General features: G+C 36.2%; 2 protein-coding genes across 7 annotated transcripts; one reads left to right on the plus strand and one right to left on the minus strand.

Moving 5' to 3' along the window:
• Positions 1-68,233: 68,233 nt before the first annotated feature.
• NUP85 (nucleoporin 85) lies at positions 68,234-91,275 on the plus strand. The gene is made up of 19 exons (XM_074265124.1): positions 68,234-68,468; positions 72,106-72,199; positions 75,561-75,723; positions 78,278-78,348; positions 80,898-80,941; positions 81,903-81,972; positions 83,004-83,125; positions 84,248-84,382; positions 85,047-85,169; positions 85,903-86,034; positions 87,607-87,713; positions 87,999-88,082; positions 88,248-88,313; positions 88,524-88,675; positions 89,732-89,849; positions 89,974-90,074; positions 90,360-90,511; positions 90,909-91,010; positions 91,091-91,275. The coding sequence occupies exons 1-19, from the start codon at positions 68,289-68,291 to the stop codon at positions 91,190-91,192; spliced, it is 2,118 nt and encodes a 705-aa protein (XP_074121225.1). The 5' UTR covers positions 68,234-68,288; the 3' UTR covers positions 91,193-91,275.
• A 179-nt stretch (positions 91,276-91,454) lies between these two features.
• On the minus strand, positions 91,455-114,851 carry GGA3 (golgi associated, gamma adaptin ear containing, ARF binding protein 3). Of its 6 annotated transcripts, none has more exons than XM_074265119.1 (17): positions 114,587-114,851; positions 102,859-102,943; positions 102,638-102,713; positions 100,699-100,797; positions 99,840-99,963; positions 99,156-99,259; positions 98,935-99,015; positions 97,027-97,164; positions 96,515-96,596; positions 96,293-96,409; positions 95,739-95,963; positions 95,189-95,259; positions 94,580-94,677; positions 94,061-94,278; positions 93,686-93,855; positions 93,339-93,449; positions 91,455-92,967 (listed from the first exon to the last, which is right to left on the minus strand). In XM_074265119.1, the coding sequence occupies exons 1-17, from the start codon at positions 114,813-114,815 to the stop codon at positions 92,857-92,859; spliced, it is 2,139 nt and encodes a 712-aa protein (XP_074121220.1). In that variant the 5' UTR covers positions 114,816-114,851; the 3' UTR covers positions 91,455-92,856. The 6 variants fall into 6 exon arrangements, with proteins under 6 accessions (XP_074121220.1, XP_074121221.1, XP_074121219.1 ...); XM_074265120.1 differs by having other exon boundaries at positions 91,455-92,290; positions 93,335-93,449; positions 114,587-114,850; XM_074265118.1 differs by having other exon boundaries at positions 94,580-94,839; positions 114,587-114,850.
• Between the last annotated feature and the right edge of the window lie 4,918 nt (positions 114,852-119,769).

The following is a 119,769-nucleotide window of genomic DNA, read 5'->3' on the forward strand; positions in this document are numbered from 1 at the left end:
AAATAACTCAATGACAACTATGTGTATAACTCCCAAATCTATATATTCATCCTTCATTTCTCTCCTGAAGCCCAATCTGGCATCTCCCACTCCTTAATGCAATAGCCTCCCTGTACTTTGGCTTTCCTGTACTTTGTCTCTCATCTTTCTAATCCATTTTCTAAACAATTACAAAATTCATAAGACACAGGTCTGATCATATCATACTCAAAAAATTCCAGTATTGCCTTCAGAATAAAGTGCAAAATCCTATCTAGAATATAAAACCCTTCATACTATGGCTCTATTGTATGTTTCTGGGCTGAATACATATTACAACTCATCACACACTACACACTTCCATTAAACTGTCCTATTTGCTGTTTCATTTAAACAATATTTCATCCCCTACATGTTGTTTGTCCTTGATTTTTGAAGAGGACCAATGACATTATGGGTATGATGTGTTGACTGGTGTGAATGGGATTTAAGTGAGGCAGAGTTGCACAAAATCTCCTACTTTTCTAGTTGAATAGTGTAAATATGCATTTGGAAGAGCTGCTATAGAACTTATGATTCATGTGTAATCCTTGTCTGGGATAAATTTCTGGCCATTAGCATTTGTGGGGACCCACTGGAGAAATTCTTTGCCCAGGATTCTTTTTTTTTTTTTATTGGATACCCTACTTCCCAGGATTCAATAGAGAAAAATGAGTATTTTTCCTCTCTTTAAAAAATCTTAGATGTTAGTTGGACAGTTTGGTTTTCAGTTTCTTCATAAGTTAGACCTAAAAAATTTAATAGCTTTTGCTTGTCTGAATGCTAATTTACTCATGTCTTTTTCATTATATGATCAATATGAAAATTACAGCTAATATGAAAAATATGGGTTTTATTTCTCTGAAACATTAGTGCCTAGAAGGTCAAGGCAGCTAGGTAGTGCAATGGATAGAGCACCAGCCCTGAAGTCAAGAGGACCTGAGTTCAAATCTGGCCTGAGAAACTTAACACTTCCTAGCTGTGTGACCCTGGGCAAGTCACTTAACCCCAATTGCCTCAGCAAAAAAAAAAAAAAAAAAATTTAAGATGCTTGTGCTAGTAAGGGGTGAATTAAAACTCCATTTGCCTTTGCTGTGGCAGAGATCTATTAGGGGAAATTTCAGGGTCCCTGAGACACAAAGGAAATTTGCCTGGATCCTCTATAACACAGAAACCCATAGAACCCATAGAAAAATGTTGGAGTCCCCTCCAACACCTAGATATTTTGTCCAGGGCCCAGCTGACTGGCTTTTTGTGCTAAGGACCTTGCAGAAGAATTTTCCAGTTGTCCAATACAAGGACAGTTTAGCTTCTCATCTGAAGGTTAAGGGGATTGACCAATAGTTGACCTCAAGTTCCTAATTCTGTTCAAAAGCAAGTGTAGTCTGATCGACCTACATATTTTAAACTCACTCAGCTTTTGGATACTGCCAAATTGCAGAAGAGAGCAAGATCCTCTTTAATCTCATTGTCTGCAGACTAATCCCATCACTTGAGGACTACTCCCATCACCTGAAAATTGTCTTCTCCCAGTGATGCTAGTAATAGGGAGGAGTTAGGATGACACATCCCATTTTCTCATCAAAACATCTACCAATCTCATTGTCTCATATTAAATTGTTTTACCTCTGTCTAAAGAAGTAGATTGGTGCTTAAATTTGGCATTAAGTCCCAGTCCAACTGTTTGATCCATCAAGGTGCCAAAAAGTAAAAATTTGTCTTTATTTCCCAAGTTTGCCTTTAATTGATCATAAGGCATGAAACAGGATTTTTCTTTTTTCAACAATTATGGTGACTGTGAAAAGTTGTTTTTCTTACATGACTATCATTGGGTGAGCTCATTGTCTACCACACATCCATTCACACTTTTCTCAAGGGGTTAGTCAGCCATGAATTTGTCTGAGAATTAAACTGCACACTTAGGAAGGATAAGGAGAAACAGGTCCCAAGCCTAAATTCTATTCTCTCTCTTGTGCATTAAGATAAGGAAATAATACTATTGGAAGAAGGCTCTAGTGAGTAGCTGGTTTTGCCTGACATTAGGTCTGTAAAGGATAGAAAGGCCCCAAGGAAATACTAAAGAAGGGAAAGGGACCTATATGTGCCAAAATGTAGCCTTTTTCATAGTGGCTAGAAACTGGAAAATGAATGGATGTCCATCAATTGGAGAATGGTTGGGTAAATTGTGGTATATGAATGTTATGGAATAGTATTGTTCTATAAGAAATGACCAACAGGAGGAATACAGAGAGGCCTGGAGAGACTTACATGAACTGATGCTGAGTGAAATGAGCAGAACCAGAAGATCATTATAAACTTCAACAATGATACTGTATGAGGATGTATTCTGATTGAAGTGGATATCTTCAACATAGAGAAGAGTTAATCCAATTACAAATGATCAATGATGGACAGAATCAGCTACACCCAGAAAAGGAACACTGGTAAAGGAGTGCAAACTGTTTGCATTTTTTTTTTTTGTTTTTTGTTTTTCTTCCCATATTATTTTTACCTTCCGAATACAATTCTTCCTTTGCAACAACAACAACAAAATTCGGTTCTGCACATATATATTGTACCTAGGATAAGGTGTTGTACCTAGGATAAGATATTGTACCTAGGATAAGATATTCAATATGTATGGGAATGCCTGCCATCTAGAGGAGGGGGTGGAGGGAAGGAGGGGGAAAATTCAGAACAGAAGGGAGTACAAGGGATAATGTTGTAAAAAAAAAAAAATTACCTATGCATATATACTGTCAAAAAAAAAAAGTTATAATTATAAAATTAATTTTTAAAATGTAAAAAAAAAATGAGTTGAAAAAAAAGGGATAGAAAGGCAAGGTATCATGGGATCCCAATAGACAAAGTATCAGAAGTTTCAGACAGGGAAAAGCTACTAGTTCAACCAGAAATGCCCCAAACCTGAGCAGCAAAACTCAATTTGGAATGGACTCAATATTCAGATAATCATGGAAAAATAAATTTGACCAGATAAATGCAAGACTTAGTTACCATTAATGATTTTAAATTCAGATTGATTTGATCAAAATTTGTCTTGAAACAAAAATCACAATGCGGTCTCATTTACTATGAGATACATTCTATTAGGATAATTGTGATAAATCAGAACTTAATACAAATTACATTTGATATTTGGCATTAAGGAAATACACTGGAAAATTGTAGGCAAAATCCATTCTCAGAAATTTATTAGCTGTGTGACTCAAGCAAATTACTTCATCTCTGTTTACCTCAGTTTTCTCAGTCTATTAAAGGAGTTAAAAAATAGCAGCCAATATATTGTATCTAGGATATATTGTAACACATTTATTATATATGGGATTGCCTGCCATCTAGGAGAGAGAGTAGAGGGAGGGAGGGGAAAATTTGGAAAAGTGAATAGAAGGGATAATGTAATAATAAAAAAAATTCAAACCATTCTCCAATTGATAAATGGTCAAAGGATATGAACAGACAATTTTCAGATGATAAAATTGAAACTATATCCACTCATATGAAAGAGTATTCCAGGGCCAGTTAGGTGGCGCAGTAGATAGAGCACCAGCCCTGAATTCAAGAGGACCTGAGTTCAAATCTGGTCTCGGACACTTAACACTTCCTAGCTAGTGACCCTGGGCAAGTCACTTAACTCCAGCCTCAGGGAAAAAATCACTACTGATCAGAGAAATGCAAATTAAGACAACTCTGAAATACCATTACACTCCTGTCAGATTGGCTAAGATGACAGGAAAAAATAATGATGAATGTTGGAGGGGATGTGGGAAAACTGGGACACTGATGCATTGTTGGTGGAGTTGTGAAAGAATTCAGCCATTCTGGAGAGCAATTTGGAACTATGCCCAAAAAGTTATCAAACTGTGCATACCTCTTTGATCCAGCGGTGCTGCTATTGGGCTTATATACCAATGAAATACTAATTAAGGGAAAGGGACTTGTATGTGCCAAAATGTTTGTGGCTAGAAACTGGAAAATGAATGGATGTCCATCAATTGAAGAATGGTTGGGTAAATTATGGTATATGAATGTTATGGAATATTATTGCTCTATAAGAAATGACCAGCAGGATGAATACAGAGAGGCTTGGAGACACTTACATGAACTGATGCTGAGTGAAATGAGCAGAACCAGGAGATCACCATACACTTCAACAACAATACTGTATGAAGATATATTCTGATTGAAGTGGATATCTTCAACATAAAGAAGATTTAATTCACTTCCAGTTAATCAGTGATGGACAGAAACAACTAAAGCCAGAGAAAGAACACTGGGAATTGAATGTAAACTGTTTGCACTACTGTCTTTCTACCCAGGTTACTTATACCTTCGGACTCCACTTCTTACTGTGCAACAAGAAATTTGGTTTTACACACATATATTGTATCTAGATTATACTGTAACACATTTAATATGTATGGAATTGTCTGTCATCTAGGAGAGGGAGTAGAGGGAGGGAGGGGAAAATTTGGAAAAATGAATACAAGGGATAATGTTGTAAAAAAAAAAATTACTCATGCATATGTACTGTCAAAAAATTATAATTATAAAATTAATAAAAAAATTATCCATGCATATGTACTGTCAAAAAATTATAATTATAAAATTAATAAATTTAAAAAAATCCTTTAAAGTGGAAAAAAAAAAAGAATAGTACCCATCTCCCAGGGTTGTTGTGAGGATCAAATGACATAATAATTGTAAAGTGCTTTTTGTACATGGTAAGTACTATATAAATGTTAACAAATGCAAATATTCTAATTTGGTCTTGAATATAATCATATTGTATTTGACATAGAATGTCAAAATTTATAAAATGAATGATTCTCTTATGTAAGAATTTGAAAATACATTTGACTGAATTAATATTACTTATTGGTAATAAATTTGTTCCTTTTTTTAAACACGTGATGCTGAGTATATTATTGTGTTTCTAATTTTTTTTTTACATTGTGAAATTTGTGTAATCCTTGTATCTGAAATGTTAGAAAAATAACTTCCTTTTTCATCAGAATGCTTTTAGATTATGAATTGACTTGTTAAAATAATGTGGTCACAATATTTGAAAGCTATTAACTATTTAATGGGATATATTTGTTTTAAAGTTAAATATTAAATAAAATTAAATATTAATAACTCACTTTTGGGAGAAAAAGTGGTAAAGCCCTCTTTATGTTATTTTTATCTGTGAGGTTCCTTGGAATAGTCTACTTGGGCAATGTCATAAGATCTTTATCAACCTTGCAGACAAATATGTTGTAAAATTCTAAAGTACTGAAGTTTGAGAAACTAGGATAACACCCAGCCAAAGTGGGGAAATTTAAAAGTATGCTTTTAATAAAGAGTGAGTTTCATTTGAGATTATTTGGTTATCACTTGTGAAAATTATGAAATTGTATTTGTAATTAAATAGTATGTATTAAATTATAGCTCTGAACCAACTTAATAGAAATAAACTTTAGATTCAAAGATTTTATTTTGACTTACAGATTAATAGGCAATATGGGTACTATTAGTCTGAAATGTTACAGTGGCCAGATTTTTTCTGAAGTCTTGAGTTAACTATCATGTATTCAGTAAAACATGTTAAACTTTAGAATATGGCTGCTCTTAATTTATACATGAAGAATAAATGAAATGTCCTTATATATGCTCATTGTTAATTGTTATTGAAACTTGAGAAAAAAAATAATAATAACCTACTCCTGAGTCGTGATAATTGAACTTTTGCTATTTGAAATCTTGGAGGGTGATTTGAAATGGTTTTAGGTTTCCATTTCATGTATAATTGTCTGAATTATTATGAAGCCAATAATCTATCATTCAAGGGAAATACTATGTGCTGCCCAAAAGGAATGCAATCTGGGAACTACTACAAGTGAATATCTATGTAATGGATGTTAGGTAGAGAGTTGTGGGGAAAGTAGAAGGCTCTTGATGCAGCTTCCTCATTGTAAAATTTCCTTTCTGAACAGACTGGTTAATTGTGAGTTTGGTTTTTGATACCCTATGAATAGAGTGCAGCTTTGCTGTTAAGTATGACTCTTTCAGAATCAAACAGAGGTAAAGGAGTTCTTCCCTGTTTTATGGTTTGTGTATGATTGGTTTATGCCCTTCCAGGAACATTCTTCATATTGTCAAAACCAAATCTCTCTTTTTTTAGCAAATTTTTACAATAAGGACAGATAAATAGTGGAAGTTTTGTTATTATAATACAAAATCTATTAATTATAAAAATAAATAAAATTTTAAAATTAAAAATTAAAATATAAAAAATATTACCTATAAAAATCTAATAGACTAATACTAAAATATCTCTGAATTACTATAATACAATGCAAGTATGAAAAAATATTGCTTGTTCCAACCTGAATTTGTTGTCAATTCTATATCCTAAGTAACTGAGTTCTTAAACTTGCTATCTTCTTGCTAAAAGTTATATATTCATGTATAAAATTAGATCCTTAAATTATCTCATTCTTTAGGTTGATAAGAGGATTATATTAAGAGAGGGGAATAAGACAAAGATGTAAAAGTTTTCCAATTAATTGGAATAGTAAATTTTGAAAAAGAATCAATATCAAACTATTTTCTCTAAGAAATAGAATACATGCATGCTTATATATGATTAGTTTCCAAATATTTTTGGAACATTTGGTATAATGTAGGACATATAGGCCTTGAGTAGGCTAAGTAACAAGTTGCATTTATAATTGCAAAGAAAGTGAAACTATTTTATTATTCTGAAGTCTCTTGATAATCATATGAGCCAGAAGAGCTCATTTTTCAAGTCAGCTCCTCCTGGATTTTTAAAAAAATTATTTTTAAGCTTAAAAAAAAAAAAAGAAAAGAAAGCCTTCAAGTGGATGATTCAAGCATGAAAGCAGCCAGAACAGTGAGGTCATATGATGAAACCATAAGGATTGTGTGAGGGTTAAACTTAATCTGGAGGTTCTAACCACAAAGAGGTAGGTAAATCATTAGTTAGTGAACCCTGATCAAGCTAAATAGCTATTGAAAAGAAAACAAGAGCTATAACAACAAAAGAGAAGGCAATTTGCGCATTATTAAGAAAACCATTGGCTATGAATTCTTGAGAACCAGAGAGTTTATTGCTAGGGTTCCATTAATCCATAGCACAAAGCGCTGTCATTTCAATTTTCACTTAATTCCATTGGACACATATTTATTATTACTTTAAATGTATGTAGATGGGTTGAACTTTTGATGTATTCATAATAGTTTTGTCATGTATTTTTCATTCAATAGATGCTATTGTAATGTAAAAAAATTAATTTTAGATAGATTGTAGATGATAGTGCTCATATCAGATACAGGGCTTAGGTAAAGATAGAAACAGGAAATGTTAAAACTGAAATTCTCTGAGTTTCAGATAAATTATGATTTCCTAATCTGATGTTCTTATAGATCTGTTGTTAGTAGTGTTAGGTCTATATAGTTTGAGTTACTTTTTACCACATGAGCTAATTTCTAGAAAAGAAATTTGTGAGGTTGTACTAAATTAAATAAAGTATTGTACTATACAATTGTATTGTATTACTGGTAGAATTTTAGTAGAATTTCCTAAGAATCTCTGCAAGTAACTTGGAATCAGAAAACCAGATCTACTAGCAGAATCTCCCTTTAAAGCTGTTCTGAGGATGAGGCCTATTCCATAATGTCCAAGAGGAGATATTTCCAGGGACCAAACTACTACTTGGGATAGTTGGAACTCAAGATAAAATGCTATTGTTCTCAAAGAAGACCAATAACATCACAAAGAAGATGTTTTGACTTGCACATGAATTAGACTTAAGTGAGACAAAGTTTCACAAAGTTTTCAGCCTCACTCTCTCTCCAGAGTAACAGTCCAGTGACAAGATATAAGTCAAGACTACTAACCATGGCCCAGGATGCAGTAGGTGACCTTTCTAATTTACCTTTCAAAATTAAGATCTTTTCCAAGTCTCAATTTGTCTGAGGCCACATCCAGGACTGGATAAGAATTGAGACCTAAGGTGGTCCAAATTATCATCAGAAAGATATCAGTCTGGAAGAAGGCACTCAAGAGTTTCTAATGATAACAAAAAACAATTGCTATTTACACAGTTATTCTAAAATCATCAAAACTTAAATTATGAGCCACAAAATCTTGGGCTGGGGCTATGATTGACCCATCAACAATGTATTACTATCCCAGTTTCCCCACATCCTCTCCAATATTCATCATTATCTTTTCCTGTCATCTTACCCAATCTGAGAGGTGTTTAATGGTATCTCAGAGTGGTCTTAATTTGTATTTCTCTGATCAATAGTGATTTAGAACATATTTTCATTTGACTAGAAATTATTTTAATTTCTTCATATGAAAATTGTCTATTCATATCTTTTGACTATTTTTCAATTGGAGAATGGCTTGAATTCTTATAAATCTGAGTCAATTCTCTATGTATTTTAGAAATGAGGTCTTTATTAGAACCCTTGGATATAATTTTTTTCCCCATTTCATTGCTTCCCTTCTAATATTGCCTGCATCGGTTTTGTTTGTATAAACCCTTTTTAACTTAATATAATCAAAATTATCTATTTTGCATTCCATAATGTTCTCTAGTTCTTCTTTGGTCATAAATTTCTTCCTTCTCCACCGATCTGAGAGGTAGACTATCCTTTGTTCTTCTAATTTGCTTATAGTATCACACATTATGTCTAAATCATGAAAACCTTATCTTGTTTAGGGTGTTAGGTGTAGGTCAATGCCTAGTTTTTGCCATACTAATTTCCAATTTTCCCAGCAATTTTTGTCAAATAGTGAATTTGTATCCCAGAAGCTAGGGTCTTTGGATTTATCAAAGTCTAGATTACTATAGTCATTGATTATTGTGTCTTGTGAACTTAATCTATTCCATTCCATTTCTTAGCCAGTACCAAATGGTTTTGATGACCACTGCTTTTTATAAACTCTTTCAACTACATATAATCCTTAAAAAGCATTGAGAAAGTGTTAGCTCACTGTAAAAGCATCTCTTTTTAAGCCTGAGAATTGACAAGCTCATATAACTATCTCTGAGATGTTCATATAAGCCCATCCATTAATCCTTCACCAGTATATCGCTTTCCAACCAAAATGGAGCTCATAGCCACCCAAGCTCAGATTCTTCCTCTCAAGGCGCCAAAGGGACTATAAGCTAAGGCCTTCTCCCAGCTGACTCCCTTAAAATGTTCAAAGGAACAGCTTTTTAGACTCATGCTGTGTCTTCCTTTCTTTGGGGCTTCTTTTGCGCAGGCTGATGCTGCTGTTACCTTCTCTTGCCTTTTACCACTTGATTACTATAGAAGTTGAAGTTCAATGGCTTCAATGAAAGCTTTTTGACTCCCAATGACTCAATTTTTACTTAAAAAAAGTCACAAATCCTCACATTCCACCTATCAAACCTTTTTCCTTTTTTAATTAATATTTTTCCCCAATTGGACATAACAATTTTTAAGATTCTGGGTTTTTTTTACATTTTTTAGTTCTAAATCCTTTCCTTTCTCCCCTCATTGAGAAGGCAAGCAATTTGATATATATTATTTACATGCAGTTATGCAAAATATATTTTCATATTAGACATGTTGTAAAAGAAAACACAAACAAAAAACACCAAGAAAAATAAAGAAAAAGTATGTTTTGATCTGCATTGAGACTCCATCAGTTCTTTCCTTGTGTAGCATTTTTCTTCTTAATTACTTCAGAATTGTCTGAGATCACTGTATTGATTAAAATAACTGAGCATTCACAATTCTTTATACAATATATTGTATAATATTGTTTTTACTGTATGTAAATCTTTCCAGGTTTTTTTTTTTTTTCTTTTTCTTTTTTTTTCTGAGGCTGGGGTTAAGTGACTTGCCCAGGGTCACACAGCTAGGAAGTGTTAAGTGTCTGAGAACAGATTTGAACTCGGGTCCTCCTGAATTCAAGGCTGGTGCTCTATCCACTGCACCATCTAGCTGCCCCTCCAGGTTTTTAGGAGAGCATCCTGTTCATCATTTCTTATAACACAGTTGTATTTTATTATAATGGTATGACCTGTTTAACCATTCCCCAATTGATGGACATCCTTTCAATTTCCCATTCATTGCCACTACTAAGAAAATATTTTTGTACATATAGGTTCCTTTCTGTTTTGTATATATTTTTTTGGGATACAGACCTAGTTGTTCTATTGCTAAGTCAAAGGGTCCAATCATACCTCAGTCTCTAAGTATTGATATGTTTTCTCATATTCTTAGTTTTACTTTCTTTAGTAATAAAGCATATGTAAGTGAGATGTGTATCATCATGCTGCTTTATAAATCTCCTTTTTTCCCCATCTTTTATCCTAAAACACTTAGTACAATACATGGCACATAATAGGTGCTCAATTAATGTTTACTGACTGTTATATAATTAATTCCTGAGTTAACTTTTCTCTGAATTTGAGTGCTGGTGGGAGAAAAGGGTCACAGACTTTGGGAGTTAGATAAGATATTTTATACCTACTATTCTTAAACCACTTTCATAAAATACCCAATTCTAAAAGCTAATTAAGTCTGGCTAATTGGTAATCCTGGGAAAAGCACATTATTACTAATTTTTCCTTCTAAACTGTCCTGTCTTACTGAGGCATTGTTGGTTGAATTGTGAATATATCCAGCCATTCTGGAGAGCGATTTGTAATTATGCTCAAAAAGTTATCAAACTGTGCATACCCTTTGATCCAGCAGTGTTACTACTGGACTTATATCCTAAAGAGATTTTAAAGAAGGGAAAGGGACCTGCCTGTATGTGCAAGAATGTTTGTAGCAGCCCTCTTTGTAGTGGCCAGAAATTGGAAACAGAGTGAATGCCCATCAATTGGAGAATGGCTGAATAAATTGTGGTATATGAATATTATGGAATATTATTGTTCTGTAAGAAATGACCAGCGGGATGATTTCAGAAAGGCCTGGAGAGACTTGCATGAACTGATGCTGAATGAAATGAGCAGGACCAGGAAATCATTATATACTTCAACAACAATACTATATGATGATAAATTCTGATGGACATGGCCCTCTTCAACAATGTGATGAACCAAATCAGTTCCAAAAGAGCAGTAATGAATTGAACCAATTATACACATCAAAAGAATTCTGGGAGATGACTATGATCCACTATATAGAATTCCCACTCCCTCTATTTTTTCCCACCTGCAATTTTTATTTCCTTCACAGGTTAATTGTACCCTATTTCAAAGTCCGATTCTTTTTGTACAGCAAAATAACTGTATGGACATGTATACATATATTGTATTTAACTTATACTTTAACATATTTTACATGTATTGGTCAACCTGCCATTTGGAGGAGGGGATGAGGGGCAGGAGGGGAAAAACTGGAACAAAAGGTTTTGCAATTATCAATACTGAAAAATTACCCATGCATATATCTTGTAAATGAAAAGCTATAATAAAAAAAATTAATCTAAAAAAAAAAAAGTCCCATCTTAGAGCTTCTGTCTCCTTTCAAGGTCCCATTCAAGTAGCATCTCCTTCAAAAATTCTTTCTTGATTCTTCCTAGTTGTTATTGACCCCTTTTTCCAGGATTGTATTTATTTTGTATGTAGCCCTGGATTGTCAAGATCAAGGATTTCAAAGATTCAGACCTAGTCTGTTTTCATTCAATCTTATGGGAGTTTTGAAGCCAACTTCCAACTATATATCATTGAGAATTTGAAGGAGTCATGAAGGAGTCACACGATGAGAATCCTGGAATTGGATATTGAACTTGGAGGTGATCACTTTAGTAGATTGTTTATAACAGGAGATAGCTTCAGGCTGGGGGTAGGATTAGTGGTGGTTCTAAGTGGTATTATGTGGCTCCTGCAAAGGGTGAGGAAAAATGAAAACTTCTGTACTTTGGTATCATAGTGTCCCCAGCACCGCTCAATACATAGAGGATGGACTCAATTAGCAAACTTTTCTCTGGGGACCCCTAGCTACCTTTACTCCTTCTGTTATCATTCTTCCCTAATATTAAGAGAACTAGTATTTCAGGATGGATGTATACAGATTTATACTTAACTTTTTGTGATCAAAAAGTCTGAAAAGTTTTTATTTTACAGTCATGTCCAGTTTTTCATGACTGATTTGGAATTTTCTTGGAAAGCATACTGGAATGACTTGCCATCTCTTCCAGTTCATTTTATAGACAAGGAAACTGAGGCAAACAGGGTCATAGCTAGTAAGTGTAATGTTCTTCTTTTTTGATTTCCTTGGGGGTCTCTGGGAGCAGCCTTCGTTTCAGTTCAGTAATCACCACATGAGTAGCCAGGGGTTAAAGTCCAAATCTTTTATTATCTCCTTCAAAGTCTTATCTCCTTCACTTGGGGCTCAGCTAATTTTCTTAGTGGGCTATCTCTCTCCTTGGTTCTGAGAGCTCAAGCTCCAACCTGTCTTCGCTGCCCTCTGAAACTCTCAGAATTGAATCCTGGCTGAGGCTCCTAGCTTATATGTTCTACACTGAGGATAAACCAATCATTATATCACTAGGAAACCATCATTTGTTGTAGGATTAGATCAATCATACTGAACCATGCTAAATTAGATAACCATTGTCTCTATCAATTCCACTGACTTAGTACCTTGTAAGAATTCTTTGTTTCAAGTTCAGAGTTCTGGCCCATAACAAGTAAGTGTCTGAGGCCAGTTTTGACTCAGGAAGATGTCTTCCTGATTTCAGGCCTAACATTCTATCTACTTTGCCACCTTTCTATCTAAGGTATTATAGCAAGAAAAACTTCTCCTTCATATAGGATGGCCATCAACAAGAGAATTGACCCAAGTAGATATATAGGTATTGGGAACTGTTTAGACAGGGCACCCAGCCAAAGTAAAATGTAAAATGCATAATTAGCAATTCTGGAAACTGCTTAATGTTCTGATGAAACTTAAGCATCAACCTCACAGCAGATTCTGCCAATAATTACGTTTTATTACTGAATTCTGTTCTCTCAATATGTAATTGTGTCTTTTAAAATATTTATCCTTATTTGGAATTGGCTAAAAAATAGAGTAGTCAATCAGTGGAATGTTAGGTTCATAAGACACAATAGTTAATAACTATAGTAATCTAATATTTCATAAACCCAAAAACTTCAGTTTCTGGGATAAAAACTCACTCTTTTACAAAAATTGCTGGAGAAACTGAAAACTAGTATGGCAGAATCTAGGTATTGACCAACATTTAATACCCTACACCACGATAAGATCGAATGGGTTTATGATTTAGATATAGTGATAATAACAGCAAATTAGGAGAATAAGAGATAGTCTACCTCTCAGATTTGTGGAGAAGGAAGGAATTTATGGCCCAAGAAGAATTAGAGAACATTATGAAATGCAAAGCATATGAATTTGATTTTATTAATTAAAAAGTCTTTGTACAAGCAAAATCAATGCAGCCAAGTTTATAAGGGAAGCAGAAAATGGGGTAGAGGGGAAAGGAATTTAACATCCAATGTTTCTGATAAAAGCCTCATTTCTAAAATATATAGAGAACTGACTCAAATTTATAACAATACAAGATATTTCCTAATTGATAAATTGTAAAAGTATATGAACCCTCCCAATTTTCAGAAGAAGAAAATAAAACCATTTCTAGTCATTTGAAAAAAATTTCTAAATCACTATTGTTTCGAAAAATGCATATTAAGACAATTCATAGGTACTATTTCATACTTCTCAAATTGACTAAGATGACAGGAAAAAATAATGATAAATGTTGATGGGGATGTGGGAAAACTGGGACACCAATACATTGTTGGTGGAGCTGTGAACTGATCTAACCATGCTAGAGAGCAATTTGAACTATGTCCAAAAGGCTATCAAACTGTGCATACCCTTTGATCCATAAGTGTTTTTACTAGGTCTGAATCCCAAGAGATCATAAAAAAGAGAAAAGGACTGACAGGTGCAAAAATGTTTGTAGCAGCCTTTTTTGTAGTGCCAAGGACCTAGGAATTGAGGGGATCTTCTACCTATCAATTGAAGAATAACTGAATACATTATAGTGTATTAATATAATGGAATATTATTGTTCTATAATAAATTATGAGAAGGCTGATTTCAGACAAGCCTGGAAAGATTTACATGAACTGATGCTGAGCAATAAAACATTAGATATAGCAACAACAAAATTATGTGATAAACTGTGATGGACTTGGCCATTTTCAACAATATGATGATTCAAGGTAATTCCAATGGACTTGTGATGGAAAAAGCCATTCATATACAGAGAGAGTATTTTGATCTGATTTTTTTGCATGGCATGATAAATACGGAAATATGTTTGAAAGAATTGCACACATTCAACCTATACTGGATTGCTTGCAATCTAGAGGAGGGGGAAGAAGAAAGGAGGTAGAAATATTTGGAATGCAAGGTTTGCAGGGGTGAATGTTGAAGACTATCTCTGCATGTATTTTGAAAAATAAAAAGTAAAATATTTATCTTTATATTATTGTTCTATAGGAAATGATGAGTATGTGGATTTCAGGAAAACCTGGGAAAACTTACACAGACTGATACTGAATTAAGTAAGCAGGACCAGGAGAACCTTGCACATAGTAACAGCAATAGTGTGATCCAAGACAATTCCAATAGACTTGTGATGGAAAATGTCTCCATATCCAGAGAAAGAATTATGGAGACTGAATGCAGATCAAAGCATACCATTTTCTTTTCTTTTTTGCTTTCTCTTGGTTTTTCCCTCTCCTGATTTTTCTTTCACAATGTGATTAATATGGAAATATGTTTTAAATGACTGTATATATAAAATCCATATCAGTTTGCTTGCTATTTTGGAGATGGGGAGAGAAGGAAGGAAGGGAGAAAAATTTGGAACTCAAAACTTATGTTGTCAAAATGAATGTTGAATATTTAACATGTATGGGTCTGCCTGCCATCTAAGGGGAGGAGGTAAGGGGAAGGAGGAGAAAAGTTGAAAAAGAGGGTTTTGCAAGAGTCAATGCTGAAAAATTACCCTGCAAATATTTTGTAAATAAAAAGCTATAATAAAAAAAATGAATGTTGAAAAATATCTTTACATGTAGTTGAGGAAAAAATACCATTGATGTGGTTGATGTATCAAATGATGTGATTGTAGACCCAGGCACCAAATGTTTGGTCCTGTGAAGAATTCACAGTGGCTATTATTTTTGGCAAAAGGTACGTTTATTTAAGAGAAAATGTTACAGATAAAATGAAGAGATACAATAGACACCAGGAATGGTAAATATTAACTAGAATTGGGAGAACTTATAATTATCTATAAGAAAGACAAAGACACCATTGAAGCATAGTGGGGTGAGAAGAGAGACACTATGTGGCATGTGGCATGTGGCATGTGGCATGGAGGAAGGGTGAAGGGAAAGACAGCATGAGGCAGAATCCTGTGGCAGGTTATAACCCCAAGTGGGAGTCAGCAAAAATGATGTGAACCATGGACAGATTTAAAAGGGAAGTTAACCTCAGGGGTTTGCTATAACTTGGATTTCTTGGCTGGACACAGCAAAGTGGGGTCACCCACAATAAGAGATCTCCACAGAGGATGGGACCATGAGGCTAAACTGATTCCTATCAGTGCCCATCCCTTTCTGTCCCAGAGAGTGATTCCATCAATATTCCATTCTTTGTCAACCCTACGTAGGACCTCATCACTATTAAGTGAAAAAAATAATTATCCTTTTTTTTCATGCATGTAGGAATAAATTACATGTCCCACATCAGACACATATTGTATGCAGAAAACCTTTTTTTTTTCCCTTTGTGGGAACCTTTTAGACTTGTGAGCTATAACCTAATTTACTATAATTAAAAACTGCTCCCTCAGTTGCTGGGATAAGGACCAAAGAGTAAATGAGTATGAAAAATTAGAGCGCCCTCTTCTCTTTGGCGCTCTCTTATCTTTAGGTTTTCAGAACACCAAAGTCTCTTAGTATTCCCCACTACCTATCTGACTGCTGCTTCTTTCTTTCCTTTGGTATGTCCTAGATCCAGATCATGTCTTCTAATCATAGATGTCCTTCTGGGTTTTGTCCTAGGGCCTTCTGCTCTTTTCCAGAGGGATTTCATTTGATGATCTCATAAACTCCCACAGATTTAATTACCATCTCTATGCTTTTATTCTCTGCCAGATATTCCTTCTTCATCTTCACTTATTGATTTTTCCTGTTTCCTTAAAGTTCCAACTAAAATACTACCCTCTTATAGGAAGCCTTTTCCAACCTCTCCTAATTCTAGTGCCTTTTCTATTTATCCTGTTTGTGTCTTGTTTGTATATATTTATTTTTTAAATTTGCACTTTTTATTATATATATATATATATATGTATATATATATATATATGGATTTTTTTTTTGGATAACTTCTTATTGATAGTACATATGCATGGGTAATTTTTTACAATATTATCCCTTGCACTCACTTCTGTTCTGACTTTTCTTTTCCCTCCCTCCACCCTCTCCCCTAGATGGCAGGCAATCTTATACATGTTAAATATGTTATTATCCTAGATACAAAATATATGTGCAGAACTGAACAGTTCTCTTGTTGCACAGGAAAAATTGGATTCAGAAGGTAAAAATAACCTAAGAAAGAGAACAAAAATGCAAACAGTTCACACTCATTTCCCAGTGTTCTTTCTCTGGATGTAGCTGGTTCTGTCCATCATTGATCAATTGGAACTGAATTAAATCTTCTCTTTGTCAAAGATATCCACTTCCATCAGAATACAACTTCATACAGTATTGTTATTGAAGTGTGTAATGATCTCCTGGTTCTGCTCATTTCACTCAGCATCAGTTCATATAAGTCTATCCAAGCCTCTCTGTATTCATCCTGCTGGTCATTTCTTACAGAACAATAATATTCTTATAACATTCATATATCACAATTTACCCAACCATTCTCCAATTGATGGGCATCCATTCATTTTCCAGTTTCTAGCCATTATAGGATAATTTCTGACATTCTCACCTACAAAATCCTGTGTTCTATTTTTTTCCCTCCCTTCCCTCCCCTCCCCCAGTTGGCAAGTGATCCAATATATGTTAAACATGTTTGTACATATTTATTTGTTGTCTTCTCAATCAGACTGTAAGTTTCTCGAGGACAGGAACTATATGTTGCCACTTTTCATGTCCTTAGTCCTAATTTAGTACAGTGCCTGAAACATTGTAGGCAATTAATGAATATTTATTGGCTGACTGCCTTTGAAGCAAGAAAGAGAATTACTAAGCAGAAAAGCTAATAATATTGTGACTGAGGTTAATGTAATTATCTCTGAATATACTTGAAAGATACCTTGCATTATATCCATACCCCATAGGATCTGGAAAGATGATTTTAGGCTGCATTTTGTGAGGCTAAATACACATATTTTCTTTTTAATATAGTTTGAACTTGCCCACATCCACCTCAATATCTAATATGGAAATCTAACTAAATTGCATCAGTTGGCAAAAATACTTTTATATTTAGAAATTTCTGCTGGTACCCTTTATCCTAAAGTTATGCTGATTGTGAAATCTGTTCTTGCTACTAATCAGCAATTTGATGTTTTATTTTTATTGTACTTTCGATGTACTAGGTGATTTGTAGAACATAGTAACAACATAGTCCATCAACCTGCCTTTTAGAAGTTTTTTATTTAAAGTGGCTTGACATATATTTCACAATATGCTTGTAACAAGGTTTTGGAATTGACTTTCATGTATAATTTATGTGGAAGGAATAATTTTTTCTTTTGTCCTGCTATTTATTTCCCTTATTCATTTTCCTCCTCGTTTCTAAGGCAATAAAAGGATATAATCTCATATTTCCATGTTAATTGCTACAATTGCAACATCCTCATTACAATTAATTCTGAGTTTCCACTTTCATAGAAATCTCTCTTCCATGAGTGTTGTGAATATTTCTCTCTATTGAATTCTCTAATCGACTAGGCTTCAATAAACATCAAAATAATTGGTTATGTTATTTATTAATGGTGTAACAAGTCATAAAACAAAGACATAAATACATATTTGTAATGTATCATATTTTAGAAAGATCATAGCTAATCTTTACATGCTGACTTTTCAATTCTAGAAATAGTTCCACTATTCTCTCAAAACTCCAATTAAAGTCTTTTTTGAAGAATCTCTTCATATTTCTTCATATACAAACCAACTTCTTTCAATTCTCTCAGGAAATAAGTCCTCTTAGTCCTTATTTTCTATCTTCTCATTAGCCATTAGACTTAATAGTATTTCCAGAGCTACAATTAAAACAAAACAATTCCTCTTAGATTCCTCATGAAATGACAGGTATGTTACTGTCATTCTTTAAGATTTCATTGTCTCTTTTTTTAAAAATTGCCATATTTTGTTTTTACTTTACCCACATTTTCCAGTGTATATCTTCTTCCACAGATCACAGAGAATCATGTCTTGCAACAAATAATAAAAAAAAGTTGAGTAAAATTTGCAAAAACAATGAAAAAATCTAATATTATATACAGTGTTTCATACCCGTATTCCCACCTTTGGGAATTATGAAGTGAGGCAAGGGGCTTTCTTATATTTCTTCTATGGAACCAAGATTGGCCATAATAATTTTTCAGCCTTTAATTTCAATTGGTATTCTTTCCATTTTGTAGAAATTATAATTTTTACTATTTTCCTGATTCTGTCTACTTTGTATCAATTCATGTCTTCCCATAACCTCTTTATTTTTCATAGCAATATTTTCTGGTAAGCACAATAATATTCTGTTACATTAATATACCAGAACTTGTTTGGTCATTCCCCAATCAATGGCATCTACTTTGTTTTCAATTCTTTACTATTCTAAGAAAATATTACTATTGATATTTTGGTATAAATGGTGTTTTTCTTTTTGTTATTGATCTCATTGTGGCAGTAGAATCTCTGAGTTAGAATACAGAGTACACATTTTAGTAACTTTTTTCCACACAATTCCAAAGTATTTTCTAAAATGGTGTGCCAAAACATAATTCTACCAATAATGTATTAATATGCTCACTCTTCCTTCAATATTGACTATTACTATCTTTTGTCATTTTTAGAAATGCTCTGGATATGAAATATAACATCAGAGATGTTTTGATTTACATTTCTTTTATTATTAATATTTTGAAAATTTTTGTTAATAGTTTGCAATTTCTCTTTTGAAAAACTGTTTGTTCACATCCTTTGAGCAGTAATTATTCCTTACAGACTGAATTTACTTAGTTCTGATAATTGCCTAAATACCTTGGATATCAGACCCTTATTTGAGAAATATGATACAAAGATTTTTCCCCCACTCAACTTCTTCCCTTTTTATCCTAGTTTTTCACTTATAACCTTTGACTAAAATTTAATTACTATTTCCCTCCCCACATTCTCCAGCATTCCAATGAGAAATATATATTATTTGTTTCTCTTAAAATTCTTTAATGCTATGAGCTTTAATATTTATATCATATATTCATTTGGGATTTTGGAGATATGTGATGTGTGAGGTTGACTTAAACTTAATTTCTGCTTGTTTTCTTGTGTTCCTAGTAGTTTTTGTAAAAGAGTAGTTTTTTCCTCTCTCTATGTATGTTTTGGGATTTATGGAATACTGGATTATTGAGTTCAATTATTTCTGATTCTATTCTTTCCCACAATTTTTCTATATTTTTAAACCAGCACTAAATAACTCTTCTTGTGAAAAAGGGGTCTACTCTTCTCACCAATTCAAACTGCTGAACAACTCTACTGTGTGGGATGTGGGACCCCTACCCAAAATGACTACTCAGAGATCACTCAAATTATAAAGCAGAAAGATTGTTTATTATAGCATCTCATGAGAGGTGGGCAGTCTAGCTATGAGATAAGGGAAATAAAAATACACACAGCAGGAGGGCTGAAGAATCAGTGAATCTACACAGCTTTTATAGATTTTGTTACAAGAGATTACATCACAAGTAAGAGAGCATTGAGAGGGGAGTGGGGCATCTAATTGGTTGTTGCTATCCAGAGAGATTGGAATGGAAGGTTTCTGGCTTAGGCCTTCAGGCTTTAGATATCTGAGCCGACAGTGGTCAAGCTAATAGACTAAATATCGATAAATGCCAAACACTGACAAAAGTCACCAACTCAGGTTAAGTAAATATGCCTGTAACTAACTAAGGTTTAAGTAATTATAGGCCTACACATATTGTACTTATGCCGGTCATAGGGAAACACAGAATAATGAAAATAAAGAAAAAGAATTCACACATTACTGTAAATTCTTCATCTCTCTATTCCACACACTACTGACTGGAAGGCAAGCCTAAAAGCCATATCAGCAACAGTGCTGTCCCCCTATACTACTAATTCTGCATCTGCCTAACAAAATGTACTGTTGCTTTCTAGAGCCCCCACACTGGGGTGATTAAGATACACCTTGGAGAAGTAATGAGACAGGACTCCCAAGGATGATGGAAATATGAAGTCCCTTTATTTCAAAGGCTTTCCCCTTTTTATAATGTAACAAAAACAACACTGCTCATGTGGAACCACATAAACAACTTGCTATTGTATGTAGTTTGCCACTTGGTATCACTTTTCCACCTGGTATCACTCTGCCTCAATCTCAACACAGATTGTCACTGCCATCTGACTTCTCAGGAAAGCTGAGAGCCCTTAGGGGAGATGGAGAGTCAAACCAGACATTGTTAGCAGGTTCTCTCTGAGCTGAAAAGTCTTATACCTTATCCAGAGTTTCCCCACTGACTGTGACCCTCTACAATCTCCACTTTGAGGTACCACCTTACATCTCTCAGATTGGTTAAGATGACAGGAAAAGATGATAAATATTGAAGTATATGTGGGAAAACTGGAATACTAATACATTGTTGGTGGAAGTGGAGTTGTAAAAATGATCCAGTCATTCTGGAGAGCAATTTGGAACTATGTTAGACATAGGAATGTAAAACTATGAGTACTCTTTGATTACTAGGTCTGTATACCAAAGAGATCATAAAAAAGGGGAAAGGATCCACATGTACAAAAATGTTTGTAACAGTTCTTTTTGCAGTGGCAAGAAACTAGAAATTGAGTGGATGTCCATCAGGTGGGTGAATGGCTGAATAAGTTATAGCATATGAAGGTAATGGAATATTATTCTATAAGAAATGATGAGGTAGAGCCAAAATGGCAGCGAAGCCACATGCAACTTTCTAAGCTCTCTCTTACCCTCACTACCAACTATTTAATTCAGCCTCAAAAATAGCGCTAGATTGATAAAAAACACAAAGATTAGAAGTACAACAACTTGCCAACTGAAAATAACCTGGAATTTCATCTGAAAAAGTCTGTCCTGAGGGTGGGAAAAGACCAGTACAGGCAGTGATAGAACTAGGCTAGCATATTGTGCAGATCGGGCTGGGGAGGCCTCTGGGGTTAGAAAAGCTACAGAGACAGATGACTCTGACATAGGCTGATTGCTCTACTCTGCTTGCAAAACAGCAGATCATCAGAGAAATCAAAGCCAATTTAAAAAAAACACCAGAAATTATATTCTGCCTATAGTTACCCAAAACTGGAAGTGACTCAGCACAGATCACCACACAGCTGTGCAGCTTCATTCTGCTGTATACGGATTTTCCTTGGGGCAGTTAAGAACCTGGACAGCAGGGGGACACAGCCCAGGGCAGCCTCTAATCTACACAGTAGGCGGCTCGGCCTGAGGCAGTGGAACTTCCACAGCAGCCAAAGGAAATTTCAGCACAGACTGTGCTTCCCAGGGCAGAGCAACTTCCAGTCTGTGCAGCAGGGCTATTCGCTGGTCAGGTGCTAATATCCACAGCCCCACGTGGGCTTGGCCTGGGGTTGTAACACCCACTGTTCAGCCTTTAGCCTCAGGGCAGTCGCTAGGCCACACAGTGGGGCCTCTTCACTGAGCACTTCTGCAGCCCAGCCCATGCTAATCAGCTATGAATCACTTCCGGTGGGGGGGAAGGGGAACTCTTGATAGTTTCTATACAGAAAGAGAGCAGGTTTGCAACCCCGAGGAGACTAATAGCAAACAGTCTCCCGATAATACCCTGAAGGGGAATGTTACCTGGCCCCCATCACATAACTCTCTCCTAGAAGAGACTATTAAAAAACTCAAAAAAGAGTTAGAAGAAAAATGGGGAAAGGAAAGAGAAGCTATGCAAGAGAGTAACAACATCCTGAAATGTGAGTTGGAAAAGATAAAGAATTCACAGGAAGTGCAGGAAAACAGAATTTGTGAATTGGAAAAGGTTAAAAAATCCCTGGAAAGTAGGATTTGTGAATTTGAAAAGTTAAAGAATTCCCAAGAAAGTAGGATTTGTGAATTGGAAAAAGAAAATAACTCACTAAAAAAAAAAAAAAAAAAAAAATTAGTGAAATGGAAAAAAATTCCATAGAGCAAAACAATTCATTTAAAAACTCAATTGAACATATACAAAAAGAAATTTAAAAAGCAAATGAAGAAAATAACTCATTAAAAATCAGAACTGAACAAATAGAAATGAATCATTGAGACACCAAGAATCAATCAAGCAAAACCAAAAAAAAAAAAAGAAAAGCTGGAGAAAAACGTCAAATGTTTACTTGGAAAATCAACAGACATGGAAAATAGATCTAGAAGAGATAATCTGAGGATTATTCGACATCCCGAAAATTATGATGAAAAAAAAAGAGCCTAGATTCTATTTTACAGGAAATCATCAAAAAGAACTGCCAGAGGTAATAGAACCAAAAGATAAAATAAGCATTGAAAGAATTCATTGAACACCTTCTGAAAAAGACCCTAAAAAAAAAAAAAATAAATAAAAAATAAAAAATCTCCAAGGAACATTGTGGCCAAACTTCAGAACTATCAGACTAAGGAAAAAATATTGCAAGCAGCCATAATAAGGGTCATTCAAGATCTGGCTGCCTCCACATTAAAGGATTGAAGGGCCTGAAATCTGATATTCCGAAAGGCAAAAGAACTTGGAATGCAGCCAAGAATAAACTACCCAGTTAAGTTGAGCATTTTCTTCTATGGAAGAAGATGGACATTTAATGAAACAGATGAATTCCATTTGTTTCTAAAGAAAAAACCAGAGCTAAACAAAAAATTTGATCTCCAACCACAGGATTCAAGAGAAGCAGAAAAAGGTAAAAGGAACTCTTGAGAACTGTATTTCTGTTGTGGATATACATAAAGTCCACATGTATAATTTGATTTTACTGATATAATATTTAAAAAAGGGAAGTAGAAATGGAAAGGGGATAGTGTCAGAAAACAGAAAAGGGGAGATAAAAAGAGGGAAACTACATTCCAGGAAGAGGCAAAGAAAACTTATCATATCTGAGGGAATTTAAAGAGGGGAAGGAACATTGTGTGAATCATACTCTCATCAGAATTGGCTCAAAGAGAAAATAATTGACATATTTGTTTTACAGAGAATTCTCTCTCACTTAATTAAAAAGGGGGAGAGGAAAAGGAAAAGAGTAATAAGGGAAGAGTACAAGAAAGGGGAAGGGATTTAAAAGGAGGGGGAGGGATACTAAAAAGGGAGGGCTGCATGACGCAAGTGGGGCCCATAAGTTTAATACTAGGGAAGAGATTTGGGGGGGCAAGGGGAAAAAAACATAATCTGGGGATAATATGAAGGCAGGAAATACAGAATTAGTAATTTTAACAGTAAATGTGAATGGGATGAACTCTCCCATTAAGCAGAGGCAAATAGCAGACTGGATTAAAAGTCAGAACCCTACAATATGTTGTTTATAGGAAACACATTTAAAGCAGGGAGATACATACAGAGGGAAGGTAAAAGGCTGGAGCAGAATCTATTATGCTTCAAGTGAAGTCATAAAAGCAGGGATAGCCATCCTTATCTCAGATCAAACAAAAGCAAAAATTGATTTAAGAGATAAGGAAGGAAAATATATCTTTCTAAAGGGTAGCATAGACAATGAAGCCATAATCAATACTAAACATATATGCACCAAGTGGTATAGCATCTAACTTCCTAAAGGAGAAGTTGAGAGTTGCAAGAAGAAATAGACAGCAAAACTATAATAGTAGGAGATCTCAACCTTGCAGTCTCAGAATTAGATAAATTAAACCCCAAAACAAATAAGAAAGAAATTAAAGACGTAAATAGAATATTAGAAAAATTAGGTATGATAGATCTTTGGAGAAAACTGAATGGTGATAGAAAGGAGTATACTTTCTTCTCAGCAGTTCATGGAACCTATACAAAAATTGACCATATAGTAGGACATAAAGATCTCAAAATTAAATGCAGAAAGGCAGAAATAGTAAATGCTTTCTTTTCAGATCATGATGTAATAAAAACTACATTCAACAAAAAGTTAAGGGTAAATAGACCAAAAAGTAATTGGAAATTAAATAATCTGATCGTAAACAATGATTGGGTGAAACAGCAAATTATAGAAACAATTAATAATTTCACTCAAGACAATGACAACGATGAGACATCATACCAAAATTTGTGGGATGCAGCCAAAGCAGTAATAAGGTGAAATTTTATATCTTTAGAGGCTTACTTAAATAAAATAAAGAAAGAGAAGATCAATGAATTGGGCTTCCAACTTAAAAAGCTAGAAAATTATCAAATTAAAAAACCCCAATCAAATACTAAACTTGAAATTCTAAAGTTAAAAGGTGAAATTAATAACATTGAAAGTAAAAAAAACTATTGAATTAATAAATAAAACCAAGAGTTGATTTTATTAAAAAACCAATAAAATTGATAAACCTTTGGTAAATCTGATCAGAAATGAGGAAAATCAAATTGTTAGTCTTAAAAATGAAAAGGGGGAACTTTCCACCAATGAAGAGGAAATTAGAGCAATAATAAGGAGTTACTTTGCCCAACTTTATGCCAATAAATTTGATAACCTAAGTGAAATGGATGATTACCTCCAAAAATATAGACTTCCCAGATTAACAGAGGAGGAAATAAATTGCTTAAATAGTCCCATTTCAGAAAAAGAAATAGAACAAGCTATTAATCAACTCCCTAAGAAAAAATCCCCAGGATCAGATAGATTTACATGTGAATTCTACCAAACATTTAAAGAACAATTAGCCCCAATGTTATATAAACTATTTGAAAAAATAGGGAATGAAGGAGTCTTACCAAACTCCTTTTATGACACAGACATGGTACTGATACCTAACCAGGTAGGTTGAAAACTGAGAAAGAAAACTATAGACCAATGTCCTTAATGAATATTGATGCTAAAATCTTAAATAAGATATTAGCAAAAAGGCTACAGAAAATCATCCCCAGGATAATACACCATGATCAAGTAGGATTTATACCAGGAATGCAGGGCTTGTTTAATATTAGGAAACTATTAGTATAATTGACCATATTAATAATCAATTTTACAAAAACCATATGATCATCTTAATAGATGCAGAAAAAGCATTTGATAAAATCCAACGTCCATTCCTACTAAAAACACTTGAGAGTATAGGAATAAATGGACTATTCCTTAAAATAGTCAGGAGCATATATTTAAAACCATCAGTAAGAATCATATGTAATGGGGATAAACTGGAACCTTTCCCAGTAAGATCAGGAATGAAACAAGGTTGCTCACTATCACCATTACTTTTCAATATTTTATTAGAAATGCTAGCCTTGGCAATAAGAATCGAGAGAGAGATTAAAGGAATTAAAGTAGGTAATGAGGAAATCAAACTATCACTCTTTGCAGATGGTATGATGGTATACTTAGAGAACCCCAGAGATGCTAATAAAAAGTTATTAGAAATAATTCACAACTTTATCAAAGTTGCAGGATACAAAATAAATCCACATAAATCCTCAGCATTCTTATACATCACCAACAAAATCCAACAGCAAGTGATACCAAAAGAAATTCCATTCATAACAACTGTCGATAGTATAAAATATTTGGGAATCTATCTACCAAAGGAAAGTCAGGAATTATATGAGCAAAATTACAAAACACTTGCCACAAAAATAAAGTCAGAATTAAATAATTGGAAAGACATTAAGTGCTCTTGGATAGGCTGAGGGAATATAATAAAGATGACAATACTCCCTAAACTAATCTATTTATTTAGTGCTATACCAATTAGACTCCCAAGAAACTATTTTAATGACCTAGAAAAAATTACAACAAAATTCATATGGAAGAACAAAAGGTCAAGAATTTCAAGGGAATTAAGGGGAAAAAAAATCAAATGAAGGTAGTCTAGCTGTACCTGATCTAAAACTATATTATAAAGCAGCAGTCACCAAAATCATTTTGTATTGGCTAAGAAATAGACTAGTTAATTAGTGGAATAGGTTAGGTTCACAGGACAAAATAGTGTACAACTATAGCAATCTAGTGTTTGACAAACCCAAAGAGCTCAACTTTTGGGATAAGAATTCATTATTTGACAAAAACTACTGGGAAAATTGGAAATTAATATGGCAGAAATTAGATATGGACCCACACTTAACACTATATACCAAGATAAGATCAAAATGGGTCCATGATTTAGGCATAAAGAATGAGATCATAAATAGATTAGAGGAACATAGGATAGTTTACCTCCCAGACTTGTGGAGGAGGAAGGAACTTGTGACCAAAGGAGAACTAGAGATTATTATTGATCACAAAATAGAAAACTTTGATTACATCAAATTAAAAAGCTTTTGTATAAGCAAAACTAATGCAAACAAGATTAGAATGGAAGTAACAAATTGGGAAAATATTTTTACAGTTAAAGGTTCTGATAAAGGCCTCATCTCCAAAATATATAGAGAACTGACTAATTTATAAGAAATCAAACCATTCTCCAATTGATAAATGGTCCAAGGATATGAACAATTTTCAGATAATGAAATTGAAACTATTTCCACTCATATGAAAGAATGTTCCAAATCACTATTGATCAGAGAAAGGCAAATTAAGACAACTCTGAGATACCACTGCACACCTGTTAGATTGGCTAAGATGACAGGAAAAAATAATGATGAATGTTGGAGGGGATGTGGGAAAACTGGGACACTGATACATTGTTGGTGGAGTTGTGAAAGAATCCAACCATTCTGGAGAGCAATCTGGAATTATCCCCAAAATGTTATCAAACTGTGCATACCCATTGATCCAGCAGTGCTACTACTGGGCTTATATCCCAAAGAAATACTAAAGAAGGGAAAGGGACCTCTATGTGCCAAAATGTTTGTGGCAGCCCTTTTTGTAGTGGCTACTGGAAAATGAATGGATGCCCATTAATTGGAGAATGGTTGGGTAAACTATGGTATATGAATGTTATGGAATATTATTGTTCTGTAAGAAATGACCAGTAGGATGAATACAGAGAGGCTTAGAGAGACTTACATAAACTGATGCTGAGTGAAATGAGGAGAATCAGGAGATCATTATACACTTCAACAACAATATTATATGAAGATATATTCTGATGGAAGTGGATATCTTCAACAAAGAGAAGATCTAATTAATTCCAGTCGATTAATGATGGACAGAATCAGCTACACCCAGAGAAGGAACACTGGGAAATGAGTGTAAACTGTTTGCACTTTTGTCTTTCTTCCCAGGTTATTTTTACCTTCTGAATCAATTCTTCCTGTGCCACAAGAAATTCTGTTCTGTACACATATATTGTATCTAGGATATACTATAACACATTTAACATGTATGGGACTGCCTGTCATCTAGGGGAGGGGGTAGAGGGAAGGAGGGGAAATTCATAACAGAAGTGAGTACAAGGGATAATGTTGTAAAAAATTACCCGTGCATATGTACTGTCAAAAAAAATTACAATTATAAAATTAATAAAAAAAAACTTAAAAAAAAAAGAGAAACTTAAAAAAAAAAAGAAAGAAAGAAATGATGAGCAAACTGATTTCAGAAAAGCCTCGAAAGGTCTATATGAAGTGATGCTGAATGAAGTGAATAGAACCAGGAAAACAGTGTACACAGTAACAAGATTATGTGATGATCAGCTCTGATGGATTTGACTCTTCTCAACAATATAAGGATTCAAGGCAATTCCAATAGACTTAGGATGGAAAATGCCAATGACACCCAGAAAGAGAACTATGGAGATTGATTGGATCAAAGCATAGCATTTTCATCTTTTTTGTTTGTTTTTCTTTCTTATGTTTTTTTTTTCTTGTTTGGTCTGTTATTTTTTACACAACATGATATATATGGAAATATGTTTAAAAGAATAGCACATATTTATTTTTAAAATTTATAACATCTTTTTATTTTTCTTAATACAAGCAAAGATAGTTTTCATCATTTATCTTTACAAAAACCTGTGTTCCAAATTTCTCTCCCTCCCTCTTCCCCTTCCCCTAGATAGCAAGCAACCCACTATATGTTAAACATGAACAACTCTTTCAGGCTTTTTGGAAATCAATCTGCTCACTCTTCCTTTCTCCCTCCCTCCTTTCTCTCTCTCTCTCTCTCTCTCTTTTTTTTTTTTTTAGAAAAATAAACCATTATTTCCTATAGAACAATAACATTCAATTACGTTCATATAACATAACTTATTCAGTCATTCCCCAAATAATGGGAATCTACTCAATTTCCAGTTCCTTGCCCTACAAAAAGGGCTGCTACAATCAGTTTTCTAATGTGGGTAATTTTCCCATTTTTTTGTTTATTTGTTTGCTGGGACAATTGGGGTTAAGTGACTTGCCCAAGGTCACACAGCTAGGAAGTGTTGAGTGTCTGAGATCAAATTTGAACTCAGGTCCTCCTAAATTCATGGCTGGTGCTTATCCACTGTGCCACCTAGCTGCCCCCTATCATTATCTTTTTCTGTCATCTTAGCCAATATGAAAAATATAAAGTAGTACCTCAATGCTGTCTTAATTTGCATTTCTCTAATCAATAGTGATTTAGAGCATTTTTTTCATATGACTAAAAATAGCTTTAATTTCTTCATATGAAAATTGTCTATTCATATCCTTTGACCATTTATCAATTGAGGAATTGCTTGTATTCTTATAAAATTTAGTCAATTATCTATATACCTTAGAAACGAGGCCTTGGATAACACATATTTAACCTAGATCAGATTGTTTGCTGTATAGGAGGTAAAGGAGGGGGGGAGAAAAATTAGAACACAAAGTTTTACAAAAATGAATGTTGAAAACTATCTTTACACGTATTTAGAAAAATAAAATACTGTTGAGAAAAAATTTTTTTTAAAACTTGTTTCCACTTTTTTTTTCTCTCTTAATAAATTGATGACACAGTTATGTTCCTTTCCTTTGTCTCCACATCTATAGGATCCCAGCTATATAGTTATTATATTCATCTTCTCTCCAGCCTTGTATAATTTCTCCATTTTCCTCCAATTAGAAATTCTAACAATTTGCTTAACTCTTTAATTGTTCTATTTAACTTTTCTAACTTATTTTGCCTTGCCTACTACCTTTTCCTTGCCTTCTTGCCTCTTAACTTTTAAAGTTCCATTCCTTAATCCTTCTAAATGCTTTTTTCCTGCCAAATTCTCTCCCTCTTCCACCCCTATTCATCAAAACCCTCCACATTTTCTTTCTAATCCAACTCAAATCCTATTTTCTTCTACCAATTCTCCCAGAAAAGTCCAAAATAGAAGTGAGAGAGATGGAGGGATTGAATCAAGGGAACTGAAATAAAAAAGGATCTCAGCCTAAAAAAGGGAATGAGTTCTCCTGAAGAGTGAAAAATGCCCAGTGGAAAATGAGGATTTTTTTGTGGGGGTAGGTGGGGAGAGAGAAATTAATACATTGAAAGAAAACCTCTGAGAAAGTGTTGTGACTTTCTCTAATATGACAAAAAAAGCAAATGATAGGTGTTGGAAGGAATGTGGGAAAATTGAGACATTAATGCATTGTTGGTGGAGTTGGGAATTGATTCAATCATTCTGGAAAGCAATTTGGAATTATGCCCAAAAGACTTCAAAACTGTGAATACCCTTTGATCCAGCAATACTTCTGCTAAGTCTATATCTCAAAGAGATTTTTTAAAAATTATTTTTAAAGCATTGGGAGGGATGCCTATTAATTGGGGAATGGCTGAACAGTTATACTATATGATTGTGAAGGAATATTATTGTACTATAAGAAATAAAAAGCAGGATTCTTTGAGAAAAATCTAGAAAGTCTTGTATGAACTGATACAAAGTGAAGTTAGCAGAACTGGAAGAATATTATACATTGTAACAGTAATATTTTACAATGAAGAATTGTGACTGATTTAGCTATTTGAAGCAATACAATGATCCAAGACAATCCCAAAGGATTTATCTGAATACAGACTGAAGAATATTATTTTTTCCTTCCTGTCTGCATGCCCGCCTGCTTTCCTTCCTTCCTTCCTCTTCTTTCCTTTCTTCATTTCTTTCTGCCTTCTTTTGTTTGAGTCTTCTTGTACAAAATGACTAATATGGAAATGTTTTACATGATTGCACATGCATAATCTATATTACGTTGCTTACTGCCTTAGGGAAAGGGGAGGTAAGGAATGAAAAAAATAACTTTTTAAAAGTTAAAGAAACTAAAATTTTAAAAATTTAGATCCATATAGGATACCAAGAATTTTTTTTTTTGATACCAAGAAATTAAAGAAGAAATAATGATATATAACATGATTCAATGAATAAAATTTCAGGAAAGACTGGAGGGAAGAAAATAAATGAAAAGAATAGAGCAAAGAAAAATATCTTTAAAAAACCCTCACAGGTAAGAAGTTGATGGAGAGGACTAGCCTCCTTGATGATTATTACTTTGTTCTATAGTTTCAGATTTGGTACTATTAGGTCCCCGTTCTTTCCACTTTTTAAATTATTCACTATGAAATTCTTTTAAATGCAAACATTTAAATGAAAGATTAGCAAGGAGATTATACCAATATTTACTGCATATCATATAATATATATTTCTAATAGAAATTTTATTGATATTTTAAACATGATTTGTTATTATTTGCATTATATACCAAAATGATTCTTCCTAGAGGACCATCTCTTATATTAAAGAATAAAAGAAGAAAGAAATAGTTCTTCAAAACTAAAATATTTTGAAAGTTTGACATGTAATGTTCTATGCTCATCACCTTTTAAAGAAGTGAAGAGAGATAATCTTCTACTTGGTTCCTATTTTGTAGCATTAGATTTTGATCTATTTTGTTATTGTAATATCTTTTTATATTGTTCTAGTTAATTGTGCATATTATTTTTTTCTGGTTCTGCTTGCTTCATTTTTCATCAGTTCATATGCTTTCCCATGTTTGTATTCCTCATGTATATCACTTTTCATAGCATAGCAATATATCATTGTATTCATGTAATCATAACTTTTGCAGCCATTCCATAGTCAATGAACTTTGTTTCATGTTCTTTACTATCACAGAAAGTAATGTAAATAGAAATCTAATTATATCAACATTTGTAAGAATGTATCCTTTTTTAGACTTTAGCAATTGACAGTCATAATGGTTTGAAAAAGGTAGGGATAATGTGATATGAGGTTCTTTCAAATACAAATGGAAAAGGAAATGACAAACCACTCCAGTACCTTTGTCAAGAAAACCCCAAATGAGGTTACAAAGAGTTGGACACAATTGAAATGACTGAAAAACAACAAAATACTTTGAAGGAGTCTGAAACTTTGAGTAGCTCAGTTGAATATGAAGTAGTCAGAAGAGACAGTGAACTTGTAATGGATAATTACCATAAGAGCAAGATATATCAAGGAAATCTCGCTCTGAACCTGGAAAAATTGACAAGAAGCTTTATCTCTGCAACTTCCCCCTGTAGAAAATAACAAACCTCATAACAAAATCCCTGAGGTACCAGAACTGGAGAGACTTTTGCCAATCCTAAAATCTATAATTTCAAAAATAGCTCAGTATCATCAAGCTAAGCCTGAATTTTAGTCCATTGAAGCCTCCTACTGAAGCATGGCCCCAGGATCCAGAGGATCAGCCTATCCAGCAGAGATACAGTGTCTAGTGAAAAGCTAACCCACTGGCTGAGTGACTTATTGTCTATAATAGCAAGATATCAACTCATCTAGCAGATGTCATACCCTGTAAAGAACAAACCCAATTGACACACTTATCCATCTGAAATGCCATACCCTACAAGGGGTAAGTCCAGATAAGCAATGGAATGACTTATTCATTATAGACCTTGACACCATACCCTATACTGAAGTTCTAGGGAACTCTCTAGAAATAAAAAAGGGTCATCAAGGCTCTATATTTTCAGATTTATGAATTGTCTTGTTCACATTTATTCCTTGCATGTGTTTTCACTACCATTTTATTTTACATATGTGCTTACTTTCCTACCCTGACTCTGTGTGTTTGTGGGAGATATCCCATCAACTTTTTCTTTGAGAGGAAGATTGCCTTTAACTAGTGTTAATGCTATGATATTGAAGTAAATACCTTTTCTAACAGCCAATTGCATCTACTGAGTTATTATTAATTGGAAGATATCAATGGAAGCTACAGGGCTAGAAGTCATCACCCACAAGGTAGCAGCTGCCCCTTTGCTTATATAAACTATGAGTGTATATACAAGTTGGAGGTGAGTACAGAGAGAGAATACTATGCATTCAAAGAAAAATTAATTCCAATATTATCTGAATAGTCTGAAGAAACAGGAAAAGGGGGTAGTTTCATGGTTTAGTGGGTAGAGCACCTGAGTTCAAATCTGGCCTCAGATACTTACTATGATTCTGGGCAATTCACTTAATCCCAATTATCTTCAAAAAAGAAGACATAGAAAGAAATAGAAGAAGGGATCTTACCACACCCCTTCTATGATACAAATATAATTCAGATACTAAACTATGGAAATATAAAACTGAGAAAGAAAACTACAGACCAGTGTTCCTAATGAATATCAATGTAACAGCATTTCCCCAAATCATGTGATTATATCAATAAATGGAGAAAGAACATTTGACAAAATAAAATACCCATTTTTTAAAAAAAAATTAATAAACATTGGACTAAATGGACTTTTCTATAATATCATAAATTATATTTATTTAAAACTAAGAGTCAACATTACATGAAAAAAGCAATAGTGCTTATTATCATCAATACTATTTGATATAGGACTAGCTATAGCAAGAAGATTAGAAAAGGGAATTAACACAAATTAAGAAGGTTTATGTGTGTGTGTATAACTACAAGACTATAGAAATAAAGACATTTTAAAATAATTTGAAAAAAGTTTATTATTTATGGTGGCACCATGCCAATGTAATAAAAATAACAATACTACCTAAATGAATTTATGTGTTAATTGCTTTTACTTTGTTACTTAAGAAAAAATAATTTGACTTAGTCAAAAAACCCCAGCCATTTAGATACTCTTTTACAACATATTCGTATCATATATTCTTATATTATAATTATATAAGATTTCTTGGAAATGTAACAACAGAAATAATACTATTGAATGACCACTGGATAATAAACATAAAGTAAAGCATAATATAGGGAGATATTGTTCACCAAAAGTATTCAACACTGTTTTGGAGACAATCCAAGGCAAAGTTTTGCTCAAGGAAGATTCCTTGTGGATGGCAAAGTCCTCCAGATGTTCTTTTTTTGGTGAATGACATTGTGTTAATGGCATCAAGTTCAAATCCATTATAAATTCTGAAGAGATCATTCAGAGGAGCTTAACCTGTCCATCTACACAGAAAAGACTAAATGGATGAAGAATATCCATGCCCACATTTCAATATACTTCTGAATGTACACATTAAAATTTTCCCAAAAAGTATGTATAATGGGAATAGACAATATAATAGACAATGAGCTAATCTTAAAGTTGAAAAGGAAGAGAATGGGCTGGATTGATTTTGGACAATTGCAAAGCATTTTTTCTGTTCAAATTGTGCTGAAGAAGCTTCTTGGGACTTTAGGATGAGCACTTGAAATGATATTATTTCCCATAACAGTAAAAGTTCTTGAACCAACTACACCCAGTGAAAGAACTCTGGGAGATGACTATGAACCGCTACATAGAATTCCCAATCCCTCTATTTTTGTCCACCTGCAATTTTTATTTCCTTCATAGGCTAATTATACACTATCTCAAAGTCTGATTCTTTTTGTACAGCAAAACAATTGTTTGGACAAGTATACATATATTGTACTTAATTTATATTTAAACATATTTAACAGGTATTGGTCAACCTGCCATCTGGAGGGGGAAAATTGGAACAAAAGGTTTGGCAATTGTCAATGCTGTAAAATTACCCATGCATATATCTGGTAAATAAGAACTTTAATTAAAAAAACAACAACAGTAAAAGTTATTTTCAAAACAGACATTATGCCAGTTTCACTTGTATAACAATGTATAACAGTCCTGGAACACTTCAAAGAATCAAAGATGAGCATCACATAGAAGACACTGCAAAAGTGTATTGGGTGTGAGCATGCCATAACATGATAGCATTGAGAACCTTTGAAGATGGACAAGACTGAAAAAATTGTACCAAGAAATTGTATAGTAGAAAGAGAAGATGCTGATCTACAACATGAATGAGGGATGAGAAGTAGACAGAATTCAATATTTATTCCCTTCAGATGTCATAAAAAAAATCAAGGAAAGCTTCCAACAGATTGGGTGAATCCTCTAAGATGAAGTTGTGATGATGTTGGATGAGAATCTCCCAGACTGAACAAACCTGGATGAGTTGCAATCTGCAACTGGAGGAAACACCTAAAACCATGAGATTGTAGATCCTGTGGAGTATTTTTCAGTTATAAGCCATTAAAATTATGAAAAGATTATTTTATAAAGCTAGAGAAAAAAAAGGAATCTGGAAGAGTATCAAAGAAATAAAGAAACAATGAAAAAGACAACTAACTGAACCCAATCTCAAACTATTCTACAAAGCAGAGATGAATTTATTTTGGTTAAAAAAATAGAAAGGTTGATCATTGGTACACATTAGGAAGACAAGATCCATAAACAAATAAATAAATGATTCAATAAACCCAAAAGATTCTTTTTTTTTTCTGAGGCTGGGGTAAGTAACTTGCCCAGGGTCACACAGCTAGTAAGTGTTAAGTGTCTGAGACCAGATTTCAACTTGGGTCCTCCTGAATTCAGGGCTGGTGCTCTATCCACTGCACCACCTAGCTGCCCCCAACCCAAAGGATTCTAACTATTGGAGTGAAGAGAGACTTGAAGCAACAAGTTTCAAGGTTGAAGCTTGAGGTCATGAAGTCAACACGAGGTCATGAGGACCTACACATCAAAATTGTAGCTGTATAAAGGAACAGAAGGTTACATACATATACAAGAGATATTGTGAAGTTAAAAACAATAAGACTCTGCAACAGATTGGATATATAAGGTAAGTGAGAGTGAGGAGTTCGGATAATACCGAAATCATAAAGTTAAGTGACTGGGAGAATTAACAAAAATAGGGAAGAAGAGAGAAGGGGAAGGTGAGAATATGTGTGAAGATAAGTTGATTTGGACATGCTGAGTTTCAGACATCTCTGGAACATGCAGTTTGAGATTTCCAATAGGCAGGTGGTAATGAAAGACTAAAGGTGAGGAAAAATGTAAGAACTGAAAAAATACCTTCTCACTCTGTACTCAGCTATCAAATTGATCTTCCAAAATTATAAGTCTGACCATCTCATCCCCCTATTCAATAAACTCAAGAGGCTCTCTACTACTTCTAGAACCAAATATAAAGTCCCCTAGCTTTTAAAACCATTTACAACCTCCAAAGTAGCTTTCTTCCCTTTTCTATTCTGAATAGCAATTTGGAACTAAACCCCAAAAGTCACTAAACTGTGCAAGCCACTACCAAATAGATCTATACACTCAGAGTAGAAAGAAAAGCAAGAAAGCAAGAAAGACAGAAAAAAGGAAAGAAAAAAACCAAGAAAGATAGAAAGACAGAAAGAAAAAGAAAGAAGTGAAAGGAAGGAAGGAAGGAGAGAAAAAGGGAAGAAAGATGCTATTTATAAAAATTATTTTTAGCAGGTCTTTCTGCACTAGCAATCAGCTGGAAACTGAGGGAGTGACCATTTGTTAGGGAAGAACTAAACAAATTATGTTTTGTTTTGTTTTTGCTGTTCATGCATTTAATTATATCTGATTCTTTCTTACCCGCAAGAGAGGCCCTTCTATCTTCTACTCCCTCTCAAAAATCTGTCCAAATTTATGTTCATTGTTTCCATGATATCATCTATCTCATCCTCTGCTGTTCTCTTTTCTTTTTGTCTTCAATCTTTTCCAACATCAGGGTCTTTTCCAGTGACTAAATTATGGTATCTCAATGTAATTGAAAATTTTTCCCTGTAAAAAATGAAAAGAGGAATGAGGAAAACTTGCTATGAACTGATACAGAGTGAAGTGAGCAGAATGAGAATAACTTATACAATAACAACATTATTTTAAAAAGTAACAACTTTGAACAATTTGAGAACTCTGACCAATTTAATGATAAACTCAGATTATTGAGGATTGATGTGAAACAAGCTATCTTCCTCTTGATATAGAGGTGATAAACTCAAGATGAATACCAAGTCATACATTTTTGGACATAGTCAATATGGAAAATCCTAAGCCATGAGCCTGATAAGGCTCTCTGCCACTCTAACTCATGGTGGCTCCTATACCAGGTACTCACCAAAATGCAGTACATGATAAAGCCATTATTTAAGCTCTATACCTATGCTTCCTGAGGTTATAGATGGATGTTTGTGGAGTACTTGAGTATATTAGTAGTACCCAGACATCCTGATTATAAGAGAAAATTATCTCTCTCAACCAATATATAAAGCATCTCTCTTGTTGGCCTTCAAACTAGTATTAGTAGACTTGATAGTTGTTGGCAACGATTTTTGAGGGGGTTCCTTTGGCATGCAAACTCTAAACATGTGACAGTGGGGCCAAGGAAATAAAATATACACATGAAACTAAAACTAAAAAGCAGTTATATGTCAATAAGTACTTTTTAGATAAATTTAAATAATGTACCATCCTGGTCAAAGCTAGCATCTGATCACCTCCCATCCACACAGCAGCTTGTTCAAATTCTTGATGATGAAAAGAAGCTCAATGTGCATATGAATTCAATTTGACATCATTTATGCTATCCCCTTCTTTCAGCCCTGAAAATTCTTTTGTATTAATGGATTTTTGAAAGAGATCAATTAATACTAATAAAGATTTATAGACAAGCTCTATAAACCAGATGCTTTATTTTTTCAGCCTTATACTATCTGGAAATTTTTCATTCAAAATAGTCATTCAGTTTGTGGCAGCCCTCTTTGTAGTGGCCAGAAACTGGAAACTGAGTGGATGCCCAACGATCGGAGAATGGCTAAATATTGTGGTATATGAATGTTATGGAATATTATTGTTCTGTAAGAAATGACCAGTAGGATGATTTCAGAAAGACCTGGAGAAACTTACATGAACTGATGCTGAGTGAAATGAACAGGATCAGGAGACCATTATACACTTCAACAACATAGTTTATGATGATCACTTCTGATGGATGTGGCTCTCTTCAACAATGAGATGAACCAAATCAGTTCCATTTATTCAATAATGAATAGAACCAGCTACACCCAGCGAAAGAACTCTGGGAAATGAGTGTGAACCATTACATAGCATTCCCAATCCCTCTATTTTTGATCGCCTGCATTTTTTATTTCCTTCACAGGTTAATTGTACATTATTTCAAAGTCAAATTTTTCTTGTGCAGCAAAATAACTGTATGGATATATATATATATATATATTGTATTTAACATATACTTTAACATATTTATTGTATTGTATTGGTCTGCCTGACATCTGGGGGACGGGATGGGGGGAAGGAGGGGCAAAATTGGAACAAAGATTTTGCAATTGTCAGTGCTAAAAAATCACCCATGCATATATCTTGTAAATAAAAAGCTATAATAAAGAAAAAAATAGTCATTCAGTATTGACATGATTTGGAATAATGCATACTCATGGAGTTTAATAATGCTGCTTATCATTTTTAATTTTTTTATAAAAGTTTGATCCGCAGAATTAATTGATGTTTTCTCCATTCTTTCTTTAAAAAAAAAATACTGTATATTTTTAAAGAATTTATTTAGTTAGCTAATTGTTTTAAAACACAGACATTACTATTTATAAGTTTATTTCATAGTCATGTTTAGGGGGAAAAGGGGAAAATTGAATTATTATCTTTTTTTTTTCCATGAAAGATATCTGATAAATTTGTTGTAATTTTATATGAATATATGTCCTTTTTGTATTTTAAAATGTATATTTTGGGGAAATTGCTGACATTATTAAGAACTTTAAATGAATTTGTGACCTATATCTAATTTAGCCATTTCTCATTTGTATGGTTTAAAAAATACTGCAAACTGTGAAGTTATTATTTTTCAAGTCTTGAATACATTACTATTTTGTGACTACAAGAGAAGTACCAAAATATCACCTGCTTTTTAAATCCTGTTCTTTTGCTTAAAGTGCCTTATTTGATCAGCCTTATGAATTGATTAATTGGGCCTTTATATTTATCAAAAAATATAAAAGAAAGAAAATTTAAGTTTAAAAAGTTTTCATTCTGTGCCCAAAAAGTTATCAAATTGTGCATACCCCTTTGATCCAGCAGTGCTACTATTGGGCTTATATCCCAAAGAAATACTAAAGAAGGGAAAGGGACCCTTATGTGCCAAAATGTTTGTGGCAGCCCTTTTTGTAGTGGCTAGAAACTGGAAAATGAATGGATGTCCATCAATTGGAGAATGGTTGGGTAAATTATGGTATAAGAAAGAATGTTATGGAATATTATTGCTCTGTAAGAAATGACCAGCAGGATGAATACAGAGAGGCTTGGAGAGACTTACATGAACTGATGCTGAATGAAATGAGCCGAACCAGGAGATCACTATATACCTCAACAACAATACTGTATGAGGATGTATTCTGATTGAAGTGGATATCTTCAATATAAAGAAGATCTAATTCATTTCTAATTGATCAATGATGGATAGAAACAGCTACACTCAGAGAAAGAACACTGGAAATTGAATGTAAACTGTTTGCACTATTGTCTTTCTACCCAGGTTACTTATACCTTCGGAATCCGCTTCTTACTGTGCAACAAGAAATTTGGTTTTACACACATATATTGTATCTAGATTATACTGTAACACATGTAAAATGTATGGGATTGCCTGTCATCTAGGGGAGGGAGTAGAGGGAGGGAGGGGAAATTTTGGAAAAATGAATACAAGGGATAATGTTGTAAAAAAAAAAAAAAAGGGGGGGGGGCAGCTAGGTGGCGCAGTGGATAGAGCACTAGCCTTGAATTCTGGAGGACCCGAGTTCAAATGTGATCTCAGACACTTAACACTTCCTAGTTGTGTGACCCTGGGCAAATCACTTAACCCCAGCCTCAGGGGGAAAAAAAAAATTACTCATGCATATGTACTGTCAAAAAAATTAGAATGATAAACTTAATTAAAAAAATAAATAAAAAGTTTTCATTTCGAATAGAACCAGAAGATTGCTGTACACTTCAATGCTATATGAAGATGTATTCGGATGGAAGTGGATATCTTCAACATAAAGAAGATCCAACTCACTTCCAGTTGATCAATGATGGACAGAAACAACTACACCCAGAGAAGGAACACTGGGAAGTGAATATAAATTGTTAGCACTACTGTCTATCTACCCAGGTTACTTATACCTAAGGAACATATTTCCATATTTGTTATGATATGCAAGAAAAATCAGCTCAAAAGGGGAAAAAAGAGAAAAAAAAAAACAGCAAGCAAGCAAACAACAAAAGATGAAAATATAATGCTTTGATCTACATTCAGTCTCCACAGTGCTCTCTCTGGATGCAGATGGCACTTTCCATCACAAATCTATTGGAATTGCCTTGAATCACCTCATTTTTTAAAAGAGCCAAGTCTATCACAGTTGATTATTACATAATCTTGTTGCTAAGTACAATGTTCTCTTGGTTCTACTCACTTCACTTACCATCAGTTCATTTAAGTTTTTCTGGGTTTTTCTGAAATTATCCTGCTCGCCAAAATGGACAGTTTTTGATTACATATAATTGAAATGCTTTTGTATATATAAAATCAATGCATTTTGTTAGAAGGGAAACAGACAATTAGGAATAGATTTTTACTCCACATTTCTCTGATAGAAGTCTGCTATCCAAAACATACAGGGAAATGATTTAAATATAAGAACAAAAGCTATTTTATTTTTTTCCCTTCTTTTTCATTTTTTAAAAATATTTTTCTACTTTTTTTGTTTTTTTTTTTAATTAAAACTTTTTATTTTCAAAATACATACATGGATAATTTTCAACATTCATCTTTACAAAATGTTGCGTTTAAAATTTTTCCTTTTGTTCCTTCACCCTCTCCCTTATATGGCAAGTAATCCAATATATGTTAAACATGTGCAATTCTTCTGTATATATTTCCACGAATATCGTGCTGCACAAGAAAAATCAAGTCAAAAAGAAAAGAAAAAGAGAAAGAAAACAAAATGCAAGCAAATAACAACAAAAGAATGAAAATACTATATTGTGATCCACATTCGGTTCCCATAGTCCTCTCTCTGTGTGCAGATGGCTCTTTTCATCACAAGACCATCGGAACTGGCCTGAATCATTACAAGAGCCATTTTCTAATAGATAAGTGATCAAAGGACATGAATAGAGAATTCTCAAAATAATAAAAGCAAGCTATCAAGAGCCATTTTTTAAAAAATGCTACAATTTACTTATTTTCTTCAATATTTTTGTGCCTCTTTTACCAATCTATTAATTCTCTTTTTATAATTTTCTTGCATCACTCTCATTTCTTTTCCTAATTCTGTTTCTACATTGTAGCCATCTTCTAAGTTTGTCTTAGTTTTCCCTGCTACCATAGTAGTTTCTTAAAATCAGGTTGTTGTTTGTTCATCCTTCTGGCCTATTTATTGATTTTGAACTTTATGTTTTTCATTTTTTTTCTTTTTTTAATTATAGCTTTTTATTTACAAGATATATGCCTGGGTAATTTTTCAGCATTGACCCATGCAAAACCTTTTGTTCCAATTTTTCCCCTCCTTCCCCTCCCCCCTCCCCCAGATGGCAGGTGGACTAATACATGTTAAATATGTTAAGAACTTTATGTTTTTTAAAAAAACAACAACTAAAACAATTCTAGCTGGGGTCTGCTTACCTGGGAATGATAAAATACCTTCTCACTTTGAGGTTTTGTTTGTGGCTATTTGCATATTGTTGCCATCTTCTGAGTTTGTCTTAGTCTTCGTTACAACCATAGTAGCTTCTTATAATCAAGTTCTTTTGTTGTTATTTGTTCATTATTCTTGCCTATTTATTGATTTTGAACTTTATGTTAAAACAACAACAACAATTCATGATAAAATTGGGTTCTGCTTACTTGGGAATGGTAAGATAGTATCCCACAATCCAGGTTTTTTTGTGCTGCTGTTTTCAGGGATAGTTCAGAGTTCAGTGTTTCCAAGGTTATATGATCCTGGGAAAGGTATGGTCACTGCTTTTCTGATCTGTATTCTGGTATTTAAGGGAACTGTTCCTCTGCAGCTGCAAGTGCTAGTCCTCCTCTTGGGCCCTGCTCCGTTGGGACCAATTACCAGCACACTTCTCTGCCCTACTGATGGGAAAATCCTAATCAGCACCAGCTGCATTCAATGCCAGGTAAGGGTTCTATTCGTCTGATCCCTTTACCATCTCTGGCTAAGTGCTTCTGAAGTTGCTGTAGCCACTGTTGTCACTACTGACTGCTATTGCATGTGTGGGCTCCTGAGAGGTCTCTACCACAGTGTGAAAGATTCCTCTTGCTGACTTCTTTAGTTTTCTTAGGCTGGAAAAATGTCTTACCTAGACCTTTTATTGACTCTGCCACTTCAAAATTGGATTTGAGGTGTTATTTTAAAGTTGTTTGGAGGGAAATGTTGAGAGAATTCATCTGGTAGCCTCTAATTCATCATCCTGTCTTTACCTCTCCAATTTACTTATGATGATAAATATAAGTTAAAGAAATTTTGACGGTACTATTTTTACAACCATCAAATTGGCAAAAATAACCAAAAGGGAAAATATCAAGGAAATGTTGGACAAGGCTATGGGAAAACAAATGCATTAATAAGGTGTTAGTGGAACTGTGAAGTGGACATATTATCCTGGAAAACATTTCCAAACATAACCAAAATGTCACTAAATTGTGCATACCTTTTGTCGCAATAATACCATTATAACAAACTCCATATAACTCCATAAACTCCAAAGAAAGCAAAGAGAAAGGACTCATGGTGTGTGTATGTGTGTGTGTGTGTGTGTCGTGTGTGTGTGTGTGTCGTGTGTGTGTGTGAACATTTTTGTTTTGAAAAGAATTAGAAACTAATGAGGAAACCTGTCAAGTGGGGAACAGCTAACTAAATTATGGTTTACAGTAGGATTGCAATGGAATATTGTCATGCTGTAAGAAATGATGAAGAGGGGTAAGGAAGGAAGTAAACATATCTATAGAACTTACTATGTACCAAGTACTGAGTTAACCTCTTTGCATTTCTCATTGGTCCTCATAACAACCCTGAGGTAAGTGCTATTATTATTCTCATTTTACAGGTGAGAAAATTGAGGCAGAAATAGGTTAAGTGATTTGCATAAAATGATATAGCAATTAAGTGTTTGAGGCTGAACTTGAATTCAAATCTTCCTGATTCCAACCCTTGCACTTGTTTCTTATAGTAATATCTAGCTTCTTCATAAAAAGAATGGATTTAAAAGAAACTTGGCAGGTAGGTGACATAGTAGATAAAGATCTGGAGGTAGGAAGACCTAAGTTCAAATGCAACCTCAGACACTTACTAACTGTGTGACATTGGACAAATCACTTCATCCTGTTTGCCTCAACAAGAGGAAAATGAGCTAAAAAAGGAAATGGCAAACCACTCCAGTATCTCTGCCAAGAAAATCCCAAATGAGGTCACAAAGAATAAGATATGACTGAAATGACTGATCAACAATCGTAAATGAAATCTGGAAGACTGAACTAATGCTGAATGAACAGAGAACTAGGGGAACAATTTGTACAATATCTATAATATTGTAAATGTGGCTTAGTTCTATTCCCTTTCCCAAGTTGAATAGAGGAATTATAGCCCTATAGTAGTGTGATTCCTGATTGCTGGAGAGAATGTCAGTGCGTGAGAAGTTAAATTGGTGCCAAAACTACTTCACGGAGAGATATACTTGGTTCCAGACACTACAGGAGAGAGACATTTGGAAAGATTTTGGAAGCAATAGATATATAGAAGTCAATATCTTGCCCTTTTAGAAAATTTCTCCCTGGGTGAAATTGGTGCTTTTCTCTTGGTTGGTCTGAGATTTCATTTTGCTCCCTTTTATTTGATTGTTTCCTTTATTCATACTTGTATGTTTTCTGATATATTCTAATCTAGCAAACTGTGATTTCTGTTTGCTGTTTGCTAGGATAAATGGGTTTATCCATTACTCTCTATTCATGATGGTCTTGTGTATTACCAGAGTTACTTTTCCCTTAAGAATGACTAGGGAAATGACTTTTGTTTTGAACCCCTAGAAAGACAATAATTCTAATCAAATGACCCTTGGGGATAGGTGGCGGAAACCATGGCTCTTTTCTGGATATCCTCAAGAAGAAAATAAAATATTGCAGTCTCTCCCTCAAAGAGCTGATCAAATGAAAGAGAAAATAGTTCGTGCTATTCATAAATCACATTTTAATCAATTCAAATAGTCATTCATAAATGACACAGGCATAGACACATATTAAAACCCGTTCAACTCACCCCTGTCCATTTCAAAGACATAAGAATAAATGAATTATTTTTTCCTGAAGCAATTGGGATAAAGTGACTTACCCAGGGTCATACAGCTAGGACATGTTAAGTGTCTAAGGCTAGATTTGAACTCAGGTCCTCCTGACTTCAGGGCTGATGCTCTATCTCCTGCAACACCTAGCAGCCCCTGAATGAAGCATTTTTGAGGGCTTGATCTATTCAAAGCACTGAAGATATAAACAAAAGTAAATTTAAGAATTCCGTTAATACCATTAATTTATTAATCAACTCCAATTTTAGAAGACCAATGATGAAGCATGCCTTCCATCTTTTGACAGAGAGGTGATGGATTAGATGGGCAAAGTAAAGTATATGGTTTTTAGGCTTGACCAAAATGTGAATCTGTTTTGAATGCCTATGCTAACTTAATACAAGAGAGGGTTTAAAAAAATTTTAATAACAGAGAATTTGGGGAATAGGAGGACTAGTGATAGTGACTCAACAAGATGAGAGAGAACATGTAAATGATATATTTTTAAAATTCACAGAACAGAAGGCAGTTCAGGAAAAAAAAAAAAAAAAAAACCACCAACAAGTATTTGGAGCTTTTGGAACTAACATGCCAAATTTAATTTTTTTGTATGTATATGGGCATAATCCTATTTATTGGTATTTGTCAAATTCCCGAATAACAAAAAAAATTTTAAGAAAAAAATAATCAAAACAGGAAGGTACTAGATGGTATATTGGTAGTTGTACCTCAAGTGAACATTCTTCCCTGGCCTGTTTGCTTTCTCTGATGATATATCTAGCAGCATTTAGGAACAAATTTTATGCCACTGGTTATAGCTATAAGAATTGTTACTTACTGCTTTGGATAGACTCTAGCTATAGAGAAAGAATCTAGCATGTACCATGTATGATTTTTTTTTTGAAAAAGGGTCAAGGAGTGTAATGGTCAGCCACTGGGCTTGGGAAACACACTAAAATGTCTGGAGAAAGAATCAATAATTTCTAGAACTTTCAGTATTGCTAAGGAATACCCAATGTAGCAAACTTCGAATTGATTTAATAAAAAAACAAAAACCAAAAAACTAAAGTCAAGATATAATGACAAATCATTCTAAAAAGCACAAGATTATCAGTTTTGGTACTGAGGTGCTTGAACTTCTAAAATTGAGGGAAACAATTGGTGCAGTTTCAGTCAATGACAGTTAAGACTTAGCCGCATAAATATAAGAGCTAGAATTTTAAGGTTTGCAAAAACTTTTGCAAGTATTTCATTTTATCTACACAATAACTGTTTGAAGTTTGTACTATCATTATCCCTATTCTACATAGGAGGAAACTAAGGTAGACAGAGGCTAGATCACTTGGTAGGTTTACACAGTGGTAAGTGAGTGAGGCTGGATTTGAACTCTTCTTCCTGACTGTAAGTCATTTAGTTGCCCCTTAATCCCTAAGGGTACTAGAGAGTCCTCAGAGAGGGGTGAAACATAGGTCACCTGGCCTCTGTTTGTGGGAGTTAGAAAACAACAGTTATCCATGGATAATAAAGTAAGGGTGGGAGCCAAAGCTAACGTCTCCTTAAAAAGTATTTTTCTGGATAGTAGATTTGGGATGGGAGTTCGGGTCCAACCTGGACACCACTGGTTGAAGGTGCTGCTGTTTCCACTGCTCATGTATTTAGAAGGATCTGATTATTTATTTTTTTTTAATTTATAATTTTTTTCACAGTATATATATATATGAGTAATTTTTTTTATAATATTATCCCTTGTATTCATTTTTCCAAATTATCCCCTCCTTCCCTCTACTCCCTCTCCTTGATGATAGGCAATCCCATACATTTTACATGTGTTACAATATAACCTAGATACAGTATATATGTGTAAATACCATTTTCTTGTTGCACATTAAGTATTAGATTCCGAAGGTATAAGTAACCTGGGTAGATAGACAGTAGTGCTTACAATTTACATTCACTTCCCAGTGTTCCTTCTCTGGGTGTAGTTATTTCTGTCCATCATTGATCAACTGGAAGTGAGTTAGATCTTCTTTATGTTGAAGATACCCACTTCCATCAGAATACATCTTCATACAACATTGAAGTGTACAGTGATCTTCTGGTTCTATTAATTTCACTCAGCATCAGTTGATGTAAGTCTCTCCAAGCCTCTCTGTATTCCTCCTGCTGGTCATTTCTTACAGAGCAATAATATTCCATAACCTTCACATACCATAATTTACCCAACCATTCTCCAATTGATGGACATCCATTCATCTTCCAGTTTCTAGCTACTACGAAAAGAGCTGCCACCAACATTTTGGCACATACAGGTCCCTTTCTGCTCTTTAGTATTTCTTTGGGATATAAGCCCAATAGCAGCAATGCTGGATCAAAGGGTATGCACAGTTTGATAACTTTTTGGGCATAGTTCCAAATTGTTCTCCAGAATGGCTGGATTCTTTCACAACTCCACCAACAATGTATTAGTGTCCCAGTTTTCCCACATCCCCTCCAACATTCATCATTTTTTGTTCCTGTCATCTTAGCCAATCTGACAGGTGTGTGGTGAGGATCTGATTATCTAAATAAAAATATTTGTAACACATGTTCATGGTGAGATGTTTTTCTGGGATTTTTTTTTCCAGTTCTAATCTAATAGACTTTGAAAAACACAGGAGGCAGAGGGTAATTGCTACACAAAGGTTTGGGAAAAGTTTATATTTGTCCTCTGAATGTTAGCTTCTCTGGAGTTGGAGAAGGGAGAGAGTTTCTATTTCTGGTTCTACTGCTTTCCTTTAAAAAAAAAAAAAAAAAAGTTCAATTCAAAGCATTTCCCCCCCTCCCTTTCCCCTCCATGTCCCTAAAAACAAACAAACAAACAAACAAAAAATCATTATAGAAAATATCCATAATCCAAAAAGTCTGTAACTTCTTTATTGGGAGATGGGTAGTAAGTTTTATCAATACTTATGTGGCATTGTGATTAGTCATTGTGCTAATCAAAGTTCTTAAATTTTTCAAAGTTGTTTGTTTTTACAACCTGGATTACTTTCCTGGTTTTCTCACTTTGCTCTGCAAATACAAATTCTTCCTAGATTTCTCTAAAACCATGACTGTCATCATTCATAATATTCCATTACATTCATATACCATAATTTGGTTGGCCATTCTCCAATTAATATGCACCTCCTGAATTTCTAGTTCTTTGCCACTATGGAAAGTGATACTATAAATTGTTTTTGTACATTAGGGTCCTTTTCATCTTTCTTTACTCTCTTTGGGGTTATAGGCTTAGTAGTAGTATGACTGAGACAAAAGGTATGCATAGTTTAATAATATTTGGGCCTAGTTCTGAACTGCTTTCCAGTGGCTAGTTCACTTTACAATTCTACAAACAGTGCAATAGTGTACCTATTGTCCCACAACTCTTCTAGTAGTTGTCATTTTCCTTTTTTGTTAAATTTGCTAACATGATAGCTATGAGATTAATAACTCAAATTTGTTTTAATTTATAATTCTCTAATTATTAATCATATGTTCATAACTAGGATTTCTTCCTCTGAAAACTTCCTATTCATTTCTTTTGACCATTTATCAATTAAGGCATAGTGCTTATTCTAATAAAATCCTACTTTTCCCCTAGATCCCTCTTGTTTGGCCAGCATTATAATTTTTGAAAGGTTTTATTGATTTTATTTTGCTCCTCTGTATACAAAATGAACAGAAATTAATTGAAGCATGTGATATTATACCTACCTATGCCAAGCTGAAATTGGCAACTTGGCAAAAAAATATTATGAACCTGAGAAGTGAAAGTTCTGGATCTCCAGATTTAGCTGTTTTCCTATTTCTTTGTCTGAACACTGATCAAACACTATAGTTCCTGAGAATGAGCATTACCAGCCATAGAGATTACATTTTGAGTAAATTTGAGTTTGAAAATTCAAGTACTTGGGCTTCCTAGATTAATGGTCTCCAAACTTTTTTTGATCATCACTAAAAAGTAATTGAGAATATATATCCAAATATGTACTTTTACTTATTTATATATTATACATATACGCTGGAACTATGTCTTCCTAGAAATCAGCTGGAGTCAGGATCACTAAAAGTCTTTATTCTTGATCTTTTACGGTCAAGGTCAGGGGCTTAGGCCTAGCAACCTCACACACACCTTCCTCCCTCAAACGCCAGGAGAGACTGACTCAGCGTCTGAGTCTCAATTCCTCTTCTTCCTCCTCCTACTCCTCCCACACACGTCACTTCCCCCTCTTTGTCCCACCAATCAAATCAGCACAGAACAGCTGGGGCGGGTCAACCTTCAAACAAGTTAATAGGGAACTGTCCAATTGGCAATTAGTCTCACGTGCTTCATTATCCAAGTGCATTGCTCAGTTCTAGCCCTTTACACATATACATGCTTATCTATTTATGTATTAATAATTATATATATATATGTATATTATGAAGCTAACAAAAATATAAAGATGAAATATTTGATTCTTGAGTAAATATAAGGAATAATTAAAGTTTATTGAGGACAGAAGTGACATGGTTGGTTGGATGTGTCCTTTAAGACTATTTATTTCATAGGCTTGAATAAAATGGATTGGAATGGGATAAGTCTTGATATAGAAGGACCAAATAGGAGACTATGTATTGCAACTGTCTAGGTGATGGATGAGAGCCTGAATGAGCATAGTAACTGTGGGAGTGGTGAGAAGAGAATGGAAGCAAAAAATGTAAAAGTAGAAACATCAAGATTTTGACAACTGATTGGATATTTGGGGTAAGAGAGGATAGTGCTTCTAAAACTAAAATTATACTCCTAAGTGGATGGAAAGATGGTGATGTCTTAGATAGAAAGTTTAAAAATGGAATGAATTTCCAGTATTCCAGCTATCAAGGCAAGAAGTCACTATTCATCAAACAGTTGGTGTCGTGTGCTTTCTAAATCCCCCAAATTGGTTGGGGGAGGAAGGGAAAAAATCTGAATAGAAGTAAGTGCAAGGGATAATGTTGTAAAAAATTACCCATGCATATGTACTGTCAAAAAAATGTTATAATTATAAAATAAAATAAAAAATTAAAAAAAAAAATAAATTCCCCAAATTGGGGTGCCAAAATGTACTATGCTTTCTAGAACCCCCACACTGGGATGCTAAAATATACCATCCAGACTAGCTCTCTGGAGGATCTTGGGACCAGCCTGAGTCCTTGGTCTTAGTGGAAGAGTGATGAAGGCAGGAAACCCACCAGCATGGTCAAAGATGGAGTCCATTTATTTTAAGTCCTCTCAGCCCCTAAATACTTTAGTACAATTACATCACTACAGCACACTGAGCACTTGCCAACTCTAGAACCATTATATCACCATATTACCACAGCACACTGTGCAAGTGCTAACTATAAGCACCCTTCTATTGATATGTAAATGTATGTTTACTACAAGTATCCCTTGCTTCAATTAGAACACAGGTGGTCACACACCCCCTAGACTTCTCAAGAAGGGTGAGATATCCTAAGATGAGATGGGGAGCTACTGTCAGCAAGTTACCTCTGGGCTGAAGGGTCCCAGAGTTCCCCCACTATCTGTGGTTCTCTACAAGTTGGGAAAACTGGAATACAATCTGGCAGCTGGTACATAAGTACTTATTAAGCACCTGTTGTGAACCAGGCATTGTGCCAATACCTGGGAATACAAAAAAAAGCAAAAGATAGTGCCTAGAAGCTCCATATAATAGGGGAAAGAACAAACAAATATGTAAAAACAAAATACCTAGAAGATAAAAAGGAAATAATTGACAAAAGGAAGGTATCAGAATTGAGAGGCAACATAAATTAGTAGGAGGTAACATACATTAGTTATAAACGAATATTTCATGTCATATATCAAGATAAACTTCAAAAAGAGACATGACTTAGATATAAAAACTGACAAATTAGATGAGTTGGGAAGAAATTACCAGTCAGATCTGTGAATAGGAGAAAAACTTAAGAGCTACAAAGGATCACAGAAGGGTGGACAATTCTGATTCAATAAAATTTTAAAAGTTTTTGTATAAAGCTAATATGCTCAAAATTAGAAGAGAAACTAGAAAATGGGGGGGGGGGGGAATCTTTGTAGCAACTTTCTATGAAAAAAGTCTCATTATAGCCAAGATGGAGGAGTAAAGTCAGGAATGAAATCACTCTCCAGCTCAAGATAGACTGAAAAAACTTCAAGAAAGGTCAGTTTCACCACAGTGAAAAGGTGGTCAACCCAGCTCAGACAGATCTTGAAAAGCCAGTAAAAGGGTCTCAATCACAGCAAATCAGCAACAAAGACCCTCAGTCCTGGCTCAATAGAGGAGCAAATCAGTGGGGCAGCTTCCAGTCTCAGCTCAGAAGGCAAACTCTGGGAAACCAGACTGTTTCTGAAAAGAGCAGGCAAAGCTACCTCCCTGCAAACACAAGGGGCCCCTGTACTCAAAGCCAAGGCTACAGCTTCACAGGAAACTTGGGACAGGAGACCCTATACTCCATGAGCAGAGCTCAACTTTAAAAGTAAAAAAAAAAAAAAAAAAAAAAGAGGAAATACCAAAAGAAAAGGAAAGAAGATGAGCAAGAAACAGAAGAGAACCTTAATCATAGAAAACTACTATTTATTGTGACAGGACAAATCAAAATACAAACTCAGATAAGGACAGAATGTCCACAGTGGAAATCTCCAAGAGTGATACGAACTGGTCTCAAGCCCAATGAAGCTTCTTAGTAGTGCTCATAAAAGACTTTAAAAGGCAAATGGCAGATAACAGAAGTAGAAGAAAAAAATGAGAAAGGAAATGAGAGTATATATGAGAGAGCCAATAGATTGGAAAAGGAAAGAAAAAAGTTTTCTGAAGAAAACAACTCAAACAGTAGAATTAACCAAATGGAAAAAGATATACAAAAGCTAACTGAAGAAAATCATACATTAAAAACTAGAACAGGGCAAATGGAAGCTAATGACTTTGTGAGACAGAAAGAATTAGTCAAACTAAAAATAATGGAAAAAATAGAAGAAAATCTGAAATATCTCATTGGAAAAACAGCCGACTTAGAAAATAGATCCAGAAGAGACAATTTACTTATTATTGGCCTACCTGAAGGCCATGAGCAAAAAAAGAGCCTGGATAGCATTCTACAAAAGATCATAAGGAAAATTGTCCCAATACTCTAGAAACAAAAGGGGGAAATACTGATTGAAATAATACATTAATCACCTTCAGAAAGAGATCGCACAAGGAAAACTCCAAGGAACATTGTTGGGAAAATCCAAAACTACGATCTCAAGTTAAAAAATACTGCAAACTGACACATAAAAACAATTCAGATACCAAGGAACAACAGTCAAGATTACCCAGGATCTGGGAGCTTCTACAATAAAGGATCTGGAATACCACATTCTGGTAGGCAAAGGATCTGGGGTTACAACTAAGAATTAACTACCCAGCAAGATTCAGCATCATCTTTGAGGGGAGGTAATAGAGCTTCAATGAAGTAAGAGACTTTTAATGATTTCTGTTGAAAAAAACAGAACTAAACAGAAAATTTAATCTACAAACACAGGACTCAAGAGAAGCATAGAAAAGTAAACAAGGGAGAAAATATATATTATGTAAAGGTTCCTAGAAAGGAAAATATCTGTAACTCTTGAGAACTATATCTGTCATTGGAGAAGACAGAAAAGGGGCTATCACATGGACTGAGGGTATGGTTGTGAATTCATTCTGATGTGATAACATTAAAGAAAAAGACATTAAGGAATGGGAAAAGGTCTGTACTGGAAAAAAGAGGAAAGGAGAATGGGAAAATTAGTTCTCAAGAAAAGGTACAAAAGACCTATTATAATCAAGGGAAAGAAAGGAGGGGATAAGCATTGTCTGGAGCTTTATCTCATCAGTTTTGGCTCTTAAAATGGAACTTAATCATTCAGTTGGGTTTAGAAATTTATCTAATCCTATAAAGAAGTAGGAGGAGAAAGAAGAAAAGAAAAGGGTGGGATAAGATAGAAGGGAGGGCAGAAAAACTAGAGGAAAAGGTAAGAGAAAGGGAGAAGAGTTACTAGAAAATAAGGTGGTAGGTAGAATGCATTTTAAAAAAACATTACTAAGAGAAGGGGAGAGGGGTTATAGGAGATAAAGTAGTGGTTAGAGTGAGTTAAAAAAAACCACAACTGAGGTCAGAGTGGAAAAAGAGAACAAAAGTGTATACAAAGGAGAAAATACAATGAAGGAAAATACAGAGCTGGTCATCATAACTGTGAATGTGAAAGGGATGAATTCTTCCATAAAACAGAAAGGAATAGCAGAGTGGATTAAAAAACAGAATCCTACAATATGTTGTTTACAAGTAACACATTTGACACAGTGAGACACATACAGAGTAAAGGTAAAAGGCTGGAACAGAAATTATCATGCTTCAGCTGAAATAAAAAAAAAAGCAGGGGTAGCAATTTTGATCTCAGATAAAACAAAAGTAAAAATAGAATCTTATTTAAAAAGCTAAGGAAAGGGTTCGGTAAATAATGAAGTAGCAAAGCTACTAAATGTGTATGCACCAAGTGGTAGAGCAGGCAAATTCTTAGAGATTTTAAGCCAATTACAGGAAGAAATAGACAGCAAAACTATTCTTGTGAATTAGAATCATTAGAATAATTTCTAACCACAAAATAAACAAAGAAACTAGGGAAATTAATATGATCCTAGAAAACCTAGATATAAATTCCTGGCGAAAAATAGGCACAGAAAGGAAGACACATTTTTCTTGGTAGTACATGGCACCTACACAAAAATTGACCATGTATTAGGGCATAAAAACCTTACAATCAAATGCAGAAAGGCAGAAATAGTAAATACAATAAAAATTATATTCAATAATAGGTCAGGGAAAGATAAACTAGAAACCAATTGGAAATTAAATAATATAATTCTAAAGAATGAGTGGATCAAACAACAAATCACAGAAACAATCCATAATTTCATTCAAGAGATTGACAATAATGAGATAACATACCAAAACCTATGGGATGCAGCCAAAGCAGTTCTTAGAGGAAATTTTATATCTCTAAATAGCTACAAGAATAAAATAAAGAAAGAAGAGATCAATGAATTCATTCAACTAGTAAAGCTAAAAAAGATCAAATTAAAAATCCCTGAATAAATACCAAATTAGAAATTCTGAAATTCAAAGAAGAGATTAATAAAATAGAAAATAAGAAAACTATTGAACTAATAAATAAAGGTAAGAATAAATTGGTTTTATGAAAAAACTAGCAAAATAGATAAATCTTTGGTTAATTTAATCAGAAAAAGAAAGAAAAAAAAAAACCAAATCACCAGCATCAAAAATGAAAAGGGTGGGGGCAGCTTGGTGGAGTAGTGGATAGAGCACAAGCCTTGAATTCAGGAGGACCCGCCCAAGTTCAAATCTGGTCTCAGACACTTAACACTTCCTAGCTGTGTGACCCTGGGCAAGTCACTTAACCCCAGCCTCAGAAAGAAAAAAAAAAAAAAAAATGAAAAGGGTGAGCTTACCACCAATGAAAAAGAAATTAAAGCAATAATAAGGAACTATTTTGCCCAACTTGTATGGCAATATTGAAATGGATGAATATTTTCAAAAATTGCTAAGGTTAACAGAAGAGGAAATAAATTACTTAAATAGTCTCATTTTAGAAAAAGAAATTGAAGAAGTCATTAATAAACTCCCTACACAAAAATCTCCAGGGCCAGATAGATTCACAAGTAAATTCTACCAAACACTTAAAGAACAATTAATTCCAATTCTATGTAAACTATTTGGAAAAATTAAAATTCCTTCTATGACACAAATATGGTACTGATACCTAAACCAGAAAGAGCCAAAACAAAGAAAGAAAATTACAGAGCAATCTCCCTAATGAATATTGATGCAAAAATTTTAAATAAAATATTAGCAAAGAGATTACAGCAACTTGTCAGCAGAATAACACACTATGACTAAGTGGGATTTATACCAGGAATGCAGGGTTGGTTCAATTATATCAGGAAAACTATTACCATAATCGACTATATCAATAACAAACCCAACAGAAATCATATGATAATCTCAATAGATGTAGCACCCATTCTATTAAAAACACTAGAGAACATAAGGATAAAGGGAGCTTTCCTTAAAATAATAAGCAGTATCTATCTAAAACCTACTGCAAGCATTATTTGTAATGGAGAGAAGCTGGGCACATTCTCAATAAACCACTATTATTCAACATTGCACTAGAATGCTGGCTTTAGCAATAAGAAAAGAAAAAGAAATTAAAGGAATTAGAATAGGTAACGAGGAAATAAAATTATCACTCTTTGCAAATAATATGGTGATATACTTAGAAAATCCTAGAAAATCATGCAAAAACCTACTGGAAACAATTCACAGCCTTAGCAAAGTTGCAGGATATAAAATAAACCCACACAAATCATCAGCATTTCTATATAGTACTGACAAAGTCCATCAACAAGAGATAAAAAAAAGACATTCCATTTAAAATTACTGAAGACAAAATAAAATACTTGGGGGTTTACCTGCCAAGACAAATCCAAGAATTATATGAGCACAATTATAAAACACTTCTCACACAAATAATGTCATATCTAAACAATTGGAAAAATATCCATTGTTCATAGCTAGGCCAACATAATATAATAAAAATGATAATTCTGTCTAAATTGGTTTACTTGTTCATTGCCATGTCAATCAAATTGCCAAAATGTTTATTTTATAAAACTAGAAAAATAATAACAAAATTCATCTAGAACAAAAAGTCAAGAATATCAAGGGAATTAATGAAAAAAAAAATACAAAGAGGGTGGCTTAGCAGTGCCAAATCTAAAACTATATTATAAAGCAGCAGTAATCAAAACCATTTGATACTGGCTAAGAAATAGAGTGGTGGATCAGTGAAATAGGTTACGATCACAGGACAAAATAGTCAATAACTATAGCATAATAACTATAGGGAGAATTTATGACCAAAGAAGAACTAGAGCACATTATGAAAGGTAAAATGGACAACTTTGATTATATTAAACTAAAAAGTTTTTTTCACAAACAAAACCAACAGAAACAAGATTTTTAGTTAAGTACAAAGCTGGGGGGGAAATTTTCCAGCCAGTGTTTCTGATAAAAGTCTCATTTCTAAAATATGTAAAGAACTATATCAAATTTATAAGATTACAAGTCATTCCCCAATTGATAAATGGTCAAAGGATATGAACAGACAATTTTCAGATGGTAAAATTAAAGCCATCTATGGTCATATGAAAAAAATGCACTAAAACACTATTGATTAGATAAATGCAAATTAAAACAACTCTGAGATACCACCTCACACTTCTCAGATTCACTAAGATGACAGGAAAAGATAGTGATAAATGTTGGAAGGGATGTGGGGAAACTGGTCAGTAATACGTTGTTGGTGGAGTTGTAAAATGATCCAGCTATTCTGAAAAATCTGGAATTGTGTCCAAAGGGCTATAAAACTCTACATACTTTTTGATGCAGGAATGCTATTACTGGGTCTGTATCCCAAGGAAATCATAAAGGAGGGAAAAATGTGCAAAATGTTTGTAGCAGCTCTTTTTGTGATAGCAAAGAATTGGAAAATGAGTAGATGTCCATCAATTGGAGAATTGCTGAACTAGTTATGGTATATGGAGTTTATAGAATATTATTGTTCTATAAAAAATGATGAACAAGCTGATTTTAGAAAGACCTGGAAAGATCTACATGAAGTGCTGCTGAGTCAAACAATCAGAAATACATTGTACACAATAATAGCAAGAATGTGTGATGATCAATTAGGAAAAACTTGCTTCTCAGAGGTTCAGTGATTCAAAGCAATCCCAATAGACTGGACGGAAAATTTTGCATCCAAAAAAAGAACTAAGGGACTGAATGTAAATCAACACATGTAATATTCACTTCTTTTTTCTGTTTTTTTTTCTCTTTCCCATGTTTTCTTTTTGCTCTGATTTTCCTCTCCCAACATGATTCATAAAGCAATATGTGTTAAAAATAAATAAACAAAACAAAACGAAGAAGAAAAAAGATCTCATTCTTATATAGAGAATTGAGTCAAATGTATAAGAACAAGAGTCATTCTCCAATTGATAAGTAGTCAAAGAATATGAACAGGTAGTTTTCAGAGGAAGAAACCCAATAGTCACATTTCAAAATGTTCTAAATCACTAATAATTAGAGAAATGCAAATTAAAACAACTTTGGGGTAGTAGCCATACCTATCTGATTGCCAAAAAAAAAGGAAAATGACAAATTGAAGAGGATCTAGAATAGATATATTAATATACAACTGCTGGAGCTCTAAAGTGTCCCAGCCATTTGGAAAGCAATTTGAAACTATGCCTAAATGCTAAACAGTACATACCCTTTGACCCTTAAATACTGCCACTAGATCTATATCCTAAAAAACCAAAGAAAGAGGAAAAATAACTTTATGTACAAAATATTTTTAGTAGCTCTTTAATAGTAGTAGTATTGGAAATTAAGGAAATGTCCATTAATTTGGGGATGACTAAACAAATTAGGGTTTATTAATGTAATAGGATATTATTAGGCTATAAGAAATGATGAAAGGGATGGTTTGAGAGACTGTAAAGAACTGAAATGAACTACAGTGAACAGATATAGAGTGAACAGAACTAGGAAAATGATATATACAATAACTTTTGTAAAGAAAAACAACTTTGAAAGATTGATCAACTATGATTTCAAAGAACTCATGATGAAAAATTCTAGTTAGATGAGCTCAAGATGATGAGTAAGACATGGTTTCAGATACAGTTAATGTGAATTTTTTTGGGGGGTGATTAGGGTTTGACTACCTATTTGTTATTTTTTTCTCATTAGTGAGGGAAATCAAAGGTGGATAAAGATTGAATTTAAACAAAAAAAGGGGGGCTGCTGAGACACCTTTTTCTATTTAATGCAGAAAATAATTGGAAGAAAATTAGAAAAAAACTACAAACAAGCAGCTTAGCTTTTGAAAGGTATAGATTGAATTTATTGCCTCCTTAAAAAGAAAAGCAAGTTGTACATAATAGAAAAACATTCTGTTCTATGTATATTCATTTTACTTATTTTTAATAAATTCAGAATAAAAATAATTAAAAAAAAAAACCTTTTGAGTCCATTAAAAGAAAAGATTTTTTTGCAAAGTTGTGACAATGGGTAAAGAACACAGACTACTTCTATATTTGCGGGTTTTTGTTTTTTTTTTTTTTTTTTTTTTTTAGTGATAATAAAAGATGGAATTAATTCCTTTTACAATGTAGAGTTGTTCCCTAAACTTGTGCATTTGGTGGATCTTTTTAAAAAATACTTAGTTATTCTGTGAATTCTGCATTTGTCCCACCCACAGAGTTATTACCATGGAAACTAGGTATCTTTCCTACAAGGCAGGTAGACTCCCTAGAGTTCCTGAGGTTCTAGTGATCTGCGCTTGCTCCTCAGTGGGTTTCTGGGAAGAAGTCAAGTCTGTTGTAGGAGAGGAGGAATTATGTAAAACTGATGGAGGATCAGGAAGAGGCATCTCAAGGACTCCAGATTATTCTAGTATTGTGGCTGGCAAGGAGTGAGGCAATTATGATAGCCTAAAAAAAAAACAAGGCCAGACCCAACCTGCTGACCAGGCATAAACCTTGAGAGTTGAAAAGGTTACAGCTGACCCTGTAGCCTGTAAAGAGCATTAGCTTAATTAACAACATCTTTCTTTCCTCTCCTTTGTTCCTGTAGAGAGAAGCCATTTTGCATTCACTTGCTGCTTTTCTCCCTCTCTTACTGGCTATTAGTCCAAGTGGCCAATATTGGGGAGTTTCAATTTCCCTAACTATTTAGTTTCATATTTATGTTATTTTAATTATAATAATAACCATATTTTTATAATAATCATTATATTATTATAAAGCTTAATAGTTATAAGCTCTGCTAGTGCTTAGTTATTAAATGCATAAAACGAGAGAGAAGAAGAGAGGGAGAGAAGCCAAAGGCTTTAAAGGAATGAGAAATAATGTATGCCCTAAGTGGAATTTGGGGGGAAAGGGGTAAAGCTAAAGGCAAAATGCCTGTGTAATTGATTATCATTGTATTAGACATTATTTGAGATTTATTATTTCTCTTTTTAATATATTTTTGTTAAATATTTGCCATTTACACATAGAATAGTTTTAAACATTTTTTTTAATTGAGCTCCAAATTCTCTCCTTTCCTCCTGCCCTTCCCCCCCCTTGAGAAAGCTAGCAATTTGATATCCATTATACATGTGAAATCATGCAAAACATATTTCCATATTAGCCATGTTGCAAAAGAAAACGCAGATTTTAAAAAATCCACAAGAGAAATAGAAACTAAAAAAAAATTTGCTTCAATCTGTCTTTAGAATTCATGAATTCTTTCTGTAGGAGTGAACAACATTTTTCATCATGGATCCTTTGGAATTGTCTTGGATCTTTTAGATCAATTGTTTTTTTTTCTTGATCAGAGTAGATATGAGCTAAGTCTTTCACAATTGATCATCCCTACAATATTGCTGTTACTATGTACAATGTTCTTCTGGTTCTGTTCAATTCACTTTATAGCAACTCATATATGACTTTCAAGGTTTTTCCAAAACCATCCAGCTTGTCACTTCTTATAGCACAATAATACATCAAATCATATACCAAAGGGCAGCTAGATGGCTAGGAGAAAGGGAGGGAGAAAAAATATTTGGAACACAAGGTTTTGCAAGGGCAAATGTTCAAAATTATCTATGCATATGTTTTGAAAATAAAAAACTTAAAAAAAAATAAAGATACCAATTTAAGAAAATATTGCCCTGAAAACAAAATAAAGCAAAATAACTGATGAGGTCTTGGGTAACTAGGGGTTGACATAGAAAGCCTGAAATTTAATAATTGTTGAGGCAAGCAGGGAAGGACATTGAAGGTGATCAGTTCAGCCTTACAGTTCCATCCCTGTAGAGGCCTTGGGAAACCTCACTTTACTATATCAGATCAGAAAGCCAAGTTATAATGTCAAACCCCTGAGGTTAAATTTCTCTTATAAATCTTCCCATAGTTTATGCCATTTCTGCTGCACTATTGGGATTAGCAGGCCACAGCTTTTTGCTTTTTGATGTTTTTCCTCTCACTTCCTTCCCCACAAGGTGTCTTTCTCTTTATTAAAGCTAACTAATTTTTTTAGGGTGCTAAAACTCTCTATGGATTTAGTCTGCCAATCAATGGCTTACTCCCACCTTCCACCTCATATTCACTTTCTCCTAGTTAATTATGACTTACACTGGGAAACTTGTCCTTTCTAATGTTATCTGTTAAAACCTCTTTCCTTGCTAATTACATACTCTCCAGATACTATTTCATGTTTACCACTTCTTAAAATTTACTTCTTCTTAAAAATAAAAGTACTTTTTTGCAATGAGAAAGCCATTGTGATTTCTTCACATGTACCTTGAGTCTTGCACCTCATTTTTTGAACTAGGGATTCCTATCATCATTTGGTGCTGGACTTCAACCTCATCAATAAAGACTTAATTATTGATCATATGACTGGACAATAAAAAAAAAATTATTCTTTTGTTGTAAAGATCTAAATATATTAAAACCTGAATGGAAAATGAACTCATTTGCTACAGACAAATATATATCCTTGATTTTACTCCATTCAAATAAGAAAGATTGATTAGAATTGTCTTATGCTACTACAATGGAATAACTATTTGAACTGGGAAAAAAAATCTTATGTTTTGTTTATAATATGCAGCTTTCTGCATCATCACATAACTAATACAAATTGTACTATTCTTAATTGTATAAAATGGAGTTTCTGCTATCACTATTATAAAAGCAACCTTAATCTCAATGAGTGGTTGAAAAGAATTATAAGTAGTTTGCATTTTGAGAGGCTGTGCTTCAAAATAACCCCAGCAAAAAATCTTGGCATCAAGTTTATTTGATAATGATTTGGAAGTCAAGATATAGAGAGAATCAATATAAACACATAAAAATAATCAAAAGATAAATAATCAAAAGATATGAATAGGCAATTCTTCAAACTAATGCAAATTGTCAACCATCACGTGAAAATGTGCTCCAAATCACTAAGAAGGTAAGAAATAACTAATAAGAAATAACACAAAAATTATTCCCACATTAATTTTGTTGGTGAAGAGGAAAATGAGATTCATGGAAGGCTATCACTGGAATAATGAATTGGCTTAAATATTTTGGAAAAAGATTTGTAACTGTATCATCAAGAAATTAAAGTGTGTATCCCCAAAGACACACTTTGTGTATATATATTAATTGTGTATATATTCTTATGAGATCAAAGATAATGGAAAAATAACTTATGTTCAGAAATATTTATAGATTTTTTTTGTGGAAGCAAAAAACTAGAATCAAAGGTATGACGAATGACTTAACAAATGAAAGTATGTGAATGTAAAGAATACTTAATTCCAGCATAAGAAATTATGAATATGACAAATTCAAAGAAACCTAGAAAAACATGTACCAATTGGTGTAGTAGGATGTAGTAGCTCTTTTTGTGATGGCAAAGAAGTGGAAAATAAGTAGATGACATCAATTGGGGAAAGGCTGAATAAGTTATGAAAAGTAATGGAATGTTATTATTCTATTTTTAAAAATGATGAACAAGCTGATTTTAGAAAAGTCTGGAAAGATTTACACAAATTGAAGCTGAGCAAAACAAACAGAACCAGGAGCACATTGCACACAATAACAGTAAGATTGTATGATAATCAACTATGAAAGACTTGGTTCTTCTCAGTGGTTCAGTGATCCAAGGTAATCCCAATAAATGTTGGCTAGAAAATGCTATCTGCATCTAGAAAGAGAACTATGGAGATTGAATATAAATGAACACATACTATGTTCATTTTATTTTTTTCTAATTTTTTTCTTTCGTGGTTTTTTGCTTTTGTTCTGATTTTTCTCTCCCAACATGATTCATAAAGAAATGGGTATTTAAAAAGTTAATATCCATGTATAACCAGAAAAAATAAAATAATTAAAAAAAAAAAAAAAAAAAAAAGAATCTGAGTAGAACCAAATGAATAGTTTATGCAATGCTAACTAATGGCCAAGGAAAGTCCCTAATAAATACTCCAGGACTTCTTGAAGAAGAGGACTACTTCCAATAGGATGAACCCAAATCCTTGGCTTGCCTTCCCAGAAAACAATGAGGAAGACAATGCAGAGCCAAGGTGATATGTCAAATGCCTTGTCAGTATCCTTGCAAACTATTTCCAGTTTAAATGATTTTGAGCATTAACATACAGCAATAGTACAGCAATAATGTTACCCATTACTTTGTTTCTGTCAATGTGATGTATTTAGCATTTCTTTGGGGCATAGGAAATAAATATCTATTCCATACCTGATTCAAATTGTGTATAGAATAGCTTTTTAATTTCCCTACTTGGGGAAATCTTAGGCATGAGTTAAAATCTAGTCTTTATGTAATTTTCCCCAGAGGTGTTTATTCTGTGGGACATAATGAGCTAAAGTGTGTGAGAAAAAGTCTAATTTCTCTTTTAGAGTCAGTCAGGTTCTTCTATGACAGAATTCAGTCCAAAACATGTACATGGATAGGTCTAGAGCTGTGAGGAGATCTTTAGCAAGAAGAAAGGAGGTCTCATTGTCTTTGCTGACTTGAGTCCAGCAGTGCTTCTCAGTATTAGATGAAAAAGATGTTAATTTGTGTTTTTCTAAGTCAATATGCAGCCCAGTGAGTTTGATACTACTGATCATGAGTCATTCAGATCTGGTAAACAATTTCTTCACCCCATTTTGGGTTACAAGTTTGCTGTGAATTCACAGTGCACAACTAGCTTACACGTCAACTAAGACAGGTATTAAAGGCAATGTTCCACACCCATAATCTTCCAGCTCAGCAAATAAGAGAGAAAGGTGAATTTTCTCATCACTTTTCTTGGGCTATTAGGCTAAGCTTAGTCATTACAATCACAGCATATTTAACTTTCTTGGTTGTTTTTGTTGTTCTTTCTATTTGCATTTTTTTGGATCATTATGTTTATTTTCCTGTTTCTACTTATTTTGCTTGGCATGTTTTCATATAAAACATTCTATGCTTCTCAGTTGTTTTTTCCTTATACTTCCAATATTTCATATTCATGAGCCACGTATCTTTGGCTATTCCTCATTTATAAGTATTATTTTGGATTACTCTTCTTACAAATAAAGTGGGTTTGAATTTAGACAGCACATGGGACAAAATCAAAGCTCTTAGGAATCCTTTTGGCACAATCCTAAAGATGTTCCACTCAGTATGGCTTAGTTTTCTTCTTTGTGAAGCCTTGAACTTCCCTTTGCTCATCATGTTTCCTGAAGCAGATAGTGTCACCAATTGATCCAGAGACACTTCAAGGATGTCAAATGGGAGGATGAAAGTACAAAATATTTCACTCCTCCAAAATAGTACTGGGGATATGAGGAAACCAAGTCCAGGCTTTCTCTGCTTTTCCCTGGATGCCAAATGATGGTTTCTTAGGAATATGGCTAAAATACTCTCTTCTCCACTGCTGGGTGTTTGAATCTGTCAGGAATAAACTGCCTCAATATTTTATTGACAGCCCATGGGACATAATTGAACTCAGGTCCTCTTCTTCTTCTTTTTTTTTTTTTTTTTCCGTGAGGTTGGGGTTAAGTGACTTGCCCAGGGTCACACAGCTAGGAAGTGTTAAGTGTCTGAGACCAGATTTGAACTCGGGTCCTCCTGAATTCAAGGCTGGTGCTCTATCCACTGCACCACCTAGCTGCCCCCCCATGGGACACAATTAAGTTTCCTCAATCAGAGCAAATTTCTTTTTCTATTTTGGAGAGATATTCAGGCCTTCTTCCTATCTGTTAAATGTAATAGGGATACAGCAGATAGGAATGGAAAAAATTAACTTATTTATTCAAATAATTTTTATTTATTCATGTAATTTATTTAAATTATATACTGACCTCTTTACCCTCATTCTGCTCTTCACTAAGAGGTTCCTCAGCTCTCAGGACTTTGGAGACTGAGTTTATCCCAGAGGAGCTGGATCACATAAAACAAGGGTCAGACTCTTTTTCTTGAATTCTTTTAGTTCTTACCCCTTACACTAGAAAAGTACCTGGAAAAATTACTTAAAGCTTAGGTTTCAATCATATCTCCCCAAAATATAAAGTCCTTCTCCTTTATTTTAAAGGAACTAAAATTCTCCCCTCCCCCACTTAATAGTATTTTATTTTTTTCAATTACATGTAAAGATACTTTTCAACATTAACTTTCATAAGGTTTTGAGTTCTAATTTTTTCTCCCTCCTTCCCCTTCTATTCCCCAAGATGGCAAATGATTTGATATAGGTTATAATGTACAATCATTACTTATATAATGTACAACCTTACTTATACTATGAAAGAAAAGTCAGGACAAAAGGGAAAAACTACAAGAAAAAAATAACAACAAAAAACGTGAAAATAAGGTACTTTGATTTGTATTCAAGCTCCATAGTTCTTTCTCTCGATGTGAATAGTATTTTCCACTATGAGTCTTTTGAAATTGTCTTAGATCACTGTATTGCTGAGGACTAAGTCTGTCATAGTTGATTATAGCAAAATGTTTCCCTGATTCTTCTCACTTCACTTTGCATCAATTCATGTAAGTTTTTCCAGATTTCTCTGAAATCTCCCTGCTCATCATTTCTTTTTTTTTCTTTTCTTTTTTTTTTTATTTAGAATTTTTTAAAATAATATTATCCCTTGTATTCATTTTTCCAAATTCCCCCCCCTCCACTCCTTCCCCCCATGACAGGCAATCCCATACATTTTACATGTGTTACAATATAACCTAAATACAATATATGTGTGTAAATACTATTTTCTTGTTGCACATTAAGTATTAGATTCCGAAGGTATAAGTAACCTGGGTAGATAGACAGTAGTGCTAACAATTTACATTCACTTCCCAGTGTTCCTTTTCTGGGTGTAGTTATTTCTGTCCATCATTGATCAACTGGAAGTGAGTTGGATCTTCTTTATGTTGAAGATTTCCACTTCCATCAGAATACATCTTCATACAGCATTGAAGTGTATAGTGATCTTCTGGTTCTGTTCATTTCATTCAGCATCAGTTGATGTAAGTCTCTCCAAGCCTCTCTGTATTCCTCCTGCTGGTCATTTCTTACAGAGCAATAATATTCCATAACCTTCATATACCACAATTTACCCAACCATTCTCCAATTGATGGACATCCATTCAACTTCCAGTTTCTGGCTACAACAAAAAGCTGCTCATCATTTCTTACAGAACAATGCTATTCCGTTACATTCATAAACCAGAATTTATTCAGCCTAATTAATTAATATCCTCTTGATTTCCAATTTTTTTGCCACTCCAAAAAGAGCTGCTGTAAATATTTTTGCACATGTGGGTCCTTTCTTCTTTTTTTAATGATCTCTTTGAAATACAGACCTGGTAGAAATGTTGCAGGATCAAAGGGTATACATAGTTTTATAGCTCTTTGAACATAAGCAACTGAAATTCTAGGATGAGTAAAACCACAATGCTGAATCTGGTTTTCCCCCAAAAGGGAGAAGTAGGAAGGTATTGGAGGTAAAATACTGAGGAGATCTAGAGTAACTATGTATTTTCTCTACACAAAAGAAAGTTTAAAAACAAAAGATTCACAAGGGTCCATAAACAAAATACTTAATAAGGTAGCAATAATGATAATAGCTGGAGCACTTCAATGTTTGCAAAGCACATTATAAACATGTCATTTTACCCTCACAACAACTCTGGGAGGTTAATACTATTGTTTATCTTCATTTTACAGATGAGGAACCTGAGGCAGGCAATGGGCAAGTCAGGAAACTTATGTGTTTTGCACTTAAGTCTTCCTGACTTCCAGGCTTCTCTCCTAGTGCCCTCAATGCTTTTGTTATATTCTCCTGTGAGATTTAAAATTAACAAAACATAAAGCATTTTGTGTGTCTGCTGAATAGATATTTTATCTTTCTCTATGGCAGACAAATCTCTCAAGATCCACTTCTGCTGCAGCACAGCTCAAACTAAGAGACTGAAGGATGATTTCTCAGATTCTTGAACTCACACAAGATTGCCTTGGAGACAGGACATGTACTACTTGAGAAAATGGAAGTTAGTTAGGGACCTCAAGGTCCTGGCTCAGCTGGTTTCACTGCCATATATTTAGTAGCTATCATGGTATCTAGGCAGGTAAAAGGATGTTACTCTTCTTTTTTCCCTTCATGGATATTGTAGAGAGGAAAAGCCACTTACCACTCAGCAGAGCTAAGAAAAGGAGTACCAGGGCAAAATTCCTCCCTTATGGTCCTTTTAGCTGATGTAAGTTTGATGAAATCTTTCCTACTTTCAACTTCTGGAGAGTGAAAAATCATGAATTTGCTTTGTTATTCCATCTAGAAATGAATAGTTTCCTACCGTGTTTCCCCGATAATAAGACCTATCCTGAAAATAAGACACCCACATACTCTTTAATATTCCGCTAAAATAAGCCCTCCCCCGAAAATAAGCCCTATCGAACTTACTATGAAAACGGTCATCATGGTGATCCCCTGCGCTATATGCTGCGTAGCGGTACCTTCAGTAAGCAGCGCCGCCCTCCCCTCCCGGGTGAAACGCACGTCGCGCTCCGAGCTGCATCCAATCAGAGCTGCAACAGTGAGCGCGTCATCCTCTTCTTCCCTGGTGATTTGCTTGCTGGCGCTACTGAGAGCAGCGCCGCGGAGTAGAGCTGAGACAGGACCATCTAAAAACTCGGTAAGTTCAGTAAGTGATGGAGAATAAAATAAGCACTCAGGGGGCATGATGGAGGCTAAAAGGGGCATGATGGAGGCTAAAATGGGCATGATGGAGGCTAAAATGGGCATGATGGAGGATAAAAGGGGCATGATGGAGGATAAAATAAGCCCTCCCCTGAAAATAAGCCCTCTGGTGTTTTTTAGTCCCCAAAAAATAATAAGACAGTGTCTTATTATCGGGGAAACACGGTAGAAGAGATAAAAAATAAGAGACATTTAGCTTTGACCCCCATATCCCTTCACAATTCCTTTTTTATTTTCATATTATTATAGATGCTGCTTTCTATGCAAATAAAACAATTTACATTGTATTTAGAGATCACACCTGTCAAAGATGTCGCTCACAGTCTGGTTTAGAATTGGTGACCTCTTTCTCATCAAGGGCTCCCAACTCTGGGCTCATTGTGCTCCCAAATCAGAGTTCTACTGTGGAGAAAATCTCTTAAACAAAACCTAAACTCTTGTCTGGTTCCACCCAGAAGGGATTAATTAGATCCCTTCTGGAAAGGTATTCAGTGTAGAAAATAGATTATACAGAGGGTGGCTACTTATTTCCTCCACAGCAAAAAAAAAAAAAATGCTTAAAACACAAAAGTCTTTTCATAAGCACTGACAAATACTTAAAACATGAAACAATAATCCATCAGTTTTGCTATATTCTTCTGGGAAATAGGAAAGGCTTATAGGACAGTTGTGGAACCACTAAACATTTCATCTGTACCTCAACCTATACTGTCTGAGCAACTCACTAAAGATCTGGATCTTCTGGTCAGCCAACCATGTCTGGCCCCATCCAATTTCCATTTATTTATTTTGAATAGTTTTTATTTACCAGATATATGCACAGGTAATTTTACAGCATTGACAATTGCCAAACCTTTTGTTCTAATTTTTCCCCTCCTTCCCTCCCTCCCCAGATGGCAAGGTTGATCAATGTTAAATATGTTAAAGTATAAATTAAATACAATATATGTATACATGTCCAAACAGTTGTTTTGCTGAACAAAAAGAATCAGACTTTGAAATAGTGTACAATTAGCCTGTGAAGGAAATCCAAAATGCAGGCCGACAAAAAGAGAGGGATTGGGAATTCTATGTAGTGGTTCATAGGCATCTCCCAGAGTTCTTTCGCTGTGGCCCCGTCCTGTTAAACATGCCTTGTTTTCTAAAAAGGATGTGACTACAAGTAAAATCTCCCCTCTGTGCAAATGACACTCAAATCCCTCAAATATCCTGCACTGCTGTAGTTCAGGGGGTGGCAGCTGGGCCTCCGGGTGCTATTTCCTTCTCCTGCTCATTTTACACATAAGCCAACTGGGTTAAGTGCCTTGCCCTGGATCACAAGCTAGGAAGTGTCTGAAATTCGTTTTTTCCTCAAGAAGAAGGGTCTCCCTGACTGTAGGCCCAGAACTCTATCCAATGAACTATCTAACTGTTATTTGGGGGAATTTGCATGATCCCTGGGGCAGGACTTTAAATTTATTTGAAGTCTGGTTTTTTTGGCTTATGTTTTCTTTCACAAGGTAAATGATTACACAACTATAATCTATATTAATAAGGGAGGTGGGAAGGAAGGAAGGGAATTTGGTTCCCAGTTTTAAACAGGAATGTTAAGAATTGTTTTTACGTGTAGCTAGGGAAAAATAAAAAAAAATAATTAAAAAAAAAATTTTAACCTCCACTGCTAGATGTAAGCAGCAGAGTCTTGGAGTCAGGAAGTCTGAATTCAAACTCACTCTCAGGAAGGCCAAAGCCTAGGTTTGCCTCAGTTTCTTCTTCTTTAAAATGGGGATAATAATAGCACCTAACTTCTCTCGCGGGAGTTGAGGAGCAAATAAAACATTTGTAAATAGTTTAGCACAATCTGTGGCAGATTGTATATGATATATACGTATTAGCTACTACTACTATTAATACTATTATAAAACATGATCATTATAGAGAATTAGTTTCTATTACGCAGTGTTTTCATGAAACAAGTGACATTTTCTACCTCCGTAGATGCATCTTACACCGGGGCCCCACTAGCTCAGTGACTGCGGAGAAGCCCCAGCATAGGGCGGGCTCCAGTTCTGCACAGCTAACCAGCACCGAAAGCTCCAGCTCGCTAGACTGCCGCTCCTTCCCTAGCCGCAGGGGGGCGCAGTCTGCTCAAAGATCCCATGTTTATTAACCCCCGCCAGGCCAGGACCAGACTGAATAACTCTCCCGCCACCCCCACGGGGGCGTTTCCCCGCTTCAGAGCCGGGCTGTTCACAGCGATGCCTGATTTTTGACGAGTATTGATGCGTCAGGACCGGCAATTTCGAAGGAATTGTGTAGGGGAAAGGTTATCCATAAAGGTTGCTAGTGTTAGCATGCGTACGTATGCTCTCAAAACCCGAGGGGCCTGACAGGCACTTTCAAAGGCAGCCTGACTCTGGAGTGGGGTCCTTTGTTAGGCGCGAGATCTGGGGTCCGGGTGTTTTTGGCGGCCCTCGAGCCCCTGGCGCTTGCGTTGACCAGACCGGCAACATGGAGGAACTGGACGGTGAACCCACGCTCACGGTACGTTTCATGCCAACGGGCTGCTAGGAGTAGGGACAGCCTCGGGAGGCTTGGGTGCGTTCCCGCCTTCCGCCGGAGGTCGCTGCCCCGCCCCTCTAGGGGTCACGGCCCAGCTTGAGTGCGCGTCCCGGCCTGGCGGGGGCATGTCGCGAGAGTCGCCGGGCGGCATTTCCTTTGTCTCCAGCTCGCTCCTTGGCCACGCCCACACACGTGGGTGTCCCTCCCTCCTGAGCCCTGGGTGCGCTTCCCACTCGGCCACCCTCCGCCCACTCCCGGGCTTGGTCTGGGTGGGGTTCTCACTGTCACTTTAGCTACGCTGCGGAGTAGTGTGCTGGGCGTGAGGTCATGGAACCCGGATTCAAATTGCGACCTTGGCAATTAACAAATATTCATTAAATTGAATTAATATTGGGCTTCCTACGCACTAAGTTGTTGCATCCTGAGCAAATCACTTAATTGCTTTGTTCCCCTGACAACCGAGTTGTGATGATTTTGCTTTGGTGGAGAGGAGGCTCCTAGAATCAGATAGTTAAAACTGGGATGCTCACAGTTATACTGTGTCTCCCGACCTTCTCCACAACTTTGGTGACTGCATTGCGGCCCCCCGTTCTGCGACTTCTACTGCTGAATCAAACTCTGTTCTCTTGAGGCTCCTCGTTCTGAATAGTTTTATTTCGTCTTGGTAGAGAAGTGGAGAGAAAACCAGAGATGTTTCACAGTCTTGTCCCCTTTGACATTCTCTGTACTTTGATTGAATCCAGTTTCTTCTTTCCCCCTCTCAGAATAGTATTTTATTTTTCAAACGCCTGTAAAGATAGTTTTCAACATTCACTTTTGTAAGATTGTGTGTTCCACATTGCTTCTCCCTCCATTCCTTATTTTTCCCCTTCCCAAGAAAGCAAGCAATCTGATATAGATTATATATGTACAATACAGCGTTCCATATTTTCCACATTTTATGTTGTGCAAGAAAAATCGGACCAAAGGGGAAAAACAATGGATATGCACAGTTTTATAGCTCTTTCTGCATAGTTGAATCCTCTTTCAGCAGAACCACCCGGACCAGATCTGAGCAAAGCTTTGCATCTGTTTAGCGCTGCACTGAACATCTGAATATCACTGAACACTGATGCAATCATTGAATTTGAGATGAACTAACTAGTAGTATATTGTCATCCTGCAAGCTTCCCTAGGGACTTTTAGAGTGAGCCAGCCAAGCTGGGACTTCAACAGGTTTTCCTCTTTTTTTTTCTAAGCTGCTGGCATTATCCTTCTGCTGAAGCTAGTCAGGTCTTTTCCATTCTTTTTCATCTAAGAAAGTTGAACTAGATTGCCTTGAAGGGCCCTTCCAATGAATAGATTCTGTGAATCTGAAACTAATTAGTCAAGAACAAGGATGTACATAGGATGGAGTGCATGTAATCTTGAAATGATTGAAGTAATACTACTTAAGATGAATAGATACTTATTTTTTTTTAAGCTGCATCTTATTGATGCCTTTGGTCTTTGTTCCAGGCATTTCCAATCCTTTCTAGATTGCTTCCTGTTCTGATTCATATTCAATATTAACTCCTTAATCATGGATGTACTATGGGGCTCTATCCTGAGCTTACTTCTTGTCTCTTGCCTAATGACCTCAGCAGTTCCTGTGAACTTATCATATCTATACAAATGATTCCTAAATTCTATATATCCTGCCTTCATCTCTCCTGAGTGGTGTTCATATGTCTCTAGGGGATATTTCAAACTAGGTTACCTAAAGACATCTTAAGCTCAGCTTGTCCAAAACTGAACTCTTTTTTTTTTTCCTTCAACCTCATCCAAGTTCAGTTCTTCTGAACTTTTCCATTTCTGTTGAGTATCACCTTCTAGTCACTCGGACTTGCAGCATTGGTGCCATCTTTAAGTACTTACTCTCTCTCATTGCATATATCACCAATCACTTGACACACCTTGTCATATTTCCATGGCATCTTTCTATTCAGTAATCACCACTGCAATTTAAGCTTATGTCACCTCTCACTGTCATAGCCTCTTAATCAATTGATCTTAGACAGCTGACAAAAGGGATTTTCCTAAAAGTGCAGGTTATACTAAGTCATATATCCCTTCCCAGTGAACAGAGGTTTCCAAGATCAAAGGTAAGCTCCTCTTTCTAGCTTTTAAAGGCCTCAGCCTATCTTTTCAACCTTATTATTATGCATTTCTCTCTTTTTTACACTTTATGGTCCTGCCCAAGCTGACCTTCTCGTTTACCTTCTCATCTGACACTCCATCAACTTTACTTTGTGTGCCTTTGCATTGGTCACTGCTTCTTAAAATCTCTTTTCCTTTCAAAGCTCTTTGCAAGTAATGTCTTCTACATGGCATTTTCTTTTTTCTTAATGGTCAGTATGCCTGGAATAATGAATACTAGGCTATGATACAGTACAAAGAAAGACCAGTGGCATAAAGGTAATCTTTAGAGAGATGTATGACTGTAAGAAGAGGGGGAGAAATCATATATTGAGAGCAAAAATGACTAATGCCCACATACTTTTATGGAAATATCATGGTGTTTAGAGCTAAGGGTATTGGAAGGCTTGGCAAAGGATTTGTGGGAAGACATGGACAAGAATCCCACAGAATGGGAAGACATAGTGTACTGCTGCAGTAGTGTCAGTGATATTACAGATCCATGTAAATATTTTAGGTACAAGGTAACAAACCAGTTTGATATGCTAATATCTGATGTTTTAGATTTTTAGATTTTTAAGATTTAGAAAATCCTTTGAATATATTTTCAGTTGATCCTGATAATAACCCTGTGAGGTGCATATTGTACAGCTAGGATTATCCCCTCTTTACTGATAAGAAAACTGAGACTCAGAAAAATTGAATAACTCCTGGTATCCATAATCACTCACCTAATCAGTAGTCAAAACAGGTCAAAGTGTGTTTTAAAATCCAAAGACTATTCTTAGCTCATGGACTGTGAAAAAACAGGTGATGAGCCAGTTTATTAATCTCTACACTGTAGCATTTCATTAACTTTTTTTTTTTTTTTTGGCTTAGGCAATTGGGTTAAGTGACTTGTTCAGGGCCACACAGCCAAGAAGTGTTAAGTGTCTGAGAGCAGATTTGAACTCAGATCCTCCTGACTTCAGGGCTGGTGCTCTATCCACTGCTACATAGCTGCCCCATATCATTAGCTTTTAATGAAATATTTGATTTTTAAATTGTCAAAGGTTGATAGAATTTGCCTCATTTAATATAAAATACATCTTAGTTATCCACAGGCAAAGATTTTGCTACTGACTATCGATTTGTATTCTGAGTTGTTTAATTGGGGGCAGTATGTGCTTTAGTTGTAACACTTCTTACCAATTTGCATTTTAGTAAGTTGGGGTTTGCTCTGGTTAGGGGCATAGTTTGTGGCTGTGGAACAAACAACTAAAGTTGGTTTATATTAAAAGTGGGTTGGTTCCGTTACTTGGCTTATATGACTTCCTTACTAACCACCTTGGTACAGTTTCACATTTATATAGGCATTTGCAAAGTATTTTTGATTGTATAAACAAATTATTTGAAATTTTAAAACTTCAGATTTCTTTTATTAAGGAGAATTTGACAGTTAATATGTCTTTCTTCTTTCTAGTTGATTCCAGGAGTAAATTCCAAGAAGAGGCAAATGTGTTTTGACTGGGGACCTGGAGAGATGCTGGTGTGTGAAACTTTGTTCAAAAAAAAAGGTAATTAATTTTTATTCTCTTTATGTAGATTCCCTCTGGGTGGCCTTTATTCGTGTGTCTATATTATTAGGGATCTTGACCAGCAGAGACATGAGGAATTTGGACTAATTTCTGATTGTTTTAAATGTTGGAAGCTTTGGCAGTTGTATAATCTTAGTCATGATTGAGAATTTCATAAAGCCTGAAAAATATCCAGTTCAGAATAAACTGTCAGTGTGATTGATCTTCCTGATCTGAGGATAGGTGTGTTTCCTGCCTATGATTCTTGTTCAACTGGAACTTTTATTTTTGCTTTTTCTCTGTCCACTAAGACTGTAACTGTGTTTCACTCTTCTTAACAGTTGCTCTCATTAGAATGACACTTTTAAGATGCTTTAGCTAGTTCTTATTTTCTGTTCTCAGTGTTAAAATAGATTGAATAATGTTTTATTTTTATGAGCTATCTAGGGCTAATTACTGGCAAACATGGCTAGAGATGTGTTTATTGGAAAGACTGTATCCTTTTATTTTTGTTCTTATGAACACCATCTAACTATTGAAGATGGCTTCAGTGTAATCAACAAAAATTTTTTTTTCGGTAATAGCATCATAAACTTTTGAAAAACCACTTGTGAATGTTACTATATTGCTTGCTAGCTCTTTAACTGGGAAATCTTGCTACTTTTTAGACAGTTTTCATATAAGTCTTTGAGGGAATGTTGTTAAAATACCTAAAGTTACTTCAAGAAAAGAGCCTCTTGCAAGAAACATTAAGTCTAGTGAAGGACTTATTTGTGAAATTTTGGGTAAATTATCAATTTTTCAATTTAGTTAATTCTTGAGAATTGTTTTTTCTTAATTTCCTATTTGAAATATTTACTCCCTTTGTTATATCCCAAACAGGAAATGTGGGTATTGGAAATCTCCTTGCAAAGCAGGGCTTTAGCCACCAATTAGGGATCTGCTTAGGAGAGCCTTATAAAAATGCATCCAGATGGTACTTTTACATATTTAACAGGAAAACTTGTCAGCACTTCTAGGTAGAAATACAAGAATCTCTGCCATATAGTTTTGTTTTCTGTTATTCTTATTGAAATTCTAGTTCATGCAAACCACTGCATGCCAAGACAATCTGTTATAGAAATTGTTCTTGTATGTAGAACATGGTTTCTATTTTAGAGGTTTTCATGGAACAATGGTTGCATTGTTCATGAGATAATAAATAGTCAACTTTTCTGTTATCTCTATGGAGGATATGCTGTTACAAATATTATAGAAATTACCTACTTAGAATATATTATTTTGGCAACGATTTACTTTTATTAACTGTTTTGTACAGACTAATATTAAATTTAGAGCCTTTAATCACCAGCTTTTTGAGGATTGTGAGAGGTAGCACATTGAAAGTTGAGAGAGAACATACTTTGGTATATTGTGCAGTAGTGATAGAGTAAAAGTTTACTATGAATAATTTATATGTAGATGGTTAATAAATGACTATATTCTTTTATCTACTGTTTTGGCTAGCTTTAGTGGGATCAGCAGCAATTTAATAAAATAGTAATAGTTAAATAGAGGTAGCATGGCGTAATGGATAGAAAACTGACCTTGAAACCAAGAAGACCAGCTGGGTTCAAGCCCTTCCTTTGACAGATATTCACTGTGATCCTGAGCAAAGCATTGAACTTCAATGTCCCAGATATCTCTGTTAGATTGTAAGTTATAGAGATGTAGACATGCACTAACTTTTATTTAAAAAAATATTTCTTTCCCCCAATCTCTGATAATGAAGTGGCCCTTCTTTTGTTAAGATCCTTCATATCAAGACTGGGAAGCTGGTAAAATTAGAAACTAGAATGGCAGAAAGTAGGCATAGATCCACACCTAACACTTTATACCAAGATAAGGTCGAAATGGGTTCATGATCTAGACATAAAGAATGATATTTTAAATAAATTAGAAGAACATAGGATAGTTTACCTCTCAGATTTATGGAAAAGGAAGGAATTTGTGACCAAAGAAGTAGAGATCATTATTGATCACAAAAAAATAGGTAATTTTAATTATATTAAGTTAAAAAGTTGTTGTATAAAGAATGCAGACAAGATTAGAAGGGAAGTAATAAACTGGGAAAACATTTTTACATCCAAAGGATCTCTTAAAGTCCTCATTTCTAAAATATATAGAGAATTGACTCAAATTTATAATAGTTCAAGCCATTCTCCAATTGATAAATGGTCAAAAGGTAGAATAGACAATTTTCAGATGAAGAAAATTGAAACTATTTGTAGTCACATGAAAAGATCCTCAGGTGATCAGAGAAATGCAAATTAAGACAACTCTGAGATACCACTACACACCTGTTAGATTGGCTAAGATGACAGGAAAAGATGATAATGAATGTTGGAGGGGATATGAGAAAACTGGGACACTGATACATTGTTGATGGAGTTGTGAAAGAATCCAATAATTCTGGAAAGCAATCTGGAACTATGCCCAAAAAATTATCAAACTGTGCATACCCTTTGCAGTGTTACTACTGGGCTTACATCCCAAAGAGATACTAAACAAGAGAAAGGGAACGATGTGTGCCAAAATGTTTGTGGCAGACCTTTTTGTAGTGGCAAGAAACTGGAAACTGAGTGGATGTCCCTCAATTGGAGAATGGCTGAATAAATTATGTATATATGGTATATGAATGCTATGGAATACTATTGTTCTGTAAGAAACGACCAACAGGATGATTTCAGAGAGGCCTGGAGAGACTGATGCTGAGTGAAATGAGCAGAACCAGGAGATCATTATACACAACCACAAGACTATACGACGATCACTTCTGATGGACATGTCTCTCTTCAACAATGAGATAATTCAAACCAGTTCCACTTGTTCAGTGATGAAGAGAGCCATCAGCACCCAAAGAGAGAATCATAGGAACAGAATGTGGAACACAACATAGCATTCTCACTCTCTATGTTGCTTGCATTTTGTTTTCTTTCTCAGTTTTTCTTTTTCTTCTTTCTTGATCTGGTTTTTCTTGTGCAGTAAGATAACTGTACAAATATGTATACATATATTGGATCTAATATGTATTTCAACATATTTAACATGTATTGGACTATCTGCTAGCCAGAGGAGGAGGGGAAAATTTGGAACAAAAGGTTTTGCAAGGGTCAATGTTGGGAAAATTACCCATGCATATGCTTTATAAATAAAAAGCTTTAATTAAAAAAAAAAAAGTCAATTAAAGCCCCCCAAAAAAGAGGGAATATTCCATAGACAAATGATATCCCTGGTTCAAAATCTAGCCTAGCCATATACTTAGATTATTAATTTGATGATTTAAATTTTAAAAGACAATATCTTTTTTTTTTCATTTCAGAAAAAGAAGAGAAGACGTTAGGCTGCCCTTTCATTTATATAGTCCGGAAGGATATAGATGTTTATTCTCGTATCCTTAGGAAACTTTTCAATGAGTCTCATGGCATCTTTGTGGGGCTCCAAAGGATTGAGGAAGAATCAACAGGAAAATCCAGGAAAGCTCAGTAAGTAGCTTGTTGAATGAAGTAGTAACTCATATTTATTTAATTCTTTTTTCATAATATCCCTTGAAGTAGCTAATATCTATAATACCCATTTTGCAGATAAGAAAACCTAGTCTCAGGTTTAATTATTTCTCTGAGGTTATACTGTGTCAGAGCTGGGGATGAAAGCTGAGCTATCTCACACAAAATCAAGTTCTCTTTCCTTTATGCCGAATGAAATAACTCCCAACTAATTTTTGATTTTTTGCATAATAGCTTTTTATTTTTCAAAATATATGCAAAGATAATTTTCAATACCCCTGCAAAATCTTGTGTTTCAAAATTTTTCTTCCTCCCTCCTCTACAGTAAGCAATCCAATATAGATTAAAGATGTTCAACTCTTCTAAACATATTTCCACACTTATGCTACACAAGAAAAATCAGATCAAAAGGAAGAAAAAAATGAGGAAAAAAAAAAAAAGCAAGCAAACAACAACAGAAAAAAGTGAACATACCATGTTGTGATCCATATTCAGTCCCAATAGACCTCTCTCTGAATGCAGATGGCCTTCTCCAGCACAAGTCCACTAGAATTGGCCCAAATCACCTCATTGTTGAAAAGAGTCAAGTCTCCTCACAGTTGATCATCACATAATCTTGTTGCTGTATATACTGTCCTTTTGGTTCTATTCACTTTACTTAGCATCAGTTCGTGTAAAAATCTCCAGACTTTTCCTGAAATCATCCTGCTGATCATTTTTTATAGAACAATAATATTCCATTACATTCATATATCATAACTTATTCAGCCATTCCCCAACTGATGAGCATCTACTCAGTTTCCAGTTCCTTATAACTACAAAAAAGACTGCCACAAACATTTTTGCACATGTGGGGCCTTTTTCTTTTTTTATGATGTCTTTGGGATATAGACTCAGTAGAGACACTGTTGGGTCAAAGGGTGAGCACAGTTTGATAGTCCTTTGGGCATAGTTCCAAATTTCTCTTCCCAACTTATTTTGCAAACTGAACTGGTAAAATAGATAATAAGATCTCAGGCTCAAGTTTTCCTGGACTTTGAGAAATGTAAATTATTTTAAAAAGAGATTATTATATGCCTTTGAATTATTTGGGTTGTACCCCAGGCCGTCTTTTTCTAAGAGTTAATTGGGGTTGATTGGAAAAATGGAAAGTTAGTCATAAAATGTAGTCAAAGTATGTTTTTTGGCTATAACTTTCAACTAGAGAATGGAAAACTAGGATGCAGCCATTGGCTCTGCAGTTAGCTACCACATGGTACCAAAAATGAGGTTGATTCTCTATTAAGCCTTTTACGTACCTTTATATAAACATTGGCAAAATAAAATAAAATCAATTTTAAAAAAAAAATTGGCTATAGAGATGTACCCTGGCCAGCCTTCTTATAAATACTTTGCAAACATATTTCCATATTAGTCATGTTGTAAAAGAAAAATCAGAAGAAAAGGGAAAAAACCATGAGAAAGGAAAAAACACCAAAAAAGTGAAATAGTTTGCTTCAGTCTATATTCAGACTCCATAATTCTTTCTCTGGATATGGATTGTATTTTCTAACATGAGTCTTTTGACTTTGCCCTAGATCATTATATTAAATATGTATATCACTAAAAAAATTTTCTTTTGATAAAACAAATATTTCATAACCAACACCCAAAAAAAGTCCTTTGCAGAATATATTTTGAAGTAGTTAAGCAAAATTGCCTATTAAAGCAGTTAAAACTGATAATATGTATTACTTTATATTTTGCAATTTACTATTTAATAATAGAAATTTGGCAACAATATTGTTCATTTTATTTATGACTTTAATCTTTAATTTTTTTCACTTACATTGTTATAACTGCATTTATTCTGGGCTCTACTTTCTTCATACATACACTTTACACAAATCCTTACTGAATGTTTTTTTAAAAAATAAAAAATAAACTAATTTTTTTCCCCAATTGCATGTAAAAAAGCAATTTTTAGATTTGTTTTTTTTTAATTCTCTCCCTCTCTCTTTTCTCACCTTTCTTTGAGACAGTAAGCAATTTCATATAGATTATACATGTGTAATCATGCAAAACATTTCCATATTAACCATTTTATAAAAGAAAACATAGACACACACACCCCACCACCTCCTCCCCCCCCAAAAAAAAATGAATAAGAAAATAAGAAATAGTATACTTTGATATGCATTCAGACTGTCAATTCTTTTTCTGGGGGTAGATAGCATTTTGTTATCATGAATCCTTTGGAATTGTCTTAGATCTTTATGTTACTAAAAAGGACTAAGTCTATTATAGTTGATTATCATATAGTATTGCTGTTACTTTGTATAATGTTCTTGATCTACTTGATTCATTTTGCATCAGTTCATGTAAGTCTTCCCAGGTTTTTCTGAAAGCATTCTGCCCATCATTTCTTATAATACAGTAGTGTTCCATTACAGTCATATATCAGCCATATCCTAGTTAATGGATGTTCCCCCAATTTCCAACTGAATGCTTTTTTTTTTTTTTTTTTTTTTTTAAACCTTCTTATTCTTTACAGATTGGTTCGAGTGAGTAAAAACTATCGGTCAGTTATAAGGGCCTGTATGGAAGAAATGCATCAAGTAGCAAGTAAGTTATTTTGTGATAGAATTTGAAGATATTTTTAGACTACTTAGAGATTACTTTTGTTATAGCAACTCAGTAGGCTCTAACTTGGAAAAATGTGGCCAAGATGACTGCTCCTAAAAGAAACACTATATATTACAGAAAGTAAGAATGTGAAGTTACTGAAGTGTAAACCAAATTTTATTTCTCCAATTTAAAAAAAGACAATCAATCAAAAAGCATTTACTAAATAACTACTTCTAGGATGTGAAGATACAAAGACAAAAAACATGAAATACCTACCTTTCAGGATATTATGTTCTATCAGGTAAGACAACATGTATAGATAGAAACATTTATAAAATAAATTTAAAGAGAATAAATGCAAACTAGAGATCCTAAATAGCTTAGCTGCATGTGGACAAGTCAGGAAGCTTGAGAGCCATAGTTTTCATATCACTGATCTACAATAAAGGGATATAATATATATTAAAAATAGCTATAAAGAAAGCACTTAAGTTAAACGAATCTGTGACCTCATCAGTATGGATATTAATTCCAGAAATAATTATTATGATCCATGTCTGCCCTCTCATCCTGAGAAATTCTTGTCTGTATCTTTCTACAAATCCTTCATGGACACCTAAAGTACTGGACACCTTTCTCTGCATCTCTTAATGTTTTGTGGTACCAGTGAAGACTTGGGCTATTTGCTAGATATCTGCTGAACCTAACACAGTTGGAAGAAAGGTGCCATAGGTTCATGGTTTTGTCTCATCTTGAAAATGATTTGGGAAGAATGTAACTATAAAGTATCAGTGAATGACTACTGGTTAAATTGAAATCAGTACCTCATCTATATCACCAACTCTTATTGCATTTATTTTATACATATATGTTTGTGTATGTATACACATACATAGAGATTTTGGAGACAGGCATGGTTAAGTGAAGCTGGGATTGTGAATCTGGATTTGAACTCGGGTCCTCCTAACTGCCCCTATTTCATACTCTTATCTTTGGCAGTCATGGACCAGCTTACATTCTCTCCCAGGCATACTTGTTCTTGGTTGGTTGCTTGATTGGTGTCCTTCATTCTTGAAGAGGAACAAAATGACATCACTGTGTGAAAGTTGAATTGTAGTGTGTCCAACTGTAGCTGATCAGACTAATACAAGGATGTAATGCTCTGACACAGGTTGGACCTGAATTGTCCCTATGAACATTTAGGATGGCTTTTTTAATTTTGCTCATCTTGTGTTTCTTCTAAGCTAATTCAATTATGCTTTGCTTATAGAGCACAGTACCCTCCACCATGCTGGATAGTCCTGTGCCAGTGCATCTTATGTCATAAATCATTTCTAAAGTCTTAAGAGAGATCTTGAATGTCCTTGTATTGTTTTTTCTGACCACCTTGTGAGAGCTTCCTATGTGCATTCTCAGTAAAATAATCTTTTTGACAAGTGTACATTTGGCATTCAAATAATATGGTCAACCTAATGGAGTTGAACTCTCTTCTTAGTGAAGCCAATTCTTGCAAGCACTATTATATTATGCTATAACTTATTAACTCCCCATTATGTTTCTTTTTTTGAAAATCAAATTTTATTTTATTTTTATGGAAACTTGCTTTTTTTCCTTCCTATCTTCCCTCTTCCTCTCATTGAGAAAGCAAAAATAAAACCCTATAATAAAGAAGTATAATCAAATAAAACAAATTGCCACAAATTTGGCCAGGTCAGTTTTGGGTTTTTTTAAGTACTAACCTGCATTCTGAGTCAGCTCTCTATCAGGAGGTTTAAATAGCATGTTTTATCATGAATCCTCAGGAATTGATGGTTGGTCATTGTGTTGATCTTAAGTCTTTCAAAGTTGTTTTTCTTTACAATATTATTATTATATAAATTGTTCTTTTGGTTCTGCTCACCTAAGCCTCCAACAGTTCATGGAAAACAATTAAGACGAGGCAGCTAGACGGTGTAGTGAAAAGAAAGCACCAGCCCTGGAGTCAGGAGGACCTGAATTCAAATGCAGCCTCATGCACTTACTACTTCTAATTGTGTTGTTCTAGGCAAGTCACTTAATCCTAATTGCCTTTAAAAAAAGGGAAAAAAAAAAAAAAAAGCAGCAATTCCAGTTTCTTTGAAACTATTCCCTTCAACATTTTTTATGGTACAACAGTAGTCTATCATATTGATATACCATACTTTTCCCAACCATTCTCCAATTTAGTGATCACACCTCCTAGTTTACAGGGTTTTACCACTACAGAAAAGAGCTGCGATAACTATTTTTTGCACATATGGGTCCTTTGTGTCTTTTTTTTTTAATCTCTTTGGGATATAGACCTAGCAGTAGTAGGAAGGCCATCTTTGTCTTTCCCTTGTTGCCCTTTGTGCAACCTGAAATTTTCATTCTTCTGAGATAATGGTGTAAAAACAAATAAAAAATACTCAAAAGAAGAAATTATACATTCTGTTAATAGCAGGATCAGAGAGAAATCTTGTAGTAAGTTTCCTGGAAAAACAGTAAAATTGCAACTCATTAAAAATGTTTTTGTTTGTTTTTATTAGTTGCTGCTCAAGATCCAGTCTCTGGTCGTCAGTATAGCAGTCAGGTACAGTTGCATTTATTATATCTATATCATTAAATTTTAACAATATTTCATTTTTTCCCCAATCACAGCATTTATGTTTTGAATTCCAAATTCTATCCCTCCTTTTCCTCCCCTTTCCTTGAGATGACAACAATATGATATAGGTTATATGTATTCAGTCATATAAAACATTTCCATATTGTTTTATACAAGAAGACAAGAAAGGAAGGAAGAAAGAAAGAAAATAAGAAAATGTGCTTCATCATTTCTTATATCACAGTATTATTCTATCATAATCATATACCACAGTTTATTCAGCCATTTTCCATTTGATGGACATCACCTCAATTTCCAATTCTTTGCTTTCAGAAAAGAACTGCTATTAATATGTTTTTTACATATAGGTTTTTTTGACTTTTTGCTTTTTACCTCTTTTATGATAAAGATCTAATAGTGTTATTTCTAGATCAAAAGGTTTTATGTCTCTTTTGGTCCAAATTGCTCTACAGAATGGTTAAATCAATTGTTGTTTGATTCTTAATCAACCAATTAATCAATGGAGATATTCATCCTAAATTTGCTAGATTAATATAGCTATCATATGGAAATAGAGTATTGGGTTGCTTACCTATATTGTTGATGTGGCGTTAGCCATGTTCAGATCTATTTTAATAAAATATCTTAAAAACTGAGGACTGAAATAGAAGTGTTCTACTTTTTCTTTCTCTGATTATTAGAAAGATTTTAGTTTACAATACCTGGAACAAGAAAAATTAATTTGCAGCTTATTTTAATTTTAATCATTATCTTGTTGTTTTCCATCCCATGTGCTATGCCAAACTCAACAAAGCATTTATTTTCTTGAGTATGAGTTATGACATCAGTCATTTTTCTGACCACTTTGTGGTTCAATTCCTGCTGTGTTCTTATTGTCACAGAATGATTTTTCTCAATTCAAGTCTGTTCTTGATTCTTTTCTTAGGTTTCTATTCTTTCTGCAATGGAGTTGATCTGGAACCTTTGTGAAATCCTCTTTATTGAAGTAGCCCCAGGTGAGAATAACTTGAAGATTTTGTAATCTAAAATGTATTTAAAAGCCATTCCCTGCCATTATCTTCCCATTATTTCTTATTTTGTAGGATTTCTTGCCTAAATTATTCTTCTCAGCTTTCATTCTTTTCCTCAGTTGAATGTAAATTTCTTCAAGGCAGGGACTTTTGCTTTTGTTTTGGTTTGGTTTTTTTGGTCTCTTGGGCCTTGTATAATTTCATATAACATGTACATTGTTGATTTTATTGGTGAATTTAATCAGAAGTACTTAGCATAGCACTGAATAGAAAGAATAGTAATAGCACAGTTAAGACATTCTAAAAATTGTTATTAGGTAGATTCTCTCTTTCTGTATCTGATTATAAATTTTCTTTTTCATATTTCTTACAGAATGTTTTCCATTGCCCTCATAACATTCAACCTTATATATATTTGTACCCGTGTCTTATCTCTCTTATTCAGTTGTAGACTGGTAGGTTAAGAGGCTGTTGTAAATTTTAATCTCATATCTCTTGTTCCTGTATCATGCTCTGTATACAGTAACTACTTAATAAATATATGTTGAATTGATTTCAGGTTGAAGCCAAAAGAATTTTGGAGATTTTCATATAATTAAGCAGAAAGAAGTGAGATTGTGAGAATTTAATCCTTGGAATCATAGTTGCTTGTGATAAATTGTTAAGGATACTAAGTTGTGGGACCTAGGGTGAAGATAACCATGAAAGTATTTCATTTTGTGGCCATGACATTAGTCATAGTGGCCCATGTATGTATATTAATGGTTATAGGACTAATTTGATAGCTGAGAATCAGAGGCAGAGGATATTTAGGTGGCAGTTTCACTTCTGCTTTCTGATAACAGTACTTTTTAAGAAAATACTTATAGTACCCAAATATACCATTAATATTAATTAATAATCTCCCATAACCAGTCTCTGTGCCAACTTAGCTTATTCATCTCTAATGTGAGAAAATGAAAGTTGCTACAGAGGAAACTTGAGGATTAATATGTGACTCTAGTCTTTGCTCTCAGCTGGTCCTCTACTCCTTCACCTCCTTGACTGGGTCCGACTGCATGTGTGTGAGATGGATGCTTTGTCAGCAGATGTTCTTGGTAGTGAAAATCCAAACAAACATGAGAACTTCTGGAATTTGGTAAGAAGTGAATACAGCATGGGCATCTCTTCCCAACATTGGTACCATGGATTCTTGGGTGGGTCTGCAAGCCAAATGCCATGTCCTGTAGGTAGTTAGTATGATCAATTGAAATCATTGACTGCAAGAATATTTTTCATTTTTTCTCTCCTGTCCCAGAGAAAATAGCAATAACTCATATTTAGTTAGGACTAGTTTTGAAAGGATTTCCTCACAGCAGCTCTAAGACGTAGTTTGAATGTTAGCATTTTAGAATGTCTAGAATCCTGTAGTAGGAAGGCAGAGTAATTTAGAAAAATTTGCCCTCTGCTCAAACCTCTCCAATGACTTCAAGTTTTCCAGAATGCATCCAGCTAATTGCAGGAAATATATCTATCCTTTTCTTTTCTTCTTAACTTTCCCTTTCTCATGTCCTATCTGGGCCACTGGGCAGCAGGGAGACCATCACCACTGGGGGCCTCTTTTCCCCCATGTCTTCCCTTTGTCCCCTTTGTTTGCTCCAGGCTAGCCAGAATCTATTTGACTGGCTGCAGGAAGGAAGATCCTCCCTCCTTGCCTTTCTTTCTCTCTGTCCCTGATTTTCAGCTACTTAGAACATTAAGTTCTCTGGGCCTTGGTTTCCTTACCTATAAATGGAGAGAATTGGATGAAACATGATCTCTAAGACATTTTCTTAATTAGATCCCTTTGGCTATTCCTGTACCTCTCTTGGTTCAGAGAAGCCTTGTCAGAGTAGAGAAGGAATATGTTCCAGATGCTAGTTGAGCTTTGGTCTGGTTTCTTTGGTTACTGAAAGATAATTAAGAATCAATTCTATTTTTAAAACTAAAATGTTATAATTATAAAATTAATTAAAAAAACAAAACAAAAAATAGAATTTGGCAAAGAACTTTGGCAAATTTTTGCTCATAGGATCTTAGGGTGGTTCCTCATCCTAAATTGGTTCAAAGAGATTCCTCTGCAGTAAGGGAAGAGTTCTTGTTGAACTGGAAAAGTAGATCCTTTGGATTCTTAGAACTAAAGAATTTATTTAGGGAGAGAACATCCTCAGCTTGGCACCAGCAGTGGGGACTCTGGCCTTACTGGCTTCCTATAGATAGAAGGGTGTGGGATCTCTTGCAGGCAACCCTCTTCGTGCTGCAGGGCCGCCTTGATGAGGCACGGCAAATGCTGTCCAAAGAAGCCGATGCTAACCCTGCTTCAGCCAGCATGTGCAGAGTCCTGGGGGACCTCATGAGGACAATGCCTATTCTCAGCGTAAGTAGGAATAGCCTCAGAACAGGGCAACATGTTAAGGCAACATCAAGGAACCTAGCAAATAGTGCTCTGGGGAATTTTTTTTTTTTTTAAGTTTTATTTATGTTCTTTTTCACATTTCATTTCTCAATAATACTTTCTTATACCCAGTAGAACCCTTCTTCACTAAAGTACAGTAAGGTAAAACAAATTACTACATTGGCTATGTATCTGACCACAGCTGCCTCATTTTTCACTGGTGATCTGCAGAGAAGTAGAAGGAGACCTACAAAGTCTTGACTGGTCATTGCTATGATCAGAATCCTGAAGCTTTTCAGGGTTGTTTTCCTTTACATTATGCTCATTATCTGAAGGGTTTACCTGGTTTTGCTTACACTTCATAGAAATCCAAATTTTGCCAAATTCTTCATATTTGTTGTTTCTTGCAACAGTGACATTCTGTTATGTACATGCATCACAGTTTGTTTCACCATTTCCTAGCTTATGGCCATCTTTTTTGTTTCTACTTCTTTAGTACTACAAAAAGTGCTGCTATAAACACTTTTGCACTTGAGATCTTAACTTTTTTTTTTTTAACCTATTTTGGATATATTTCTAGAAGTGTTATAACTGGTCCAAAGGAGGGAGGAAAGAGACTTAACATATGAGCCCTCTTCCTCTGTAGCCTGGCAACACACAGACATTGACAGAACTGGAGCTGAAATGGCAGCACTGGCATGAGGAATGTGAGCGACATCTCCAAGATGGCACCTTTGCTTCTAACCCTCACTTGGAGTCCCTCTGCAAGGTCTGTGGGAAGGGCAACTGGGTAGACTTTCAGCAGACTGATAGTCCACTAGTTCTTCACTTTCTTTAGTGGTCTGGGGGAGTCTGTGGACACATCTTGAAAATAATGTTTCTGAAAGTGTAAAATATATGGGACAACAGAGGAAAACAGTTATTTAAATGTCCTTAAAAATAAGTTCACAACTTGTGATGGAGAGAGCCATCTATACTCAGAGAGAGGACTATGGGGACTGAGTGTGGATCATAATACAGTATTTTCACCTTTTTTGCTATTTGCTTGCATTTTCTTTTCTTTCTCATTTCCTTTTTGACCTGATTTTTCTTGCACAGCGTGATAAATTTGGAAATATGTATAGAAGAATTACACCTATTTAACATATATTGGATTACTTGCTGTCTAGGGGAGAGGGCATGGAGGAAGGAAGGGAGAAAAATTTGGAACACACAGTTTTGCAAGGGTGTGTGATGAAAACTATCTTTGTATATATTTTGAAAATAAAAAGCTATTATTTCAAAAAACAAAAAAACAAGTTCACAGTCCTCTGGTTAAGAACCCTTGCTCTGTCTTGGTTAGGCCACCCTTGCAGTAAAAGTAGAGCCCCTGCCCTGTCAGAGGAGAAGGAGCCATCTCAGGGAAAATATGTCCCTGGTTCTAGGGGCAAGAACTCGTTCTAAGGGGAATGGACTGTGCTGAACTCACCACTCTGAGCTGACAGAGAATTCACTTCCCTTAGATCATGTTGGGAGAAGACAGTGCTTTACTGGAGCAGAAAGAACTTCTCAGTAACTGGTATCATTTTCTGGTGACTCGGCTCCTCTACTCTCACCCCACAGTGAAACCCATTGAACTGCACTTCTATGCCCAGGTAAGTGTGAAGTCATCACTTTAAGAGAGAAAGTTGTGTGCTGAGGTCTCTGTGCTCTGGAAAAATCAGGGATTTATTTTTAGTTTTATCGTTGCTCTTTTTCTTTATGTCACAGTTATTAATTTCCCTTAAAACAAAGAAAAACAAAAGCATCCAAAATAAAAACCTTGTCTTAACATTCTATATAATATTCTATTCTAATAGAGGCCCACATTTCTACTATAAGAGAGTTGTTTCATTATGTCTTCCCAAGGACATTCATTGGTTTTTCTATTACTCAAGATATAATTTGCTTGATTCTACTTATTTCATTCTACATCAGTTCATACAAATCTTATTTCTTTGAGTTTTTCACATTTATCATTTCTTACTGTACAATGAATGATGATGCATTAGATTCCCAAACCATGTTCCTCCCCTTCACCCCTAACTATTCCCTAACCAATGGACACTCATTTTGTTTTTTTGTTTTTTTCTTTTCTTTTTCTTTCTTCTTTTTTTTTTTTTTTTTTTTTTTTTTGCTGAGGTAATAGGGGTTAAGTGACTTGCCCAGGGTTACACAGCTAGGAAGCGTTAAGTGTCTGAGGCCATCCAGTTCTTTTCTATCAGAGAGAGTACTGTTAGGGATATTTTGACACACATTGGACCTCTGTTTCTATTGTCTTTACTGGGGTATATGCCAGGGATAGGATTGCTGGATGTGGACTATTTAGTTCATCTTCCTGCATAATTCCATTTTGAAATCTAGGTTAGACCACTTCACAGCTCTCTTAAGGTAAAGCTAGGTGGTGCAGTGTATGAGCACTGACTTTGGAGTTAGGAGGACCCGAGTTCAAATATATCCTCAATTACTTATTAGCTATTTGTCCCTGGACAAATCACTTAACTTATTGCCTGCATTATTGTGCCTATCTTCCCACAGCCCCTTCAACATTAATTGTTATTATCTTTTTTCATTTCTGTCCACTTATGGGAAGCGAGATGAAATCTCAAAGTTACTTTATGTTCTTATTATTAGTCATTTAGAGCATTTTTTTTGGTGGTCTTTAATTTGCACAACTTCTTTTGAAGTATGTTAATATTTTTTGATCATTTGAAGAATGATTTTTGGTGTTATGTCAATTCTCCATATATTTTGGGTATCAGATTTTTAATGGTGACCCTTTGTTGATTTTATTAGAACAAGAGATTTTTAATTTTATATAATCAAAATTTTCATTATTCCTTGTTTTATTAAGCATCATTCACTAGCCATAGTTAAGAAAAGTCACCTGATCTTGCTCTCTTCTAATTTTTTTTTTTAACCTTTTATATTCAAGTCATACCATAAATATTGGTGTAATCCTAATTTCTGATAAATTTTCTGACAGTTTTCCTAGCAGTTCTTTTCAAAAAACAAATATATTCCAAGGTATTTAATTGAGTCCTATTTTGGTAAATCCCATTTCCTTTCCCTACAGTTCCCAACTTTGCATCTTCATTTTGCCTTTCTCCTAGAACCTTTAGCTACTTTGGTAATTCAATTCAATTCATTTTGTAATTCAATTCAATTCAATCAATCAATTCCTACAGTCCAGCCTAGATCTCTTTCTGGGAGGTGATAGTAGTCCAGAACCTCTGGACAACATTTTGATGGCAGCTTTTGAATTTGACATTCATCAAGTCATCAAGGAATGCAGGTAGGAATCTCTCTGGTTTTCTCTACCTCTCACTTCTTGCCAATGTCTCTCCTTCCTAAGTTGTATCCCTCTGTTTAGCTGTAGGTGATAATTTTCCCTTGGAAAAAATGGATTTTATCCTGAAAAGCAGAAATAAACGGGGTACCATAGGTCCCTAGTTGTTCACATTATTTCCAAGAGAGTAGGAAATAACTTCCTAAGGAAGAGCTAACTATGTTGAGATTCAGAATATCTTCTAAATTATTTATCCTGTCTTCCTTTTCGCATTGACAACTGTCTTTACAGCATTGCCTTGAGCAACTGGTGGTTTGTTGCTCACTTGACAGACCTCCTGGATCACTGCAAACTTCTTCATTCTCATAACCTCTAGTAAGTATGGCAGAGGGTGGTGGCAGGGAATGGGCAACTTTGATGCTCCTGAGAGAAGGGATTAATTTTATAAGCAGGCATGGAAGCAGAATCTGACTGAGAGTTAGAACCTTGACAGGAGAAAGGCTTTGGTTGCTAATAATCTCATAGTGAGTTTTATTTCAGTTTTGGTTCCAATATGCGAGAATTTCTTCTGCTTGAATATGCATCAGGACTATTTGCTCATCACAGGTAGGAATACTTGGGAAAGATTGGGAGTTTTCTGGTGAAATTGGGAAAAAGGTGGCTTGGAATGTTTTTCCTTATGCAGCCAGCTAATCACTAGCAACAGGGCTATTAAGGACATTTATCTCAGTTGCTAGTGCCTAGTTTACCCAGAATAGCAGTTGGACTCACCCTAGATTGCCCATATCCTTCTCCCTTTGGGGATTTTGTTTTCAGCTTGTGGCAGCTTGGTGTGGATTACTTTGACCATTGTCCAGAGCTGGGCAGGGTTTACCTGGAGCTACATATTGAGCGGATTCCCTTAAACACAGAGCAGAAAGCCCTCAAAATACTTCGGATCTGTGAAAGGAGGCAGATGACTGAACAAGGTAAAATAGGCCCTATTCTTAGATTGCTTTTATTTTGTGATGAAGTGAGTGAGCCATTGTAATTTGTCACTCTTCTTTGTATGTTAGACATCAGAGTGGGGATTGGGTTGTTCGAGATCTCATCACTATCCCGTCTGTACTAGCTAGATTGTAGAAAAATATAGAATGCTGGAGAGTTGGTAATCTACTTACTACATATGATGATGACATGCTCATAAGTTAGTCAATTGGGGAGCAGGCTTACTAGAAAACATCTTTTGCCTTTGTTTAAACAGTGCTTATTTTCATGATTTGTATTTGGCAGCTCTAGATGTAACCTCTATACAATGAGCTGATAAGAGTGCTGGCTTCAGAATCAGAAAGACCTAGAGACCAGTTGCATTTCTAACAAACATTTTCTGTGCAATCTAGATCTGGTTCTTTTAACTGCTGTACACCTCAGCTTCCTTGGGGAAGCAGTGTGCTATATTTTGGACTAAAATTCTACCTTTGCTCTTTACTACCTCTGTGATCTTGGGCAAACTTCATTTGCAAAATGACTGTGATTCTGCAATTCTTTCCAGCTCTATCTCCAAACAAAATTAGAAAGATTTCTCCCTTCCTGTGTCTTCTTTCAAGTCCCTTCTCTCCCTTCAAAGGATTTAATCTGAACTTAGATGATGAATGATGAGCTTAAGATACTGTTTTTCCCTTTAATAAGAATCAAGACTTAAATAGTGCTCAGGGATGAGCTACATGGGATTTCAGGCCCTATCATGATTGAGACTTTTTGGGGCCTAAGGAGTCCTGCGACTCTTTAAAATGCAATATTTGGCAGCATAAGAACAATTTTGTAGGAAATACTGTCATACTAAGGTATTTATGAGCAGAGCAATGAGATAACTATGTGACACCGAAGATTTTCAATTCTGTTTTTATAGTTTTTGTACTTAGCTGGAGTGAACATGTAGTGAACATAATGGGGACAGGCCATGCATGCAGGAGAGAAAGGAAGTGTAGTAGTGAGTGTGCAGCAGACCGTCTAGAATCTATTTATCTCTCTTTCCTTTTGAAAAGTTCGAAGCATTTGTAAGATCCTTGCCATGAAAGCTGTTTGCAACAACCGCCTGGGCTCTGCCTTGTCCTGGAGCATCCGAGCCAAAGATGCAGCTTTTGCCACCCTAGTCTCTGATAGGTGGGTCTGGGCAGGATTGTTCTTGTAAATAGTTAGCTGGAGGGAGGTGCTTCCATTTACCTAGGGCTCAATTGGTGGGAGAATACCTGCTGCCCTCAACTTTATCCTATATATTTCTCTGTAGGTTCCTAAAAGATTACTGTGAACGGGGCAGTTTCTCAGACTTGGATCTCATTGACAACCTGGGCCCAGCTATGATGCTTAGTGATCGTCTGACTTTCTTAGGTATCTCCCCCAAGCTGCTCATCATGCCCAGAAGAGGCTGCAGATCATATCTCTCCTGATAGATGACATCAGTGTCTGTCTGGGCTTGAAAGACCAGGGACATCCTGCAGTGCTGTAAAGCACATTAGGATCTTGAAGTCATCTCCCTGCTCCATATAGTGGCTTTTTGGGGAATAAGGGGAGGACAGGGAATCCAACTTTTGTTTAGTAGCACTTGTAATCTTCCTGAATCCAAAGCCCTATTGGGATTTATCATTACTCTGACTTTGCCTCTCGGGTTAATAGGAAAGTATCGTGAGTTTCACCGGCTATATGGGGAAAATCGCTTTGCTGATGCTGCCTCACTGCTGCTATCACTGATGACTTCCCAAATTGCACCTCGATCCTTCTGGATGACACTACTGACTGATGCCCTTCCTCTACTAGAACAGAAACAGGTGCCAGCCCACAATAGCCTTTCTCTTGAATTTTGGTACTTAAAATCCCACACAATCCAGTAATTTCAATTTGTCAGGTATAAGCTTCTTAGAGGCAATTCATTTTTGAAATCTCTGCTTTCCAGGACATAACCATAATACAAGATATAGGCTGTTTACTATTTTGTGAACTGATTAGACTGCTAAGGGCATCTTGGCAGCTAAAATCCTGGGCTTTTAAAGGGTAGGGGGTTGAGGGAATATGAATTTAAGAATGTCAGGTTCTATCTACCTAGCTAAGATGTTCTGATCACATGTGTTTATTTTTGAGAACTGTAGGCTTAACCTAAGCCAGAGGTTAATGGCTAGTCCCTGATCCAGGAATTTTAACATTCCCCTCCCCCAACCCCTTCCTTAGGTCATCTTTTCTGCTGAGCAAACCTATGAGCTGATGCAATGCCTAGAGGACCTGACAATAGGAAGAACAGAGTCCAGAGATCTTGAGAGTCAGAGACTCCAGGTACTTGGGTCCCAGTTACAAGTGGGGGGCTTGCACTGTGGGTGAGGCAGAGGGCTGTGCCTAACAAACAGTGCTTCTAGGAGGACGACATCGAGACGACTAAAGTGGAAATGCTGAGACTTGCTCTTGCACGAAACCTTGCACGGGCGATTGTGAAAGAGGGAACCTTAGAAGGCTCGTGAAATGGCCAGAAGAGTTGCCAGAACCTTTACTTTGTATGGTGATGTTTGTTTTTCTAAAAAATAAATTTTTTAAACAAATAAAAGGACATTTCATTATCCATCAGGAAAATGATGTGAGCTATGAAAGAATGATGCAATTTGATTTTCATATGTTCTGGCATAGAATTCTACTTAAAAAAAAAATTATCTCAGCTGTAACTATTTTGGAACACTTTTTTCCTCCTGTGCATACATACTGAGTTTATACCTTAAAGCTTCCAAGTGGAGTCAAACCCTACATAAAATGTTTATTTGACATGCAGCAAAACCAGTGCATTGGAGACAGCATGTAAAGTTCAGCTGCAACCTCAACATACAAACAAGTTACATTCATCAGGTTCAGTGCCTTGAAGCTTCTACAATGCCACACGGTTAAATTATCTTTCCTGGCTATAGCAGCATAGCCATCAGGAAAGCTCATGTTCCTTAAGTGTGATTTAATTGTTTCACTTACCTATCTGAAGCAGGGAAACCTGCTTTCTAAAAGGGCATAAACTGAGCTTTAATGTTGGCTGGGAAAGAATGGAAGGGATGTAGTTAGCTATCCCAATGGAGTAGAAGTACCATTTATTCTTCTCACTTTTGCAGAAAGGTAGCTATAAAGCCCTCTTACAGATGGGACTAGTTGGCTGGTAGGCGAACTTGGCTCTCGTGAACCTCTCAGCGTTTTCCTCCAGACCCACCATCTTGCTGTTGTTAGTGCTGATACTCCAAGAAGAGAGGAGAGGCCAGACAGCTAGCCACTTGTAGTTTGAGACATGGACAAAGCCTAGTGCAATTTGCTTATGTTAATACTAATTCTATACATCCAAATATACTACAAAATGTTCGTAGAAGCATTCTTCAGAAGCCTGAGTGGCAGGATAGGGAGGCAGTTCTTTATTCTGCACTAAGCAGGGAGAAGAGGTATCATTTCTATACCAGAATTCATTGGCCCAAGCCTAGAACTAACTTATGTTCCCCTACCCCCTGCACTGGGGGAACACTGGTTGCCTTCTCTTTCCATGTACTTTCTAGTTAGCTCTCCTGTTGTAATTGTAGCACATCGCCAGCAAACACCTAAAATATATGAGGAAAGAGTTTTATCACCCTTGTTACGTTTCCTATCAGCTTCCAGCCTATAAATACTGAGGGGATGGATGTGGTTATGGGGTTTTGACCCAAATACCCCCCTGTGCCAAGGGTCTTTGGTGGTGGTAACAAACCAGGTATTAATTGGGGACAAAACATCTGGGAAAATCTCTCTATATAAAAAGAGCTCTCCTCATAGAACTGTAGTGAAGAAACTGATCCAGGCCAGATATTGCTTAGGAGAAGAGGGCACCATCGTCCTTCACAGTTGGCTATGTCTTGTCCCTCAGCTGTACCATTATTTCAAGTTTTTAAAGTAGAATGGGAGGAGGGAGAAGTATTTGGATGAGGAGGGGTCTTTTTCAAGACCAAGAAGGAATGGCCAGTTTAGCACTGCCCAGCTTCCATGTTCCAAAGCAAAACTATAAGCACTGTTATCAGGCCACAGAAACAAAGCAGGACTGCACCGGGGTGCATTTGTGGTCCTTTCTCTTTCTGGTGTAGCTGGCAGCATCCTTTGTCCTCTTGGCAGAGATCACAGCTGTCCTGATAGGTCATAGGTTCCCCCACTGGTCCACTGGGGGAAACTGGTCCACTTCACCCACCTCTGTGCTGAGCTGATCCCCAAGGGCAAAGGTCAGCTTGTAACGCAACCTTACCTTCTCCTAAGAGAGAGACAGAATAAGTGAATGAACAACAGTTTCTGGAATCCCTATTTTAATATCATAGTAGGAATATTTGGTGTCCTTTTTCTTACTGGAGGCAGTTAGAAGGGGCCTTAAAACAGTGAAACATACCTCCCATCTTTAGCTTTCATTGCCTCAGCATTTTAGAAATGGCTCTTAAACTGGAGCATAAGATTGTCAAATTCTATAGATTAAGGGTTCTTAACTTGGGTTAAGGGTAACTTTTTTGATAAGTACATTTAAATATAATTGGTTTCCTTTTTAACCTTATTTTATGTATTTAAAAACATTCCAAGGACGAAAAAGACGAATGAACATGCGCTAGACAGACCTGGTATTCTTCAACTCACCTTCATTGGATTGGCCAGCAACATAACCTGGGTTATGGCTGCGGGTGGCTGAATGGGGTTGAATGGAGACAGTTCTATCCCTGAGGGAGGCTGCAGCTTCACTTTCATGGACTAAAAAGTAGAAGAGATCTATTGAGAGGGAGAGAGCTAGCTAGCTGGAGAGGGGAAGACATCAGTCACACAAAAAGATAAGGGAATCCAACTATATGGTTTTCATGTGGAGAAAAGTTAGGACCCAATGCGTTGAAGACAAGCAAATTCTGTTTTCTAGGTGACAGCCCAGGAAGCATAACTTCTTTGGGAAGGGAAGGGAAGAGGCCCAGGGCTAGCAGCAAATGCCAAAGTACCTTGGGCACTGCTGCCTGAAGTACAATGCTCTTGACAGGCAGTGGAGCTGTATTCAGCATGGATACCACAACCACCAGCACATCAGGCCGCCCAGGTGGGCACTCCTTGGCAAAATGAAAGAGGATGCGGAAGCCATTTTTGTCATAAGCTGTCACTGGGAGAGCACTGCCTACAAAGGAGGAAAAAAGATAGGCAAGTTTGGAGAGCACAGGCATCTTGATGCCTTGCTCTTCCTCCTGAGTATAGCACCCACGGCAGAAGAAAAAAGCCCCAGGTTCTGTTCTCAGGTACCCTCCCTGCCACACTGGAAAAAAAAAAGTCTTAACTCTTCTCCACCTCAAAACACCCAATCCCATAACTGCCAAGATACCTACTTGGTTTGATAGACTCCAAGGGGACGTGGACATTGGCCAGGGAGAGCTCATTTCCCTTCAGGGGACTTCCCTGCTGGAATGGCAGTGGTTGGAACAAAGGGCTACCAGGCCCAGGAGGGAAGGAGCCTGGTGGCCCTACTGGAGCATTGCTGGGGATGACTGAGGAGGTGACCCCAGGGAGGAAGCTGGAGGACACTGGTTTCACCAAGCCTGATGTCCTGGGCAAGGAGCAGAAGAAAAATTATAGAAGGTGCCACAACTGCTTAGGTTGACTTAACTTAAGAGACTGGCATGATTTTCCCAATTCTTGATATGGTCCCTCCTACCCTTGGCCATTCTCTATTTCTAAGACCTGAGCCAGATCATCCATATGGAAACTGGCTTCCCCCTATTTCCATAATAGTTTCTTCCCAGGATTCCAAGGACCAGCCCCCAATTCCTCTTCCAACCTTTTCCCCTCTTGTTAAGGAACCTTTTGCCACCACCACTCCCCCTCCTCTCCCCTGCCCAATTCATTACCCTTTGGTATCTTCCAGAAGCTGGTTGAGAACATCCAACTGGTGCAGGGAACTATCACCCACAGTTGAGCTGAGGTACCCTGGGGCTGGTGGCCCCACCTTTTGGGGTGTAGCCGTGGCCAGTCCCATGGAGAACAAGAATGAGCCTGTGTTGGGGGCAGGGACGCTGGCCTTGGTAGCGGGAGCCGTAAAGGGAGGAGGAGGCAGTGGGGCTGGGGAGCTGTTCAAGGGCTGTGTAGAGGACTGGAGGAAAGGGCTGCCCTGGGAGTTGCAGACAGGAGTCAACAGCTTTGGGCTGAAAAATGCTACATTTGACTGTTTATTGCGCCACAAAATGAAGTGGAACATGGGACCCTTGGGCATTTATGGGACACAATTCTATACCCACTGTGCCCTTCTTTCCCCTGGTGGCAGTACTTTATTTTCCTAAATTTCCCCCTTAAACTGGATAACCCAAAGGGTAGGACCTATCCCCAGATTATACTCAGATTAAGGTTCCACACTAAACTTTCAGTAGGAGGTGTTTTTCTACTTTAGAATTTCGCTACTGAGACAGGACTCTCAGGGGTTCCCCCCTCACCTACCCACCTAAGGAATGTTCTTCTCCTACCTGGTACAGATTCCATTGGCTGTTCCCTGTTGACTCTTTGGGAGCAGCATTAGGATCTGGGTCAGCAAGGCCTGAACACACAGAATAGTTGGAAGTTGGGGAAAAAGCACTAGAAAATTGCCCAGGAGTCTCAAATCCAGCATGGTAAAGTTAAAACCTCATCTCATCCTGAAACCCAACTAAAGGCTATCATCAGTTAGGTCATGAAATGATGGGAACTGCCCACTGAACTAAGAACAGCCCCTAGAGCAAATAGACTGAACTGGGGGAGGCCACTGGGAGTGGAGGATAGGAGAGTCAGGAACTAGAGAATATACTCCAAATCCTCCTAAAACACTCTAAAACTGAGTGGTATGCTATCATGCTTTACAATGTCTTCCAGCTAGATCTTTCCTAATGGCTCTCCTAAATGAAAATGGGTGCAATTCATGGAGTGAGAGAGTTCCTCTTTACTGCACCTAGCACTACTGCACACAGTAGAGCTATGCTCCCTCAGGTATCCCCTATAATAACCTAAATTGACATTGTACCCTCTCCTCAAAGGTTTTACCTAAGCATAACAGCTCTTCATCCAACAGGGACAGAGAGTTGGTCACACCACTGGTCCCAGAGGTTTCTGCCTGACTAGATGAACAGCTTCGTGGAGGGGGTGGAAGGATAGGGATGTCCGAGGAGGGTGGGGCAGGTTGTGGGGCCAGTACCAGGGGTGGGCTGTTAGACATGTCCAATTCAGCAAGATCAATCAGAGTGTTGAGGTTACTAGAGGGGTTGGTTCCTGAATGGAGAGGAGAAAAAGGGGTAAAGATGATTAAAACAGTTATAATGAAACTCTTAGGCTAACCCAGACCGGTACCAGTACAGGCCTGCTGAGATAATAGAGAAAAGTAGCAGGAGTGGAGAAGACAAGTTCCAATAAGTCCATTTGTTCTCTATTTCTCAAAGATAAAGATTTTTATTCAGTGCTCTCACTGAATTCCAGCTGAATCTGAGTGTTCTCCTGATCCCACATAGCATTTCGTAAATTAGAGATGGATTTGGATTATGAAATCTAGATAGGGCTGGAGGAAAAAAGCCACCAGGATTTTAAGGACCTGAGTTATTTACCTTCTGAGGCAGATATGGCTAGGGAAGCCACCTCACCATTAATGACCTGTCCTTCAATAATTTTTTTATAGGAGTTGATAACCCGTGAAAGATTGTCACTGGCTTGGAGAATATCTCCTGGAGCAGAGAAGAAAATACCACTGAGTTAATACCTGCCTCATTATGAACACCCAAACTCGTGGGGTTCTCTGTCAACCAAAACTTCTCCCTTTTCTCACTCACCTAAGCTGCTGTCATTGTCTTCTGTCTCACTGGCCAATTTGAACAATGTTCTCCTCTTGGTTTCACATTGATCATATAATTCCTAGGAGAGACCAAGTCATGATAAAGAATCTATAGATAGACCCTTAAAAATCTAGTTCAATCCCTTTTCTTTTGGAGATGGGGAAATTAAGATCCAGAGAAGTAATTTTTCCAAAGTTACACAGCTGCTAGTTAATAACTGAAGCAGAACTAGGACTCATTTCTTTTAATTCCCAGACTAGTGTAACTCCTATTGAACTACCTGCCTACTGTTACTAAGCTTTGGTACTAAAAAAATTGTACATGAATATGAATGTATTACCCTGTTCAAGAGTCACTGGTTCCTTGACCAAGATTTGTTCTAGATTTAAAAGGGACCAAGGTTTCAATTTGAGCAAAAGATTCATCAAACATCCCCTGGATTAGTTAACCTAGTATTCTGCCTTCAATTAGAAATGCCCCATGTTTTTAGTCCTGCTAAAGATGATTACCTTCATGAGTTCTTTATCTGCCTCTGATGAGTCCTCCTTACTATAATGAACCAGCATCTCATTGAGAAGTTTTACATTATTGTTGACTTCCTCTAGAGTATGCAGTCGTTTGGTCACTTTCTGAATCCTAGCTTCATCCTAAATCAAGAAAAGGATGGAGAGAAAGAATTTGTTAGAAACTCCAGTCATGTGGAGGTCTCTTTAAGATTCCTTTCTAATAGCCCAATCCATGGCTGACCTTGATTCACAAATCCTGGTCAAAGGCACCCTTTGAATATCCGGGCCCAGCCCCACCATCAGCTCAGCTTCCCCCACCCCTCACCTGATTTGAGCTAACTGAAAAGCCCGCCAAGAACTTGGAACTGCCCACAATCTTTTGGGTATAAAAGAGGTGAGCTGGAACTCCCTCTTTGCAAGAGCCCTCCCAGCCAACACATAGTATCCTTCCAGCCATGTAAGGGTTCCTGCCCACCCAGAGGCCACCTCTGGCCCTGGCATATTTCTAACTGAGCTTTACTTCCAAACTTCTACAATAAACCTTTTATTTATCAAAAAAAAAAAAAAAAAAAAAAGAAACTCCAGTCATCAGTGACTTAATTTTTAAAAACATTTTTATATTTTGCTTTTACAACACCTCCATTCTTTCTCAGAAAGCCATCAGTTGTAATAAAAAAAGGTAAGTAAAATTAACACATCACTCAAGTGCTATTATTAATATATAGTATTCTGCAACCATAAGACTCCCCCATCTCTGCAGAGAAGAGAGGAAGGTGGCTTCTCATTTTTCTTCTTTAAGGCCAAAATTCATTATAATTTCACAGCATTCAGTTTTAAGTTTGTTTGTTGTTCTATCCATTTACAATGCTGCAAAATGCAAATAAATGCAATTCAAGTTTTACCTCACCCCAAAACTTGGCAAAAAGGACAAAGGAAGACATAATGTTAAAGGCATTGTAAAAAAGGCAGGCTCACTATAAACAAAAAGTAATACAATATTAATAAAAGCTCAATTATCAAAAGAAAAAAAAAGATAAACACACTAATACACTATTTGTGAAGGTATGAACATTCTATAAAGTAATTTGGAATTATGTTGAGAAATTAACTATTATCCCCATCCTTTGATCTGGGTTCACATTGCTAGGCATATGCCTCAAGGAGATCAATGAGAAAAGTTACCAAAATATGGGCAAAAAACTCCAAAAAACAAAGTAGATGATTGCTGACTAGAGCACTGCTAAACAAATTACATTAATATAAAAAATATTACAATTCTATAAGAAACAATAAATTGAGAAAATTATAGGAAGTAGATACACAGGAACTAATGCAAACTGAATAGAAAACTACAGATGATGACTGCAACAATGTAAACTAAAGAAACAACAACGATCTTCAATGCAGGAATCTCCCTACCTTCCAGAATTTCATTAAGGGTTCTATTGTGAGGGGGCAGCTATGTGGTGAAGTGGATAGAGCACCAGCCTTGAATTCAGGAGGACCTGAGTTCAAATCTGGTCTCAGACATTTAACACTTCCCCAAGCCTCAGGAAAAAAGGAAAAAAAAAATAAAAAAGGGTTCTAATGTGAGCCCAAGGACACCCATTACAGCAGGAAAAGTTCTTCAGCCTTTGCCCTCTTCTTGGGCAGTAGAGAAAAAGAATTTTACTTCTAAAGGGCATTTTTATGTTTGAATTTGGGTATCTGACTTAATTCCACTGTTCAGATGCAAGGTTATTAATTCTAGTCAACATAGATTTCCCTCAAGACCATGATAATATTCACATAGTGAGAAGCTGGTATCAAAAATGAACAAGTGACATAATGTTGAGAAGGAAAGAGATTGTTGCTTAATGATCAGTGGGTACCCTCTCCCACTGCTATGTCAAAGCATCAAGGTATGCTCACCTCTTTCACCATGGATTTGATCAATTTGTTGGCTTCCTGGAGGTCATCTGGGTTTTTGCTTTTCAACAACTTGGCTAAGAGCTGAAAGAAGAGGACATCAAAGATGAGATTAACATGAAAGTGATACTCAACGTTGCTATAGAGTGTCTAGTACTTGATTTCTTATTGCTTAACTCTTGACTCTGGATTGTCAAGATTTCCGTGTTCGGACTGTACCTTACCTTGGATTTCTCCTCATCATCAAAAACAGGATTCTTAGGACGAGGTGGGGGGGAGGGGATAAGTGTCCGATCCATAGGAATCAGTGGGTCTGACTGCACAATCCCTGAAACAAAAGCCAGGGTTAAGGGTGTTTACTGCTACCAAAAAAAAGTTTCCTTCATTCCTCTCCCTCATTAAAAGTGTGAATGCTATCCCTGAGAATTAGGTCAACAAAAAAAGATATGATACAGCATACCTTGGTGGAACTGAAGACAACTACTTCAATAAACTAAATTCTTTCAAGTAATTATAATAATTTACTCTTAAACAGTACTTTTAACAGTTATGAAAAACTTTTCTCAAAAAAAAAAAAAAAAAGCCAGGTGAGGTCTTATTTCCCTCTACTTTACAACATAATATGTAAATCCTATTTACATATTATTTACTTTACATAATATGATGTAACTGATCAGGATTAGAGCCATAAAGGGTCAGCAATGGGCCTCTAACTCAGTTTCCTAACTTCAAGAGCTGTGTTCTTTCCTGCATCCCCCTGAAGTACCTATTACCTCTTGAAGAGGATATAAGGAAGTCTCAAGGCAAAGGATCTAAATGATATTCTAAGCTCCTTCCCTATGCTGAGACTTAATTTACTACTACCTGTTCTGGAGGGAGAGGGAAAGTAAATGCAATGAGACACTCACCCTGTCTCTTCAGCATCTGGTAAGCATCCTTGATTTTGGACTCCTCTGGCAGGGCCATTGTCCAGCTGTACAGCAGCTCAATGACTTTGGCTTTCACTTTCTCAGAGATCCTGTCCCCCAAGTACTGAGAGTAAAAATGAGACAGAAAAATCTAGTAACTGCAATCTGAAGGCAAGAAAAGTGGTAAGGCTCTCTTTGCTGTAATTAACTGTTTGCTATTTATCTCTAGTCCTCAAGCTTACTAAAAGATAGCCGGTTTTATAGATATGTGTGAGAGAAAGAGGAGGAGGGATAAGAGAGGAAACTACCTGTGGCATATCTGTATCAATCTGGGATACAGCCTGTGGTTAGGCAGGGGCCAGGAGTTCTTGTCACTGCATTTCCATGCATAATCTGCCAGAAACACAACTACATTTTATCTTGAAGGAGTTAAAGGGAATTTCTTTAGTAAAGGATAATGGGTCCCAATGGCTCCTTATGGCAGTGTCCAGAGCAAAGTGACACTGACTTAAAAAGACCTACCCCAGACAGCCATCAGGTGAAGGCAAATACCCAATCAGGATTCTTATGAGCCACATGAGTAATAACTGATGCCTGCCAAACCCCAAGAATCTAGAGATACCAGGTCTGTTAAGCAGAACACTTATCCTCTCATGCACTTTTTAATCTTCAATTGAAATTTATCAGAAAAAAATTGTTTCTAGGCTGTACAAAGTGCTTATTCTCAACCAGAAGAAAATAGAGAAATCCTGTTTCATGGAAGAGATATTGGTTGTTTAGGCAAAGCTGATGAAGCAGGGGATAGGGAAAGTACACAAAGGATGTTACTAAGAGATAAGCGAACCAATTGCTAACTGACCTTGGGAGAGACGACTTTGATTAACTCATTCAAAAAACGGAACTTCCCCACTTCATTATGAAATCTCCTCCCGCAGTTCTTCATACATGCTTCCAGCACCTGTGGCCAGGTGAGAGATAGGTGTGAATGGGGACCGGGGGAAGCATAGCTAGAAAAAAGTTTGTGTACAAAAAATTTGGGGTTTTTAGTAGATTGCCAACTCTCTATATAACTCAACAGTGTGACAAAACATCCAAAAAACCCAATATGATAATAAAAAGTGACATTTAGGGAGTAAAAAGTTTTGTTGATTTCCTTTGTAGTATAATCAAGATAAAGTAGTATCTTCAGGGAAGTGACATTCCCATTAGATTCTACAAACCACAACACCCATATTGAGTTTTATATACATATTATGACTGACATCCACAAACTGGAACATGTTGAATATAAGAATAACAGGATGAAGGGATTAAAAACCATGAAGTCACATGAGAAACAGATTTAACTTAAGAATAATTTGATAAGTACCTACTATGTGCAAAACACTGTGCAAGATGATAGGGAGAAAGAGATAAAATTGAAGTGAATTTGGGAGATGGGTCTTTGGGAGAAATAGTACCTGAGCTGAGCCTTGAAAAAGAGAGGAAATAAGACAATGAGAACTGAGGAGGGAGTAAATTCCAGATGTGAAAACTAGAACTAGGAGGCTGAGTTTGGGGAATAGCTAATTTGTTAGAATGTAGAAGAAATGATAGGGCCTATGAAATGTGTAGAAAATTAGATGGAAATCAGATTGAGGAAGACTTTAAATGTCAGGCTGAATAGCTGATATTTTATCACAGAAATAACAGGTGTCCCTGAAAATTTGTGAGTGGCAAAGAGATATGAGGGGTTCAATTGGGACTAGAGATATTCAGCCTAAAGGGAAGATCTAAGAGAAACAGAATGTCTATCTTTGAGAACAGTGCCTTGCACAAAACAGGTGCTTAAATACTATTTAGCCTCAGAAGGCAGAACTAGAAGTATTATATGGCAGCTGCAGAGAGGAGTATTTATTTAGACTTGTAAAATGGGCTGTCATGGCAGACAGTGACCCTTCTGCCTTGAAGGTCTTCAAATGAAGTTGGATGACCACTCATTGGGGATGCTGTCAAAGGAATTATTGTTGAAATAAAGACTGGACTAAATGATCTGAAATAAGAACAGAATCTATGTCCCAAAGTTATGAGGACCAATACAGTACAGTGCCTAGCACACAGTAGGTACTATATAAATCTTAACTGTTACTGTAATATTATGCCTACAATTCTCAGATTCTGTTAATCTTCCATGGACCTTGAAAGAGCTATATAAAGCCTCCTGTGGTAAGGACAGTTGGAAAAATCCAAGCCTAGATCAATTTGGTTCAATAAGCATTTATTATGTACTAGACCAAGGATGCAAAGAAAAAAAAACCAAAACATTTTTGCCACCAAGGAGACTATATTCTTCAGGATATATTTTTCTTTTTTTTTTTAATTTTATTTTTTAAAATAATAGTTTTTTTTATTTTCAAAATATATGCAAAGATAGTTTTCAACATTCACTCTTGTAAAACCTTGTATTTAAATTTTTTCTCTCTATTTTCCCGCCCACTCCCTTCCCTAGACAGCAAGTAATTCAATAAATGTTAAACGTGCAATTCTTCTATACAAATTTCCACAATTATGCTACACAAGAAAAAGTTTATATTTTTCTACTTCAGTTTAATGGATCCTCATGATGGACAGCAACAAATTTTCTCCATTACAAAGCAAGTTTTCAGGTCCTAATTTCTGGGAACCCCCATGGTTCCCTCCATAGCATTTAAATAAGCATAGATCAAAATAAATGCTCACCCTTGTCATTCTATTCTACTAAATGAAAAGCCCTCACTCTAGAGAACTTGGAGTTTCAGAAAAGAAGAAATGTTACTTACTGTTAAGGCTTGGACTGCCTCCCATTCTTGTGGGGATTGGATTTTGTGGGCCAGAAGCCGGACAGCAATCTGAGGGCTGAAAAACATAAGCAACCCACATGCTGATCACAATTAAACCATGAATTCCTAGCCAGCTTTCCTAAATCAAAGCATTTGATTTCCTTAATTGGAAGATATAGTTCTCACTTATCCATGGTGCCCTCCACAGCTTTGGCACTCACCCTTCAAGTTCTTTGTTGATCTGATCACAGAAGCCAATGATATACTCCCAGTCCTCCTGGCGGTTGGATGGATTGGTGGCTTTATCTTTGTACAAAAAGGGAGAACAAGAAAATTTTTATGATGAATACAGAGGCAGAAGAAAAAACTGTAAATAGGTGAGATTCCACCTCTGGCTGTTTTTATATTTCTAACAATATATATAAGCATAATTTCATCAGGTCAGACAAATCAATTAGTGATGTTATTCTGAATACCATATGCACAGTTTTCTGATTGGTGCACTGGAGAGTTGTAAAGGAAAAATAAAATTATCTTTGCCTCCAAGATATTTATTGTCTAATAGAAAAAAGCAACAAACACTTGCCTAAAATATAAATGATTAAAACACAAACATATATACACCATAAATGCAAATGTACAAACTAAAAATGAAGATCTGAAAATACAGCTATGCAGTTGTATAAAATAAAAAATCAAAATGTTATATATACAGACGCAAAGGGAGACAGGAATTGATGATGAAAGGTGTTTACTGGAGTAAGTATTGCTTCTGGGATAAAGAGGGAGGGAATCAAAGAAGATCTGAAGCGGGTTTTCCCTAAAGTATCACCTATAGAGCAGCATATTATGGTGGAATGGATAAAACATGGGGGCTGATGGCAGAATACAAATCCTATTTCTGACATTCCACTTTTGTTCCAACATTTGTTCATCTCAAGCCAGGCACTGTCCAAGGTACTTGTACCAAAAAGATAAAACAGAATTCATCTTCTCAGAGAAGCAGGGAAACTGCCTATTGGTATCACCTTGGTAAATCACAAGACCACAGATTTAGAACTAAAGAGACCTCAGAAGTCACTGGATCCAACCCCCTCATTTTACAGATGAAAAACTAAGAACCAAAGAGTAATTTAAGCAATGTGCCCAAGATCTCAAAGCTGAAAAGTGTCTGAAGTGGCATTCAAATTCAGGGCTCCCTGATTCCAGGCTCAATCCTGTATCCAGTCTGTAGTCATACTGCCTCACAAGTTAATTACTCTATGCCTTGGTTTTCTTTTCTGTAAAAAGAGGATAATAATAATTCCTATCTCAGAGAAGCAGCATTTTGAAATATCTATGAGTTAAACTTAGTGCTTTATATGAACATATTGGTTCTTCTCCACAATCACCAGATACTAAAGCCAAGTCCCTGTCATAGAGGTCAACAATGTTGAGTGATGTCAAGCTCCTAAATAAATAATTCCCATAATGTCTAACTTGATTTCTCCTTTTCCTGTTGCCCTAAATGTGATGACTCTAATAACAATAGCAGTACCCAGCTGAGGGATTTTGTTAAATATTTTCAAAGCTTCTATAATGAAATAAGATCTTGATTCTGCCTGAAAGCACTCCAAAGCTAAATGTGGAATCTAAGGTTTGGAAAGCAAATAGTCTGCAGAGGAATAGTCTTTGAATGTATCTTGCTTTTCTCATGTCAGATTTCTACAGGTGCTGAGAACAGAAGAATGAGGCTGTGGGAGAGATTGCAAAATCTCAAATGAACATTTTTTAACCTCCAATATTGATTTATTTCCTTTCTCTGCTTCCCCACTCTAAATATTCTTTATTTTGATTACCAAACTCTAACTGGGATACCTAATTCTTGATTTAGGAAAAACTGTAGTTCTGGGATATTTCTAGTCACTAGATAAGAAATTTTACTTATGGATACCCCCAATTTTAACATCCTGTCCAGTAACAGTCTTCTCTTAAGTCAGTAGGGCAAAATCCTGATGGCACAGGCTGATATTTTGAAATAAATTGAAAATAACTGCTTTGTCCTCTACACTGGGGGCAAAAACCAGCAGGATTTTTAAAAAATCAATAGGGAAGTGAAATTAACTTCCTAAATTTTAAATTGCCTGACAAAAAAACCCCAAAGAATCCCAGAACTAGAGAGGACATAGGAACTTATCTTTTACAACCAATAAGCAAATGACTAGAATTTATTTTCCAAAGTGATCTGCTGATGGCTAATGTATACAGTAACGCTGCGTTTCCCATAGAGGTTGTTTGATACCACTAACTTGACTGGGCTGTATAATCCTTTTCAGCTGAGATGTTCAGCTTTCCTCACATGACAAAAACATTTAGGATCATTATATAATACATTTGAGGAGCCACCCAAACTGTTATTACCACTTCTTAAATAGAGAAAGGCAGTCCTGCTTGCAACATATTCAAAATACTCCAAGAGGATCTATGACCATACTGATGTGGATATCCCTCTAAGGCAGTAGTCCTCTAACTTTTTAAACAGGGGGCCAGTTCACTGTCCCTCAGACTGTGGGAGGGCCAGACTAGAGTAAAAACAAAAACTCACACTGTCTCCGCCCCTCAGCCCATTTGCCAAAACCCGGTGGACTGGATAAACGGCCTCAGCGGGCTGCATCTGGCCCGAGGCCGTAGTTTGAGAAACCCTGCTCTCCAAGGACACAAATCACTACCATTCATACCCGTTAATTTTCAATAACTCGTGTCCAAGTCACCTAACATGCAGGCTACAAACAGTTCTTACAATATGCAAATTATGGAATACTATAGTCTGAAGAATTAACTATAAGTAACAGTGGGCAATGGGAAGGCACATGGGGAGTCTGGACAATTTACAACACATAATGAGTAAGAAATGACAAAGAAAAACCAGAGATAAAAATGTTAAAGAAACATAAGATCAGAAAAGATGACAAGCTGGTCATAGAATGAAAGCAAGGGATAACTTCTGGATAGCTTCCATGCTCCACTGATAAACATTTGATGTCAGGATCAGACACAGAGTACACAGCACATTTTAAATTAGAATGATTCTTGGACCATCATCCTAAGTAACAGACATGGGGCAGCTAGGTGGCATAGTGAATAGAGCACCAGCCCTTAAGTCAGAAGGACCTGAGTTCAAATCTGACCTCAGACACTTAACACTTATTAGCTGTGTGACTCTGGGCAAGTCACTTAACCCCAATTGCCTCAGCATTAAAAAAAAAAAAAAAAAAAAAAGTAATAGACATTTACTAAATATCTGCAGATGAAGCAATATTTTTCCTAACTTTGGAAAACTTTGTCTTTTTTTTTTTTTTGAATTTTTGCTTCCAATAAGACTCACTCATGTCTCTACTTTGCTGAAATCTTCAAGGACCCTCTACCTTTACTCACCTTGATGAGGTTTAGAATTAGGGGTACCTAAATGAAATTAGGGTTTAACTGAGGTCTAGTGGCAGGTTGGGGGTACAGGAAGTCAAATGGAACGCCTCTGCAACCCCTTTGGATTCAGTGCAAGGATACAGAGTTAAATGAGGTCTAGTAGCGGTGCAAGAGTCCCCTGTAAAGGAATTTACAGACCCAAAAACCTAGATTGATAAAAGAGGTTTATTTTGGGGTTTGGAAGTAAAATCAAAGTCCAATTAGAAAAAGGTGAACGTACAGATAAAAGGGCACTGGAAATAGGATTCCAGTGGACAGAGAATCTTTGGTGCCAGGCATGGTAATGGCATGTTTAGACCCTCTGCAAAGGGGACTCCAGCTTGGCTCTTTTATAATGAGAGATTTAGCTAAAGGGGGCTTTGGGTGGAGACCCAGGTTGGCTCCTGGCTGGGTTTCAGCCAGGGTGAGAATTTGAATTGAATTCAAGGGGTCTGGGGACCCAGCCATCCCCAGCCAGATAACAAAGATGAAACTGTGCTAAGGGTGGAGTCCCCTCCCTGAGGCAGAGTCCAAGGAAGTTTTCCCTTTTAAAGATTTTTCAGAGTTTTGGGGTTTCCTCTTCAACCTTATTTGATAAACAGATCATCTTATCATTAAAAAATTACTCATAATTGTCCTATTGTAACAGAAAAACAAAACAAGCTGTAAACAAACTAGATGTACAACAATTAGAGACACCCTAAGATCCTGAGCCTCAGATAAATGGAAAAAGCAGTTCTACTCAAACCATTTGACTGGCTTCTAGCCCATCCCTAATGACCATCTAGGGGAAAAATAACTGTAGGCCCACCTTCCTCACTACTACCAACAACTGCTGACCAACCGCCACCATCAGGCTGCTAAGTACAAGAACTCTTGAATTGGCAACTCAGATCAACAGATTCACTTCCAGATTAATGCTCACAGGGTATGGAGAAGGATTAAGCCATCTCCACCAACTGCCCCTCACAGTATAAACCAACCAACCTAGATACGGCAAGGGAGTACTCTGAAGTAAAGTTAAATCACTACAGCCATGTCCTCCCCCCAGATACTGATGGAGACAACCAAGGATTCTGAAGCTTGGCAATGCTTCCAGGTCACTGCCTTCAACCATCATCCTGGGAACAGCCCCTGTGGTACTGCAGCCTGGAAAAATGGTCCTGAAGACCCACAAAAGAAAATTTTTATTACTTAAATCTTTGGCATAGTCAAATGTTTCACTATCAGAAACTGATATAATTTTATCGGTGGAAACAATATTTAAAAAGTATTACCATCTATTTTGTCAATGCACTGTCAAATGTTTCAGTATCAAAAACTGATATGATTTTATCAATGGATGTTAGAATCCTTACTAGGACTTTACAAATGGAAACAAAGTACTATCATCTGCTTTGTCATACACTCTCTAAAGTCTATGAGATCTTTCCATCTGACTTGCAGCTGACACTTTCTACTTATTGTCTCCATTAGAATGTGAGCTCCCTGAGAGCAGGAACTATCTCATTTTTCTATGTGCATTCCCAGCACTTGGCACAGTACTTTGCACACAAAAAGTCCTCATTATTAATCATTCATTCATTCATTCATTCATAGAATAGTTCCCCAGAGGACATTTAAAGAAACTGAACTTATACTGCACCATGTTTTCTGTGGTCCAACCTGTTTTCAAATTTATAAACTTCATATTCCAGCCAAACAGGCTTATTTGGCTTAGCTTCTGAATCCCAAATTTCTTTCTAAGCCCAGCTTAGGTGCATATATGAGGCAGTGATCCTTTTCTCCCAATTGTTTGTGCCCTCCACACTTAAAAATCACTGAAATTTACTTTTTACATACTTTGTACTTATTCATCTGTACATGTGTTGTTTCTCCCAAAAGAATTTATGTTCCCTGACCTGAGAACAAGAACTGTTTTGAGTCTTTGTCTGCATCTCCAACACCTAGCACAGTGTCTAGCATTTTGCAGGTATGTAATAAATTCTTGTTAAATTAAAGTGTATTAACGTATTTGAATATTATGATAGAAAAGTAGCAAATATTTATGTGAGTTTATCCACTATTTTGTATGTTTGTTTTTGTTGATGGCTATTGTTTATAAGATTTTTTTAAAATTATCAACCTCTCTTGTATTTCACATCTGCTACATGTCTACATATATCACAAAATTTTGTCTTTTTCTCCAATGATCCAAGATTGAATCATTTAAATAAATATAAGAGTCATTCGGAGACCCTCTTCCCTTTTTTCCCCTTGTTCACAAACACACTGTTCCTTTAACCAAGCTCATACTAGCTCTCTGTTCTGCAGCTCCTCCAAACACTATCCCTCTTCTGTTTATTTCTCTGACTCATAGATTCCATCTATTTTCAGTTCTCTTCTCAAAGCTTCATTTTCTTCTCTATATGAATTTAGACATTTTCTATGATCATTTTCTGTTTAATTACATCATCAACTATGGTGGTCTTTGGGGACTCTTGTCACATAATAAATAGCTTAAAGGACAAATTTATGAGCCTAGTAATTATAAAAAGAGCAGTATTTGCTATTGTAGACAATAGTGTCTACCTACAATCTAATATTTAGGAACAGTCCAAAAGTTACAAGCTCATTTTCTGCTCAAACTATTCAGGATAATACATGACAAATGATTTAGAACTAAGCAAAGATAGAGACTGTGTATACAAAGTATTGTAGAGTATAAATTCTTTCAGTACAATGAACTTTAAAATCCTTTGTGAAAAATACCAATACATACCTGCCAGCTAGGGGAGGAGGTAGGGGGAAGGAGGGGAAAATTTGGAACAAAAGGTTATGCAAGGATCAATATTGGAAAAATTACCCATGCACTTGCTTTGTAAAGAAAAAGCTTTTACCACTATTGTCTATCTACCCAGGTTACTTATACCTTCGGAATCTAATACTTAATGTGCAACAAGAAAATGGGATTTACACACATATATTGTATCTAGGTTATATTGTAACACATGTAAAATGCATGGGATTGCCTGTCATCATGGGGAGGGAGTAGAAGGACGGAGGGGATAATTTGGAAATATGAATACAAGGGATAATGTTATAAAAAAAATTACTCATGCATATATACTGTCAAAAAATTTATAAATAAAATTAAAAAAAAAAGAAAAAGCTTTAATTTTTAAAAATTACCAATACGTATGAAATGATTAGCATACAATAAAAAACAAATTATATAATAAGGAAATTCAATGCATTCTCCTCTCATAAAATAAAAATCCTTTCTGATCTCTAATTTCTGTTTGTAGTACTACCACAGTTCTAGTCACCCCAGTTTGAAACCTAAGTTGTCTCTACCTCTTCCCTTTTCCTTTATACTTATATCCATTCCAAACACTGGAATAGGCTTGAACAAGCGATACTAATAGAAAGGTGAGAAGAGCAGAATATGGAAACAGTGAGAAATATTAGGGAGAAGAGAGTCACATTATAAAGAGATTTGATAGCCTTCAAGGGAACAGACATTTAAGACAGTAAAAAAAAAAAAAAAAAAAAAAAAAAAGGAATATAGGTTTCTGAGCAAAAGAGTGATATGATTTAAAAAATCAGTGTGCAGATTGAGATGGGGAATAGAATAACTAGTAGGCGAATTTAGCTGTAAAAAGCATTTAAGCTTGTAAAGGGGTAGGAGGAAAGAGAGATAATAAGAAGTAGAATGTCAAGTAAGAGAGTATACCAGACTGGAGAAGACTTTCAACCTCAAGTAGTTTCATTTTATGGGATAGGAAATATGGGCAACTGAAGATTTTTAAGCAAGGATATAACACAAAGATATCAGAGGCCTAGTTACTGTGAAGAGGATGTATTCATATTAATACAGCTCTCACTCCCCAGGAAGCATAATGGATCTAGGCAGGAAGCTCAAGAGTAAGATCATTTAACCAGCAGCATTACTATACTTCTCTGTTTGACCACAAACATTTAAGTGTCTATCATCACCTAATACAATGCTTGGCACTTATGGTTTGATTAAGTACTTGTTGAATTGCAAAAGATTGTGACCAGGAAACTAGGCAAATGCAAAGGAACTTGTGATCATACTGGTTTGGATGTTCCTTATGATGTTTTATTTCAGTTCACAACTCATCTATACCTATCCATCTCATGATCATTGTGTCTTCCCTTAAGTTTTGATACAGAAGGTCATAATTACACATTTTCTTTACTTTCTCCTGACAGTTCAAAGATATCAGTGAAATTTTCAGTCCATCTGTCTTCCCTCATCCTTGACATATGACCAGTCTATCTTATCAAACATTCCTTTATAACTTTTGATTTCTATTCGAGGCTCCTCATTGTTCATATGCTGCAGCCTATTCATACTCACATATTTTCTTCACTGTCCTGTGTGATATTTTAATTATTTGGAGACTGTACAGATAGAAGATTGATATTAAAAAAGATGAACCTTTATTTCCTGAAGAACTCTAGGGTCATTAAAGGAGTCCTATAATTTCATAAAGGCAACCCAGCTCATTTTCTTCCTTATAGTTAACACAGTGAGTATTTGTGCTGTCTTAGAAACAAATAGAAATGGACAAGGTCAACAGGTTGATCTCAACTGCATGTCATGATATGAACAAGAGATTCTTTATTCCTTAGTCTTTCTTTTGTGGATGGTCAGGGGAAACTCTTTTGAAAGGTGACAGCTTTGCTGAGTGAAACAAGCAGAACCAGAAGGTCATTTTACATTTCAACAATGATACTGTACGAGGATGTATGCTGATGGAAGTGGATTTCTTCAACATAGAGAAGAGCTAATCCAATTCCAATTGATTAATGATGGACAGAACCAGCTACATCCAGAAAAGGAACACTGGGAAATGAATGTAAACTGTTATTTTTACCTTCTGAATCCAATTCTTCCTGTGCAACAAAAAATTCGGTTCTACACACATATATTGTATCTAGAATATACTGTAATATATTTAACATATATAAGACTGCTTGCCATCTGGGGGAGGGGGTTGGGGGAGGAAGGTGACAGCTTTTCTGGGAGGCTGTGAAATATCCCAAGACTTGATACAACCAGTGTGTGTTCACAGGAACACCTATGAAGGATCTTAACACTTAAGGGAATCCCTCTCCAACTGCTGGACATCTAGACTCCATAGTCTTTAGTGATTATGCACCTTTCTATTTTATGCTTCTTTTTATGTTGAAGACCAATGTATCCCTGAACAGTTATTTCTATTGTTATAGCAATAAATACTAATCACAGCATGATTGACATTTTTCAGCTAATTAAGAAATGGTAAAGATGTGTGTGGGCCTCTAAAAATATTGCCAGCAAAAGTCTGATTGCTCTCTACCAATATCCTTATCAAGGATGCTTTTGATTTGTGCAGAGAAAGCTCACATGTCAGAAGTTGATAATGTTCTCCAGGCCCCCCACTTTTTCTTTTCCCCGTAGTAAAATCCAAGATTTTACCGATTTCTATCTTCCTCTCCTTTAGACTACTGGTAAATAAACCCTTAATGACTTCACAATTGGACTGCCTCCAAAATGGAAGTCTTCTCTACATATACTTGATCCACTTTTGCTTATTTTTCCAAATTTTTCTCTGTAAGATCATATCTACCTTTTTATTAAGCATGTCTGAATCTATACTGCTATTGTATTAAGTATGATGACTCTATTGTCCTTGATGGTGCAAGTTTGTTGTAAAAATCTTGGCAGATCTTTTTCAGATGGAAGAGAAGGAAGGAATGAAAGAAAAAAAAGGAGGAAGAAAGGAAGAAATGGAGAGAGGGAGGAAAAGAAAGAAAAGAAGGAGCCCTTGCTTTCAACATTTACATTCTACTGGAATATACTTTTCTCAAAGATCAAGTTTCTTTTTTGGATCCCAGTTTTCCAGTCCTTTAATCAGATCCTATATCTTATATGAATTATCTATGGAAGCTCCCATCTTCTGGCTATATTGAACACAAATCCTTCAACTCAGCTCTGAAGGCAGCAGATGGCTTTAAAAATACCTCATCAGCACTCCACAGAGCAAAACCAAGCTTCTTAGAGAACAGTCCCACCTATAAAGAAGGCTTCAATCTCAGTCAACAGACAGCATTAGGTTTGCAAATGCAAATTTGCAGCAAATTTCTGCAGCTTTCTTTTCATTCAAGACAAAGCCACTAGCTTACAGAAGTCATGCATTAGCATCAGAAGGTGGAATGTAGACCTAGGTCCCCAGAATGCAGAACCATGGTCTTTTCAAAATATTATATTGTCCAAATAATATAGGCAAATGTTCTTTTCCCCATGAATTATCTGAATAACTGCCTAAATTTTCCACTTCAACTTACAGATTTATACACTAGGCCTGGTGTACCTCAAAAAGACAGTAACTGGTTGCTTTCTATAGTAAAATATTACTTTTGTAAAATCATTGTTTCAGATCTAAGACAAGTTATCCACAATATGTAATTCTATTATATTCAAACAAATCTAAATAGTCAGAAGACTTTAGTAAATGTTTTTCAGCTGACTGCTCTTAAGATAAAAGATATTTTAAGAAATACCAAGATGCTATTTCTTTTTTTTTTTTTTTTTTTGCTGAGGCAATTGGGGTTAAGTGACTTGCCTAGGGTCACACAGCCAGGAAGTGTCTCAGGACACTTGTGATCTCAAGATCACATTTGAACTCAGGTCCTCCTGAATCCAGGGCTGGTATTCTATTCACTGCGCCACCTAACTGTCCCATCATTTCTTTAAATAGTTACATTTAAGCATGGAGAATGAAATAGTGATAGGATAATGAAACTCAATATTTGAATTCTCTGTACCCTTCACTATTTCTTTGATGATTATTTGTCTAATTTGGTACTCACTTTTCCAGAAATAATTTATTATCTTTTTTAAATTAATGATGACAACCTGGAGCAAGCTGAATCCCCTCTAAAAATAAAATAAAATAAAATAAAAAGCTCTCTTAAGGCAGAGCTATGTTTAAGTATCATTTTTCTGTGGCAGTTTGTCCTTATGACCAACCTACCCAATCTCTGCTTGAACTCAACACTTCAAAAGACAGAACTAGAGCCACCAGTGGATTGTGCCTATGGCAAAGTTTATACTTAATAAATCCTTCAGAGTTTCTCTGGTCCCCACTAAATGATATTTAAAATCCTAACTGCACTCCCTTTAACAGATTGACCACAATAACTTCAAGCTCTCGGTTCAGTCATTCTCATACTCCATCCCTTGCACATATTTTACAATACAGGTAATCTGCCTTATTTTGTTTCTTGCCCATTATTTCCAATTCTGCCCTATCCCACTGCTTACATAACATTTCCCAAGACTGGAACGGAATCATGCCTTCTCCTTCCCAAAAAACAACAACAACAAAATCATTTATGCTTTGAAATCCTTTCTCTTTCTTCAAGGCACCACTAAGATGCTATCTCTTCCATAAATTCTTCTCTAATTCCCCTAGGTTAAAATGATGACTTACTGCCTCAAATTTCTCCCTTCCTAGACAACAGAAACTGTGTCATAGCCATCTTTGTCTCCCTGGTACCTTGCCTGCAATGTAACTACTGAAATGAACCCAGGTGTCTTATCTGCTAAAAAAAAAAAAAAAAAAACAAAAACAAAAACAAAAACAAAACCAACAACAACAAATCAGAATTTTATTGCTTGCAAGAACACAGGAACAATGTACCTGTCAATTCCTGATACTTAATTACTTGTGTGACCTTGGGAAAGTCAATTAGTTTCCCTGGACCTCAGTTTATCTATGAATGAGGGGATTGTGAAAGATGGTCCCTTCCAGCTCTAAAGCTACAATCCTATGACTCACTACGGGTTTAGAAAGACTTTTTGGAATTGTACCCCAGGTCTACCAAGCATGGTTCCCTACAAGAGAATGAGGACGCATAGGAGACTCCAATGTCCAGAGGAGTAAATATCTAAGAGTTCTAGGGAAGTGACTAGGCCAAGAAAAAAGAAGCGCTGCCCTTTTCCCTTTGGGCAATCGCTTTGATTCCATCTCTTTCAAAATTCTTTGCCACATACGCTAGCTTAAATTTTCATTTATGCCCAGGGAGTGCGGTGCGTCGATCTGTGAGTATCCATGGGATAAAATAGGATGGATGTGTGTGCCTGGGATAAAGACAGGTGTGTGTGTACTTGGGAGAGTGTGTGTACGAGTGACCTAGCGTGTGTGTGTGTGTGCGCGCGTGTGCGCGGCCCCCAGCCCTCCTCGCTCCCCCGGCCCAGCGTTCCTGGGGCGGGGCACCGGCCAGAATGGGGCGGGCCTTAGAGACCGCCGGACAAGCCGAGGAAGCGGCAGTCCGGGACCTCGGGGCTGGGGGAGGACGCCGGGCACGGAGCGAAGCCAGGGCAGCCAGGCCCAAAAGGGGCGTGCGGGGCCACAAACGGGGAGGAGGGAGGGGAACTGGCGAACGCCTTAACATGGCAGAAACGGGCCGCCAGGGAGCCCCGGGAAATGGGGTGGGGCCGCAATTACTCACTCAGCCAGGACTCCAGGCTCTCCCCTTCGGCCTCCGCCATATTGCAGCCTCCAGGCCTGGGAGCCCCAAAACTCGCGAGAGTCACCGGAAAAACAGGGAGAAGAGAGGTGAAAGGACAGGAGGAGCGCGCGGGATCTGACGGATCGGATCCCCCGCCCTTCCGGGAGTTGGGCGGAGCCAGGGCTGTGAGTGGCTTCCCCTCCCCTCCGATGATAGGCGCCGGGGCCATGGCTCCGAGAGGTCTCCCGACCCTTCCTGGAGCTGAGCGCAGCCTAGGCCCGGAATGGTTACCTAACCCATCTTTCTGGGAGATGGGCGGGGCCAAAAAGTTGGTTTCCCCTCCCCCAGCCTTTCCTGGAAAGGGGGCGGGGCGGGGCGGGGCGGGCCAAAGAAACCTGCAGCGATTTTTGACAACTACAAAACTGGGAGGAGGGTCGGGTGGCGGGAAGGGCTAAAGGGCTGCAGGGCCGAAACGACCTTCGCTTCTTCCAGGACTGGCTTCTAAGTGCTCCCTGAACATGTCCTCACTCTAGACCGTCCCTCTCCCTGGCCATTGCAGTAACTTCCTAAGTAGTCTCTCTTTCCCCAAAAAGTCCGCTCCCAATCTGACCTAGTCACTCTGGAGTTCAGAAAGTTCAGAGGCTTTTGGGATAAGGTGCAAACCCCTCAGTTGGGCATTTCCCTTCTTATACTGCACTGTGAGTTCTAGCTAGTTTCAAGTCCTAATTATTTTCTGAACTCCTGTTCTTTTTACACAGAATGCTCCATGCCTGGAACGCATTTCCCTTTCATCTTTGTCTTTTATAGGAAATCTTTTCTGATCAAATTGCCTTGCACACTCTTCTATTCCCACTCCCTCTTCCAACGGGGAGCAAGGGCTTTGTGTCTTTTTACCTCTAAAGCTTACTGCAGTACTTAGTTGGCACACAGCTTGATGGATTCAGCCGGAAGAACTAAGGCCTCTAATTTCATTGATAAAGGGAATTCTACAATTCTATGATGGGCTTGTTCCCTGGGACAGGCAGGGAAGGGACTAGGTTAGCCTCTGTGGAGGTTGTGGGCAGCCCCACCTTGCTATGTCTAGTCAGAAATCGGAGTTATTTTAAACCCCTAAGGTTAAATTTTCCCTAATTACTCTATACATGGCTCAAGTCATCTTTGCCGAACCACTTTGGATCCATCTGCCTGGTGATGTCTTCCCCCTCCCCCTGTAAGTCTCTCCACTCATTCTTCTATTCTTTCTCCCTCTTACTCTTTTACGGTGTTAAACTCCTCCAGAAGTAGCCTGTCAGCTAAGGGCATACTCCAGCCTCAGGGGTGTTTCCTTTTGTTGAGGTATGAGAATTGAGGACTGAAAGATCCTTGGACAGCAATGGGATCCCCCTTGGCTGCTGGCAGGCTTTGTAAAAGAATTCACAAACCCCAATAAGGTTTGTGGCAAAGAATGGGTTTTTACACTAAAAAAGACAGCTTTCTTAGCAGGCAAACTCCAGTTAGGAATTAGCGAAGACAGGCCTTCAGTTTTATCTAGTTTGTCCTGGCCCCATCTGGGGAGCAGTTTGGGCAAGATTTCCAATTGAATGAGATTACTAAGGTTCCCTCCCAGAGGCCAGGAGGGTTTAAGATGCAGGACCACCTTTCCCCCATGATTTACTTCAGGGCCTTTCTAATCCTTCCCCCACAGATAAAAGGGGCCACAATTTACATCAGGGCCCACCTTAAAGATTAGAGGGGACACAATTTACATCAGAGCCCCCCTCAAAGATTAAAGGGTACACTATTTACATCTCCAAGTAAATTGTGAGTTCCTCTAGAGAACTTTTTTTTTCCATCATTAATTTTTTTTTTTTTTGAGGCTGGGGTTAAGTGACTTGCCCAGGGTCACACAGCTAGGAAGTGTTAAGTGTCTGAGATCACATTTGAACTCAGGTCCTCCTGAATTCAGGGCTGTCGCTCTATCCACTGCGCCACCTAGCTGCCCCCATCATTAATTGTTAATATGTTCTCCCAACTTTCATATTTACCATTCCTGGTGTCTATTGTACTTGTTCATTTTGTCTGTAACCTCTTCTAAATTCTAATTTTGTCAAAGTGAATAGCCATTGTGAATTCTTCACATGACTGAACCCCAACATTTGGTGCCTACAATCTCATCATTTGGTGCCAAACCCCAAATTCATTATTTGGAACCAGAAATTGCTCTCCTAAATCACATCATTTGGTGCTACTCTTAAACCACGTACCTTGAGCAGTTGGCACTTTCTCTGGCATTTATAATTTTATAGAACTGTCTTTTTTATGGTTTAGATTTTTCTTTTTTTATTAAGGCTTTTTAATTTCAAAACATGCGTAGTTTTCAATATTCACTCTTACAAAACTTTGTGCTTTAAATATTTTTTTCTCCTTCCCTTCTCTCCACTCCCTCCGTTAGATGGCAAGAAATATGCTAGACATGTGCAATTCTTCTTCTATATATATTTCCACAATTATTATGCAGCACAAGAAAAATAAGATCAAAAAGGAAAAAATGAGAAAGAAAAAAATGCAAGCAAATAACTAAAAAAGTGAAAATACTATGTTGTGATCTATACTCAAGTTCTTACAGTCCTCTCTGTGTGCAGGTGGCTCTCTCCCTCCCAAGATCACTGGAACTTGCTTGAATCACTTCACTGTTGAAAAGAGCCAAGTCCATCAGAATTGATCATCACATAATTTCGTTGTTGCAATGTACAATGTTTTCTTGATTCTATTCACTTTACACAGCATCAGTTCATGTAAATCCTTCCAGGTCTTTCTGAAATCATGCTGCTTATCTTATAGAACAATAATATTCCATAATATGGCTTGAAGGGTTGTGAAATATAGACCTAAGGCAATAGTGATAAGGCTTGAATCATTTGTTTGTGGTTTCCCTCTATAAGACTGTGGTGGGCTCATATGATGGAGAAGCCTGAAGCGTGTAAGGTGGCTGTGTTTAGCATTGGCACTTCTAAAGGGTTTAGTGGGTGAATTCCTACATTCCTATACCATAACTTATTCAGCCATTCCCCAACTGATGGGCATCCACTCAGTTTCCAGTTCCTTGACACTACAAAAAGAAATGCTACAAACATTTTTGCACATGTGAGTTCTTTCCCCTTTTTTATGATATCTTTGGGATACAGGCTCAGTGGAGACACTGCTGGGTCAATATGTACAGTTTGATAGCCCTTTGGCCATAGTACCATATTGCTTATAGAACTGCTTTTATGTAAAATAAATTGTAATTAATAAAGGGAAGGCATCAGAATTAAGAGAAGTTGGGAAAGTCTTTCTGCAGAAGATGGGATTCTAGTTGGGATTAAAAGGGAAATGAGGAGACAGAAATAAAGGGGGAAAGTATCCAGTCAAGGAAAACAACCAGTAGAAGTGCCTGGCACCCAATGATGGATTGTTCATGGGATAAGAAAGAGGGCCCAAAGGCACTGAGTGGAAGAGTACAGGTAAATGTTAAAGAGTAAGGTATAAGAATGGAAAGGTGGGTAGGGGTTAGATTATAAAGGATTTTGAATGCCAGAGAATTTTGTATTTGTCCTGGAAGCCAGAGAAAGCCACTGGAAAGTTTATTACCAAAGATAAGACCAATTGATAAGGTACTTTATGATGTGTTGGACTGAGAGAAACTAAAGTGATCCCTGAGGCAAGCACAGAGAAGGCGCTGATAGAGATCAGTTTAGCTTCATGGTTCCACCCTCTGGAGAGGTCATCCAGTCTGAAATCCAAGTTATATCAAACCCCTGAGACCCACCCTCTGTAGGTATCTTTAGCAGTCTCCCTTTGCCATGCCTTGTCAGAAATCTCAGTCCTGTCCCTGAGATTAAATTTTCCCTATAAAATTTACTTGTGGGCCATCCCTTGGCTGCTGCCTTCCTTTGGGTCAGTCTGCTTCCTCCAGTAGATCGCCAATCTACTCTGCCTCATGGTGCCTTTTCCCTTTCCCTTCCCCCATGCTATGTAGTATCTCCCTTAACACCACTACCCTTCCCAACCCCACTTCTAACAGCTAACTCTTTTAGGCTGTTAAGTCCCTTTCTGGAGTTAGCCTGCCAGCTAAGGGCATGCCCCCCCTTCTATTGGGTAATTTTGAGTTCCACTAAGGAACTTGTCTTTCATATGCTCTCCCAACTCTATTTCACATTTACCATTACCAATGATGAGAGATAGGAAAGGGGGAACCCCGTTTTGGTTGGCGCAAAGATAGTTCCATTACAGCACAATGTCCCCTGTAAATGAATTTACAGGCCTAAAAACCTAGATTGATAAAAGGTTTATTGTACAAATTTGCAAGTAAAGTCAAAGGTAGAAAGACGCCAGGGCCAAAGGTGGTCGCTGAGTGGGCAGGAACCCTTACATGGCCGAAAAGATACCATGTTTTGGGGGGAAGGGCTCCTGCAAAGAGAGAGCTCCAACTTGGCTCTTTTATACCTGAAAGGGGGCTTGTGGGTGGTGCCAAGTTCCCGGCGGGCTTTCTGATAAAGAAGAAACTGTTTGTGGGGGCTGGGGAAACCTGAGCCGATAGTGGGGGGTAGGCCTGGGTATCATTGGAATTTCAAAAGGGTGCTTTTTGACCAGGATTTGTGAATCAAAGGTCAGCCATGGGGGTTGGGGAATCAGAAAGGAATCTTAAAGGGACCTCAACCCACAAGACCAATATCTATTATATTCTTTCATTTTGTCCATAAACTCTTCTCTAAATAAATCTACCTTTTCCTAAAAAAGAGAATGGCCACTGTGAATTCTTCACATTGTGAGGGATAGAAAATCCTATCCAAAAATGACTACTCTGAGATCACTCATAGAAAAGCAGAATTATTAGAATCTCGAGAAGTGGACCCCATCCTGGTCTGTGAGCCAAATTCACAGCAGGAGAGAGCCACTCCCTTGAAAATGTTACACAGCTTTTATACATTTCAGACAAAGAACCTCCAAAATCCCCCTCTCCATAGGTTGTGATTGGTCATACAAATCTGCACCCCCCCCCCCATTTGGTCAGTGGAATGCAGCTGACAAAGTGATTTACAGCCTCTTTAGGCTGTAAATAGATATGCAGATCTCTTCTTTGGACAATGGAATGCAGCCTAGGCCTTCACGTGACTGGGGCCTATAGGTCTGGTTTCCATTAGCTAGCAGTCTCTGATCAATAT

This window comes from Sminthopsis crassicaudata, chromosome 4, assembly GCF_048593235.1.
Source record: "Sminthopsis crassicaudata isolate SCR6 chromosome 4, ASM4859323v1, whole genome shotgun sequence".
Classification (NCBI taxonomy): domain Eukaryota; kingdom Metazoa; phylum Chordata; class Mammalia; order Dasyuromorphia; family Dasyuridae; genus Sminthopsis; species Sminthopsis crassicaudata.

Excerpts from the sequence above, each read along its gene's own strand:
- NUP85 (XM_074265124.1), top strand. The coding sequence starts at position 68,289 with ATGCTCTCAAAACCCGAGGGGCCTGACAGGCACTTTCAAAGGCAGCCT. Across the intron at positions 68,469-72,105 it reads ACGGTGAACCCACGCTCACG|TTGATTCCAGGAGTAAATTC; the intron begins GTACGTTTCATG and ends TCTTCTTTCTAG. Across the intron at positions 90,512-90,908 it reads CTCTACTAGAACAGAAACAG|GTCATCTTTTCTGCTGAGCA; the intron begins GTGCCAGCCCAC and ends CCCCTTCCTTAG.
- GGA3 (XM_074265118.1), bottom strand. The coding sequence starts at position 114,815 with ATGGCCCCGGCGCCTATCATCGGAGGGGAGGGGAAGCCACTCACAGCC. Across the intron at positions 95,260-95,738 it reads TGAAGAGCTGTTATGCTTAG|GCCTTGCTGACCCAGATCCT; the intron begins GTAAAACCTTTG and ends CTGTGTGTTCAG. Across the intron at positions 92,968-93,338 it reads TGCTGGCCAATCCAATGAAG|GAGAAGGTAAGGTTGCGTTA; the intron begins GTGAGTTGAAGA and ends TCTCTCTCTTAG.